Raw genomic sequence first — 115,863 nt, 5'->3', positions numbered from 1 at the left:
ACGTTTTTGACGTCTTCTCGTGGGGAAACCATCACTTTTGGTCAGGAGACACAAGTTTCTCAAAACAGAGGTGAATGCAACATGATCATCTGAAAACTCATGCTGCGGTCACATTATGACGTTTTTGACGTCTTCTCGTGGGGAAACCATCACTTTTGGTCAGGAGACACAAGTTTCTCAAAACAGAGGTGAATGCAACATGATCATCTGAAAACTCATGCTGCGGTCACATTATGACGTTTTTGACGTCTTCTCGTGGGGAAACCATCACTTTTGGTCAGGAGACACAAGTTTCTCAAAACAGAGGTGAATGCAACATGATCATCTGAAAACTCATGCTGCGGTCACATTATGACGTTTTTGACGTCTTCTCGTGGGGAAACCATCACTTTTGGTCAGGAGACACAAGTTTCTCAAAACAGAGGTGAATGCAACATGATCATCTGAAAACTCATGCTGCGGTCACATTATGACGTTTTTGACGTCTTCTCGTGGGGAAACCATCACTTTTGGTCAGGAGACACAAGTTTCTCAAAACAGAGGTGAATGCAACATGATCATCTGAAAACTCATGCTGCGGTCACATTATGACGTTTTTGACGTCTTCTCGTGGGGAAACCATCACTTTTGGTCAGGAGACACAAGTTTCTCAAAACAGAGGTGAATGCAACATGATCATCTGAAAACTCATGCTGCGGTCACATTATGACGTTTTTGACGTCTTCTCGTGGGGAAACCATCACTTTTGGTCAGGAGACACAAGTTTCTCAAAACAGAGGTGAATGCAACATGATCATCTGAAAACTCATGCTGCGGTCACATTATGACGTTTTTGACGTCTTCTCGTGGGGAAACCATCACTTTTGGTCAGGAGACACAAGTTTCTCAAAACAGAGGTGAATGCAACATGATCATCTGAAAACTCATGCTGCGGTCACATTATGACGTTTTTGACGTTTTCTCGTGGGGAAACCATCACTTTTGGTCAGGAGACACAAGTTTTCTCAAAACAGAGGTGAATGCAACATGATCATCTGAAAACTCATGCTGCGGTCACATTATGACGTTTTTGACGTCTTCTCGTGGGGAAACCATCACTTTTGGTCAGGAGACACAAGTTTCTCAAAACAGAGGTGAATGCAACATGATCATCTGAAAACTCATGCTGCGGTCACATTATGACGTTTTTGACGTCTTCTCGTGGGGAAACCATCACTTTTGGTCAGGAGACACAAGTTTCTCAAAACAGAGGTGAATGCAACATGATCATCTGAAAACTCATGCTGCGGTCACATTATGACGTTTTTGACGTCTTCTCGTGGGGAAACCATCACTTTTGGTCAGGAGACACAAGTTTTCTCAAAACAGAGGTGAATGCAACATGATCATCTGAAAACTCATGCTGCGGTCACATTATGACGTTTTTGACGTCTTCTCGTGGGGAAACCATCACTTTTGGTCAGGAGACACAAGTTTCTCAAAACAGAGGTGAATGCAACATGATCATCTGCAAACTCATGCTGCGGTCACATTATGACGTTTTTGACGTTTTCTCGTGGGGAAACCATCACTTTTGGTCAGGAGACACAAGTTTCTCAAAACAGAGGTGAATGCAACATGATCATCTGAAAACTCATGCTGCGGTCACATTATGACGTTTTTGACGTCTTCTCGTGGGGAAACCATCACTTTTGGTCAGGAGACACAAGTTTCTCAAAACAGAGGTGAATGCAACATGATCATCTGAAAACTCATGCTGCGGTCACATTATGACGTTTTTGACGTCTTCTCGTGGGGAAACCATCACTTTTGGTCAGGAGACACAAGTTTCTCAAAACAGAGGTGAATGCAACATGATCATCTGAAAACTCATGCTGCGGTCACATTATGACGTTTTTGACGTCTTCTCGTGGGGAAACCATCACTTTTGGTCAGGAGACACAAGTTTCTCAAAACAGAGGTGAATGCAACATGATCATCTGAAAACTCATGCTGCGGTCACATTATGACGTTTTTGACGTCTTCTCGTGGGGAAACCATCACTTTTGGTCAGGAGACACAAGTTTCTCAAAACAGAGGTGAATGCAACATGATCATCTGAAAACTCATGCTGCGGTCACATTATGACGTTTTTGACGTCTTCTCGTGGGGAAACCATCACTTTTGGTCAGGAGACACATTTTTTCTCAAAACAGAGCTGAATGCAACATGATCATCTGAAAACTCATGCTGCGGTCACATTATGACGTTTTTGACGTCTTCTCGTGGGGAAACCATCACTTTTGGTCAGGAGACACAAGTTTCTCAAAACAGAGGTGAATGCAACATGATCATCTGAAAACTCATGCTGCGGTCACATTATGACGTTTTTGACGTCTTCTCGTGGGGAAACCATCACTTTTGGTCAGGAGACACAAGTTTTGTCAAAACAGAGCTGAATGCAACATGATCATCTGAAAACTCATGCTGCGGTCACATTATGACGTTTTTGACGTTTTCTCGTGGGGAAACCATCACTTTGGGTCAGGAGACACAAGTTTCTCAAAACAGAGGTGAATGCAACATGAACATCTGAAAACTCATGCTGCGGTCACATTATGACGTTTTTTGACGTCTTCTCGTGGGAAACCATCACTTTTGGTCAGGAGACACAAGTTTCTCAAAACAGAAGGTGAATGCAACATGATCATCTGAAAACTCATGCTGCGGTCACATTATGACGTTTTTGACGTCTTCTCGTGGGGAAACCATCACTTTTGGTCAGGAGACACAGTTTTCTCAAAACAGAGGTGAATGCAACATGATCATCTGAAAACTCATGCTGCGGTCACATTATGACGTTTTTGACGTTTTCTCGTGGGGAAACCATCACTTTGTCAGGAGACACAAGTTTCTCAAAACAGAGATCATCTGAAACGTCATGCTGCGGTCACATTATGACGTTTTTGACGTCTTCTCGTGGGGAAACCATCACTTTTGGTCAGGAGACACAAGTTTCTCAAAACAGAGTGAATGCAACATGATCATCTGAAAACTCATGCTGCGGTCACATTATGACGTTTTTGACGTCTTCTCGTGGGGAAACCATCACTTTTGGTCAGGAGACACAAGTTTTGCTCAAAACAGAGGTGAATGCAACATGATCATCTGAAAACTCATGCTGCGGTCACATTATGACGTTTTTGACGTCTTCTCGTGGGGAAACCATCACTTTTGGTCAGGAGACACAAGTTTCTCAAAACAGAGGTGAAATGCAACATGATCATCTGAAAACTCATGCTGCGGTCACATTATGACGTTTTTGACGTCTTCTCGTGGGGAAACCATCACTTTTGGTCAGGAGACACAAGTTTCTCAAAACAGAGGTGAATGCAACATGATCATCTGAAAACTCATGCTGCGGTCACATTATGACGTTTTTGACGTCTTCTCGTGGGGAAACCATCACTTTTGGTCAGGAGACACAAGTTTCTCAAAACAGAGGTGAATGCAACATGATCATCTGAAAACTCATGCTGCGGTCACATTATGACGTTTTTGACGTCTTCTCGTGGGGAAACCATCACTTTTGGTCAGGAGACACAAGTTTCTCAAAACAGAGGTGAATGCAACATGATCATCTGAAAACTCATGCTGCGGTCACATTATGACGTTTTTGACGTCTTCTCGTGGGGAAACCATCACTTTTGGTCAGGAGACACAAGTTTCTCAAAACAGAGGTGAATGCAACATGATCATCTGAAAACTCATGCTGCGGTCACATTATGACGTTTTTGACGTCTTCTCGTGGGGAAACCATCACTTTTGGTCAGGAGACACAAGTTTCTCAAAACAGAGGTGAATGCAACATGATCATCTGAAAACTCATGCTGCGGTCACATTATGACGTTTTTGACGTCTTCTCGTGGGGAAACCATCACTTTTGGTCAGGAGACACAAGTTTCTCAAAACAGAGGTGAATGCAACATGATCATCTGAAAACTCATGCTGCGGTCACATTATGACGTTTTTGACGTCTTCTCGTGGGGAAACCATCACTTTTGGTCAGGAGACACAAGTTTCTCAAAACAGAGGTGAATGCAACATGATCATCTGAAAACTCATGCTGCGGTCACATTATGACGTTTTTGACGTCTTCTCGTGGGGAAACCATCACTTTTGGTCAGGAGACACAAGTTTCTCAAAACAGAGGTGAATGCAACATGATCATCTGAAAACTCATGCTGCGGTCACATTATGACGTTTTTGACGTCTTCTCGTGGGGAAACCATCACTTTTGGTCAGGAGACACATTTTTCTCAAAACAGAGGTGAATGCAACATGATCATCTGAAAACTCATGCTGCGGTCACATTATGACGTTTTTGACGTCTTCTCGTGGGGAAACCATCACTTTTGGTCAGGAGACACAAGTTTCTCAAAACAGAGGTGAATGCAACATGATCATCTGAAAACTCATGCTGCGGTCACATTATGACGTTTTTGACGTCTTCTCGTGGGGAAACCATCACTTTTGGTCAGGAGACACAAGTTTCTCAAAACAGAGGTGAATGCAACATGATCATCTGAAAACTCATGCTGCGGTCACATTATGACGTTTTTGACGTCTTCTCGTGGGGAAACCATCACTTTTGGTCAGGAGACACAAGTTTCTCAAAACAGAGGTGAATGCAACATGATCATCTGAAAACTCATGCTGCGGTCACATTATGACGTTTTTGACGTCTTCTCGTGGGGAAACCATCACTTTTGGTCAGGAGACACAAGTTTTCTCAAAACAGAGGTGAATGCAACATGATCATCTGAAAACTCATGCTGCGGTCACATTATGACGTTTTTGACGTCTTCTCGTGGGGAAACCATCACTTTTGGTCAGGAGACACAAGTTTCTCAAAACAGAGGTGAATGCAACATGATCATCTGAAAACTCATGCTGCGGTCACATTATGACGTTTTTGACGTCTTCTCGTGGGGAAACCATCACTTTTGGTCAGGAGACACAAGTTTTCTCAAAACAGAGGTGAATGCAACATGATCATCTGAAAACTCATGCTGCGGTCACATTATGACGTTTTTGACGTCTTCTCGTGGGGAAACCATCACTTTTGGTCAGGAGACACAAGTTTCTCAAAACAGAGGTGAATGCAACATGATCATCTGAAAACTCATGCTGCGGTCACATTATGACGTTTTTGACGTCTTCTCGTGGGGAAACCATCACTTTTGGTCAGGAGACACAAGTTTCTCAAAACAGAGGTGAATGCAACATGATCATCTGAAAACTCATGCTGCGGTCACATTATGACGTTTTTGACGTCTTCTCGTGGGGAAACCATCACTTTTGGTCAGGAGACACAAGTTTCTCAAAACAGAGGTGAATGCAACATGATCATCTGAAAACTCATGCTGCGGTCACATTATGACGTTTTTGACGTCTTCTCGTGGGGAAACCATCACTTTTGGTCAGGAGACACAAGTTTCTCAAAACAGAGGTGAATGCAACATGAGCATCTGAAAACTCATGCTGCGGTCACATTATGACGTTTTTGACGTCTTCTCGTGGGGAAACCATCACTTTTGGTCAGGAGACACAAGTTTCTCAAAACAGAGGTGAATGCAACATGATCATCTGAAAACTCATGCTGCGGTCACATTATGACGTTTTTGACGTCTTCTCGTGGGGAAACCATCACTTTTGGTCAGGAGACACAAGTTTCTCAAAACAGAGGTGAATGCAACATGATCATCTGAAAACTCATGCTGCGGTCACATTATGACGTTTTTGACGTTTCTCGTGGGGAAACCATCACTTTTGGTCAGGAGACACAAGTTTCTCAAAACAGAGGTGAATGCAACATGATCATCTGAAAACTCATGCTGCGGTCACATTATGACGTTTTTGACGTCTTCTCGTGGGGAAACCATCACTTTTGGTCAGGAGACACAAGTTTCTCAAAACAGAGGTGAATGCAACATGATCATCTGAAAACTCATGCTGCGGTCACATTATGACGTTTTTGACGTCTTCTCGTGGGGAAACCATCACTTTTGGTCAGGAGACACAAGTTTCTCAAAACAGAGGTGAATGCAACATGATCATCTGAAAACTCATGCTGCGGTCACATTATGACGTTTTTGACGTCTTCTCGTGGGGAAACCATCACTTTTGGTCAGGAGACACAAGTTTCTCAAAACAGAGGTGAATGCAACATGATCATCTGAAAACTCATGCTGCGGTCACATTATGACGTTTTTGACGTCTTCTCGTGGGGAAACCATCACTTTTGGTCAGGAGACACAAGTTTCTCAAAACAGAGGTGAATGCAACATGATCATCTGAAAACTCATGCTGCGGTCACATTATGACGTTTTTGACGTCTTCTCGTGGGGAAACCATCACTTTTGGTCAGGAGACACAAGTTTCTCAAAACAGAGGTGAATGCAACATGATCATCTGAAAACTCATGCTGCGGTCACATTATGACGTTTTTGACGTCTTCTCGTGGGGAAACCATCACTTTTGGTCAGGAGACACAAGTTTCTCAAAACAGAGGTGAATGCAACATGATCATCTGAAAACTCATGCTGCGGTCACATTATGACGTTTTTGACGTCTTCTCGTGGGGAAACCATCACTTTTGGTCAGGAGACACAAGTTTCTCAAAACAGAGGTGAATGCAACATGATCATCTGAAAACTCATGCTGCGGTCACATTATGACGTTTTTGACGTCTTCTCGTGGGGAAACCATCACTTTTGGTCAGGAGACACAAGTTTCTCAAAACAGAGGTGAATGCAACATGATCATCTGAAAACTCATGCTGCGGTCACATTATGACGTTTTTGACGTCTTCTCGTGGGGAAACCATCACTTTTGGTCAGGAGACACAAGTTTCTCAAAACAGAGGTGAATGCAACATGATCATCTGAAAACTCATGCTGCGGTCACATTATGACGTTTTTGACGTCTTCTCGTGGGGAAACCATCACTTTTGGTCAGGAGACACAAGTTTCTCAAAACAGAGGTGAATGCAACATGATCATCTGAAAACTCATGCTGCGGTCACATTATGACGTTTTTGACGTCTTCTCGTGGGGAAACCATCACTTTTGGTCAGGAGACACAAGTTTCTCAAAACAGAGGTGAATGCAACATGATCATCTGAAAACTCATGCTGCGGTCACATTATGACGTTTTTGACGTCTTCTCGTGGGGAAACCATCACTTTTGGTCAGGAGACACAAGTTTCTCAAAACAGAGGTGAATGCAACATGATCATCTGAAAACTCATGCTGCGGTCACATTATGACGTTTTTGACGTCTTCTCGTGGGGAAACCATCACTTTTGGTCAGGAGACACAGTTTCTCAAAACAGAGGTGAATGCAACATGATCATCTGAAAACTCATGCTGCGGTCACATTATGACGTTTTTGACGTCTTCTCGTGGGGAAACCATCACTTTTGGTCAGGAGACACAAGTTTTCTCAAAACAGAGGTGAATGCAACATGATCATCTGAAAACTCATGCTGCGGTCACATTATGACGTTTTTGACGTCTTCTCGTGGGGAAACCATCACTTTTGGTCAGGAGACACAAGTTTCTCAAAACAGAGGTGAATGCAACATGATCATCTGAAAACTCATGCTGCGGTCACATTATGACGTTTTTGACGTCTTCTCGTGGGGAAACCATCACTTTTGGTCAGGAGACACAAGTTTCTCAAAACAGAGGTGAATGCAACATGATCATCTGAAAACTCATGCTGCGGTCACATTATGACGTTTTTGACGTCTTCTCGTGGGGAAACCATCACTTTTGGTCAGGAGACACAAGTTTCTCAAAACAGAGGTGAATGCAACATGATCATCTGAAAACTCATGCTGCGGTCACATTATGACGTTTTTGACGTCTTCTCGTGGGGAAACCATCACTTTTGGTCAGGAGACACAAGTTTTCTCAAAACAGAGGTGAATGCAACATGATCATCTGAAAACTCATGCTGCGGTCACATTATGACGTTTTTGACGTCTTCTCGTGGGGAAACCATCACTTTTGGTCAGGAGACACAAGTTTCTCAAAACAGAGGTGAATGCAACATGATCATCTGAAAACTCATGCTGCGGTCACATTATGACGTTTTTGACGTCTTCTCGTGGGGAAACCATCACTTTTGGTCAGGAGACACAAGTTTCTCAAAACAGAGGTGAATGCAACATGATCATCTGAAAACTCATGCTGCGGTCACATTATGACGTTTTTGACGTCTTCTCGTGGGGAAACCATCACTTTTGGTCAGGAGACACAAGTTTCTCAAAACAGAGGTGAATGCAACATGATCATCTGAAAACTCATGCTGCGGTCACATTATGACGTTTTTGACGTCTTCTCGTGGGGAAACCATCACTTTTGGTCAGGAGACACAAGTTTCTCAAAACAGAGGTGAATGCAACATGATCATCTGAAAACTCATGCTGCGGTCACATTATGACGTTTTTGACGTCTTCTCGTGGGGAAACCATCACTTTTGGTCAGGAGACACAAGTTTCTCAAAACAGAGGTGAATGCAACATGATCATCTGAAAACTCATGCTGCGGTCACATTATGACGTTTTTGACGTCTTCTCGTGGGGAAACCATCACTTTTGGTCAGGAGACACAAGTTTCTCAAAACAGAGGTGAATGCAACATGATCATCTGAAAACTCATGCTGCGGTCACATTATGACGTTTTTGACGTCTTCTCGTGGGGAAACCATCACTTTTGGTCAGGAGACACAAGTTTCTCAAAACAGAGGTGAATGCAACATGATCATCTGAAAACTCATGCTGCGGTCACATTATGACGTTTTTGACGTCTGCTCGTGGGGAAACCATCACTTTTGGTCAGGAGACACAAGTTTCTCAAAACAGAGGTGAATGCAACATGATCATCTGAAAACTCATGCTGCGGTCACATTATGACGTTTTTGACGTCTTCTCGTGGGGAAACCATCACTTTTGGTCAGGAGACACAAGTTTCTCAAAACAGAGGTGAATGCAACATGATCATCTGAAAACTCATGCTGCGGTCACATTATGACGTTTTTGACGTCTTCTCGTGGGGAAACCATCACTTTTGGTCAGGAGACACAAGTTTCTCAAAACAGAGGTGAATGCAACATGATCATCTGAAAACTCATGCTGCGGTCACATTATGACGTTTTTGACGTCTTCTCGTGGGGAAACCATCACTTTTGGTCAGGAGACACAAGTTTTCTCAAAACAGAGGTGAATGCAACATGATCATCTGAAAACTCATGCTGCGGTCACATTATGACGTTTTTGACGTCTTCTCGTGGGGAAACCATCACTTTTGGTCAGGAGACACAAGTTTCTCAAAACAGAGGTGAATGCAACATGATCATCTGAAAACTCATGCTGCGGTCACATTATGACGTTTTTGACGTCTTCTCGTGGGGAAACCATCACTTTTGGTCAGGAGACACAAGTTTCTCAAAACAGAGGTGAATGCAACATGATCATCTGAAAACTCATGCTGCGGTCACATTATGACGTTTTTGACGTCTTCTCGTGGGGAAACCATCACTTTTGGTCAGGAGACACAAGTTTCTCAAAACAGAGGTGAATGCAACATGATCATCTGAAAACTCATGCTGCGGTCACATTATGACGTTTTTGACGTCTGCTCGTGGGGAAACCATCACTTTTGGTCAGGAGACACAAGTTTCTCAAAACAGAGGTGAATGCAACATGATCATCTGAAAACTCATGCTGCGGTCACATTATGACGTTTTTGACGTTTTCTCGTGGGGAAACCATCACTTTTGGTCAGGAGACATGTGAGGGTGATGTTTGGTCACCCGCGCTGTTCGTTTACTAGACTCAGATCAACCACACAGACAACAGGTGGCCTTGCAAGGGAGAGCTGACGAGCAGTTCAAGCTTCCTCTCTCAACTCCGTCAGTCTGCTGCTCGCTCTCCTCTTTTATTTGGTTCACACAACATTGGTATCAAAACAACTTCATGATTCCTTCTCCTCCTATCTCTACGACTTCCTCGTGTCCTTGAACATGGTACCTCCCAGTGCTGGGTACCTAACAGCTACAATACTTGAGTCAAACACTCATACATTCCTTTTGATTAAACATTCTAAATCTACTTACTATACTTACTATACTTACTATAGCATTGAAACGATAACAACAACAATAATTCTTCTCACATTTCCCTCCTGTTTATCGTTAAATGCGTCTAGATTCTCATTGTCAGTATTACATCATTTCATTTCATGAAATTTAAATGCATTATGTCATTTTCCTAGAAACACATTTCTTACACTCAGAGTTCAACATGGGTACAGCTTAAGACATCTTAAACATTTCATTTACATCGTGCATCACATTTGTCCATTCTTCTTCTGATTCCTCTTCATCGTTGTCCAGTAGAGATTGTTCTTCCACCTGCAGCAAAGTACTAGTAACAGCTGATCCCACGAGCCGGCCAATGCAACCCTGAACAAGAGGTACTACACAGCAAGCTAGTATGGCTAATACTAGCAGCACTATCCCTATCATCATTCCTATCTTGAACAACAGTTCCCTCCACCTTGACAACATTCCTGTAAGCCAGTCTGGTGGGGGACTACCATCATCAATCATAGCTCTCTGTAGTTTAGTTAAATTTTTCAATGCGCTATCTATCAGGTGACCGTCCGCATCATTCTCTGGGATGAACGTACAACAGTAATCTCCTACCATTGCACACACTCCTCCCTGGGGGGCCGTTATGAGATCTAAGGCCATCCTATTCTGCATGGTCATCAGTCTTAGCGCTGTCATTTCTTCCTTGACTCCTGTGAGAGCAACTTTTGTCAAATTAGTAAATACTTTCAACCTGTAATCAACTGTTTCCAATCTCAATATGTTCTTTCCTATTCCTAGCCACGGAAAGAGAGTCATGATCACTTTATTTCCGGTTGGCCAATGCTTAAACTCTCGTGGTACATCTGTGCCCCACACTGAGTCATGTGGTTTGAACTCGTCATTCAAATCTCTCCTGGAACGCAACTGTGGTGCAGATCTAGCATTAGCAGCATAAATTATGACTGTGTGATCCTTGAGATGTACTGGAGCACACACTCCTGACCAGTTCGCTGGTAGGTCTGCATAGGCATTGTGTCCACATAACCACCATCCCTTATTCACTAATTGCGTGCCTTTGTCTCCTGGCGCGAAAGCGGGATAGTTACATGTACAGTTATAACCTTCTGGACACCTCTGTGTTGAATGATTCTGTGTCCAAGCTGTGAAAGTAGCATAGCGCCACCATGTATTCAAACTGTAAGTGTGTGAGGACTCTGGATTTTGTTCTAACCATGAATGTTCTAAATGGCTAACTGCGGTGCGTTTAGCGCGCGCGTAGCTCTCATCCTGTCTCAGAGCATCTTTCTGTCCCTGATTACCTCCCTCCTGTCGGAAGTTCCAAAGACCAAAACTCACAAGTCCTGCCGTCACAGCACTCACCACAATTAGGAAGAACAACTTCATTTCCTTTTAGATCCTCTTCACAGGTTCCGACGGGGTTCAGCCGTTGCTGGACCTATACAGGCCGTCAGCCGTTTACGGAGAGTCCGCCACTGCTCCCTCGCCTTCACCTGGAAGAATTTTCTGTTTCTTACAATGTGAAAGGTGTATCCACGACAGTTTTCCGTCCACTCGAACTGCAGTCTTTGTGGTCAGCTGTACTTGATAAGGACCTTCCCATCTAGGCGTGTTCCACCTCTTCCGCACAAACTTCTTCACCCACACGTAGTCGCCCGGTTGAATGGGTTCCTGGGGGGTGGAATCTGTGGAAGACACAGGACTAGGCAGAACATTTACTGTATTCACACATCGGTTAAGTAACACTTTTTTCAGATAATCTGCTATTGTTTCTTCAACATGTTTTAGCTCATTTGTTGTTGCAAAGTATGGTAGGCAATAAGGCCGCCCATATAATGCTTCAAAGGGTGTGATGCCTGTTTTCTTGTGTGGTGTTATGTGCATCCATAATTTCACCAGGTCGAGACAAAACATCCAGTTCTTTCCTGTCTCGTCCATACATTTCTTCAGTCTGTTCTTAATAGTACCGTTGACTCTTTCAACCAACCCTGCACTCTGAGGGTGGTATGCGCAGTGATTCTTCAAATCAATGTCCAAAGTTACTCCTACAGTTTTCACTATCTCATTTACAAAATGGCTTCCATTGTCGCTCCAGATGACCTTCGGGATGCCAAACCTGGGAATGATTTCTCTACATAAAACTTTTGCTACTGTCAGTGCATCTGCTTTTGCTGTGGGGAAATTTCTACCCACCTAGTAAATCCATCTAACACTACTAGACAATATTGTTTACCTTCACATGGTGTTAGCTGAATAAAATCTAGAAAAACTGTGTGAAATGGATGATTTGGTAATGGTGTAGTGCCTGCAGGGGCCTTAAGGGCTCCCTGTGGGCTGTGTTTTACACAAATAGCACATTGTGAACAAAAATTTTTTGAGTATGTATGAAATCCTATAGTATAATAATGTTCATTAACCATCTGTACCATCCCTCCTGTTGAGACATGGCATGGCCCATGGCTCACTAATGCTGCCCATTTATGCATATTCCGGGGAAGGATTGGCTTGTTTCCTATGGTTAATAGTCCTTTATCATCCAGTTTGGCTCCTCGCTTCTTCCACGTGGCCTTTTCTTTTTCTGGAGCACTTTGTTGCATTTCTTTTAGAATATCATTATCTGCAGGTTCTAAGGTAAATGATTCTATATTATCAAGAAGTGTGTTGTTATTTGCTGCAGCCTTTGCGGCTCTGTCAGCAAAGGCATTGCCTTGTGAGACTGCGTCTGTGTTGTTAGTATGTGCAGCGCATTTACATAGAGCTATTTTGCGTGGCTGCTGTACTGCTGCCAATAACTTTTTTAACAGTTCTGCATGCATGACCGGTTTGCCGTCGACGTTTTCATCCCTCTTAAATTCCATTGTTGAGCAAACACAAACAGCGTGGAAAAAGCATATTGACTATCTGTATAAATGGTAACATCTTGTCCTTTGCTTAGTTCACAGGCACGTGTGAGTGCGACGAGTTCTGCAGCTTGAGCAGAATAGGAGGAGGGAAGTGATTTCGCCTCCACCACCTCAGTTGCTGTGACTACTGCATAGGCAGTTCTAGTGCGTCCACAGTCATCCTTTCTCGATGATCCATCCACAAATAGTGTCTGTCCTGTAGTCAACGCGACATCACTGAGATCTGGTCGCGGCAGGACCTTGGTGGAGACCTCATCCAAGCAGTTGTGCTGGTGTCCCTCTTCTGCGGTGGGTAGCAGCGTCGCTGGGTTTAAGGTCGTGCAGCGACGAATCGTCAGATTCGGCTGAGACAGCAACACTGCCATGCAGGAAAGATGACGTGCGGGCGACAGGAATGCTATCTTACTTTGTAGCAGCAGTATTGACACTGCATGTGGAACTAGCAAAGTTAGCTCATGATATAGCACCACTCCTGCGGAGGCTTTTACTGCCTCAGATGCTGCCACCACTGCTTTAACGCATGGTGGGAGTGCACAAACTACGGGATCTAGCTTGTGGGAGTAATAGGCCACTGGCTGCCTCTTATCTCCGTGCTTTTGCAACAAAACTGAAGTCATAAAATTACCTTTGCAATCTACGACCTGCTCAAAAGGCTTCTGATAGTCTGGCAGCTTTAACACTCCAGCACCTACAAGGGCCTGCTTTGTGTGTGTAAATGCTTCTTCAGCTTCAGGGGTCCAAGTTAACACATCAGTCATTGCTAAGGGATTATCATACATCAATGCTTGTAAAGGGGCAGTTATTTTCGCATAATCTAAGATCCATGATCTGCAAAAATTCACTAGTCCTAAGAATTACATCATCTGCTTCTCTTACCCACAGATTAACCATTCTATCTACAGACCACACTCCTTTGGCTGTGGTACGAATCATCAACTAAAGCTGAGAGATAAGATCTCTTCCTAACAGATTTACGGGACATGTGGTGGAGATCACGAAAGGGGCTTTAAGTGTGATTCCACTCACAGGGTCACAAACATCTACAGGAACTGACATTCTTTCTTTAGTTATGAGACCATTTGCTGATCTCACAAAAATCTGTGTAGAAGTTGGTGCCAGGGCTATTGGATCTCTAATTACTGATTTACCTGCACCCGTGTCTACTAAGAATGTTAAAGAATTACCTAACACGGTCAGTTGTACTTCTGGTTTGCCTTCAGCAAACAGGAAGATGGTTTCTAAGTCTAAAACATCTTCTAAGTCATCTTTTTCAAATTGGTCAAATTTTGTGCCCTGATTTGTTTTAATTTTTGTGACATCTTTTTCCGGTTCTAGTCATAGCTGAGGTGGATTAGAACCTTGCTGCTGTCCTCTATTGTATCTCTGGTCACGTTGTTTCTTTCTGCAATCACGTTCCCAGTGTCCATAATTTTACAATAATGACACTGATCTTTTTCACTGAAATTGCCTCCTCCTCCCCTTCCGCCTCGGCCTCGCCCACGTCCACGTCCGCGGCCTCGGCTTGGGAGAGGATTGGCATTGAAAAACATGCCTGTTGATTGGTTCTTACTTTTTTGGCATTGTCTTTCAGCATGCATAGCATGTTGTTCATAGCGGTTTAGGTTACTAGTTCCGAAATCAACTAATTGTCTCTCTACCCAGGTTTTATCTCTGATTTTGATCCCCCATGTATAGCTTGCTTTAACTGCTGTTGGTAGGGACCTTCTGGTTCTTCCGCATACGGAATTCCACTATTTTTCCGGAACACATCTTTCATTCTCATGCTATAGTCTTCAAAACTTTCGTCAGTCTTTTGTCTCGTGGCCGTAATGGCGCTGTAGTCAGCTCGTCTGGTAAAAACAGTTCGCATGCGCTCGTACAGTCTGTCAAGTCTGTCATTTAGTTCTTGGCTGTTAGGCTGCCATGGTTGTTGAGTGGCTGGATCCACTGGGACCCAATCTCCTCTAACAGTGCCCCATTTCTTGCCATTAACGCACATGAGGACTTGCTGGGTTTCAGTATGGTAACTTCTTTTAATTTTATAATATTGCCTGGCCTGTCTAAGTTACCATCCCAATCGAACTTAGTCATCCACAGCTGAACATATGAGCATGAACCTGGATATTTGTCTTCCATGTGTTTACATGATGCTGGGTTTTTGAATTCAGCACCTTTTGTGGAATGTTGGTTGCCCATGTTTGCACTTTATTTCATCAGTTTTTATGTATTTGAATGGAGACGCCTGATCTCCCGACTGAACAACCCTCAATCCATACAGGATATCTAGTTCAGCCCCCCTGCCGTGGCCTCATAGTCAATCGTTCTCGATCAGGAGAGTATACACCAGGCTTCTACCTCCGAGGAGGCGGGTGTATCTTGCCTCTGCTTCTCTCCCGATGACCAGGCAGGCAATACCGCGGTATTTTCTGTGTAGCGCTTTTTGTGTCTTATACTCACTCCGTTGTCGCTATGGTTTCTCTCTGAGTTGTTTTAGTGCCTTCTTCCCGTCACTGGAGATGGTCGCCCTGGGAGGGACGAAGACCGGCCTTCCGTCAACTCGTGATGAAAGGTCTTTCACTTCGGACGTCCTTTTGACTCCGGCTGTGCACAGACTTCGGCGTTCGGTCGTCCCACGGCGCTCCTCTCCAGGTCTTGGGATCCGGCTCGAAGGACCAATTTTTGTGAGGGTGATGTTTGGTCACCCGCGCTGTTCGTTTACTAGACTCAGATCAACCACACAGACAACAGGTGGCCTTGCAAGGGAGAGCTGACGAGCAGTTCAAGCTTCCTCTCTCAACTCCGTCAGTCTGCTGCTCGCTCTCCTCTTTTATTTGGTTCACACAACATTGGTATCAAAACAACTTCATGATTCCTTCTCCTCCTATCTCTACGACTTCCTCGTGTCCTTGAACATGGTACCTCCCAGTGCTGGGTACCTAACAGCTACAATACTTGAGTCAAACACTCATACATTCCTTTTGATTAAACATTCTAAATCTACTTACTATACTTACTATACTTACTATAGCATTGAAACGATAACAACAACAATAATTCTTCTCACAGACACAAGTTTCTCAAAACAGAGGTGAATGCAACATGATCATCTGAAAACTCATGCTGCGGTCACATTATGACGTTTTTGACGTTTTCTCCTGGGGAAACCATCACTTTTGGTCAGGAGACACAAGTTTCTCAAAACAGAGGTGAATGCAACATGATCATCTGAAAACTCATGCTGCGGTCACATTATGACGTTTTTGACGTCTGCTCGTGGGGAAACCATCACTTTTGGTCAGGAGACACAAGTTTCTCAAAACAGAGGTGAATGCAACATGATCATCTGAAAACTCATGCTGCGGTCACATTTTGACATTTTTGACGTCTTCTCGTGGGGAAACCATCACTTTTGGTCAGGAGACACAAGTTTCTCAAAACAGAAGTAAATGCAACATGATCATCTGAAAACTCATGCTGCGGTCACATTATGACGTTTTTGACGTCTGCTCGTGGGGAAACCATCACTTTTGGTCAGGAGACACAAGTTTCTCAAAACAGAAGTAAATGCAACATGATCATCTGAAAAGTCATGCTGCGGTCACATTATGACGTTTTTGACGTCTTCTCGTGGGGAAACCATCACTTTTGGTCAGGAGACACATTTTTCTCAAAACAGAGGTGAATGCAACATGATCATCTGAAAAGTCATGCTGCGGTCACATTTTGACGTTTTTGACGTCTTCTCGTGGGGAAACCATCACTTTTGGTCAGGAGACACAAGTTTCTCAAAACAGAAGTAAATGCAACATGATCATCTGAAAACTCATTCTGCGGTCACATTATGCCGTTTCTGACGTCTTCTCGTGGGGAAACCATCACTTTTGGTCAGGAGACACAAGTTTCTCAAAACAGAGGTGAATGCAACATGATCATCTGAAAACTCATGCTGCGGTCACATTTTGACGTTTTTGACGTCTTCTCGTGGGGAAACCATCACTTTTGGTCAGGAGACACATTTTTCTCAAAACAGAGGTGAATGCAACATGATCATCTGAAAACTCATGCTGCGGTCACATTATGACGTTTTTGACGTTTTCTCGTGGGGAAACCATCACTTTTGGTCAGGAGACACAAGTTTCTCAAAACAGAGGTGAATGCAACATGATCATCTGAAAACTCATGCTGCGGTCACATTATGACGTTTTTGACGTTTTCTCGTGGGGAAACCATCACTTTTGGTCAGGAGACACAAGTTTCTCAAAACAGAGGTGAATGCAACATGATCATCTGAAAAGTCATGCTGCGGTCACATTATGACGTTTTTGACGTCTTCTCGTGGGGAAACCATCACTTTTGGTCAGGAGACACATTTTTCTCAAAACAGAAGTGAATGCAACATGATCATCTGAAAAGTCATGCTGCGGTCACATTATGACGTTTTTGACGTCTTCTCGTGGGGAAACCATCACTTTTGGTCAGGAGACACATTTTTCTCAAAACAGAGGTGAATGCAACATGATCATCTGAAAAGTCATGCTGCGGTCACATTTTGACGTTTTTGACGTCTTCTCGTGGGGAAACCATCACTTTTGGTCAGGAGACACAAGTTTCTCAAAACAGAAGTAAATGCAACATGATCATCTGAAAACTCATTCTGCGGTCACATTATGCCGTTTCTGACGTCTTCTCGTGGGGAAACCATCACTTTTGGTCAGGAGACACAAGTTTCTCAAAACAGAGGTGAATGCAACATGATCATCTGAAAACTCATGCTGCGGTCACATTTTGACGTTTTTGACGTCTTCTCGTGGGGAAACCATCACTTTTGGTCAGGAGACACATTTTTCTCAAAACAGAGGTGAATGCAACATGATCATCTGAAAACTCATGCTGCGGTCACATTATGACATTTTTGACGTTTTCTCGTGGGGAAACCATCACTTTTGGTCAGGAGACACAAGTTTCTCAAAACAGAGGTGAATGCAACATGATCATCTGAAAACTCATGCTGCGGTCACATTATGACGTTTTTGACGTTTTCTCGTGGGGAAACCATCACTTTTGGTCAGGAGACACAAGTTTCTCAAAACAGAGGTGAATGCAACATGATCATCTGAAAACTCATGCTGCGGTCACATTATGACGTTTTTGACGTTTTCTCCTGGGGAAACCATCACTTTTGGTCAGGAGACACAAGTTTCTCAAAACAGAGGTGAATGCAACATGATCATCTGAAAACTCATGCTGCGGTCACATTATGACGTTTTTGACGTCTGCTCGTGGGGAAACCATCACTTTTGGTCAGGAGACACAAGTTTCTCAAAACAGAGGTGAATGCAACATGATCATCTGAAAACTCATGCTGCGGTCACATTATGACGTTTTTGACTTCTGCTTTTGGGGAAACCATCACTTTTGGTCAGGAGACACAAGTTTCTCAAAACAGAGGTGAATGCAACATGATCATCTGAAAACTCATGCTGCGGTCACATTATGACGTTTTTGACTTCTGCTTTTGGGGAAACCATCACTTTTGGTCAGGAGACACAAGTTTCTCAAAACAGAGGTAAATGCAACATGATCATCTGAAAACTCATGCTGCGGTCACATTATGACGTTTTTTGACGTCTGCTCGTGGGGAAACCATCACTTTTGGTCAGGAGACACAAGTTTCTCAAAACAGAGGTGAATGCAACATGATCATCTGAAAACTCATGCTGCGTTCACATGATGCCGTTTTTGACGTCTTCTCGTGGGGAAACCATCACTTTTGGTCAGGAGACACAAGTTTCTCAAAAAAGAAGTAAATGCAACATGATCATCTGAAAACTCATTCTGCGGTCACATTATGCCGTTTCTGACGTCTTCTCGTGGGGAAACCATCACTTTTGGTCAGGAGACACAAGTTTCTCAAAACAGAGGTGAATGCAACATGATCATCTGAAAACTCATGCTGCGGTCACATTTTGATATTTTTGACGTCTTCTCGTGGGGAAACCATCACTTTTGGTCAGGAGACACAAGTTTCTCAAAACAGAAGTAAATGCAACATGATCATCTGAAAACTCATTCTGCGGTCACATTATGCCGTTTCTGACGTCTTCTCGTGGGGAAACCATCACTTTTGGTCAGGAGACACATTTTTCTCAAAACAGAGGTGAATGCAACATGATCATCTAAAAACTCATGCTGCCTTCACATTATGCCGTTTTTGACGTCTTCTCGTGGGGAAACCATCACTTTTGGTCAGGAGACACAAGTTTCTCAAAACAGAAGTAAATGCAACATGATCATCTGAAAACTCATTCTGCGGTCACATTATGCCGTTTCTGACGTCTTCTCGTGGGGAAACCATCACTTTTGGTCAGGAGACACATTTTTCTCAAAACAGAGGTGAATGCAACATGATCATCTAAAAACTCATGCTGCCTTCACATTATGCCGTTTTTGACGTCTTCTCGTGGGGAAACCATCACTTTTGGTCAGGAGACACATTTTTCTCAAAACAGAGGTGAATGCAACATGATCATCTGAAAACTCATGCTGCGTTCACATGATGCCGTTTTTGACGTCTTCTCGTGGGGAAACCATCACTTTTGGTCAGGAGACACATGTTTCTCAAAACAGAGGTGAATGCAACATGATCATCTGAAAAGTCATGCTGCGGTCACATTATGACGTTTTTGACGTCTTCTCGTGGGGAAACCATCACTTTTGGTCAGGAGACACATTTTTCTCAAAACAGAAGTGAATGCAACATGATCATCTGAAAACTCATACTGCGGTCACATTATGACGTTTTTGACGTCTTCTCGTGGGGAAACCATCACTTTTGGTCAGGAGACACATTTTTCTCAAAACAGAGGTGAATGCAACATGATCATCTGAAAAGTCATGCTGCGGTCACATTATGACGTTTTTGACTTCTGCTTTTGGGGAAACCATCACTTTTGGTCAGGAGACAAGTTTCTCAAAACAGAGGTGAACGCAACATGATCATCTGAAAACTCATGCTGCGGTCACATTATGATGTTTTTGACTTCTGCTTTTGGGGAAACCATCACTTTTGGTCAGGAGACACAAGTTTCTCAAAACAGAGGTGAATGCAACATGATCATCTGAAAAGTCATGCTGCGGTCACATTATGACGTTTTTGACGTCTTCTAGTGGGGAAACCATCACTTTTGGTCAGGAGACACAAGTTTCTCAAAACAGAGGTGAATGCAACATGATCATCTGAAAACTCATGCTGCGGTCACATTTTGATGTTTTTGACTTCTGCTTTTGGGGAAACCATCACTTTTGGTCAGGAGACACAAGTTTCTCAAAACAGAGGTGAATGCAACATGATCATCTGAAAAGTCATGCTGCGGTCACATTATGACGTTTTTGACGTCTTCTAGTGGGGAAACCATCACTTTTGGTCAGGAGACACAAGTTTCTCAAAACAGAGGTGAATGCAACATGATCATCTGAAAAGTCATGCTGCGGTCACATTATGACGTTTTTGACGTCTTCTCGTGGGGAAACCATCACTTTTGGTCAGGAGACACATTTTTCTCAAAACAGAGGTGAATGCAACATGATCATCTGAAAACTCATGCTGCGGTCACATTATGACGTTTTTGACGTTTTCTCGTGGGGAAACCATCACTTTTGCTCAGGAGACACAAGTTTCTCAAAACAGAGGTGAATGCAACATGATCATCTGAAAAGTCATGCTGCGGTCACATTATGACGTTTTTGACGTTTTCTCGTGGGGAAACCATCACTTTTGGTCAGGAGACACAAGTTTCTCAAAACAGAGGTGAATGCAACATGATCATCTGAAAACTCATGCTGTGGTCACATTATGACGTTTTTGACGTTTTCTCATGGGGAAACCATCACTTTTGGTCAGGAGACACAAGTTTCTCAAAACAGAGGTGAATGCAACATGATCATCTGAAAACTCATGCTGCGGTCACATTATGACGTTTTTGACGTCTGCTCGTGGGGAAACCATCACTTTTGGTCAGGAGACACAAGTTTCTCAAAACAGAGGTGAATGCAACATGATCATCTGAAAACTCATGCTGCGGTCACATTATGACGTTTTTGACTTCTGCTTTTGGGGAAACCATCACTTTTGGTCAGGAGACACAAGTTTCTCAAAACAGAGGTGAATGCAACATGATCATCTGAAAACTCATGCTGCGGTCACATTATGACGTTTTTGACTTCTGCTTTTGGGGAAACCATCACTTTTGGTCAGGAGACACAAGTTTCTCAAAACAGAGGTAAATGCAACATGATCATCTGAAAACTCATGCTGCGGTCACATTATGACGTTTTTGACGTCTGCTCGTGGGGAAACCATCACTTTTGGTCAGGAGACACAAGTTTCTCAAAACAGAGGTGAATGCAACATGATCATCTAAAAACTCATGCTGCCTTCACATTATGCCGTTTTTGACGTCTTCTCGTGGGGAAACCATCACTTTTGGTCAGGAGACACATTTTTCTCAAAACAGAGGTGAATGCAACATGATCATCTGAAAACTCATGCTGCGTTCACATGATGCCGTTTTTGACGTCTTCTCGTGGGGAAACCATCACTTTTGGTCAGGAGACACATGTTTCTCAAAACAGAGGTGAATGCAACATGATCATCTGAAAAGTCATGCTGCGGTCACATTATGACGTTTTTGACGTCTTCTCGTGGGGAAACCATCACTTTTGGTCAGGAGACACATTTTTCTCAAAACAGAAGTGAATGCAACATGATTATCTGAAAACTCATGCTGCGGTCACATTATGACGTTTTTGACGTCTTCTCGTGGGGAAACCATCACTTTTGGTCAGGAGACACATTTTTCTCAAAACAGAGGTGAATGCAACATGATCATCTGAAAAGTCATGCTGCCTTCACATTATGCCGTTTTTGACGTCTTCTCGTGGGGAAACCATCACTTTTGGTCAGGAGACACAAGTTTCTCAAAACAGAAGTAAATGCAACATGAGCATCTGAAAACTCATGCTGCGGTCACATTATGACGTTTTTGACGTTTTCTCGTGGGGAAACCATCACTTTTGGTCAGGAGACACATTTTTGTCAAAACAGAGCTGAATGCAACATGATCATCTGAAAACTCATGCTGCGGTCACATTATGACGTTTTTGACGTCTTCTCGTGGAGAAACCATCACTTTTGGTCAGGAGACACAAGTTTCTCAAAACAGAAGTAAATGCAACATGATCATCTGAAAACTCATTCTGCGGTCACATTATGCCGTTTCTGACGTCTTCTCGTGGGGAAACCATCACTTTTGGTCAGGAGATACATTTTTCTCAAAACAGAGGTGAATGCAACATGATCATCTAAAAACTCATGCTGCCTTCACATTATGCCGTTTTTGACGTCTTCTCGTGGGGAAACCATCACTTTTGGTCAGGAGACACATTTTTCTCAAAACAGAGGTAAATGCAACATGATCATCTGAAAACTCATGCTGCATTCACATGATGCCGTTTTTGACGTCTTCTCGTGGGGAAACCATCACTTTTGGTCAGGAGACACAAGTTTCTCAAAACAGAGGTGAATACAACATGATCATCTGAAAACTCATGCTGCTGTGGCGGGGCCCCGACGGGGCTCGGTATATCTCTTTCCCAAGTCGACAACGCCACCCCAGGAATTCCACCTGGAGAATTATCAAGGCCGCACAAGTGTTTCTAATGAGGATAAGAGACTGGTCCAATGTGCAAAATTAATACCTTTATTTCCGGATATCCGCTAACAACAATTGCTAAAATACTCTCACACACCCATTCACACACACTCAACGTGCAGATATTAAATTCATATTCAAGATTTTACAATTATCTTTAAAACACCTGCACCCCACAGGGTAGGATCGGCACCACTTAGAAAATAACAGAAAACGTACACAATAATAGAACCCAAATAAACATACAAAAATAACCCACACAGCACACAAATAACACAATTAATCAAATCCAAATAACATGCAAAAATAATCCACACGAGCAAAAAGCACACTTAGTCAAACCCAAATAAACATGCAAAATAACCCACACAAACAAAAATCACAAATCAACCCCAAATAAACATGCAAAATAACCCCCGCAACAAAACATTAAACCCAAAATAAAGGCAATCCTAGTCCTCCTAGAGAGGCGCAGTTCACTCACACACTCGCACTTTAGATTGGACCCCACACGATGATACCTCGCAGAGGTAGACAGGAGTGACAGTCGGGAGCATACGCGATAAACACGATGCGGAGGGCAAAACAGCAGCCGGCCAATGGCAACGGGAGGAAAGCGCACTAGAGCCGGCACCTGTAACAATTTCTGTTGAGAGAAAGCAATTTTAGGTTGCTGACAATTCTCCATATGGTGAGGCTAAAAGCGGCCGCTACGTACCGTCAGGTAAGGGAAAGAAATCTCTAAAATGGAGACGCACACCGAGCCACCGCAGCGTTCCCACTAGCAGGGCCAAACAGCCGACGAACCAAAGACACCCACGGTTCCCCAGCTCTGATGACAGCAGACCCAGGCGCGCATGGGATAGCACGGCAATCAAATGAGGAGGACCAAGTAAACTGTGGCGTGGCACCCAACAGCTCGACAACAAGAGCAGCCAGTGTAGCACAGTCTCCTTTTAAGGGGAACGCCACAGCTGCAACTGCCCAAACAATTAAGGTGATCGGCAGCGCATGAACTCCATGCTGCCACAATCTACCCCCAGGAATTGCATCGTCGGCCCGACGATGGAACAACTGAATCATTATGATATCACAACCATGGCTGAAGAAGTGCAACCACTGTTCTCACAATGGAGGCTGGGGGCCCTTCTGCCCCGACCGCAGGATCTGCGACTGGCCTTGGGAGATGATGAATGTTAGGGTGCCGACCAGCTGTTGACCTATTTGATCTTCGCAGCCCGTGTTCCGTGGGGCCACTGGTAGATGAAACTGCCAGGGGTACAAGTAGCGAATTGTCTGCTTGGGTCAAAGGGACACTTCGTGGATCTGAACCGGCAGAAGCCGTGTCTGGCAATGGTATCCCGGGAGTTACTGCAGTTGTACCAGTGAGGTCTACACCCAATGATGGCACCAGGATCCTGGTGAGAGGAAGCACTAGGCACTACAACAGGTGCTACACTGGGGGCCTCGGTGAGGCCCACCCCAGGCTCCATAACAAACAAGTCTTCCTCATCTGCCTGCTCGTCCAATAGGGACTGATCACTAAAAGGGGAACTAGGGACCAATTGCCCACCCAAGGGGGCCTCTCCAACCACGGCTTTCAACAAGGTGCGATGGACCCTCTGCACTGGTATGATCATCTGTGGGTGCGATAGTATAAACTGACCCCCCGTCTTGTGGTGCCCTCAAGATCCTATACACAGTAGGACCCCATAAGTCCTGGATCTTCCGACGCCCCCTTAACCCATGGTTGCGTAACCACACGAGCTGCCCCACCACTAGGGGTAGGTCCCGAACATGCTGGTCATGATTCCTCTTCCGGCGCTCTGCTACCACCCTCAACCTTTCCCTGGCTCCTTCAAATGCCAGCTGGAGGCGGGTTTGATGTTCCTCCACCCACTCATGGATCTCACCCTCAACTGGGTTTTCGACCCTACCCAGCAGGAAATCGACCGGCAATCTGGGTTCTCGTCCAAACATAAGATAGAACGGAGATTCGCCAGTCGACTGATGGGGGGTTGTGTTATAAGAGTAAAGTACCTGCGGCAGGCATGAGTGCCAATCTCGCTTCCGGGAGGCAGGAAAAGCTCGCAACAAGTTGTGAAGAGTGCGATTGAACCTTTCGCACTGCCCATTCCCAGCGGGATGATACGGGGTGGTGCGAGATTTTTCAACCCCATAAAGGGTGCAGAGTTGCTGAAGGAGGAGGCTTTCAAAATTACGGCCCTGATCGGAGTGTATGCGAGCAGGGACACCGAATTTAAAGAACCACTCGGAGACCAATGCCTGGGCCACCGTGGTGGCTCGTTGGTCCCGGGTAGGGACAGCCAATGTATATTTGCTGAAAACGTCAGTCATAACAAGTACATTTTCAAGACCGTTACGACTAGGCTCCAGCAATGTAAAATCAATGGCCACAATCTCGTTGGGCTGAGAGGCCAACAAATGCCCCATAAAACTACGGGTGGTCAGGTGTGTGTCCTTGGCAGCCTGGCACCTTTGACACTCCCTGCACCACTGGGTCACATCGGGAGACATATCAGGCCAATAACACCTCTCCCGTAAGATCTCTAATGTTCTCTCCACTCCTTGGTGTCCATGCCCTTGGTGAACCTGGGCCATCACCTCATGTTTTAACACAGAGGGCACCAGCAGCTGCAATACAGCCTCCTTACCATCAGGACGGAATATCTTCCGGAAAAGAATACCATCCCGCTCCACTAGCCGGCCCCATTGGCGTAGGATAGCCCAGGCAGAGGAGGATATGAGCCTCCTCTCCTGGGTGTTGGGACGCTGCTTCCGCCCCCAGAAGGTCAAAACCTCCTGAAGGATGGGGTCGGCCTGTTGAAGGGCCTGAAGGTCAGCAGGTGCATGATGGGGCAAGGCAGCGATGGCAGCTTGGCTGGCAGATTGACTTTGACCCTGCAATGCCTGCCGTAAGGGTTCAGGGATCGAGGTGCCCGACACCATCACCTCTAGGTCTTGGGGCCCAACTGGATGCTTCCGGGACAATGCATCAGCATTTTTGTTGCTCCTCCCGGAGCGATATTTGATATCGAAATCAAAAGCGGCCAGTTGGGCCGCCCATCGTTGCTCAGTAGCACCAAGCTTGGCAGTGAACAAGTGACTGAGCGGATTGTTATCAGTGAAAACGATACATTTATGACCCAGCAGGTATTCCCTGAACTTTTCAGTCATAGCCCACTTGAGTGCAACAAACTCCAATTTCATGGAGCTATAGTTTGCCATATTGCGCTCTGTGGGCCGTAGTCCTCTGCTGGCATACGCTATGGGTCTGACCTTCCCGTTTTGCTCCTGCGAGAGGACAGCTCCAAGACCACTATGACTGGCATCAACCCCCAGAATAAAAGGTAAGGTGAAGTCAGCATAGGCGAGCACTGGTGTGGTCGTGAGTTTAGTTTTAAGAGCCTCAAAATTTTGATTACACTCTTCAGACCAGTTCCCTGCCACTGCTTCTTCGGAGCCCTTAGGCTTCCTACCATTCAGGTTGGCTACCAGCTGATGCAGGGGGGCTGCCAGCTTAGCAAAACCCTCCACAAAACGGCGATAATAGCTTGCCAAACCCAAAAATGAGCGCAACTCCGTGACAGTGGCGGGGGTCGGCCAATTGGCGACCACCTCTATTTTACTAGGGTCGGTGGAGACCCGTTGATCGGAAACTAAGTGACCCAAGTACCGCACCTCTCGCCGGAAAAATGCACATTTCTCAAGCCTGGCCTTCAGACCTTGCTCCTGCAGCCTCCCCAACACCACCTTTAGCCTCTCCAGGTGTTGTTCTACCGTGGATGAAAACACCACGATGTCATCCAAATAGAGAAGCAGTGACTGACATTGTTGGTCACCAAACAGTCGCTGCATAAGCCTCTGGAAGGTGCTGGGGGCATTACAAAGGCCAAATGGCATCCGGTTCCATTCAAAAAGGCCAAATGGTGTACAAAGAGCGGTCTTGGGCCTATCGGCCTCTGTAACGGGAACCTGATTGTAACCACTGGCCAAATCAAGGGTCGAAAACCACCGAGCCCCGGTCAAGGCGTCCAAGGATTCCTCGATACGAGGAAGAGGAAACGCATCCTTCCTTGTCTTAGTATTAAGCTGCCGATAGTCCACACACATGCGGAGGCTCCCATCTTTTTTCTTAACTAGTACAATCGGAGAACCATAAGGACTGCTGCTCTCCCTGATAATCTGAGCTTCAAGCAGCTGATTGATATGCTCCTTGACAACCTCATACTCAGATGGTGGGATCCTCCTATGACGCTGCCTAACAGGCACATCGTCCAAGAGGGGAATGTCATGGCTGATCAGGCTCGTACATCCCAGATCCCCCTCATGAGAAGAAAAGACAGAGGCGTATTGTCGAAGGAGAGATTGCACACTCTCCTGATCTTCGACTGGCAGGGCTGATAAATCAATGGCCTCAACCAGATCAGGAGTGACATCCGAAACAGCCTGAGAAGCACTGGTAGCGACACTAGTTGGCACCTCAATGACGCCCGCAGGCATGCTGACAATACACCCTTCATCTAAAGTGCCTGCAATGGTGCGAGGATACAACAAAACACTAGTGGTGCCAACATTTACAATCGGGATGTAAGCAGTGCCTCGTACGACCCGAACCAAAGCAGGCGATGCTAGCAGCCCGGCCGGCAGGCCATTCTCGGAAGGCTCAAACAGCACACTCCTACCCGAGAACTGCTCAGAACACGTTGCAACCACAATCTTCATTGTGCCACCAGGAATACGACATGCCTTCCTACCTCTAACTTTCACCTTCCCGGTGAGGCGTGAGGATGGTTGCTGGCTGCACATCTGGAGTGCCAGTGTAACTGACCTTGGTGCCTCAGTTACTGAAGGTAAATTAAACAAAGCCTGCCCATGTTGTCCAAAAAGATCATGATAACATCGGCGGATGATATTCATCCCCAGAATACCAGGGACCTCGGAAGACACCTCTCCAAGGTGGTCTCGAACAACCAAGACCCCACACTGTGGCACAAAAGTACCACAAATTTTCACATCCAATTCAAGGTAGCCAACATAAGGGATGGCTAGCCCATTAGCTGCCTTAAGCTTCAGCCAATTACAAGATCTCAACCGATCATGGCCCCAGGGCTGTAAATTCTGAAGGAACCAACTCTCCGTCACAGTCGACACCATTGAACCCGTGTCCACTAGACAAGGGACCTGAACTCCCCCCATACTCACTTTAACATGGGGGCAAGCGGACATTAGTTCCAAAATCCCCACCGAGCCAGGATTTACCCCCCCCCCGGACTGTGGCTCTGCAGTCCGGTGGGCACTAGTTTTCCGACTCCTGGGCAGGGCGAGACTGCCTATTGGAGGATTGACCAACAGACGATGACCGAGCACGAGAGGGGACACGTACCTCATCGCATTCACTTGCATAATGCCCTGGCTGTTGACAACGCCGGCATATGACAGGGCCATGACGGGATGGAGGTTGGCGCGGTTGAACACTGTGCAAGGAGGAAAGGCATTGGGTAAGTTGATCTAGCTGCTCCTGTTGTAGTCTCAACATTTCCCTTATGTCTACTAATTCGGACCCCATAAGGGGGGTGGTTGACCCCCGAGAGCCTTGGACCCCATACTGGAGACCGAATGCCGATGGTACAGACTGACTTCGACCCCTACTACCCCCAGGGAGACCCTCCCGTTCCCACCGGATTGCCTCGCTCCGGACATCGAGTAGGGTAGCCGTGGGCTGCCTCCGAACATACTGCATCAGCTCGCACCGCAATGCACCATCCTGGACGTGTTCGACAAATTGATCACGTAACAAGTCTTCCGCATTAGCCATCCCATAGGGAGCACGCTCCCTCACCGGAGCCATGAGGCTCATAAGCGCGAGGGAGAACTCATGCAATGTCTCCCCGTCTTGTTGTCGCCTGGAAAAAAACGCTTCCTGTAGGGCCACATAAGTTTTTGAACACCCGTAGAGTTCTTTTAACACCGAAACAATTTTATCAGGGTCCTCTCTCTCCGAACTAGGTCGATACTTGATTTCTTCACGGGCCTCACCTTCGAGGTGATCAAACAAAAAAAATGCTCAGTCGGATGTAGACAAATGACGTGCTCTCATACAAGCTTGAGCCTCCTCTAGCCACTCAAGCAACCCGATCCCTGATTTTCCCTTAAACATAGGACATTTCCTATCCCTGGGTACTAAAACCAACCTTTCAACGACAGGATTACTGCCAGTAGCACGGGGGGCTGTTGATGGTACCGAGGAGTCAGAGGGCTGGTCACTAGGACCTAGCACAGCTGCGGCCTGTCCCTGACGCAACCTCTCATTGTCTACTCTCAGCTGTGCCACCAACTCCCTTAACTCCTGAAGCTCCACCTCCATATCTGAAACTCATGCACAAAAATGATACAGATTAAAGAACAGATAGGAAACTGAAACCGGATTATGGGTTCTACTACAACTACAGAAGGCCCAGCTGCTGTTTTGCCTCCGCACAAAATAGTCACCAAACGATATTAATTCTGAGGTCAAATCAACCAATTAAAACATTTATCAAAAGGTGAAACAAAAAGAAAAAAAAAGACACTGGACCACAAGTCTCCACCCTCCAAAAGAGAGATCCTGCCGACAACGCCAGAATGTGGCGGGGCCCCGACGGGGCTCGGTATATCTCTTATCCTGCCGACAACGCCAGAATGTGGCGGGGCCCCGACGGGGCTCGGTATATCTCTTTTCTAAGTCGACAACGCCACCCCAGGAATTCCACCTGGAGAATTATCAAGGCCGCACAAGTGTTTTCTGATGAGGATAAGAGACTGGTCCAATGTGCAAAATGAATACCTTTATTTCCGGATATCCGCTAACAACAATTGCTAAAATACTCTCACACACCCATTCACACACACTCAACGTGCAGATATTAAATTCATGTTCAAGATTTTACAATTATCTTTAAAACACCTGCACCCCACAGGGTAGGATCGGCACCACTTAGAAAATAACAGAAAACGTACACAATAATAGAACCCAAATAAACATACAAAAATAACCCACACAGCACACAAATAACACAATTAATCAAATCCAAATAACATGCAAAAATAATCCACACGAGCAAAAAGCACACTTAGTCAACCCCAAATAAACATGCAAAATAACCCCCGCAACAAAACATTAAACCCAAAATAAAGGCAATCCTAGTCCTCCTAGAGGCGCAGTTCACTCACACACTCGCACTTTAGATTGGACCCCACACGATGATACCTCGCAGAGGTAGACAGGAGTGACAGTCGGGAGCATACGCGATAAACACGATGCGGAGGGCAAAACAGCAGCCGGCCAATGGCAACAGGAGGAAAGCGCACTAGAGCCGGCACCTGTAACAATTTCTGTTGAGAGAAAGCAATTTTAGGTTGCTGACAATTCCCCATATGGTGAGGCTAAAAGCAGCCGCTACGTACCGTCAGGTAAGGGAAAGAAATCTCTAAAATGGAGACACACACCGAGCCACCACAGCGTTCCCACTAGCAGGGCCAAACAGCCGACGAACCAAAGACACCCAAGGCTCCCCAGCTCTGATGACAGCAGACCCAGGCGCGCATGGGATAGCACGGCAATCAAATGAGGAGGACCAAGTAAACTGTGGCGTGGCACCCAACAGCTCGACAACAAGAGCAGCCAGTGCAGCACAGTCTCCTTTTAAGGGGAACACCACAGCTGCAACTGCCCGAACAATTAAGGTGATCGGCAGCGCATGAACTCCATGCTGCCACACTGCGTTCACATGATGCCGTTTTTGACGTCTTCTCGTGGGGAAACCATCACTTTTGGTCAGGAGACACAAGTTTCTCAAAACAGAGGTGAATGCAACATGATCATCTGAAAACTCATGCTGCGGTCACATTATGACGTTTTTGACATCTGCTCGTGGGGAAACCATCACTTTTGGTCAGGAGACACAAGTTTCTCAAAATAGAGGTGAATGCAACATGATCATCTGAAAACTCATGCTGCGGTCACATGATGCCGTTTTTGACGTCTTCTCGTGGGGAAACCATCACTTTTAGTCAGGAGACACAAGTTTCTCAAAACAGAGGTGAATGCAACATGATCATCTGAAAACTCATGCTGCGGTCACATTATGACGTTTTTGACATCTGCTCGTGGGGAAACCATCACTTTTGGTCAGGAGACACATTTTTCTCAAAACAGAGGTGAATGCAACATGATCATCTGAAAACTCATGCTGCGTTCACATGATGCCGTTTTTGACGTCTTCTCGTGGGGAAACCATCACTTTTGGTCAGGAGACACATTTTTCTCAAAACAGAGGTGAATGCAACATGATCGTCTGAAAACTCATACTGCGGTCACATTATGACGTTTTTGACGCTTTCTCGTGGGGAAACCATCACTTTTGGTCAGGAGACACAAGTTTCTCAAAATAGAGGTGAATGCAACATGATCATCTGAAAACTCATGCTGCGGTCACATTATGACGTTTTTGACGTCTGCTCGTGGGGAAACCATCACTTTTGGTCAGGAGACACATGTTTCTCAAAACAGAGGTGAATGCAACATGATCATCTGAAAACTCATGCTGCGGTCACATTATGACGTTTTTGACATCTGCTCGTGGGGAAACCATCACTTTTGGTCAGGAGACACAAGTTTCTCAAAACAGAGGTGAATGCAACATGATCATCTGAAAACTCATGCTGCGGTCACATTATGACGTTTTTGACGTCTGCTCGTGGGGAAACCATCACTTTTGGTCAGGAGACACAAGTTTCTCAAAAAAGAGGTGAATGCAACATGATCATCTGAAAACTCATGCTGCGTTCACATGATGCCGTTTTTGACGTCTTCTCGTGGGGAAACCATCACTTTTGGTCAGGAGACACATTTTTCTCAAAACAGAGGTGAATGCAACATGATCGTCTGAAAACTCATACTGCGGTCACATTATGACGTTTTTGACGCTTTCTCGTGGGGAAACCATCACTTTTGGTCAGGAGACACAAGTTTCTCAAAATAGAGGTGAATGCAACATGATCATCTGAAAACTCATGCTGCGGTCACATTATGACGTTTTTGACGTCTGCTCGTGGGGAAACCATCACTTTTGGTCAGGAGACACATGTTTCTCAAAACAGAGGTGAATGCAACATGATCATCTGAAAACTCATGCTGCGGTCACATTATGTCGTTTTTGACGTCTTCTTGTGGGGAAACCATCACTTTTGGTCAGGAGACACATTTTTCTCAAAACAGAGGTGAATGCAACATGATCATCTGAAAACTCATGCTGCGGTCACATTATGACGTTTTTGACGTCTTCTCGTGGGGAAACCATCACTTTTGGTCAGGAGACACATGTTTCTCAAAACAGAAGTGAATGCAACATGATCATCTGAAAACTCATGCTGCGGTCACATTATGTCGTTTTTGACGTCTTCTCGTGGGGAAACCATCACTTTTGGCCAGGAGACACATTTTTCTCAAAACAGGTGTTTGCAACATGATCATATGAAAACTTATGCTGGTATCACATTATAAATTTTTTGATGTTTGCTCGTGGATAAAACGTCACTTTGGCTTAGGAGACACATTTTTCTCCAAACAAAAGTGAATGCAACGTGATCATATGAAAACTAATGCTGCAATCAATTTCGACTTTTTTCACGATTTCTCATCGAGAAAACGTCACTTTGGGTCCGGATACACTTTTTTCTCAAAACAAAGGTGAATGCAACATGAACATTTGTAAAAAAAAAAAAAAAAAAATGCTGCAATCACATTTAGACTTTTTTGACGTTTGCTTATCGAGAAAACGTCACTTTGGGTCAGTATACACTTTTTTCTTTAAACAAAAGTGAATTCAACGTGATCATATGAAAACTAATGCTGCAATCACATTTTGACTTTCTTGAACGTATTGCGTCACTTCCTGTCTTTTGAATCGTTCGCTGGTTGCACTGTGCACGGTGTGTTGGATTCACTTGTGTGTGTTGGATTAATTTACTTACTTTACTTAAAATTGAATACTTGGGACATTCTAGTCACCTGATAACAATAGTGAGAAATAACCCATCTTAAACAAATACAGGGCTCCGCCGATTATTTGCATGGCCTCACCGTCTGTTTCACCCGGTGTCTTTTTCTGTTCAGCGTGCAAAATGTTTAGTTACTCCTCTGCCTCCTTTAGTGAAGGGAATAGGTGCAGAAAGAAAAAATTAAGACGCAGTCCCGCAGCTTGGAGTTAGCTGGAGTTGCGTCAGGTAGCCAGGAAAAGCTAGCTGCTGTGGAGCCGCATAGCATAGCTACAGCTAGCGGTCCCCCGGCAGCAGCTGAGCAGCCGGCTAGCCATGGCGGCTGGGTGATGGTTTGCAGGAAGCGTAGCCCAAACCAAAGGCCCACGGTGTACCACCACCCGCTTCCAGTGGCTAATTGTTTTTCCCCACTCGGCGACACACCCGCTGAGAAACCGACCCTGGTAATTGGCAACACTGTTTTGCGCTACGTGAAGCTGACTCCAGCGACCATAGTTAAGTGCATTCCGGGGGCCAGAGCGAAGCCAACATAAAGCTGCTGGCGAGAAATAAACGTAAATTTGGTAAAGTTATGATTCACGTCGGAGCAAACGACACCCGGCTTCGGAGGTCACCAAAATTAACATAGAGTCGGTGTGCAACTACTAAAAAATGATGTTTTCTGGACTCCGTAGCATTCTCTGGTTCCCTCTCCAATCTGGCCAGCGATTAATTGTTTAGTCGCATCTCGTCGCTTCGTCGCTGGCTGTCACGGCGGTGCCCCGAAAACCAGGTGGCCTTTGTAGACAATTGGAGCACTTTTTGGGGAAAACCTGGTCTGATTAGGAGAGACGGTGTCCACCCCACATGGGATGGTGCCTCTCTCATTTCTAGTAACTTGGCCAATTTTATTAGACCCAAAGTGACCTGACAAACCAGGGTCCAGACTAGGATGCAGAGTTGTAGTCTTACACACCTCTCTGCTGCTTCCATAGAACCCTCATCCACCAACAATACTATATTTATCGCTTTAGATCCACGTATCCCTTCTTTCGTTAGTGGTGAAGACTTCATGAGCTTATTCACTGTTAAAGTTCTAGCTATCAGAGAAAAAGCTAACCAGGCCATCCCAACAACTGGACCATCACCAGATGTGCTGACTGTGGGAGCATACATGGTCTCCAACGAGCCCTTAAACTCCTTCACCCCTATATATTTTTCTGAGGCGTCTTCGCTAGTTCAGAAATCCAAGTCCACCACGTGTCTTTTAGAGCCATCCCAACACACCTGTTGAAGGATGTTTTACCATTGAAAGGCAGATCTATCCTGGACCAGATCAATTGTTCTTTAGTGACAGGTTATGTACCCCGGTCCTACAAGGTGGCAGTGATTAAGCCATTGGTTAAAAAAACATCACTGGATCCTAATGTGTTAGCAAACTATAGGCCGATATCCAACCTTCCTTTTATCTCTAAAATTCTTAAGAAGGTTGTGGTGACAGTTACTGGAGCACCTGCAGAGAAACAGCCTGATTGCAATGTTTCAGTCAGGCTTTAGAGCTCATCACAGTACAGAAACAGCAAAAAGTTACTAGTGATCTTCTTACAGTTTCTGATCATGGACTGGTCTCTATGCTGGTTCTGCTGGATCTCAGTGCTGCTTTTGATACAGTTGATCACAGCATCCTGTTACATAGACTGGAACATGTGATTGGGATTAAAGGGACAGCACTAGACTGGTTTAGATCGTATTTATCTGAGATACCAGTTTGCTCATGTCCATGGCGTTCCCTCTTCATACAGTAGGGTTAGCCATGTAGTTCCACAAGGTTCTGTACTTGGACCAATCCTTTTCACCTTGTACATGTGTGGCGGGGTGTGAGGTGTAACGGTTGACGACAACGCCACCTGGGGAATTTCACCCCAGGAATTAACCAGTGAACAAGCACACGCAGTTAAGTTTCTATTCCAGAGGCAGAGATGGGATTGGTTATGTGCTACAATTTTATTAAATCCAATACTCAACAAAAGATAACTCGGCTATACAAAAGTTAAATGAACGAAAGGGGTGGACAGGGCTGGGGCCGCACCGGCAGGTAAAACTCAATTAGGGGAGATAAACTAAAAACACCCGTGCTACTGCAAGCAAAACCACACACGAGGGGTGTGATGAAAACGCCCTCCACCAGGGGTTGGGTCCCCGCCGTGGCCCGCAGCACCTGTCCACAAAGAAAAGGAACAATTAAATTTTCAGTGGTAAACAATTAGACGCGACGAGCACACACACACACACCTCACACAGACAGGCAAGTAAATTGTGACCAGATCGTCTAAAAGAACACGTCAACTAAGAAATGAAATTAAACAAAACCTAAAAAGAGTAATTATAAGTTGATGATACAATTTACACACTGTTAAGAGTCTAAAATGAAGGCAATAGCTCCGTGGTCGCCTCGGTGAAGGGGAGCGAGGGGAGAGAGCGAGAGAGAGAGAGCAAACAGGAGAGAGTCCCGAACTAAAGGACTGAGCCAAAGCAGCGGCGAGGTAATCTGTGCCGACTGTATTTGGTGGCGCCACCACTCCGTGAGGGGTTCCCGCTGGGGCAACGCGACCCACTGACACCAGCCGGCAGCCAACTGCAGCAAGAACAGCCCTATTACCATTTAGCAACTGAGTGGGGAAGTCAGTGACGCGCATTGCTGCACCTTACCTGGCCAGTGCAAACTAACGCGCGCGCCCTTACGGGAAAGCGCTCTAGACGGAAGGATGGAAGGAGGAAGCACCAACCTTCTGCAACAAGTAGCAAGCACACGTTCAAGCACTGTTGCACTTTACGTCGTGACCACCAGAGGAAATATGCATTAGCATGCCGTGCTTTTACCTTGGCGCTGCCAAACAGCATGCTCGTTCTGTGAAACAGGTTCAGTTGGTCGAACCGCCCAGATAAGCTGCAACCCCGCCATACCTTCAAAGGGGGAAAACAACTAAAGCCAGCTGGAGGCAGTGCCTTATATAAGCCTTTCCTCCCCGCCCACCAATTAAGGCATTACCTCCATATGGCACCGTGCGGAGGGCAGGCCACGCCCTGCCACACATGCTTCCCTTAGGGAACATTATTCGGCAGCATGGGATAAATTTTCATTATTATGCTGATGACACTCAGTTATATTTATCCATGAAACCAGAGGAGACAGAGCAGTTAGCAAAGCTTCAGACCTGTCTTAAAGACATCCAAGTCCTGGATGTCTTCAAATTTCCTCCTCCTTAAAACTGAGGTCATGATGTTTGGTCCTGAACTTCTCAGGGATAGATTAGATCACGTGATCACTCTAGATGGTATCTCATTAACATCTAGTCTCTCTGTGAGGAATCTTGGAGTAACTTTTGACCAAAATCTGTCCAACTCACACATTAAAACAGTCTCGAGAAATGCCTTTTTTCACCTGAGGAACATCACAAGGATTAGGAAACTACTGACGCAGCATGATGCTGAAAAGTTAGTCCATGCAATTTGTTACTTCCAGGCTGGACTATTGTAATTCTTTATTATCAGGGTGTCCAAACAACTCTTTAAGAAGCCTCCAGGTGATCCAAAATGCTGCAGCCAGAGTTCTGACAGGTATCAACAAAAGAGATCACATAACTCCTGTACTGGAGTCTTTTTATTGGCTGCCCGTTAAATTTAGAATAATTTTTAAAACCCTTCTTTTGGCCTACAATGTCCTCAGAGGCCTAGCTCCATCCTACCTGGAGAAGCTAGTGACACCTTACCAGCCCAATAGACCGCTCCACTCTCAGAATGCTGGTCTACTTGTGGTTCCCAGAGTCTCGAGGAGTAGAATGGGGGGCCGAGCATTTAGCTATCAGGCGCCCCTGCTATGGAACCAGCTCCCTGTCTGGGCACGGGAGGCTGACTCCATCTCTACTTTTACAGTGGTATGAGAAAGTTTGGGCACCCTTGACAATTGGCATTATTTGTATTCACCAATCATTGGGTGTTTTAATTCACAACTTAATTTTGATATATCAAATAACTGATGAACACAATCATATTTCAGCAGTGAAATGAGGGTTATTGGGTTAGCAGAAAATGTGCAATATACCCCAAAACAAAAAAAAAGGCCTGTATACTATGAATACTTAAAATCTGTGTTTGGAAATCAAGCTAACACTTGGCTCTTATGGGCAAATGAAGGATATGCCACCAAGATAATTTTGTGTGAAGTTAGAGTCCATTATTACACAACCCCAGAGGGGGTGCCCAAACTTTCTCATACCACTGTAAGATTAGGCTTAAAACCTACCTCTTTGAAAAAGCTTATTGTTACTAATTCTGTAGTTCCAGTTATTATCATAGACAGACAAATTATCATACTTAAGGGGTCGTCTAATCATTAGGTTAACATCTTAGTTATGCTGCTTTAGGCCAAGGCCAGAAACATGATCACCGGACAGGCCTCTGTCATCCCGCTGGGTCATGGTTTCCTCTCCTCTCCTCTCCTCTTTATCAAGTAGACTAGTGATGCTATTTCTTGTGTAGTTTTTCTGTTTCTCCTCCACCCCTTCTGTATTCATCTACAGGTATCGCCACCTTCAGAGCTGCATACTGACCTTGGACCCCACTGACCCACTCAACTTGACTCTACCGGCAACTTACTTTACTTAATATAATGTATTTCTGTGTGTATTCTCTGTGATCTATGCCTATTCTCTCCTCTACCATGGACATTAAAGCTTGTCTCCTCTACCTGATTGATTGATTGATTGATTGATTGATTGATTGATTGATTGATTGATTGATTGATTGATTGATGTGTTACCTGCCAATTTGCTTTACGGGCAGCCTAAAGGTGTTTCTTTCATGTCTGATGTCATTCTTCATCCTGCCACAATAATAACTTGTTTTTATTTATAAAACAAAAAACCCTTTCAATAAATCTAGTCAGTAATATCATTGGCAATTTAATTAACCCGATTTAACTTTCATTAATTATTTGGAGTGGGCGATGGTAGCTCAGTCTGTTGGGAATTGAGCTGAGAAGCATTTCGAGCCTCAGTGCAGAAAAAAACATAGGTGTTCTGGTTGTAGGGGAAAGTGCCAGAACACCTTCAGAGCAGTGTTGAGGTACACTTGAGCAAGGAACTGAACCCACAAATGCTCATATAGGTCCCAGCGATGAACAGGTGACTCATTCAAGGGTGGACTCTGTCTTCCCTCATTGTGTACCGTGACCTCGAAAGAGATCACTTAACTTTATCAGGTGACATGCTAAAAGTAAATTAATAAAAGCACATATTGTGTAATACATTATGCACATATACCGTATTGGCCCGAATATAAGACGACCCTGATTATAAGACGACCCCCTCTTTTTCAAGACTCAAGTTTGAAAAAAGACTTTTTGAACACCAAATTTAATTTTTATACAGAAAATAATTACAGTACATTTGAAACAAATGATTATATCTTCGACCCACTTTTCTCCAGATTGTCGCTACATTTCTCTATTTTCTGTTATCTCTTCTCTTATTTTCTTCTCTTTTCTTTCTTACCGCTATTTTTTACTTTTCTTCTTCGTGCTACCGCTATTTTTATTTTTCTTCTTCGTGACAGGGGTTCGCTTTGGCCTGGGACGTTTAGTTCAGCATTCGCTTTAAATATATCTGGCGCCATCTAGCGTTGTGAATGGGTATAATGTCTAGACCGCGAATGTAAGACGACCCCCACTTTTTCAGTCTTCTTTCAACGCAAAAAACACCGTCTTATATTCGGGCCAATACGGTAATATGCATATATTGTGTGCATATTGTATTATACACATCTCTAAATAACCCCAGTTACATTGGTGAAAATTCATAGGCGTAGTCTCCATTTTGATAAGAGATAATGCTATAAATATTTACTTATGCTGGTAGTTATCAAATGTCTCTGGATAGTTTTCCCCCATCATTGGACTATTTGGTGTGCTCTTAAGTTGCCCCTCAGGGATAGTTGAAGTTATTTGAAATTGACTTTTACCTGCGTTTATATGTGGAAACCAATAGTGGTCTAGACATCCTTTTCGAAAGGTGGCCCCCCCCGTATTCATCTACAGGTATCGCCACCTTCATAGCTGTATGCTGACCTACTGACCTCCACCCCGCTGACCCACACAACTCGACTCTACTGGCAGCTTATTTTAATTAATATAATGTATTTCTATGTTCTACCTATTCTCTCTTCTCTCTCTACCCAGCCGCCATCAGCAGGAGACCCCCTATATGAGCCTGGTCCTGCTCAAGGTTTCTTCCTGTTAAAGGGGAGTTTTTCCTTGCCACTGTTGCTTTTTGTGGGTCAGGCCCTGGGATTCTGTAAAGCCCTAAAAACAATTTTGATTGTAACAGACGCTATATAAATAAAGATTGATTGATTGCTTTTGTTCTTTTCTACAAACGCTAAAACAGTGTTAATATCAGCAAATGTATCCCAGCCCAGTCGTGCACGACGGCTACAAATGTACTTCTTGAAGCTGCGTAAAGAAAATTGAGATTTTAATACAGGCGCAAAATGCGGACGCATGTATTCTGGTAGGCCCTCATAAAACGTGACGTAATACATCAGCGACGCGAACGGGTTTCAAAGCATTTGGTTTCATATTTCGGCTTTATTTTGTTCTGAAGTTTAACGTTATGGCTTTGGATACGGTACCAAAAGACCTTCGCCACTTGCGAGCTTGTCTTCTGTGCTCTTTAGTGAAGGTAAACCATGATTTCTTAGCATATGGTTTATCGGGTAGCCAGTTGTCTTTTACGCTTTTACGCCTCTTTACTATTTCCAGTTAATTAGCTAATTCAACACCACAAATTATTATTTGTAAGCTAGTTATTACTTTACGTTAACACGACAACATGTTAAGCTATGGATTGTTAAATTGATTTAAAAATAGATAAGGTTATTAGATAAATATATACCCATTATGTTATTAAACCAAGTAGACTGGGAAAATCCAACTAATATAGTTGGAAAATTGAATGTTGTTGTTTATTTCACTTATTTACATATTCAAATTGTTCCATTGTTTCATAATATCTTACACACTAACCACATACCAGTTATTCAAGTGGTCTCAAATTCTTTAGATAGATGGGCTGCTTTACCAATGTCGATAATGGGGGAAAAATATACTGAAAATGAATGTATTTCCTAATCCGTTGGAATTATTTTAAAAGTCACGTCTGATACTACCAAAAAGCTGAAGACACTTTTCATCAAGTGTTTATGTAACTTTAGATGTCCCAGGCTGCGGCTGTAATTGTTGCGATAGAAAGGCTTCATCGATCAAAGCGACTATGGTACTAGTGGGAGACGCAGCTGAGAACTAGCTTCCTTGACACCCCTCTCAAACCGCTGTCCTTTAGGTGTAAGTGGACTGCTGAGTCCTGACCTGAAGAAGTGGCAAGTCTGTGTTGTGCCAATCTTCTGTGGAGAGGTTGTTTGGTTTCACCAATGGAAACCAAAATGGAAACGTTCCTTGCACAAATTACATTGTTTATGTCCTGGTGTCTTGTCTTTCGGGTGTACCAGCTTCTGTCTGAGTGTGTTGCTTGGTTTAAACTGCACCGGTACGTCATGTTGACTGGTGCAGTATTGACATACCCTGCCAACGACTCTCAGGTGACCACCTAGATCATTAGCATGATAATGGTCCACAAGAGCTATATTTTCAAGCTCAGTCCCCAGTGAGTTCAGAACTGAAGAAGCCTTCTGGATAGAAGGTGAAACGTCTTCAAAAGAGAAGAAAAAAGTCCAGTTGACACAGACAGCTACCTTGGATAACTATGATCTGGATGATTTAGAATAGTTTCCAGATTATTAATAAGAGTAGTGTATCATGTCTATAAACCTATGAGTGTTGAATAACTCTAATCTCTTTCCTAGGGTTTTACATATTACAAACAATTATACATATAATTAGATCAACATTTATAAGAGAGATGGGACAATAGCTAGATGGCAGAGGTGGGTCTTTACCTGGTTTGAGTGTTGTAGTGTTTAAGTGAGGCTTATTACAAATTATTTTCTGACGCAGTATTTTGTCTACACGATTGTAAGACTTACAATCTGGTATTTGTTATGTTGTGCTCCGTTTAACAAAAAAGAATCGAAATACTGGTTTGTATTCATGTGTTCTGTTGGATTTCTGTTTTCATTTTTAGACTATTGATCAGTTTGAATACGACGGCTGTGACAATTGTGAGTCTTACCTTCAGATGAAAGGGAACAGGGAGATGGTATATGAATGCACAAGTTCCTCGTTCGATGGGTAAGCATTTATTTTAACAGCTTAAAGTTTCCTCAGAGATAACATTGTTGTCTCACTCTTTACCTGTGTTGCCTATATGCCCAAAGTGTGATTGCCATGATGAGTCCTGAGGAAAGTTGGGTAGCAAAATGGCAGAGGATAGGTAAGCTGTTTTACTCTTAGTCATATTGTACTATTTAGATTAATGTACGTCCACCGTGCTGTATTTAGTTAACATACAGTATATGAAGGCTACTGATTTAAAAAAAGGCACTTGTTACTGACACAACTACGAATTTTCATTATCTCAGTAGATATTTTCATTATCTACTGTACATTTATAACCTGTTTGCTCTCTTCTGTAGGCAACTTTAAACCAGGTGTATATGCAGTGTCGGTAACAGGCCGACTACCTCCAGGTGCTATGTATTGTTGATCTAACTGAACCACAGCATGTTGATTGAAGTTCTCTCCTTGTGAAATTATAAACATTTGTCTCCTCTCTGAAGGTGTGGTGAGAGAGCTGAAGAGTAGAGGAGTAATCTACAAATCCAGAGATACAGCAGTGAAGACATAAGCCTAATTTTTATACAAGTTTATCAGATTTTCCACACTGGTCCACTACTGAACGGCTATATTTCAGCTTACCTGTGTTGTCATGTGATGCCTTTCATTAAAAACATTTTTTAAAGAAGTAATTGTGGTTTTTTTTTCTAAGTACAGTATTATTTTGTTGAATGCTCCAAAAGTAAAGGTCCTTTACAAAGAGAAGCCTGTTGGAGGTCTGTCCTCTGAGTGCTCGTTTTCTAGTTTACTTGCTGCAAATTTCCAAAATTGACAAAGTGAAAATCATACTAAATATGGATCATAGAGCAGTCAGCTGAAGAGTAGAGGCCTTAAAATACTCAGAAATTCATTTTTAATTGAATTACCCAAAATACAATATTTCTATTGTATGTAGAATTACAGCAGGATATATATATGCTTTTAAAATACATTTTAAATAAATGTTATTGACACATCTCTTATTCTGGCTGTACTTTTCAGGAAACAGGTCAAACTCACAAAGCTTAGTTAGTTACTTACATCTAAAATACAGTCATTGACTTTATCTGAAACAAATCATCAAAAACATTTTCAATGCTGGATTCCCATCGCTTAAGACGTAAGATGCGTTTTGACTTCAGAGTAGCAGAATGAGATGCAGTACCAAACTATAACCGGTAGGCAGAGCCATAAACCGTGTGTAGAATACGTTGCAGAGGTACATTTGGTTAAACCTGCATATTCTCAATGCATCGTGAAGCCAGAAAGTCACCCCACACACGTTATTTTATGTTGTGACCTTAAACTAACTGATAATCTACACTGAATAACCCAGAACTGAAAACTAGTTTATAAATCTTTCAAAAGTATATCAAAGTGAAAAATAAATTAGCTCAAAGGGCTTCAATTTATCTTTATGTTCTTTGAGATGTTTCTACACCTTGACTTGAATTCATTGACTGGACATGATTATGATTACCTTTTCCATCTGAGGGGAAATTCAATGTTAAAGTAGCTCCCACGATAAAGTGCAAACGTGTTCAGATAACAGAATTTGTAGATTTAGAAAAATTAAAGACAGACTATAAAGAGAATTCAAGACAGCCTATGTACAAATGATATACCATACCATATCATCCTCTACCGCTTATCCGGGGTCGAGTTGCAGGGACAGCAGTCTAAGCAGAGAGACCCAGACTTCTCTCTGCTCGTCCGGGGGTTCCCCAGGCGTTCCCAGACCAGTCGAGAGACATAGTCTCTCCAACGTGTCCTGGGTCTTCCCGGGGGCCTTCTACCGGAGGGACATGCATCCTAAAATGTATTATACTTTTATAATATATTAAATATATTTAATGATTTAATATAGACTAGAGCTTTATTTCACATGAATGTTCCTTTTTACACTGGTGAAGGAAAGCACAGTTTAACAACTAAACACACACACTTAAATAAGGTCTGATTTATCAGAGTCAACCAAGTCATGAGGTTAGAGGACGTACCTCCAGAGCTTTGAGACTGGATTGTAATGGAGCAAAGTTCTGGAGATGGCCTCAAAAAAAATTATGCTATACTGTAAGTTCCAAAGAACACAGTCACCTCCATCATTATGAAATAAATAATGACCAACCAGGACTCTTTCTAAGCTTACTCGTGGAGCAAACTGAGGAAGGATCTAATAAGAGTTTAATGGTCATTCTGCATGGAGAAAGCAGTTTAGGAACGTCACCCATCACTGCAGCACTACTAATCTGGAGTTAATAGCAGAGTGTTCCACTACAGAAGACATCTGTTAATGACTCTCAGACTGTAAAAAATAAGATTATCTGAAAGTCTGATGGAACTGAAATGTAATTGTTGGACCTTACTCTAATGAATTACCGGTACTCTAAGCGCAACTCAGGATTGCATTAGACAACTCTGTGAATGTCCTACTGTGATCCAAACAGAACTCTGAACCCAATTAAAACATCTCTGGCGACACCCGAAACTGGCTGCTTCCTGCTGGCCTGCAATGAGCCGAAAACCCCATGTCTGCATCATGGTGCAGAGTTCAATAGTTCAAGGAATATAGTTACAAAGAGAAATTAAGGTTTTGGGTTTCCACAGCTGAGAGACAAAGGGCTTAACTTGTCAATCTCTTTTACTGACATATTTCCACTGTTTATTTAAAACACCTTTGTGTTTTTTCAATCATGCAGCCTCATTTATCAGCAATGTATGAGAAGGTTTGAGAAATGTAGCAGCAGAATGGTTTCAATTTCAGACTTGAATCAGGTTTTCATTAATGTGTGACAATCTCACAATACGTAATGTAAATATTCACTTTCAGAAAAACTTACCGTGGAATCTGCTCATGTACTTTTGTCCCACTTCACCTCTTGGTAGTGGTAACAGGCAACACTGAGTGGCCATGTGAGCAGAATTATTATTCTTCAAAATAAAGACAAAAACAATCAAATGCTTTAGAGTCACTGCTTATTATCTGATCCATTTGACCACACATCCTGCTGCTCCTACCCTAAAAATATGTAGAATATTATTACATTTCACAATTTATGAATTTAAACTGAGCATTTAAATACGAGTGCTTAAAAAAAGGCTTCATTGGTCTGTTAAAAATTCATAATTTAAAAACACTGCCTGAAAAGGTGCACCTGGCAATTTTCAAAAAACAAAATAGAGAGCATTGATGTTGTTATTCAGATGTGAATATTTCTCATGCTCATTCTTTCCATCACAACAGGAACAGTTTTGACCTTAGAACAGTGGTCGGACAAAGTTTATCACAAATGAGAACTGACCCACAGAGTTCTCTGAACCACCTCCCGCTGACCATGACACTTCACAGCTCCACAGACCAACAGGCTAACATGTTAGTTCTAATCATTTTCTCCTGCATGAAACGAAACAATGGCATATGCAAAATGTGTGATTTGAATGTTTTAACCGTTCAGAGATTTCAAACTTTCAGACAAACTCAGAACGAAACCAAGAGCCAGGCCTGGAGCTACAAGACGGCTGCACCCACAGATTCTACCAGAAAGCCCCGTTGCTCCTCCTGAGTACCTCCTACACATCTACACATCTGAGCGAAGTCGCACCTTCATGTTCACATGCAGAAACAAGGACCTCATTGGTGCTCACAACAGTGACATTTGCCTTTATTTGGGTATGTTGACGCTTTAAGCTTAAGAGAGAAAGCTTGAAAAAAGAAGGCGTTGACTTGTAGTTTCTGGTACTTTGTTGCTCGCTGAGAACCTGAAATGAAAGGAAAACCAAAAAAATGGAGGTTTCTTTACCTTATGGGATAGTTCTGTGTGATGAGAGCGAAAATGGAAGTTGAAGGCAAGGTTTTTAACATGGGGTGGACATTAGCGACACACACACACACACACACACACACACACACACACACACACACACACACACACACACACACACAGATTGTATGTGTCGTTCAAATGGGTGACTAAACTTCCTGTCTATTGTCATCTATAAGGCAGCAACAGAAGTGAGATATTTAAAGATTTCAGTTCCTTTAACAAAAGATGGCAGCTGCTTCCACAGTGATGCCTTCACTGCCTCGTCTAACCGACAGTCACGCTTCATTACCAAAGAAAATCTGAGTGGTCACCAGATGATAGCTGAGATGATTCCTGCCAGGTTTTCACAAATCATTTGCAGAAGCAAACATTTAATAAAGAGAGAAAATTAGGGCATATATAGATTATATAGATGCATATATATACTGTGTGTGTATGTGTATACATAAACTATACATAAATTAAAAAAATCAGGAAAAGTTAGACTTCAGTTTCATTCAGTCTAGACCTTAAATCTGAATTTAAATTTAAACACACCCTTTTACTTCAGTTACAATTGTCAACGGATTGAGTTTCCCTTTCACAATTGATTTTTTTATTTTTTTAGTTGCGGGTAAATCTCCTGCAGAAATGGACATATAGAAAATTGACAAAACTTCTCAGGTTCTAATTAAACAGTTGTATTATCCTGTTTCACATGGTCAAAAATTGTATTATTTTTAGTTTTTTCTGCTAACTGTTCTCTAAAACAAACTAAAACTGCAGGATGGTGTTAGGGTGATGGCAACACCCCCAAGAGGGGGTTGGAAGGGTTGTAAGGCTGGGAGGGGAAATGGCTGCTGGTTCAGATAAGGTCTATCATGACAGGCAGCATGGCAGAGCTCAAACAGGGAACTGGGATCGGCTGTTGGGATCGTTTCCCAACTGAAACCCGCACAGGGTGGTGGGTTGGGGTGGGGGCTCAAGCAGAGGGCAGGTATTCATGTGTATTCATGTAACAGTCAGGAGAGTAAACAGCTGTTGTTCATAAGAAGAGCCACTAGAACCCAAAACCTTCATACCAGTGGGAGGTCTGCAGAGGTGGCACCAGTTTGATTTTCTGCATTTTCCCAGTTTGAAAGGTCAGCTCCAAAATTTTGAGTCAAACCTGCTGCAATTCTCCCACCTGACATCAGCAAATTTCAGAGAATGCTGAGAAGAATCTCTGAGGGAGAAAAAATACTCAGAATTCTCACCAATTGGCTTGTGCAGCCGCCAAGTCAGTCACCTTGAAATGTGCTGGACTCATTTTAAAATTCCACAGTTTGCAGAGTAACATTGGCAATATAAAGGACCAATAATATAATATAATCATATATTAATATTATATATAATAATAATAATAATATTAATATTAAATATATAATATAAAGAGCAACAACAAGAGGAAAACTGAAGGTGCCACGTTTGAGGGATCCCTCTCCCTAGGATGAACAGAAACATTTCTAACGTCAATGGTTGATGATCTGTGACTCTACTATACGTCTATGTTCATTATAATAAGAGAAATAGGAGTTGGTATTTAATCTGTTAAGGTATCAAGGTATCAAATAGAAGACCATGGGCCCAGGTGCATCTTCAGATGGCCTCATAGGCTCTGGGCCATTTGACCTTCAGGTCTTGGTGGCCCATATCCAGGAACAGCAACTAGAGAACACAAGACAGGCTCCTACAGTACTATGTTTATTTATGTGACATACATTTATAGATACATTTTAAGGGTAGAGTAAGAGGAGAAAGAGGAAGGAGTGTATTACTGGAGCACCTAGTAGTCTGAGCCTATAGCAGCATAACAGAGCATTTCTGTCTTCTCCTTAATTCGAAACCTTATCAGAACAAATGTTTTAAGTCTAGTTTTAAACACTGACACTGTTTCTACCTCCTGGATCCAGACTGGGAGCTGGTTCCAGAGAACTTGAATTGATAGCTAAAGGTTCTGCACCTATATACATTTTGTCTGCACTTTGAGAGTGCAGCACTCTGGTTGAATGATAAGAGTTTTAAGTCACAGTTCAGACTGCTTAAAAAAGAACTTCCCTTTTAATCTCACGTGGTTTCATTTTAACAACTGTTACATGCACGAATGACAAAGCACGAATGACAAAGTCGATGGAAGAAAAGTAATCCCCCCCAAAAAGTGTGTCTGTCTGTCTGTCTGTCTGCCCGCCCACCCGCCCGTCCGTCCGCCTGCCCGGCCGCCTGCCCGCCCGTCCGCCCGCCCGTCCGTGAGTGTAACCAGAGGCAACAGAGCAGTTAGTGTAGCTTCCGACCTGTCTTAAAGACATAAAGTCCTGGATGTCTTCAAATTTCCATCTCCTTAATTCAGGAAAAACTAAGGTAATGCTGTTTGGTCCTGAACCTCTCAGGGATAGATTAGATTACACTATCACTCTAGATGGTATCTCCTTAGCATCTTGTCTCTCTGTGAGAAATCTTGGAGTAACTTTTGACCAAAATCTGTCCTTTAACTCATTAAATTAGTTTCTAGAAGCACCTTTTTTTCACCTGAGGAACATCACAAGGATTAGAAAACTACTGACATGGCATGATGCTGAAAAGTTAGTCCATGCATTTGTTACTTCCAGGCTGGACTATTGTAATTCTTTATTATCAGGGTGTCCAAACAACTCTTTAAAAAGCCTCCAGGTGATCCAAAATGCTGCAGCTAGAGTTCTGACAGGTATTAACAAAAAAATAAATTACATAACTCCTGTACTGGCTTCACTTCATTGGCTGCCCATTAAATCTAGAATAATTTTTAAAGTTCTTCTTCTGACCTACAAGGTCCTCAGAGGCCTCGCTCCATCCTACCTGGAGGAGCTAGCCCCCAGGGCTGAGACTGAACAATACTGGAAGAGTATCTGGGAGAAATCAAAATCAAAATCAAATCAAATCAAATCAAATCAAATCAAATCAAATCAAATCAAATCAATCTTTATTTATATAGCGTCTTATACAATCAAAATTGTTTCAAGGCACTTTCCAGAATCCCAGGGCCTGACCCCAGACAAGCAACAGTGGAAAGGAAAAACTCCCCTTTAACAGGAAGAAACCTTGAGCAGGACCAGGCTCATGTAGGGGGACCCTCCTGCCGCACAACACTACTGCCCAATGGCTGCAAGACCTACCGACTGAGCACAGCCAACTCCCAGAATAAGACCCAGTAGTCATCACCTTAGCAGACAGGACAGCACCAGGGCCCGATAAGCTCCACACCTACTGCCTGAAGAAGCTGACCGCACTCGGTATGCCGGTATGACTCTGGCAGCACAGATAAACCAGCTGCTAACATCAGGGGACCACCCAGAGTGGCTAACCCAGGGCCGGACAGTCCTCATAATGAAGGACCCCTAGAAGGGCACAATACCGTCCAACTACCGGCCCATAACCTGCCTCAGCACCACATGGAAGCTCCTATCAGGCATCATAGTGGCTAAGATCAGCAGGCACATGGATCAATACATGAGCAGAGCACAGAAAGGCATTGGCAACAACACCAGAGGTGCCGAACACCAGCTACTGGTCGACAGGGCAATCGCCCAGGACTGTAGGACGCGGCACACCAACCTGTGCACTGCCTGGATTGATTACAAGAAAGCCTATGACTCAATGCCGCACACATGGATACTGGAGTGCCTAAAGCTATATAACATCAACAGGACACTAAGAGTGTTCATCCAGAACTCCATGAAGCTGTGGAACACGACTCTGGGGGCCAACTCAAAGCCAATTGCGCGGGTGAGCATCAGATGTGGCATATATCAAGGAGATGCTCTGTCCCCCTCTGTCTGCATAGGCCTAAACCCCCTCAGCCAGATTATCACCAAGAGTGGCTATGGGTACCAGTTCTGAAGTGGAACAACCGTCAGCCACCTCCTCTACATGGATGACATCAAGCTGTATGCCAAGAGGCGGATGATATCTAGAAGAGGAAAGGTGATCGCAACTGATGAGGTTGACCTACCTGAAGGGAACATCACAGACGTGCAGGACAGCTACAAATACCTGGGGATCCGGCAGGCAAATGGTAACCATGAGGAGGCAGCTAAGAGGTCAGCCACTGCAAAATACCTACAGAGGTTAAGACAGATCCTGAAAAGTCAGCTGAATGGTAAGCATAAGATCTAGGCCATAAACACCTACGTCCTGCCAGTAATCAGATACCCTGCTGGCATAATACCTTGGCCACTGGAAAGAGATACAAGCGACTGATATCAAGACAAGGAAGCTCCTCACCATGCACGGAGGGTTTCACCCTAAGTCCAGTGTCCTCAGGCTGTACACAAAGCGAAAGGAAGGGGGCCGAGGACTAGTAAGTGTCCGAACTACTGTCCATGAGGAAACAACAAGCCTCCGAGAGTACATCAACAAGATGGCCCCCACTGACCCACTGCTGAGTGAATGTCTCAGGCAACAAAAGCCCACCAAGGAGGAGGAACCTGAGGGGCTATCATGGAAGGACAAGCCCATGCATGGAATGTACCACCGACAAATTGAGGAAGTGGCTGATCGAGAAAACATACCAGTGGCTGACAAAGGCCGGACTGAAAGACAGCACAGAGGCACTAATTTTTATACTCAGCAAAAAGGTGCCAACTCTGAAAACATGTCTTTCTTTTTGCAGTGCACTGATGAAACTGGTGTGACCACAGTGTCAGTTCCTTTTAACCTCCCACAAAATGAGTGTTCACTAAGCAACACTGAAAGAGTGCTGCTACTTACCCAAGCACTCCACCTACATATGCCTTTGACAAATGCTCGTTACTTGAGCAGTTTCGCTACCTTGAACATCCACTCTGCTACATCTCATGTTTGTTGTGATTTAAACTGAAGAGCTGGTTTTGAGGCCAGAGTCAATTTAGAATCCAGTACTTTGATTTAATACACTAGTTACTCATTTGATGTCATGTGCAGTGAGGTGCTGCACTAACGTCCTGACTGGTCTCCACAGGTAAAATCCACAGAGCTCCTCTGGACACCTGTGACTGTTAGGAGGAACTGCATGGTCAGTTAGATGACTATGAGGAATTGAGAGCTGCAGCCTTTCACTTTCCAAACTCGCAAACATCATGGCAACAAGAGCCCCGACCAGAACTAATAACAAGCTTTTAAATCGCACTCTAGTGAACAGGCTTGTCAGGGCTGCAAATCATCTCACAGGAAGTGCGTGAGAACCCAGAAGGTCATCAAACATTAAACGCTCAAACACACACACTGTAGCCGGTTAATGAATATTACTATCTGTGTAAGCAGTTATGATGTGACAGAGATTTAAAAAAAATACTTTCAACTTAAAATGTAAAATCTGGGAGATGTCAATGAGGCTGATAAGCTTGTTAAAGCACTGCACTACAATGAACGTCTTGCAGGAGGCGTACGGTGAAGGCGGAAGACAAGATCGAGAGCGGCTGCGACTGTTAGACCTCTTCCTGTGGTTACATCACGTGGCTCTGCAGGCTTCAAAAGGAGACGGCTGGTTCTTCTCCATCCAGTCTGGGGACAGATGAGGACACCTGAGAGACTGCTGGGCCAGTGTCACCCAAAGTAGAGGTAAATTATGTTGTGCAATGGTGGTTTGATGCTTCGGGTCTATCTTGCGGGATAAAATGTTGTTTTTATCTGATCTTGTTAAATCATTTGATGGAATAAATCTGCTTTCTGACCATTTTAATTTTTGTCCTTTTAGATTGCTGATTAAAAAATTAATTTTGTATTGTTTTGACTGAAACATTGTGTAATTAACTGATCTACTGATGTTTTTTCCCCTTTGGATTGTTTTAGCTAATGTCTGCACAAAGTTTTGGACTTCTTTTACATGACCTGTCAGCAAAAAAGCTTACTCATGTCTGTCAAAATGGCTGCCTGGTAACAGTGGACGAACTACAATAAATGGATGGGTACAACTTTACAAAAGAGGCTAAACTGTGACAAAGTATCTGGAAAACGCATGCAAAACTTAAAAAAAACAACAGAAAATCAGGAAGTGTGGGGGCTGTTGTGTTTCTTTTGGGGATAAAATTGTGCCTGTGGGTGGGGGCCAGCAGATTTATCTGTGTGTGCGCAGAAGAGGACAGAGGTGAACGTGTGCTTGTACAGTGCAGTCATCCATAAAGTAGAAAGCACTACTAAACTCTTTGCCACAGTGTAGTGTTTCCTACTTTATGGATGAGTGTACTGTTGTCTTCAGGGAGACAACGGAACAGGCCTCGGCGTGGAGCTTGCACAGGAAGTCAGCAAAGAGGAAGTTGCATTTGCCTCTCGCAAGGCCTCACGCTCCCCAGTGTCAGCTCACATGGGTGGTGTGCAGTGCAGTGCGGAGCAAAGCTTGTCGCTCTTTTCTCCTACATTTACCGATGCAGCCGTGATCTGGTGTGTTTGTAATAAAGGTGACTGAAACAGCTTTTGTGTTCACATTCATGATGCACTGCAGGATTTCTGTGAAAATAGATATACTTTATTCCTGTAAAAAGAGCTGTAATTAAAGAAACAATCACAATTTCAAGTCCTCTGTATCACACCTTCACAGTTTCTCCACTCCTGCACATGCAAAAAGAATAAAATTATTTTCAGATGAGGTTCCAAACAGGTAATAAAAACATGTACGTATATATTTATAAAAGGTACATCATCTTACATAGACATAAAACTGCAGGTCAGGAAACACCTGAAATTATATCATCATTCATTAAATACACGCTGCTCCTACGGCTTCCTTTACACTGTAGATCTATAACTGAAACCAGTCTGGACATTCAGAGATATGACACAGATAAGGCAGAGTGTAACATTGGTACGCATGCAGTCAATAAACATTGTGTAAACATGTTAAGACTAAAAAAGGTATTTTTCTTCTCATAAGGCTAATAAATATAATGAGCAGACCTAAAACACAACTATTTTGGTGCTACAGAGAAGCCGCCTACTCACTAGAGCGCAGCGTAGAGGGTTAATGTGTGCATTAAAGGCAGTCAAATATGACATGAGTATAAATAACTGCTGCATGCAACGTTTACAAGTCCACCTACTACTGTCCACATCCTCACTCTCCTTTCTTGACACTGACAACAAAAACACCAGAACATAAAGTTTGGTTTAACGTGAGGCATTAGCAGCAAATCAGATCCAACGCTTCATTGCCGACCCAGACTCGCCTGCTAACCCTCTCGGTGATGCTTTCTGTATGGTCTTTCGTAGCTATGGTAACAAAGAGCACCTAAAATTTTGGCATATTTTGGGGGAAGTGTAGGGAGAAAGTGGAAGGGGGGGCAGCCAAAACTCAACATGAAAAATAAAGTGAAAAACCTGAGAAGTCTCCAGTCAAATGAGGAGTTCTGGTTGAACAAGCACGGTCACAAACCAGGACAGCATCTGAGTAACATTCTCTACAAACGGTTCTGCTCTCAGAAAAAGGGGCAAATGATAACGAAGTAACTGCAGGGTTAGTCATATGACCATCACTTATTTTACACACTCAAAGTGCTCATTTCAAATCACAAATGGTAACTATGTATCCAGCTCAACTGGCTCTGATCAACATCTAAATGATACCTACTATCTGGATCAACCCCCAGTGACAGCTTAATTTTGTATCCTTTAATCAATCATGCACACAATATTGTCTCAGTTTAATCTCAAACAAGATGATTATCAATGACTCCACTTTACCCCATTCATATGTTTAATATGAATAAAAATATTTTTGTACAATACATTATCCTCACCTGAAGTGCTGCCCAGTATGCACATCATATTTTGTGCGTACTTATATACATATTATGACGGCAGTGAGACTGCCGATCAGTCTTAGTTTTGACCAGGTTATCTGGATTACAGCAAACCACCTGTTCACACCTCTAAATGTCACACTGAGCCATTTCCTACCTAAAGGTTTTTCTTAGCGCTGGTCCTTGGGCTAGTAATGCTTCTCTCGTAAGCTATCAAATTATGCTATCATACACTGGTTTTACTTGATTCTTTCGGGGTTCTGACGACATGTGATGGGCATGCTCCCCAAATTTTATGAGGAAGAAAGAATCAATGGCTTAAGATGCATCTCTGACATCAAGACTTCTAGTGTCTGAGAAAGGCGCGCACACACACACACACACACACACACACACACACACACACACACACACACACACACACACACACACACACAGGCCAACCCTTTACATTCCTAAATTCATTCACACTTTTCATTATGTTCAGTTCAAAGTTTTTCCTTACATGGCCATGACCCAACACAGACTTGATGGTGTCTCGAACAGCGCAGCATTGCTAACCTCCACCCCGACGAGGGGACAATAAATAACATATTCTGTACAAAGTCCCGGATTATATTGTCAAAAACACATCGGGATGAATAGTGCATTTTTTTTCCAGAGAAAGGGAGAGACTACTATTTTTTTTTCAGATTAATAAAGTGGCAACAGTACATGGACATTAAAGCTAGTCTCTTATTAGCTTGATTCTTTGCTGGAGTCTCCTCCGCTGTTTAGTAGCCTTGTCTATTAGAATGTAATGTAATAAACCAACAGGAGATAACCCAGTTAAGATAATTAGGAGGTGTCTGTGTAAATTCTCAGTCATCCAGGTCATTGTATCCAAGGTAGTTTTCTCTGTCAACTGGACTGGGTTTCTTCTCTTGAAGACGTTTCGCCTTCTATCCAGAAGACTTCTTCAACGTCTTCAAGAGAAGAAACCCAGTCCAGTTGACAGAGAAAACTACCTTGGATAATTAGGAGGTGTTAAGAGATTTGCAAGCTTCAACATGCATGGCTACTACATGATCCTATGATGCTGCAGGTGGTGTAAAGGTTTCTGGAAATTTTTCTGGCCATTTTATTGGCACACCAAGACAAATGCAGAACTACTAAAGGATCAGTTATTAGATTTGATGGCCACTAACAATGCAGACTACACACAGCAAGGAGAGAGAAAGTGCTTTAATGCCAGTCAGAGGTCCTGACTGTCAGTCCTTCTTGCTGGATCCCAGCTTTCTCAACAGTTTCTTGCCTTTAGAGAAGAAGCTTCTCTTTTTCTTGCCTTGTGAAGAGCAGTCTGTCTGTGTGAGGCGAGGGGAGGGAGACAAAGAGCAGACTGCAAGACTTGCACCAGGACCAGGATCTATTAGTGCATCTAATGTGGGGATTTCCACTTCGGCCTCAGGATCTGTCTGCTTGTTTGACTCTACTTGTGAGGGCAAAGTCTCTTCAAGGGCTGGAAATCCAAGATCCTGGAGCTCTGAAGAAGTTGTCTGGGTAACCATAGGGAAGAAAGAAACTTTTTAGATGTAAATATACAGTAGTGCACTTTAAGTAACCAGCTAAACATTAAAGGATAGAAACACAGGGATGTGGTGAAGCTGAGGAAACAGATTTGGGTGTAGGATGGGGCAGCAGCTAAGGAGTAGGGAGGAGAACTTGAACAGGTACACTAGAGATAATTACAAGCTGCAACACCCTTCAGTAAAACACTTACAATCATGTCTTAAAGTGCACAGTTCGTTTGTGCTTCTGCAAAAGTCCATGCAGGAAACAATATAAGGCAAAACAAACATATCATGTGTAAGCTGTTCATGTTAAAGGAAAAACAAAAAACAAACTTCTGCAAATGCATGCCAGAGATTTTTCATGTTATATGGTTTTAGAGGTAGAGACAGGTAAACAAGTCCATCTGCTGTCCTGTAGATGCCCATTCGTGCCAGACAGACGCTGCCATACCTGTGATTCTCTCTTGGGTTCTGGTGCAGGCTGAGCAGAGACCTGTTCTGCAGGAAGGTCCTCCGGGAGGGCTTGCAAGAAATTAGAAGGTACTAAACCTTTGTGTCCATTTAAGTCTCCCTGCAGAGAAAAGACAATGATCATTCTGTTATGATCAAACATCCATATGAGGCCTTAATTCTACGACCAATGTGTATGTGTATAAGAATGGTACTCTGTACATATGTATATACTATACTCCTATCTTCTTAGTCATTACTGTCAGTACTTAAAGTGTGGTGAAATCCTTCACTGACTTTAAAGTCACATCTACAAAAAGAAAACAGACTCTTGTGATTTTGATCCAAACTTCTAAATCTTGAACTGATTAATTAACAGTAAATCTCTAAATCATTTGCCTTAGATGAATATATTACATACATTTCACCCTTAGATCCACTTACGTAAAAGAAGCCATCTTCATCCATGTCCCCAAACACTTGAATCACATCTCCAGCACTGAAGGTCAGCTCCGCCTGCCAAATAAAACACAGAATGGGTACAGACTACTGATACACCTTATTTTTATCATATTTCATTCAACAGTAATACACAGGTGGTATACACAGTAATACACTCTGACCTCTATGTCAGTGTTGGGAGAACTCTCGCGGGGATCGTAGTCAAAGATGGCGACCATCCTGCTGGCTCCTGAAGCTGGGTTGCGACTAGTAGTGGGGTTGGTGGCAAATTGACTTGGGTCTGCCGGGGAAAGAGAGGAGAATAAAGTGACATCCCAAAGACTGAAGAGACATATTTCTGTCACATTCCAGCCTCCTCCGCACACAGCTCACCTGCTCTCTCAGCATAGTATGATCTGAGAGAAGTCGTGTAACTTCAGACACGCATTGAAGTAAAAAACATGTGTAGCCCCATTGTGTACCCTCCCCATGACCCCGAAAGGGATAAAGCGGTTAAGAAGACAAGATGAGACATGGACATGGCCAAGAATGTATTGTGGTTCAGCAAAGACCAGAAACCACAATGCTCCAGTTAGCCCTAAGCAAAGAGTCCCTCTCAGGGTGAGAAAAAATGAATACTAATATAATCAGCAGAAAAGAGTCAGATCAATAGATGCTGTCAACAAAAAAAAAAAAAACACTTCCATCATGCAGGTGCAGAGGTGAGTGATATAATGGAGATGGATGGGTCACTGATTTGGCTACCAACCTTGGCTGGAGGAGTCTACACTCTCCTCCCAGAGTGCAGCAGACTCCACTGAAAAAATGAAGTGATGGGAAAATATAAACACATCATTAACAAGTGGAAATCATTACAGTCTGACATGGGACCGGACATGAGGGGCCAGTGGTGCAATTAATCAAACCGAGGTGAAATACCTTCTTTTCTCAGAACAGAATAATACAAACTACTGAGATCAATGAAAATCCAATGGAAGTAAGTCACTAACTATGAAATATTTAAAAAAAATCTAAATTATGTGTAAAAAGATGAGGTTATTGAAATATAAACACTAGTAAAAACAACTGGTCTTAACAGTGAACAGGAAATTAGTTAAAAGCAATAATATTTATGATTCTATTAGTATGTGAATGCTGAGTGACAAGCAGCAACTGAAAGTGCAGGAAAGAGAAAGGAGAAGAGCAGAGGTTATAGGACAGAGGTGGAAGGCCGCATTCTGCAGCGAGACACACCTTTCTTGGAACGTCTCGGTTTCGGTGGTGGAACAGGGCGACGTGGGGTCTGTGCATGTGTGCGAGTGCCTTGATGGAGTTTTAGAAAGGAAAACCAACAAATGAAACCAAAAAGAAACATAGAGGTGCAACTTCAGACCAGACACAGTAGACCATGGGAAGCATGTGAGGAGCATTTCAAATAAAGGACAATTTGTGAGAGACAGCAATGACAATGGGTGAACCATCTGTGAACATCTATGGGAGGACAGGAAACAGAGCCCTATGTTCTCCAAAAAGGCATTTTGGCTGGTCTTTTAAGACAACTGCTTCTAGTCGCCTTAATTACAGCAGTGTAAGCAAGAGACACCCAAGGGAACTGAATCTAGTAAATTTACATATTTGGCTAAGGAATTTTGCCATTGTGAGAGGCACGTGTAGACAAAACATGTCTCTAGGACACTTGAAGGTGAATAGTGGAAATATCTGGATTCTGCTGCATGTGTCACTATTTTCATTTACCACTTTAACATGAGCAGTGGTGATAACATCTCTAAAACATTACTCTTTTCGCACTAGTGAGAAATAAATACCCAATTGTACCAATGTTCAACAAAATTACAGCCAAAGTATTTCAAAATTTAACGGAATGACAGAAAAATATCAATGTTCAGTGTTATTTTCTTCTTCTGTCTTGAAGCAAACCACTAATTTATCAATCAAAATGAGAATCAACAAATAGAACTGATACATGATGGCGTTATGAACATCTTTACGTACCAATTTTGTCCATGGATGCTGACATGGACAAAAAGCCCTGTTGCAGCAGCTGCTGCCGCATCTCCTCATCCTCCACCTGGATCTCAGACACCATGTTGCATGGCACAAAGCCAAGGTGACCACAACACTCTCCTCTGTAAAAGCCATCTGGATCTTTCTCTCCGTGAACCTGGTGAAGGACATAATCATGAAAAATCAGATGTACAGAGATGAGATTTTTAAAGATTAACATTATGCACACTCTAGTCATCTTATCAGGGATATTTCAATGAATGCAAGAAAAATTTTAATTGGATTTGTATTTTTCAGGGACATACTTTAATGATCTGTCCTTCAGAGAATGGCAACTCTTCCTCAGCAGCATCAGGATTGGGTGACATGGTGGCAGGCTCATAAGAGAAAAGGGCCACAAAGATGCGGATCTTTGGGGACTTAACACCACCTGTAGATAACAACAAACAAACTTGATTTAACATATGAACAGTCTCAGATGCATTTCTTTGTTTTGCGATAGCAGCTGGTTCAGTACAAACTGCTTGTGTGATAAAATTCAAAACAAATGTCTGCAGTTCAATAAAATATCTTAACAGAAGTAAACTAGATGTTCTTGAATGGATATACACCAACATGTCAAGAGTAACACAAATAATCTCCAGTAATGTGCATCCAATGACGACTGAATGTGTAGCCCCCCAACAAAGGCAGCGCTGCTATGGACAGCAAAGCAGAGGCATGTCCTTAAAAGAGGTACTCAAGCTAAACCACTGATCCTAATCTGTTTGAGCCATTTACAAAAAGAGCTCACTTGTTCATGATCTGCAGCAAACAAGCAGACGTTTGCCCCACTTTCACACCTAAATCTGCATACAAGCAGTATGTCCAGGGCACAAGTAGCAATACGTTAAATGTCAGAACTTCAACCATGCCTCTGGCTTTGTTGTGGCTACGAGGGAAGAGATGAGAGATGCGACACCAGTGAGGCTAAGAGCATTAGTCTTATATTATAAGTGTATCTAATTTGACAGCAAGTGAGAAATTTGAAGAGCTGTAGTGAGACTTTAAGCTGTATCAGACATGTTCTTTATCTCATTAGGGAGAATCAGCCCATCTGTGGCAAGAGTCACAGGCAGACAGGCTGCACACTTTCACATCCTAACTGACATCCAGGTAAAAAGGGCTGATCTTCCCTCTGTTCCCTTCCTCTATCGTTGTGCATGTGTGCACACTGCCTGGGGTGTATTCAACTGTACAGTAAACAACACATTGCTCACAGCATTGGTAAATAAATAACTCATCAATAAAATTCACACATAATTTTCTTACATTCACCAAGAGGGTTTTTAATTGAACTAAAATGAAAAATACAGTGAACTTAAAAAAAACAATTTGGTAACCGATGTTAAAAGAGCACGAAATTCAAATGCAAGGAACATTAAATTGACATAAATATTTGTCTAAGTTTCATAACCACAGATACAATAAATGAAGAAGGGAAGAGTAAGAAGAAAGGGGCCTCATGTGTCTACAGTTTCTCTGACGGCTCGAGGTTACTATTTTCATCTCTGTCACTTCCTCCGGTCATGAAAAGCCACTTTGAGGTAATCCGGGACTAATCTTAACAGCCTGCCTCCTCTTCTTCACTGCAGCCACAGTACATCCTCCTGTATATGACACTAATCTAACTACCGTATTTTCACGACCATAAGGCGCACTGTATTAAAAGGCGCAGTCTCAGTTATGGGTGCTATTTCTGTATTTAAAACATACATAAGGCGCACCATATTATTAGGCGCATGCTGAAACATACAGTAAAAAATGACAACAGAAGTAAAACAGTGAGTTTCGACACATTTATTGAACAAAATATTCATTCTTCCGCCACAAAACCATCAAAGTTTTCATCTTCTGTATCTGAATTAGACAGCTGCACTATTTCAATGTCCAGCATCCCGAATTCCTCTTCTTAATCATCTGAATCGGACTCACCTACCGGGTCCAGTTTAGCGTTGATTTTGTGAAAGCTCTTACAATACATGAAGACGGTATCGTAGCCCATGCATCTACAATCCACCCGCATATGGTGGCATAACTTGCCCGCCGCTGCCTCATAGTCTTTGTGAAGGAGTGTTCGCCTTCCGTCATCCAGCGCTCTGTCCGTTTCCGTGGCAGCCGTAAACCACGGTGAACGACGACTTCTCGTGCCCCGTTGTGCGTATCGCCACCGTGCCGGTCCTTTTTTCTCCACTTTATGGGTCAAAGGGATGTTAAAAGTCAGAGGGATCTCATCCATGTTGGTGCTGTGGCTGGGCGCGGTTATGTTGTTGCGGCAGTAGGTGCGGAAGATGGCCACCCTCTCCTGGTAATCCGCGGGCAGCCGCTGCGCAACAGTTGTCCTTGCGCGTATGGAGAGATGCTGTCGCCTCATAAAGCGAAAACACTAAGATTGCTCGATTGCCATTTTCAGCCGCATATTCGATGGCCTGCAGTTTAAAATAAGCCTCATTAATACGCGTCTCGCTTGACCGGCGCCATTTTAGGGGATCCTTACGCGTAGGTGTACCGCTAATCGATTGGCGGAGCGTTTACCGTAGTGCACCCACCAAAGGCGCACAGCAGATTTTGGAACTCATCCCACGCACAAGGCACTCCATATTATAAGGCGCACCGTCGATTTTTGAGAAAATCTCAGTGTTTTAGGTGCGCCTTATAGTCGTGAAAATACGGTACCTTGGTGTGTCAATTCATATTACACAAACTGCTGTACAAGTCTTTCCACTGTGCTCCGAAGGTAAATATGTAAATAATTGACAGGTTATTTCATGGTTAGATTATTGAAAAGGATTTCTTAATTTCAAGACAAAGCCTCTAACCTCCGAGTTGCCTGGCCTGCGAGCACAGTGGTTTAGATGTAAAAGCAGCCTCGGTTCCCCATGATGGACCTGCCTCAGCTGGATGAATCTGGCTGAGATCCTGTCCGAAATACAGATGTACAGAAAGTCAGTCTCAACTGAGAGAGGAAATATACCCAAGTGTACAAACCTAAAACAATAAATATTGTGTATTTGTCTAAATGCTCTGGAGGTAACAACAATTCAAGAATAAAGCAAAGGCTTGTTTTAAACTACTGTTTTTTTGTCCATTTGTACATGCTGATGTCATTTGTTGGAAGAACTGAGGGATTAAACGTTAACATATGTTGCCTCTGATTGAAGCACTGAAGCCACTATGGCATGAAAAAATAAGAACAGTGACCAGTATAACAGACTACAACAGAACCTCAATTATGCTACAGCACAAACAAGTAATAAGAAGTAAAGGTCTTGTTGTTAATGGCTTACTGCAATGACAGATGGAGAACAGACTCATTTGTGCTGACTATTTTATCAGTGTACATCAAAACGGTGTAGACAAGTTTTGTAGATTTGCCCACAAGAAAAAGATGGCATTTTGTCTGGTTGGTTTTTTTTTAATGGTGACATCAATAATACTGATATTTCTTAATGTATGAAAATATGAAATCTTGTATTTTAGTAATAATACATTTTACAATTAATTGATCCTGCTCTCTCTGTCTACTACAGACATGGGAAGGTGGGAAGGTTTATGGACTGAGCACTGGAAATATGTGGCATCGGTTTAAGGATTAAGAGGAGATCCACACATCTACAGGAGCAGGGACAGAAAGGGCGCAGGGATGGGACAGCCACTGCCGCTGCTCTGAAACATTTACCAGAGGATCGGCCTTCTGCACTCGGCGCTGAGGGGAGGTGCAGTGTTCCTTTTCAGCCCCCTCTCCCCACCACTCAGAGCTCATGTGGTCCACCACAACCTCCCTAGGACCACACTCCACCGGTTCCTCGTTGTCGTCAGTGCCATACTCCACATCAATCTCCACCCCGCGAATGATGGATGATTTTACTGTTTTACTGACCGGGCAGGGTCTTGGCAGGGTAAGACCATAACCGGGGTTGGTTGCTGCAGTGACGGCCATCTGGCTCCTTAGCATGGCCTCCCTCCTAAGGCGATCCCCTAACCCTCTGATTAGTACTCTCTCTTTGCTGTTACGGTTTGGCTGTGGAGGACAGCAAGGTGAAACCCGTCTACTGGTGGGACCCTCATATAAACTCATGTCTTCTTCTTCAGTAAAGTTAAGGGTGTCCACCATGTCTGTATAGTGTACCCTGTGCTGTATCTTAGGCCTGACTAGTATCCGTTTGTGTGTGAGTGAAGGCTCTTTGGTTAGAGATCTGGGATCTCTGTTGAACTGGGGATTTTGTGGTGGACAGTTTGTGTGATGGTTGGGGTAATGCTGGGGGGTGTAGAGAAGGTGTTCTAAATCTCTGGGTCTAGAATGAGACTGGCTTTGGTGTGATAAATATTCTTCCAGACTGCTATCCTCCTCCTCGGTCACCTCAGGAATACTAAACAGCTGCTTGTTGGAGCACACTTGAGGAGGTAAAGTAAGGATCTTCTCCATTACCTCCTCATCCCTGTCTGCAAGACCTGACCTTGGTGTCTACCATTCACGATATTCAGTGACATAAGGGAGGTGGAGACAAGGCAACCAAAAAAGAGATGTTAAAGAAGAGAATAGAAGACAACAAAACACTCAATCACACATACTCACAAATATCTTAGAAAGAACAAAACCATTAAATGAAAACTTGCAGCAGAAACATCACAAATATCACATATGACTGCAAAACAGTTTCTTTACCCTGTTAGCTCCAACTGTGTAACCCCTGCCCTGTTTTTCGCTAAGGTGGTCGGAATAAAGGTCTCCCTCCTCCTCCTCCTCCAGGATGTCCGATAGATCTGAACGGCTGTTGTCAGCATGATAGTCACTAAGTGGCTCCATATGTGCTCTGCTGTACGTCTGCAAGCAAACAGGCCAAAATTCTGTTAATGGTTTATCCTGCAGTAACAAAGATTGGAATAATCAACTTTGACCACTCTATTTTGGAAGGTGAATCATAGCAGCAGTTCAGTTCAGAACTAAAGAAGCCTCGTGAATTAGAAGTGAAACGCCTTCAAGAGACTCAAACAGTTAAGTTGCTATGATTCAACCACCAGTTACCATCACCTGGATGACTGAGAACCTTCAGATATTTTGACCAATTTTGTTGTATACAATAAAAAATAATTACAATGCATTTATATTCTAAGTGAAGATTTAGTTTAATAAAATAACACACAGCACATACCTTTAACATACCTTTCATAATCTTATTGTGAAATGATTAAAAATCTTAAATTTTTCTAAATGTCACCAACAATGACAGAGACAGAGTTCATGGTTTTATTTTTTTAGTTTGATTTATTTCCATCAAGTCATGTTTCCACCTGGGCTGGTTGATTTGTTAATTTTACAGACTGGTAGACAAATCTAGAAATTTCATCTCTGTTCAGTCCAAAAGTAACACAACAAAATAAAAAACAAATATTTTTCTATATCAATAAAGAATCTGATCAAATCATCTGATAAAGAACCAATGGTAACTCACCTGCTGTGTTCTAGCGTAAGGTTCTTGGTCCTGTCTTAAGAATTCCTCAATGGATACCAAGCGGGTGCTCTGTATCTCCTCATCCACTTCTGACTCCAGTGATAAAGTGGGGGGTGGTCCGAGGAGGTTTGTGTCCTGCAGGTTAAGGAGGTCGAAGGTTGGGGCCTTAGGTGGGGTAAGGATGGGCTCAGGTGTCCCAAGTTTGGCACAGGGGTCCTCTATGAACTCTGTAATAGATGGGAAAGGGCATATGGTTCCAGGGCTGTCTGTGTCTCTGCTTTGCTCCAACACTGCTGCTGATGGTGTAACTGATGACTGTGTAAGAGATGCTGAAGGTTCTGGTGCTGCTGCGGGAACAATGGCTGGAAGAGGTGCTGAGGTGATAGGCAAGGTCACACTAACCTGAAGATGAGACAATATGAGAATAATTTTCTCGAGTATAATAACTTTTCTGAAATTTTCTCATCATGTTGCAACATTTTTACTGAGTCAGGTAGGGTTACAAAATAGTGTATTATGGGATTTTTAAAGTAGCAATAACCAAAGCTTTGTAAAGAGCGTGGATCAGTTCTGTTTGTGTTTCTTGCACTCTGGCTGTGCTTGGTTGTTAAGTGTTGTTACTTTCATCTTTGTTGCATAAACCACATTTTCCATCACGCACTGATGAACTTCCCGTTTGCAGGAAACTTAGTTACTAAATAAATAAAACAATTGATTGCACTTACAGAAACATTTTCAATGAAGGGAAACAATTTCAGAAGGGGTGGAATGATGTTATAGTTGAGCAATGGTGTCATTTCCTAGAGAAACTAGAATCTTGCCAAATTCTTCAGTTATGGCTAAATAAGGAGATTTGGAATTACCACTGGAGTATTGATACGCACCGGTAATGTGGCTTCGCATACAGCCAAGATAGCAGAGGATGAGGGGTTGGCCCAGGCCTTCACATATGAGGCAGATGAGTGAAGATTTTCTGAGTGGAGAGCATGAGGATGGTTGACAGCAGGCTCAACTGTGAGGCCACAGGTCTGTATGTCTGATGGCAAGGAGCAGGGCAGCATGGACAATTTGGCAGTGGCGTTTCCATTGGATGATGGCATGGGCAGTTTATTGGAACCTATGGAGGAGCTGGCTACGGGTGGCACAACAGGTGGACCTGCCGTGATGGTAGCTAGCTTGGACCTAACACTAACTGGAAAAGAGTCACAAGACTCCCCATGGGCAGACATTGTTCGGACAGTCAGTTCTTGAGCTGCATGCAGGGACTGGATCTGAGAGGGCCCCAGGAGGGCACTGCCAGCGGTTGGGGAAGACACTTCCAGCACCTTTGACACAAGTATGACACACATGTCATGCTGATGTGAAAATGTAATTTTCAAAACCAATCAAACAGAGAAATTATAAATTAACTCAGGAAAAGACAAATTCTTGCCTTTCTCTTGTCCGCATAGATGGTGTATCCAGTGACACGGACTCCATTGGAGGTCCCACCAGCATCTATCGTGACTGGCAACCAACTGATGACAGCAATCCCAGGAGAGGGACCATGCTCCAGCTGTACATCCAGAGGAGCATCGGGAGGACCTGCAGGAAGAGCATGTCTCATATCTCACAGACGACAGCCCATGCTGTGTAGTGATCAATCCTGACACTTTTGAGTTCCTCATTTAAATTGGATAAGAAGGAAATTTAAAAAGCCATTTTGTGTGTGATAGTCATAATCAAAAGTGACATTTTTGTCAATTTCAACTAAGACTAAAAAATCACAGGATTCCTCTGTACCTATTGTCAGTTCTCTGCAAACTCCTACATGTTAGAAAGCATTCTTAATTATGCTCTGGTCCGTATCCCTATATTTACTTAGTAATAGTATGAAATTAGCTGACAAAAAAAAATCACATAGTAATATTTTATCATCTTTAAAAAGATCTGTACAAATCTAAGAAGTCTGGGCAAAAGAAATTAAAAGGATTTACAATTTAATAACCAAAAAAAACTATTGTTGATTTGACATTTTGTCAGTAATACATTGAATTTAATACATTGAATATGTTGAATTTTTTTAAGCTTTGAAATTAGATATTAAAATTCAAATGTCATGACGATTTCACAATGAATTCTATGGAGGTGCAGTTTGTACCTTACTGATATAAAATAATAATTTAATCCTAACCTGCCATTAGTGTAGTGAAGGTAACTGTAGCACTTCTGTGTTCACGCTTCTCCACGGGTAACTCCCATGGTGTGCGGTGTGGACGTGCCTCTACTTTGACTGTGTATTGCAGGCTGGGCAAAAGGTTATTGAGGCACAGTGAATAGCAGCCAGCTTTTACCAGTTCACACTCCTCATCATTCAAGGACACAATGTGCACATAGTTGCTGTTGCTGGGCAGCCAAGTCACATTTGCAGATGTGGCAGTGATCTTCTCCACTCGTAGTTGTGTGGGTGCCACACAAACATCCCGACCAACCAGGAAACTGCAGCGCAACTGTTCTGAGAGGCCCTTTTCTGTCAAGCTCTGTACTGAGACACGGTAGGTCTTGAGGTTTATGTCTAACCGCTCCAGCACAGCTTTGGTCTGGGAACCGAAGGGCACATTGAGCCGCAGTTCCTGGTCTATATAAACGTTATAGCTCCACACATTGCCCCACCCAGCAGGCACCAACGGAGGGTCCCAGCCAATGATGATGCTCTTGGCAAGCTGCTTGATGAGGGTGAGCTTACGTGGGTAAGGCACGGTGTCCACTCCCACCTCCTCTAAATCCAAGTCCAGGCCGTTGGTGAGGGGGGCCAGGACAGCCAAGGCTGATGCTGAATCTAAGGGGGCTGAGGTGGGGCCAGAGGCAGCTGAGGCCTCTGTCCTTTCTGAGGCACTGGCGCCCATTTGGAGGTGATGCTGGTGGCTGGCACTATGCAGGCTGCTGTCAAGCAAGGAGTTATGGGACATGTCTCCTGTTCCTGGGTGAGCATTCATCACATCATCATCTGATACACGTTCCACAAAGTTAGATGGTACCAGCCCTCTGCGTCCATCCATCAGCTCTCCTGGAAGAAACATAGGTTAGACATTTAATACAGACTAGTTGCAGTTTAAAATGGAAAATTAACACGCTATAACAGTTCTGTGAAATGTTACTACTCAATGACACAATGGGTAAAAGCGTTGATGCTTGAAAATTACCTTCATAGAAGCCATCATCATCCATATCTCCATACACATAGATATACTCTCCAGCAGTGAGAGGTAGCTCCAATTCAGGGTTGTCATTGGGACCATCATATGGGTTGTAGCTGTTAATAAGCATTTTTTTTAACTAGTGACAATCCACTAACATTATGAGCCAAATGTTGTCCCATATTTAAACTTTACCTGTATCGTGCAATGAAGACCTGGAGTTTGGCTGCCCCTCTGCTGGGTGTATAAGGTGCTGGAGCTATGTCAACATCCAGCTCCTCGACTTCACTGGCAGTGTCCCCCTGAGGACGTTACAAATACAGCAATAAAATGTTAACTAAAGTAATATAATACGCAAAGGCATATGAACTAAATTTAATGAGTACTATCACTGATTAATAGACAGACTTAATAAGAAAATAGGTTATACCATATATTATACATTCGTGTTTCCATGAAACGACTTGTTTAGTGATTAGCGTCCTTGTTGTTTGGTGAGTAAAACACCATTGACACAATAATAAAAACTGAAAGTAACAATATAATGTGATTTGGAAATTGTTTCCATTTACAGGTGTAAATTCAAAACATATTTATAGCTACACAAAGTAACATTTTTATATATAACAATAATAAAAAATGATGGCTCGATGGACCATTATTACAAAATACAAAATCAAAGCAGGCTTTCTATTAAGAACAAGCAGATGGAGCTCTAGCATATTCAGCTACAGTCTACACTTGCGTGAGATGACAGTGAGGTTAACGAGGGCTCTTTAATCCAGTAAATCCAAACAATCAATGTGATGGTGAGAGCTTCCTGCATGTCTATGAAGCAAAGAAAGCTGTAGGCAAGCCCCCAAGATGCTATTACATTGGCATAGAAGATAGAAGCATTCAAAGTAATCAATGCTGCACACTGAAGCTTGTACCTCATGTGTGGAACTTGATTTGTGCAGACTGACATTTTTAGTCTCTGACTTGCTGGAGGTGGAGCCTGGCTTGCTGATGCTGATGGTGGGCAGATCACGGTGCTTGGTAACTGGTGAGCGCTCCAACCTAGACAGGCCTGCAGCATGGGGTGTTGCTCCCATCCGCAGAGCAGCAGCCACATCTGACAAACGGGGGGAAAGAATAATACATAATCCATCACTTTACAAGACAATCTTCTCCCTTGCCCCTATTGATGGGTGACTAAACTCAATCCATGTGCAACAAGGTGGGTGAGGCAGGCGCTGGTCATGCAGGAGGCTCAAGGTTGTACCTGGCTGATTAAAACAGTGAAGGGGGAAAATCCATCCTCCATCTGTTTGAGGTCAGAGATCACACTACCTGGAGGTACTGTGTGTCACAAAAGCTCTGCTAAGGGGTTTAACTGCTTCCTTTTTCCACAAGAATGTGCATGTGATAATACAAACTGTATGAGTGGGAAGACTTGGTGAAACATGCCACGCTGTTTTGACTTTGTCACGCATGTATCATGAGTGCCGAACACATCATTACCCTCAGGACAGGAGAGAGTGTCACCTCCCTCAAGGCTCCAGAAGGCTATTTCACCCAGAGACACCATATCAAATAAGTCAGCAGTGCAGTCTAAAAAACATTAAGAGCATTTATTTCATACATACAGAATCTGATATTTCTTAACTAAACAAGCGTGTCATGTCATCAGTAACCATCAGTGTGAAGGACCATGAAAAATATGTTTACAAAGTAAAAGTCATCATATCTCAGAGGTCACTAAAAGGTTGCCAGATGTCAAGGGATTGACACTGGAAAAAATTCCCTAAACAATTTGAATCTTTACACTTTCTTTTTTAAATAGTTTAATATTGAAAAACAATTTTAAAGCTTTAAGTGTTAGTATATTGTGTCAGTGATTTGAACTACAACGCAACTTATCTCCAGGGGATTTTGTAAAGACCTGGAATGAAATCTGTATTACAGGTAAACAAGGGTATTTCTAAACAAGATGGAATAAGGTAGATAGAATAACTGTACTTTGTGGCTGTAAGGCTTTGTACCACTGTTAGATTAAGATGTTACTTCAAAGAAACACCAAAGGCACGGTTGTGTACTTACACAGTCCATTCGGTTACCAATAAAGAAAATAATGTAGCATAAGCAAAACCACTGAGATACCACATCTAGTACACAAATTAAGAGCTCACCCCTTTCAGTAGTCAGCCCAACTCCATTGGTTAAAACAGAGAAGCTGGGGTTGTTGAGGAGGATAGAACCAGTGAGATCCACCTTGGAGGCCTGCAGGCGGAAGTTCTCCAGCTCTTGAGACAGCAGGCCAAACTGTTCGCTCTGGATGCGACACTTCTCCTCAAGATCTCGTACTTTTGACTGCGTATTAAAGCAGGGAGGGATATATAGTGACTGCTAGGTGAATATTTGACAGTATAAACCTTGACAGCGCAAAACCTTTTATTGAGGTGTGGTTTTTGCAAGACATTTAGTCAGATGCATTGGATGCAAACAGACATGGTTATTGGCCTAAAAGTTCAGTAGTAGAGAAAAAGGAGGAAAGGGTGGATTTATTTTAAGTTAAGCTTAGAAAAGAGGACTGTTAAAAAATAACTGGAAAAGTAATGTTTGCTTTATACTGCCTTCTTTGCAGATCTACTGATTATCTGTATGTGACTAAGTTGACTTCAGATTGTGGTAGTTTCCTAACAGGCAAGACTAACAAAAACGAAACGAAACTGCCTGAACATTTTCTGTAAGCTCTCACCATCAAAAAGCCAATTCTGCATTCATCTCTCATGCAATATCCAGACTGTGCAGAAATGAAAATCTATTTTCATGAAAGTTGTGAAATTCGATGTACACTTGAGGAGATACAAGAAAGTGCAACATCAATATCAGTTAGGAGAATGTCTAGCTATAACACAGGTTGTGAGGAAAGCTTATGTTTGGACTGTTGACATTAAGACTTTTAATTGGGTCTTATTCTCACTGCTTACTGTTGACATTGTTTTTGTATTTTGTCTTTTGTGTGCTCTGCTCCTGCTGCAACACTAATTTTCCTTCACAGGGCAATAAAGACATTCTATAATTAAACAATAAGCCATACAATGTTGCTCACACACACTGATTTCTAGCCTGATTTACCTTGTTCTTATTAATCACGTCTAATAACATAAAAATCAAATGAATTTTTTTATGACAATGGAAATTTTCCTAAATTTCCTAAAGTTACAGGCAACTTCATGGGAGATGTTGCATTTAAGTCCAGTAGTATGTCATAGTTACCTTGCATCTACCAGCTCCTTTTTTCAAAGGTAATAAAATTATTAGAATGTTTTCTTACATCAAGAGGTTACATGTTTTTATTTACCTAGTAAGCAGGGTGTGGCTTAGTTTTAACTACATTAACATAGGAACATTTGTGGCCCAACAGATCAAGTAATACCTGCATGCAGTCCAGTGTACTCTGGTTAGAACAAAGATAACACAAAGGAGAGACAGAAAAAAGTGAAATAAATACTCTCACACAAAGCATACACTGTTAATATAACAGAAATGGAACAGTCTAAAAAAGCCAAGTCATGTGAGATTTCAGAACCATCAGCTATTCCCTGCTTTTTTCAGAGTAAACAAATAACCTTGGAAAATTAGAACAAGAGGCAGTTTGTTGGCATAGCAGCAATGTTCAAATGCACTTGAGAGTTTTGTGTTTATGTAGGAAAAAGACAGTAAGGAAAGCAAATCAAAAAAAGCACAATTAAAAGTTCACCAGCAGGTATACTCTACCAGCTCTTGTTGCAACACAAGCTGAGTCAACCTCTAAAACACTTGCACTTATACACTTAATATACACAATTTAAGAATTCACAAGAAATTGCACATGTAATGACAAGCAGATCATATTGTCACCCATCAAATGTGATAATGAAGCTTCTGAGTGCATTTTAGGCTCTGAAATCCCTCTGGTTGTTTCTCACATATATTAAAATTAAGCTACCAATTAGCCCCATGGGAGGCATAATTTCACAGAATATGTAAGTGTCTCTGTGTGTGTGCCCGCTCTGGGGCTGATGTGCCATTTTTTCAAACAGCTCTTCAAGCATTCAAGATTATGGGTCAAATAGTTTTCTGGAGGAAATCTTATGCCAGGTGTAAAATAACAAAAAGGAGCCTTTTGTGCTCCATATTAACTTTTATTTTAATTTTGTAGCCATGTGTTGTGCAACTTTACTCAAGAAAACTGCCATTTATCCTGTTTTACTCTCATTATTGTTGAAAAAACTCCAGCAGTGAATCTGACGTTATCTCACAAGAGAGGAAACTATCTAGTGTGAGAGAGAAATAGAAGAAGTCTGAACAACCCTCCTCCTCTCTTTCATGCAGCGGCTGAATAAATCAAGCTCCTCTTCTGTGTAATAATCAGACATACTGTATCTAAGTTCTGTTTTGATAAGTTATCCTACACTCACTGCACACTTACCTCCAACATCTGCACCACTCCCTCATGCTCCCTCTTAGCAAATAACTGGGCCTGTTGAACACAAAAACATTGGAAAACAAGGAGAGTGAATTTAGTTGATTTCTTTGTGACTAAAGGTTGCCTCCTGCTGAATGAAACCCTCATTTCTCAGAATCAGGCTAAAATTAGAGTTGACTTTCATTTAAATATTTTTTAACTAAAAAATAGTTCTCAGCGAGAGAAAAATTGTGTTCCTCACCCGCTGTAACCGTTTGATTTCATCCTGTTTGAATTTAAGGATAGCCAATGCCTGCTCATGTTCCAGTTCAAGCTGCTGCCTTCGCTCGGCGACCTCTCGCATATGCTAAAACACATGCGCCCACACAGACACACATACCAAAAAAAATTATTTTGCAAATGTAAAATAACAGCATTTAAAACTACAAAGTACATAGTAGCAGAGTCCAACAATACCTTAAGGACCTGCTCTAGGTTCTCCAGTTTGGCACGGAGTCTCTCGTTCTCCTCGAGAACTGAATTGTGTTGAGCGGTCACTTTAGAGAGATCTTCCCTCAGCTCCTCATTCTCAGTCTGAGTCTAAAAAACAAAACATAAGTCTAATAGATCTTGGAAGATTTCTGTTTGAGTATTGTCATAGTTTTTCATTGTTTTTGGGACCTTGAGTGAGTCGGTAAGTAAACTATAATTGCTGATAAATCAAACTGTCAAAATCCATTTCTATTCTGTAGAATAATCTTCAGCTCATCACTGGCCTGGTCGAGCAGCTCTGCCTTCGTCCTGAGGAGATCTGTCTGCTCCTCTAGTTGCTCATTTTTGCTGCACTCATCCTTGAGCTGGCTCTCCTGTCCCCAACAACACAAAACAGTGTCCTTGAATCAAACTTGGTTCAAGACCAAAGAGCAAAACAGAAGGAGCCAATGGGGGCAAAAAAATAGCTTACTAAATCCAGACATCGCTTTTGTCGCTTCTTTACTTCATGCTCAAGGTTTTCACATTCTTTTCTCTTGCTGCTTAGCTCACTTTCCTAAAACAAAAATGATAATGAAACACAGTCAGTCGATACTGTGGCCACGAACAGGGCTAATTCAAGCAAATACAGCAGTTTCTACTATACCCATGCAAAGAAATGTTTCCATTTTGACCTCTGAGTTTTAGTGATGTATTATAAAACTTTATTCTATAGGCAGTTGGATGCATGTCCAGCAAGGGAAAAATCAGCTTATTCAACATGGTCACTGGACCACAGTCAGGTATTACCAGTGCAGCTGTGTGGAGGGAGCCTGCAGTATAGATGGACTAATTGCAGACACCGTTTTCTGACCATTGTCAAAAGTAACATAATAATGGGATTAAACTGCATTTACCTTTAAATTTAAAGGCAAGAAACTTTGGTTTGTGACATCAACAGACATATCTGTTATGGCACAATAAACCATGAACTCAGCCATTGTACTCAGTTGGGTTTTTTTCCATGACATCTGATGTGTTGGCAATATTGCTTTTGCATAATAGATCTCTTTTATTGTCTCAATTGCTTCATATCATCCTTACAATTAAAGTCACGAAGTGATGAAAGCAAATATGATCTATTTAAGATATAAGATGCTTGGACCAGCATGGGCATTGTGCTACTGTTCCACAGGACTTGATTGAAATAATCCCAACATTGCATAACAAATCTGAGCATAGTATTTCCTTCCATGGCATTAAGCTGAAGCACAGCACTCGAATTCACAATGTACCACACTTGCTATATATTACTTAAGGAAGCCCTGCTGTAATGACATACGATACAAGTACAATGTATTACTGTTCTCACCACAGACTTCAGATGGTGCTCCTCTCTTTGCTGCTCCTGTGGGAATGGTACTGGGCTAAGGCCAGGGTGGGGCGTCACTTGCTCCCTCGACTCCTCCTCCTCTCCAGGAGTCTTCTCACACTTGGATGGAGCTTCATCTAATACCACTACCGGGGGTTTTCCCGTAACCTGGTAGGTGCACAGATAAGCACACAGGCAGTAAGTATTTCATATTAAGTTATTATTAGTTGTAGTATCATCTTTATCAATACTCTCCTTTGGTTTAACACAAAGTTAAGTGGTAAGGATGTTTATATACTTGTAGCTGCAAGTTTTCTCTTCAGTGGTCTACAATTGATCAATAATCCAGAGGACTCCCTGGAACCTGCGACATGTCTACATCTCATTAGTGGAAAGTCAGTACTTTCTAATAAGCCAAAGTGGAGTGACTAGAATATCTCAATTTTCTCAGCAACTTTTTTTTTTTCTAAATTACCTTTTGGATTCATGAGTGGCACACTGTCATTGTTCAAAGGTTAAGATTTGGGAATCAAGATCTATTTTGGGAGCAAACCTACTTAAACTCTGGGTAGAACAGAGAAGTTGCAGCCAAGGTTGTGACCCAGTAACAAGATCAAAGGTGCTTCGTCACATGCTGCGATGGGGATCTCTTCTTTTACATTGTTCAGAAACTGCATTGACCTCAGGTATTCTTAGAACATGAGATGGATCTAATTTTCATGTCATGAAGTTTCGCCAAAATTATAAGACTACTATTAAAAGAGATAAATACAATTGTTCTATTAATACCATGTAGATGGGTGCAGATATTCTCAAATAGAACAGATAATTCTTAGTAGCACAAGCATGAAATTGGGTGAGTGTCTGTTTTGTCTTTTGGTCAGAGGACCAGATGGTGCTACTAGAGGCGATAAAGGGCCAGCAGGGTAACTAATTAGTGTTTAAAGTGCAGAGGAATGATGAGAATCTAGCTGGAGACTCATCCACTGGTCCTATGACCAAAATATAAAAGATAAGCCAGACACTAACCTACGCTGGAGGCTGTTTGTGATCTCCTCACCTGCAGAGGGATCAGGTGAGCCCAGTACTCCACCTTTGATTAGTCAAGCTTAAGAACACTTGTGGTTCTCGATAAGCTTGTCGTCATTCATACTCACTTACATTAGTAAGTGGACTTCTGATACAATCTGGATAATAGTCAGCATGAGATCCTGATGTTTAGCTGAGTAAACCCTCATTCTAATTCTACTGTAAATAATTTCATATTAGTGTAAAATGCCCTCTGAATTTCATACTTTAATTGCCATAAAAGGGCAGTCCAATAAACGTAAGAATTAACAATGATGCATTCAAGGAAAACACAAGCAGCATCCAGACACGGAGTAATATAATTCTGACAGTTTTGATGAATAAGCAGAGGGAATATTATGCAATTTCTCATTTTTACAATGCTATAGGGAATAAAGGGGGAGACACAGAGACCAAGTCTTAGTCTTTTATGAATCATTAAAAAGGGTTTATGTGCCAACACACTAACCTCAGACTACTACTGTGACCCAACAAGTGTACAACTTTCATCATGATGTTTTGACACTCATGAGGGTATTTTTTATTAGATCTACAGAAAAGTAATTTAAACATTTGTTCAATAGTTGTGTCAACAAAAGAGGAATGGTTCAATATTAATGATTAAGATGTAAACATCTGTAAATAGTTAATCAAAGGCCACTGATTTGCAGAACAGTATATACTGTATATGCAAAGGTTGCAAACCAAAACTAAGATATTTCTATATGTATATGAAGGATATGTTACTGGATAACATGGATACTGGATAACATGATCAATTCACCTTAGTGTCCATCATTTTATGACAAAACATTTAACATCTTTAATTACAGCTAACGAGCCCACCACAGATTAAGTTAAATGGTCATTTGGATCTTGAAGAAAAAAATTTATCAAATATCTTAAAGACAGTGAAGAGAGTTCACATTTGCAGAGATAAAATAAGATTTAGCATACTGTGTATGTATTTAATAAAGATCACCCTGAAGCTCATTGGCTTTATAACACATCTGTTTACATTCTGCAGAAGAGCTTCATTATATCTGAGCATCATTTAAGTCTACCTCTCAAAGTCAGCATTCATCTTGCTTTGCTACGTCTTTTGGTCTGATGCGTCAGTAACCAGTTTCTGTTATTTTACCAATGCAAAGTGCATTTTAAGTTTACTTGTCTATTAAATGCACATGCACCTTATCATTAAATTGGACAAAATTCAAAAACATATTATTGCAAAATCTATTGGCTAAAACCTGCTGGATGCATGAAAAAATCCCCTGTTTAAAATTATTCCTGATAACTTCCCTAATGAGAAAAAATTACATTTATGTTTCCACTAATGTGAAGGCCAGAGAACATGTTTTATTCAGATGAGGTCCCAGCAGATGGGCTAACCAGTGATGTGTACACTTCACAGTAATCTGGTCAGCAAACACAAATGGATCGAGTACACCTTGGGCCCATGCATATTAAAGCAGGGCCAGATTCCATTCAGCAGGCTCGGAATGCCATAAGCACATTGGTGTAATCCCTGCAGACTACCGAAACGGGTAACTGGATCACTTCTTTTAAAAGCACCTTAATGGATTGGCCAGGCCGTTCATTTTGTTTAAAATACGCGGCATATTGATATCAACCAATAAACACTTTAACACTGTCAACCAAGTCTGCTTGCTCAGATTCTGCAATAAAGCATTACTGTTCAGATACTAATTTTTCACAGGAAGATTCTGACATAATGTATGTCCTTTTCTACTAATTCATAAGAAACTACAGGTGAGTCCAACAGAAAAACCACCCGTGCTGAGTGATGATGTTACACTTACTGATGTAACCTGGTTTAACATCCTAATAATCTTTAGGAATGAGTCGGGGGTTAAAAGAACTAACACTAACACAACATTCAGTCCTGATCACACAAGAGTCATGACATGGATTTGCTTCTGCTGTCAGGTCTCAAGTTTGACTCCTGCACAATCTCATATCTAAGTACAATGATAATGACACTTGAAAAACAAATCCATGGTGTAACGCTGATACCTATGCACAGGGACAACAAAACAGTTTAAAAGACCTACCCCCTTTGTATGATCTGCGGCAATGTCAAGCCGTCCCTTGGTCTGCTAGGTGTCCAGAGCAGGGCGAGATAGAAAAGTCTATAAAACGAGTATAGTCTTACCTACCAGCCAAAACCCTCTCACCACTACCACAGCAACAGAGAGCGGATTACTGGACTGTACCATTCTGTTGTTAGAGGGGATTAGAGTTCACACAACATGGCCCCTTTCTCAGTGTGCACATACCACTGGGAGTGCATGTGTGTCCCACAAATGAGAGATTACCACAATCGGCATTCTCATTTGAGCCTCAGGCAGAGATTTTATTCGATTTCTCTGGGGAATTGTACAAAACAAACACCTTTATGTTATGTTATTAAACTGATTTTAGCTTTAAAATGTAGCTACTAAATATTATCTTTAAATGTTCAGTAGTTTATCAGGCTTAAACATAATAAAAATGTTTATTCTACATTATGTAGCCTATTCATCATGTTAATGATGTATTTATACATATTTCATTTTTAGGGCTTCTAATAAACGAACAGAGAAGATGAGTATTAAATGCAGAGAGGAGCAGGGTGTGGGAGTTTGGGATCTTTGATCAGGCCCAAGTTCAAGACAGGGAATCATCTCATTATGGTTTGTGGCAGATTAGTATTGAATCCAGCAAAAAGCTATTATATAACAGTGACAAGCAAAATAAACGCCAATATAAATATATGGAAGGTTTTTAGTGAAACTCAAAATGCTACATTTGACAGTATCATATATACAGTACATTTACAGTTAAGGAGTATTTAGTATTTTTGTATTACCCCAAAATTTCCAGCTCCTCATCAGATTTTGGATTTTTTGAATTTGTTTCAAAATGTATTTTAGAAAAAAGAGTTCCTTGTTAAATAAATTTGACAAATTTTAAATTTGATCAATAATTTGATCAATAAAGTTCCGTGTTCTGGTAAAGGGCATCATGTCCTGATATGAAAAGATTAATATACCTTCTCATCTCCCTCCACCTCAGCTACCCCACATGTGTGTAGTTGATCAGGGTTGGGACTATGGCTTTCCTGCTGCCTGGATGATGTGACCGACAGTTGTCTCTGGAGTCGTAGCACCTCCCTCTGAGACTCTCTGAGAAGCCTCTCAAATTCCACTCTGCCAGATGAAACAGAAGAGCCCTACAAAGGCACTTTAGTCATAATATCATCCATTCAACATTATAAAACATTCACACTAATATACAATGTACAAGAAATCTCAAACTGCAAATATAGCAAACAATTAAAACACCAAAATTCTGCATGAATAATTAAAACCAGCAGACATTACAGGACCATAAGCGTCTGTGTCCACTGTGTAATAATTAAAACAGCTATATTGGAAAAAGCCTATTCCTGCACTGTCATTGCATCATTAGCAGTGACACAGCCTTAAGTCATAGTCAGGATGAGCACTACAAATGTCACCCAACAGAGGGCAGGCAGTGGTATTATGAGGCTATGACAGGCATGAGCAGCGTTAAATGGCTGAACATATGGTAGTGTGGGCTGTGTCAACTGGGCGGTGAAGAACTGTTTTATTTGTACCATTCTGGTGCCCACTTGTGCCTCCAGCTCCCTGCACTGCTGTTGCAGGGCACCAATCTCTTTGTCCTTCGACAGCAGTGTATCAGCGTGTTGCGCGAGGTCACGAGCTCGTTGACGGGCAAACGCCCTCTTGTATTGTTCAACTGACCCAGGTTTCATTAGAGAGGGGGAATTTACCTTCAAGAGAGCAAAAAGAAATTTGCAAATAAAAATTATTTCAACACTTAAAACCAAAAGAATGAACAAACATTAAGAAAGTGCTCAAATGAAATTACTTTAGATGGTTCAAGAGATTATGAAATATTGTAAATCCCAAAATAGTTTGAAAAAGAAAATCGGCATATAATGCTTTGAAATTAGAGCCATGAATGCTGTACTAAAAAAGGTTAGGTCATTGATTACTATACAACATCATGAAAATATTTCACAGGAAAGAAGATGCAACTGATTCTGTTAACCATTGTATTGGCTCTGACTTCTGATAAAACCTAAATCAGTAGATGTCAAGTAAAAATAAGTAAAAATGTCTACAAAATTAATCAGATAAAACCTCTAAACCACGCAGATGTGTGAATACACAACAGCCAGAGTAAGGTATTGGCTAGGTGATTGGATAACCAATGATACCCCGCATCCTCCCACTTTTAATCACCTCTGCGGTCCCAAAAAAGTGCTGCTAAAAAATTTTTCAGTAATGTGCCTATGTCTGTAATGTACAACACTCAAAATAGTGAGGGGAACTACATGTTACCTTAACCTTTACTACATGAAGTACAAATTAACAGTAGATATTCATGTAGAGTTCAAGACCTGTGGGGTAATGTGGGTCATTATTGCTGAAAAAATATATTTTTGCATTTTTGCATGGAAGGAAACACTGAGCCTACCCATAAACAACTTAGGTGTCTTTCCCCACATATTTGAAGAAAACAACAGAGTGAAGGGATGTGTAATGCAGTCACTTGATCATAAAACATACCGAAGCAGGTAGAATAAGAACAAATGACAGATTTTCCTCAGATTATAGCAAATTCATTTCAAACAAAAGAAGGCTCATTACTGAACATTCAGCTGATATTTTGATAATCACCTGACAGGCCTCTGTCACCCCACTGGGTCCTGGCTGCCTCTCCTCTCTTCTCCTCATCAATTAGATCAGTGATGATCTTATTTCTTGTAGTTTCTCTGCTTCTCCCCCCTCTGTCTCTCTGTATCCATCTACAGGTATCACCACCTTTATAGCTGTATGCTGACCTGCTGACCCACTCAACTCTTACACCAGCAGTTTGTTATAATTAATGTATTTCCCTGATCTCTAGTTATTCTGGTTATAATTAATGTATTTCCCTGATCTCTGGTTATTCTCTCCTCTACCTGTCCTCCCCCCTTCTCTTCCCTCTCTACCCAGCCAGCCATCAGCAGGATGGTCCCCTACATGAGCCTGCTCCTACTCAAGATTTCTTCCTGTTAAAGGGGAGTTTTTCCTTGCCACTGTTGCTTGTTGGGGGTCAGGCCCTGGGAATCTGTAAAGTGCCTAGAAACATTTTTGATTGTAACAGATGCCACCGTGATTAATTCTGTGTATTCGTAGAGTTACAGTAAAGTGTTATGTATGCACCTCCCCCCCCCCCCCCCCCCCGCCAGCACAGGGGTCCTGGTGCCGTTTCCTCGCTGCAGTGTTGCCAATTGCCTTATTATAAAACTAGACAGACAGACAGACAGACAGACAGACAGACAGACAGACAGACTGACTGACTGACTGACTGACTGACTGACTGACTGACTGACTGACTGACTGACTGACTGACTGACTGACTGACTGACTGACGAGTGCTGCTCAAAAGTGCATCATTGCTTAAATAAGAGAAGTGGCATTTTGAGGTTAAAATGCGGGACAGCATACCACTTTGAGGTTGGCCTCCTGCAGTTTACGTGCCCTCTCTTCCAGTCTTTTAGCAAGAACAGCCAGCTCGGTGTTCTTCCTTCTGAGCCGCTTGACCTTCTCCTCCATCTCTGGTGCACAGCTCTTCCGCTGAAATATCCACACAGCACAAATATCATTATCAGACAAGGCCTCAGGCTATGCCTATTACCAAGTGTAAAACATGGTGACTACATATCGTATCTAATCATTAAATTGCAAGATGTCTTGACTGGTTTTCAGGCTATGCGGCTGAGGCTAGAACCTCTTTTATATTTGACTCTTACCAGCAGGCCATTCTCCTCTCTTAGTGTGGTACACGTTCTCTCCAGCTCATCAAGGGCTCGAAGGAGTTCATCGTTCTGACACACAAGGAACCCATATTCAGTGCCATTCTAGAAAGTAAGAACATTACAGCTGATCTGCACATGTAACTCAAAAGCCAATAAAATTTTGTTAATAAACATCTTGAAAGTTAACTTAGTGCGCATCTCATTCGGCGCATCATGCGATATACTGGACCTAACATCTAACTCTCAAGCAGATTTGGAAAGGATGGAAAGCTGTAATAGCCAATAGTCTGATTAAAGAAATTAAAAAAAGAATAGCCACAAATACTCCACTCAAAATACTGATCAAGCTGCCAAAATTTGTCACGGTCATTAGTTACCAACTGTTTGGTAACTGCAGGTTAGAGATACTCCAGGAGCCCTGGAGAGTTTTTAATGCTGTCTTAAGACAGAAGTAATGACCTGCTGTTAACTAAAGGGTTTTTTTACAGGCAGGATGTAGCTGAAACTTGTATCAATGTATCAGTTTTGATTTGTTCTGTTGGGGGTATTTGCCTCGCACCTGTATGTGTGAAAACAGTGCATGATCAAAATCTTGGATGAACTGCTGCACCAAGTGCAAAACACCAGAGGCTCTTCTTTATATGTGAGATAAGCAGACTGGCCTTGGTTGTCATGCTGACAAAGCAGAGCAGAGCAGCATGATGAGGACTTTTCAGAATTCAACTAGGCCTCCTGCCACAGCAGCGCTGTTTATCAGAGGTCCCAGTACACTGAGCAGAAGGACATGTGCAAATATATGTCAGACAGCCTGAGCCTTAGGGCTTGATTGAGCTGTCCCCCATGTACTGTCTAAATCTGTTGGTATAATTATAATAAAAAAGACAGTTTGGGGGAAAGGCTACCAATTACAAAACACACTTACCCCACAACACAAAATACTGAATACTGGGCAATTGTAAGGTTTCAAGAGGATTTTTAATCATTGTAAGATGTTTTAAATGATGGTTGATTTTTTTTCTAATGAAAATCAATCAAAAATATGACATATGATATGAAAAGGACTTTTGTACTTGACTGCCTTATCACCCCTCAACCAGTATGATCATATGGCTTTTACACAAATTATCATATGGTTGTCACACTCCATCAGTGGGTCTTTGGAATTCTTAACCCATAATTAGGAGTGTGTGTCTGCTGCAGCAGTTCATCTAACCATGGTATACTATTAAAGAAACCCCACTATTTCTATTTAAATGTATGATTACTTCTGTATAAACCAATGTTTCTATGCTCAGTGTTTTAATGTTTCAAAGGCTTTTTCTTTTGATGACTATGTCTTGGGTCCTTGAAAGCTCAATATCTACTCAAAGGCAGCAGAGTTCTACAGATTTGACACACAGATCAATGAAATTCATGTATCACTTTAACAAAGGATCCCATGAAAAGAATAACCACAAATGTGCTGAAAGCCTGAGATATTTTAAAACAGTTCTTCACCTACACTCACATATTAGCCATGAAGTGTCCCTCTCCAGTCCTCCCCTGTATTTATCATTACGGTAATTAGCTCCTATGGGGTCCCTTACTATCTGAGATTGGGGGCTCTATTTTATCCTCCTGCAGGACAACAGGGTGACACTACACCCCCAGTTGAACTTTTCACACAAATGTCCTGTGAAAATGGAACTACATGTTTTGGGATGATAAGTATTATTTTCATGCCAATACAGATTTCATGCTTGATCATTAATAAACCACAACTAACGTTACACTATGATTTGGCATTTGACCTGAATGATATTGGTCTAATGTTAATTATGTTCACTCATCCAATCAAGCCTCAGATTATAGCTTGGAAAGTCTAATAAATCCATTACAGCATTGCTCCGGAGGGTGTAAAAATCCATACTAGCATGCCTGCCTCTGCCCAGGCCACCATTTATTCAGTCTTCGGGGCTAAATTAGAGCTTCAGACATGTTGAGAGCACCTGGGTTAGAGGAAAAGCCCAAATGTGAAGGGAAGGAAAGGGCTGTAAAATATAGTGCAATGTCAACAAAAAAGGCAACACAATATACTTAAGATGATTTGCTTCAATAAAACTTCTCATCTTGACAAAGTCACTGACAGGCATGAGCTCTTTCAACCCCCTGCAATCACTGTTACAATTTTAACAGAGATGCACTGACCTTGTCTTCTGTTATTGTAGACAGTGCCTCATCAACAAGAGCTCTGTTATAAAGCGGAAAGCCCCCCTGAAGAAACATTGTCAGCGAGTGCTGAAAAACCCCCTTCCCCTGTCAATAACTCCACACATACTGCAGTAAATATCAATGGGGGTGTTGGACACAAATTTCTTAATAGTTTAACATTGAATGTGATTAGTGAACCTGACATCAGACCTTTGTTTCACCAAGAGGATGAATGTTGCTCCAGACAGACAGACAGACAGACAGACAGGCAGGCAGGCAGGCAGGCAGGCAGGCAGGCAGGCAGGCAGACAGACAGGCAGGCAGAGATGTGAGACCAAGACTCCAGAGATTCCCCTTCTGTTTATCAATTATTCACCACCATATGGCTGCTCAATTGCACATTCCCACATGCACGCAGACACAGATACATGTGCAAAACCTAACATGTCAATATAGCTGTATTAAATGAAATGAAAAAATATGTCAGCAGTTTCACCAAAATCAAAGTAAATAATGTAAAAGTAAACATGAATGAAAACAATCATTGCTAGCAGCCACCAGTACAAACTGGATCAGTGATGACCTGTAGGGGTGGTGTCAAGTGCTCAACAGCCAACTCTGCATTCAACAAAATATCAGCTACAAAAACGAAAAACAATCATGCCTTTTGTGAAGAGCTGCATGGTGAAATGTGCTGTGGAACTGTGATGACTGCAACCAAAGTTTTCTGCAGTGCATCATGTGTACTAAAAAAATCACACTGTCAACAATTTAAACGGCAGATTAAGAAAACTAGGATTAATTAATTGATGCCAACATTAGAGTGACATATTTATGGAAACAGTCAATGCTCATGCATTTGATCAGAAAAATTAAACCGTTTCCAGGCCTTGGGAATAACTTTTATTGACAGCTTTTTTCCAGTGCTGGGGATCTGTGTTTATACTGGTACAACAGACCATTTAATCAGATATATTAGATCTATTAGCATGATCACATTGCAGACACAAACCAAACATGAATACAAACCCAGTCCTCTACAAAATGTCCCCAATTACCAAGAAACAGGATTTTTCGCTATGTGTCAGCTTTTGAAAGCTACATTTGGCACTCCAAGTCAGTAAACTCAAGTAATTAAAAAGTCAACAGGACAGAGATGAGGGATCAAAATTAAGTTAAAAAAAATCTAAACAAATAACAATTATTTCATGTCATTTATATCCAAGAACAACAAAGTGTGAAAGAAATACGTCAGTGAATCAAAGTTTCATTTAAACAATCAAACCAGCAACCAGCCATCAAATTACTCAAAGATCAATATATTTATAACACAGAAAAGTCATGTGAGGTTTTCTAAATTTGATCATTTCATTGACCCATGTTTGATTCTTTCTGTGTTCTGGTAAGGGATCCTTTTACTACTGATACAGAGAAATTATCAAATCCTATTATTAATGTCACACGCAAACAAACCTCACACAGGCATCAGTGATGAGTAAAACTGGTAATATGACGACAAAACAAGTGTAATTATTAAGGCCATTAAAGTCTCTTGCTCACAGACTCATACACAAATAAGTGATGAGTCCTGTTTGGCTGAAATGAATGAAATAATAATTTCTAAGACATAAATTAATCCTGAATTGTTAGAGCTTCATAATAAAATTATTTCTGTATTTATGAAAGTGGTTTACAGTGAGAAATCACCATGGCTTTCCAATAAATTTTCAATTGGCTACTATTAAGTGGATCAAGGGTGGTAACGGAATATTCAAAGGTGTAGATTTGTGGACATGGTTACACTAGGTCAGAGTGATGCATCTGTATCTCAGTGTTGGACCACATGGAACTGGTATCCAAAGTGATTGAGGATTTGACTGAGGAAGAAGGAATGGAATGGTCTGTTGTCTTCATCCTTGTAGGTCAGCCAAAGTCATCCACATTTAATCAAAATAAAACACCAAATAGGGCGGTGGTAGCTCAGTCTGTAAGGGACTGGACTTGCCTTCGCCCATATGCCTTGCTGGGATAGGCTCCCCATGGCCCCAAAAGAGAGATAACAGTCAAGAAAAACAGCGAATATTCCAGATGTACCTGATATAACAGGCAAAAAAGACCCAATCCCTTTGTACTTTTATGCCTAGTTTGGTATGTCTGCAGCTCGGGGCTTAAGTGAGCAAGAAAAGGATACTGTTTGTTGTTCTATACCTCTTTTTTATAGTTAACTTGCAATAAATACAGGCTCATTTTGATGTCACCCACTAACAAAAACTGATTCACACTTACTTTCTGTTTGTCCTCCATTTCAAATCCATTCAGGTTCGCATAAAGACAGTGGTGTTGTTTTCCTAATAGTAATGCTGACGTGTTTGTGGCTGCACCATCCACATCAGAGATCCCCCGCTGCTTGTCATCTTCAGACTTCTTTAGTTCCTGCTGCAGATGCTGGACAGCTTCGTCCTCTTGATAGCTCCCCATGCCAGTGGGTGCAGATGGAGGCTCAGGCTGCTCAAGCCGACTGCACAGGTCATGCATCACTCCCTGTCAAACAGTCCAACAGCACATAAAATTACACCAATGACACTGGATCATGTGCAATTTCAAGACAATGGAGATCTCTTAATCTGCTGTATTACATGGATCACCTGATGGACCGTAAAATGATGAAGATGTTACTCCTCAATATAATTTTATTGATTTTTTCTTTATTCCTTGATTATGTCTTATTTTGCCGTATAAATGAATGCATCATCTCCGAACAGGTATTACATCAATCCAGCCACTTGTGAGGGTATGCTAGTAAACATTAACATCACTAACAACATTCTTCAGAATGTTGTAGCTAATGTTTACTACGTATAATATACAATTCAGATGCACAGTCCTGCTGTCCACACTGACAGTCATTATCATGACAAACTGCTCTGCATGTCATCTATTTAGTCCAGATAAAGAAAGAGAGCATGCAGACATTTTCTTACCTTTCGTTAAGATAAAAGGGCACATAGACCCAGCTGGAATAGCTAACAAGAAGAGGGGTGCAACAGACATAAAGGGAGCTAACTAACAGGTCTGTTCCGCAGGCCCCAATCTCTCAGCAGGGCCAAAACATGGGTGGCATGTTGACTCCATCCTAATTGATGTGGCCTTGTCAAAAAGCATTTTATCCCAGTGCAGCGGGACACGACAGGATTAATTCTATCTTCGTTACATCAACATAAAGGTGAAGAAAGAGGACGAAGAGAAAATGTGTCCGTAAGACAGCGATTGTTGCCGAGAGAAGGGGGTGGGGAGGGCTGCTAGCTTTGGCCTATCACAAAAAGGCAGGCTTGGAAACGGCCCAATCATTGCAACAACTAAAGCTCGTTTCCATGGAGATGACGCTGGAATGATCTTGCTTGCCTATTGATTCTTCAAGAGGCAGTGCAACCTGCGACAGAGGGTCAGCTGTATGAGGCAGGCAGATAAAAACTCGTTCGCATTACAAGCTAATTCGAATGCTTAAGTGCAGTTGCGCACTAAATAATTCAAATTGGCCATTTAGCCTTGAACATGGACATTAAAAATGTCTAAATCAGGTGCCCCAAATGCGTGGGCAGAGAACATGTGACACTTGATTGACATACAGAGCAGCCAGCCAGTAATCTTTGCAAACATAAATGCATATGAATTACTGCAGAGCTCCTGCAACTAGTTAACTTTCCCGTTTATGACAAGTGAGATGTGACAAAGATCACTTGTTCTATTCGAGCTAGATCTTCTCAAATATGGCTGTCACATGCGAATCTAAAACAGGCTAACTGCAGCCACTCTGAGTTGTTGCCATATGATGGCGTGGGGCAAATTCCTTCAGATTTTCACAACTCTGTCCTGAGATGATGGAGCAACTAAATCATCAGTGGCTGCATCACCTGGCATTTAAAAGTGATCTGACAATCATGTTGGCTGATCTTAAATTTAGAGTTGCAGGGCAAAGCTGCAGAGGCAATAGAAGACACGCGTGCTACTCAGAGCAGATTGATGATTGTCTTTCACAGTTTGATAAACAGTTTCAAGACTTTGCTTTTACTCAAGGCACTCGCTAATTTATGTGCTGCCTAGTTTGGAAAGAGATTGAAGCTGATTCACTTGTAAAAAATGGCAATGCTGTTTCAGCTAACCTCATCTAGAGTAGACGTGATATTGGCAGTCCAAGTTAATATTCAGCTGAAACATTGTCATACAAGTAACAGACTTTAGGTCAAGAATGTCACATGAAACTGTTATGGTGGGTCAACGCTGAAGTTGAGATTTGCTGAGATGTGATCAATTATTAATCTCCTCTGGATAAATACTTGATCCAAAATCTAAGAGACTGAAGAACATCGACCTACTTCTGCCCACTGCAACAAACAAAAGAAACACACATATGGTAATTATTATTATATATATATATTATAATAAAACCTACCATTCTTTAAACTGGAAATATCCAGATATTAACTAATGACATGTTAATAAAATACACCACAAAATAAAGTGACTGTTACATTGGAAATAAAGTAGATTTTCCCAACATTCCAATCAATATTGAAAAAGAGCTTATATAAAAAGTAGAAGATCATACAATATCATTTAAGAGGGCACAACATTTCCAGGAGCCTGAATACACCATGGCACACTGGATAGATGGGAATAAAAACAAAACAAAACTGGACAGTATTTAAAATCATGTGGTTGAGCAGTGAGGAGGGCTTAAAAAAACAGGAGATACTCCGATAGAAATAAAAGCATTTTTTTAATTTCATAAAAGGGGTATGTACGTAATATCCATTGGAGGTCTAATAAGAGTATTTCTCATATACAATGTTCATACTGCCCAACTAAACTCTAAAAATACATTTGAAAAAATATATTTGGACACATTTTTTGGGGAATCGTGTGGAATTTGGAAATATCAAATAGCCTACCTCCATGTTTCTGTCTGTGCATCTGGGGGAAGGGAATTCTTCTGACCTGTGGAGCTCGGTGCAGTTGGGAGGCTGGTTGCTCCAGCCAGCATGGGGGACGTTTGGTGGGTGACAAATTTTTAGAGAGCTAATCCAACAGGTGTCCAAGGCTGTGGCAGGAAGGCAGGGGTCCTCGCCTACAGGCCACTCCTGCTGATTGTGATTGCTTTGCTTCTTTGGCAAGTGTGAACCACTGTGAAGTCTCTGCAGATGGCCCCTGGAGCAGGTTTGTAGCAGCCCTGTCAGACAGGAGTTGAGGCTCTCTTTGTGTTGCAGCTTTCTTGAGAAACTTGTCACATTGTGGATGGAGCGCCCCACTCTCCGTCTTTCCTGTAATAATATTCTATTGGCTTTGAGCAGGTGGCAGAGAAATATTGCTTTTTCCAGTTCAAATCCCTGCATGTTATAAAGTTTATAGACTGGCTGCTCACCAGCTATCTTCTTATTGAGTATCTCCAGCAACTGTTCCAGCTTTGCATATGTCTTGCTACCACACAAGCACAATGACCAGTAACCTGCAGAGTCTGCAGCCACCTCATGTGAGCAACTCTGAAAAACCCTGTCCTTCTGGCACTTTTGCCTGGCTGCCAGCTCCTTTACAGCTCTCTGGTGTTCATACTCTGCCTTTTCTCGCAGTCGTCTGAGCTCCGCAGAGAGGTGGACAAAGCCCTGCTGTGTCCAATTGTTCTCTGCATTCAAATCAGCGTGCAGCCTCTCCAGCTCTCGTTCACTGGCTGCCTGGCCCTGGCATAGGTTTTTGGAGAATAGTGCCAGAGGGTTATCCATGTCTTTCCTCGTGATGACATCAGATCACAACATGCATGGAAAGATGACATGTATAATCAATAAAGAAGGCCCATGCCTGGAGGTGCAGGTGGGTGACAGGTGACTGTCAGACATGCAGCATGCAATTATCACACAGGGTTGCTGGAAAGATGACAAAGTTGAAAGGGGTGTGAGAGGATAAGAAAAATGGTCAAATAAAAGAGTAAAGGTTTTAAAAACAGAGCAATATTTAAGAATAAGAAAACTAGTAGAATAAACCAATCATCTAATTTTGAGAAAGCATTGGAAAATTGTTCTAAACGTGGAAAAAGAAGCTGTTTACACGTTTCAGTAATGAGTAAATATCAGGTTCAGTTTGGTCTGAATTGTGTATGGGGAGCAACGGCACAGCAGCTTACGTTTTCAATTAATGGATTTTTATGGTTGTTAAAAAAGACAAGGGAGCTTTAAGTTATGAAGTGGAAAGTGGATGCAGCAGGAGAATTTGGACTGAAATCGCAGAGTGTGGTGCACCGTTAGCTGTCAATAACGTTGCCAAATTTACCCTCACAAGCGGTACCATATTGGGTGCTAGGACACGGTTCATATTACACAGGAGGAACGGAAGGCTTTTATCCATGGATAATTAGCTCGTTTGAGTTCGCTTGATTTCTAGAACAAAAAAGATCAAAGCGAATGTGGGCACTGCAAATAAATAACGCAAGTAACTCTTCAAGAACTGGAGCGTATCATTTTAGCAATTTTAGCTAATAGCTAACCTGTAAGTTTATAGCGACAATTTACATTATACTCACCTTACAATTGCTGAACATTGTAGGTAAAGTATCTTTACGTTAACGGGGATTTGTTCTTCCAAACAAGGTTCTGTTGTCATGAAAGTTATCTTCTCATAACTCAAATGGGTTACAGGGACTAGTTAAAGGGTCCCGGAGCCGTGCAGCAAGCTATTTGTTTATGTGTCAGACGGCAGCGTCTCTAATGCTGCCTAGTCAGAACACTGACGCCTTCAGGATCGCCTCGAAAATTACACCATTAAACACGACACATTAAATCAGATCTTTAGTTTTTGACCAATGTCTATTTAGTTTGTAAAATAATATTTAATATACGGAGTACAATTGCCAATTCGTTCCGAATTATTTGGCTTTTTCACTGAACTAACTGAAATATTGCTTCTGAGAGCATCATGGAGCTAGGCTACTAACTGGTGGGGGATAACGACTACTAGTGGTGAAAGGATACTGTTGCAGTATAAATACACCGTTTTAATTGTGAGAATAAACAAAAACATGGACCAATAAAAGGAATTCAAGCAGTATTATCCCTGTTTCATTTAAAATGTTTTAACATCTCACATGTACGTACATAGAGGGTCCTTCAGCTGTGAGCATGACCACTGGGTGGAGTCAAACAAAGATTACGCTATCATTTAATAGTTGCGGTATATTTCACTAATGTGAGTGAAAATATTCCATGTCCAGTGTTAGGATCAACATGAAGATTGATAGATTTAACACATTTTCATGAAGTCTGTGAGATGGTAATAAAAGAAAAAGAAAAAAGAGGGCTTTTCACTCTTTAAATATTGAACACATCATAAATATAAAAATGTTTTTCCATATCTGTTTAGAATTGCAAACCTCTCGTATCAACACTGTTTATGATTATGTATTGTTTTGTGTAGGTTATCAAGAACTGTAGTGTAGTAAAGTAGCACAGATACTGTTGCTTTGCAGGTTGGTAATCAACACTGGTAAATTCCTGTTGTGTGCATATTCATCAACTGGGTCATATCTGTCGACACCTATGTCACAGAATATCACCTGTGTCCATGACCTACCTGTCCAAAACAAAGCTACTTGCATGTAGAACTACAATATGTCTCAAGTTAAAGATCCCCCTAACTAAGGAAATTAATATTAGCAGGACACTGTGACATATAGCCCACGGTGATCAGTGAACTTGCTGCTCCTCCCTAAATGTTTTAAAGGGTTTGTTTGTTTGTTTGTTTGTTTTTAAAGTCCAAATAATGGACAAACTTACCTCCTCTCAACAATTGGGTATAAAAAAAAATCTCACTGGAATTGACCAATGAGCATTGTTCATGCTTTGTAATACATCTGTTGCATAGACTGATTGTGCTATGATATAATTAAGTGAGATTCAGATGTTCACTAACCCAGTTTTTGTTTTTTCTTCATTATTATATAGTTTCTTGGGAACAAAACGGTTTTGTTCTGTATTTTTTTGTTGGTTGATCCCTGCTTTAGTAGAAAGTTTGAATAACTCTTCCAAATGATTTGTCAATACTAATTTAATTAGTGTTGAAGAAAGTATGAAGAAATGTGTAGGATCAGTAGTCTGATCAGTGGCAGATTATCTTAAAACCAGTGAAAGCAATAATTAAGATAAGATAGATAAGATAAGATACTTTTATTGTCGATTCACTCTATGTTTTGAACATACAGATGAACCGAAATATTATTTATCTTCTCTCCAGCTTATCGTTCCTTAAAACTGAAATGAAAATTTAAAAACATGAATGGAATAAAATAAAATAAAAATATAAATAAGGCAAAAATAGGGGTAAATAAGGTGCCAAACACATAAATGTACATACAGTGCAATATAATGAATTAAGGTAGGGAGTTATCCTCAACAATGCTGATGGTGGGTGTGGAAAATGTTTGTGAGGGAGAGCAGATCTTACTGGCTGCATTCACTATGCGTTGCAGAGTCTTACAGCAGAAGGCAGTGCAGCCTCCATACCACAAAGTAATGCAGCCAGTGATGACACTCTCAATGGTGCCTCTGTAGAAGTAGCACATGATGGAGAGTGGGACATGTGCTCACTTTAGTTTGTGGAGGAAGTACAGCCACGTCTGTGATTTCCTGTCCAGCTGTGTTGTGTTAGTTGTCCAGGTGAGGTCTTCAGATATATGTACCCCAAGGAACGTGGTGCTGCTCACCCTCTCCACAGCAGCACTGTTGATGGTCAGTGGGGGATACAGTGGTGGCCCTCTCCTGAAGTCAATAACCATCTCTTTGGTCTTCTCTATGTTAAGGAAGAAATTGTTATCTTTGCACCACTGGACCAGTTGGCTCACCTCACACCTGCAGGCTACCTTATTGTTGTTGGTAATGAGGCCCACCACAGTCGTATTATCACGTATAATCACGCAAACAACTGGAGTCCTTGCAAGGGAGAGCTGAGCAACAGTTCAAGCTTCCTCTGTCAACTCTGCTCATCTGCTGCTTGCTCGCCTCTTTTATTGGTGCATACAAGATTTATGTCAATCAGGACCTCACGATTCCTTGTTTCCTATCTACTTTTCCCATCTTTACGACCTCCTTGTCTTATCAAACAGGATACCTCTAAGTGCTGGTTATATAAACAGCTCCAGCACTTAGTTTAAACATTCACACATTCCTTTTCTTAACAACATTCCTTAAACACTCTAAATCTACTCATCATAGCATTTAAACGATAATAGCAATAACAACAATAATTCTTCTCACAATGGCATCCTCGGTGGACCTGTTGGTCCTGTATGCGAACTGGAACAGATTATTACCAAGGAAACTATTAACTCTCCACATTGAATGAACCCCCACATGAATGTCTTTCCAGCTCGTAAGCTAATGGCACCACTGCTGTTTGTGTTATCAATGATAGTGCAGTTGGTAGAGGCGAAAAAGAGCCCCCGACATGATAGTGTCAAAGGTAGGACCGATAGAAAAATTCTGAAGTTGAAGGACAACTGGCCTGCAGTCTCTCCGCTGTTATAAATATAATCTAATGTGGAAAAAAGCAACCATGGTTTTAACAGCTTTGAGCATCTCTGTTCTGTGATCTGCATGAACAAACACTTCATCATACGAGGAAGAATAACGAAATATTAATCAAAAATCAGGATTAAACTGTATAGAACAATCATTCTGCCTTTGTTTTATGAAATTCTGCATATTACAAACTTCAAGATGACAACCTCTGGCTCCTGAATAATCTCCATATACTGTATCTCATTCAGTCATCTGCTGCCAGTACTGCAGCATGCCAATACGAGCGGTACATAAAAAGGAATTTTTGTCCTTGTAAATTTTCACTTGCTCTGTTTTTGGGCCCTAGGGGGTCTTAAGTGCTACTGCTCTTAGCATGAATGCCTCGGCTTCATATCAATGCCACCCTTCTGTCTGTACACCATGAATGAACTAAAGGTTGGCAGTAAAAATGGATGTGGTTGACTTTTGAAAATGACTGGAAATTCTGCTTAAAGTGTGTGTCACAGCTGCGGGCAATCATGCCCGTGAGCCGCTTCGCCCTGCACACCTGTTGTGCATCAGGACTCTAATGATCGCTCATCTTAAACCCCGGAGGCACACCTGCTCTCTGCCAGATCGTTTTTCGTTCCTGATGACTTTCCAGCGTATCCCGTTTGCCTGCCTGCCCGGTTCCGACCTTGCCTGTTCCTGACCATTCTGTTTAGCCTGCTCCCCAGTAAACTCTGTCTGCCTTCTGCTCGATCTCGACCTTGCCTGTCCCCGACTATTCTGTTCTGCTTGCTCCCCGGTGAATCCTGTCTGTTGTCTGTTTCCGACAATAAAGCGGTGTTCAGCCAATCTCGTGTGTCGCATTTGGGTTCTCATCTGGTGCCTGACAGTACGATCTGGGCAGTAATGAACCCATCGCACAACCCGTCCCCGCTGGACCGACTGGAACGGATTGAGGGAATCCTTCAGCAGCACGAGGACGCGGTGGTGACTGTCGCCGCGGAGACGAGACGCGCCACGGAGGCGAACGAGCGGGCGTTCGCGGAGCTTTCTGGTCTGCTGGTCTGCTCAGCCGACGGCGCCTCCCGCTTCTTTCGTACCTGCGTCAGCTCCTGTAATTCTGCAGCAGGGCCCCGAACCTTGGGTTGGCGAACCTGAGCGCTACAAGGGTAATCCGGAGTCCTGCGACGCCTTCGTAGTGAAGTTCTCCCTGCTGTTTCCCCTGCAGCCCCACACGTTCGCTACTGAGGCAGCCAAGGTAGCGTACACCATTATACATCTCACAGGACGGGCATGGCTCTGGGGACCGTTGTGTTTGGGCAGGGGAACTCCTGGTCCTCTGCAGGACGTTGACTGCTGGCGCTCCGCCAGGGAGAGAGATCCATGTCGGATTACTCAATTGACTTCTGCACCCTGGCCAGCTGGAGCCAGTGGAGCCCTGCCGCGCTAGTGGACACTTTTCTACACGGATTAGCCGCCCACATTAAGGATGCAATGGTGGCCTACGACGTCCCCAGCTCGCTGGATGGGGCCATTGACTTAGCCACCCGCGTGGACCTGAGGGTTAGGCTCGTCGGCGGGAGAGAGCTCCGCGGCGACACTTCGCGGAGGCAGGCGAGCTCTCGACGGGAGTTCCTCCTCAGCCTGCAGCATCTTCCAGAGAGGAGGAACCCATGCAGCTTGGCTGCACGTCTCACAGGGGAGGAGCGCAGGCGGCGGCGTCAGTTCAACCTGTGCCTCTACTGCAGTGGGCAAGGTAATTTCATGGCGACCTGTCCAGCAAAAGCCCTGTCCTATTTCTGCTTCCCCTCAACGACCCCACCTTTCACTCCAAGTTCGCTTCCTACTTCCTGGGGGACCACAGGACCTAGCGGCCCTCGTTGATTCTGGTGCTGACGCCTGCCTGATCAGCGGAGAGGTGGCTCGGCAGATCCTGGGGTGGGGAGCAGACTGTCACCGGTCCTGTCTAGCGCCAGCCCTGAGGGGGACCTCGGCTCCTGACGTCATGCCCCCAGATCTGGTCGGGGTTCCAGAGGAGTACCATGACCTCGCCGAGGTGTTCAGCAAGGCCCGGGCGACCTCCCTTCCACCACACCAACCGTACGACTGCGCGATTGACCTCCTCCCAGGCACCACAGCACCCAAGGGAAGACTCTACTCCCTCTCTGAACCGGAGCGAAAGGCCATGGAGGAGTACATTTCCAGCTCTCTGTCTACTGGGCTGATCCGGCTGTCCTCCTCTCCTGCAGGTGCGGGGTTCTTCTTTGTGGAGAAGAAAGATAAGTCTCTGCGACCCTGCATCGACTACCGGGGGCTCAACGAAATTACTGTGAAGAACCAGTACCCGCTGCCTCTTGTCGCCTCCACTTTTGAACTGCTCCAGGGGGCCATTGTCTTCACGAAATTGGATCTACGGAACGCCTACCACTTGGTTCGCATATGGGAGGGTGACGAGTGGAAGACGGCGTTCAACACCCCGGCCGGCCATTACAAGTACCTGGTAATGCCCTTCGGATTGACCAATGCACCGGCCGTTTTTCAGGCTCTAGTTAATGACGTTCTTCGGGACATGTAAGACCGGTTTGTCTTTGTGTACCTGGACGACATCTTAATCTTTTCTAAGGGGCTCAAGGATCATGTGCAACATGTGTGGGCAGTACTGCAGCGGCTACTGGACAACCAGCTGTTTGTAAAAGCCGAGAAGTGACAGTTTCACGCCCCATCAGTGTCCTTCCTCGGATTCATCATTGCGCCGGGGAGCATCCAGATGGACCCAGGGAAGGTCTCGGCGGTCACGGACTGGCCACGCCCCGAGTCCCGCAAGCAGCTGCAGCGATTCCTGGGGTTCGCTAATTTCTACCGGCGCTTCATTTGGAATTATAGCTCCACTGCAGGACCACTCACGGCACTTACCAGCACCAAGACGGGGTTTGCTTGGACCCCAGAGGCGAACGCAGCATTCCAGGAACTCGAGGCGGTTTGCGACTGTCCCCATCCTGCAACTGCCAGACCCTAGCCGCCAGTTCGTGGTCGAGGTGGACGCCTCCAACACGGGGGTGGGAGTGGTGCTGTCACAGAGGGCTCAGGAGGACCAGAAGCTGCACCCGTGTGCATTCTTCTCCCGCCGCTTGACGCCAGCAGAAAGGAATTACGACGTGGGAAATCGTGAGCTGCTCGTCGTCAAGTTGGCCCTGGAGGAATGGCAGCACTGGCTGGAGGGTGCTATGCTGCCTTTCATTGTGTGGACAGACTACCGCAACCTGGAATACATTCGAACAGCCAAGAGGCTGAACTCCCGGCAGGCTCGGTGGTCACTGTTTTTCACCCGGTTTAACTTTACCCTTTCCTACCGCCCAGGGTCCCGCAACGGCAAGGCAGACGCCCTCTCTCGACAGTTCGCGGGGATGGAGGACAAAGGCCCGGGGAGGACCACGGAGAACATTCTTCCCTCCTTGTGTATCATGGCAGCAGTAACCTGGGCGATCGAGGAGAGAGTCCAGAGGGCAGCTGCCAATCAACCTGGGCCTAGCACCTGCCCCAACAACCGGCTCTTCATGCCTGACTCTCTCAGGGCTGAGGTCCTGGAGTGGGCCCACGCGTCTTGACTGGCCTGCTATCCTGGAGCACGTCGGACGGCGGGTCTGCTGAAGCAGAGGTTTTGGTGGCCTTCCCTGGGGGAGGATGTCCAGTTGTCAATGCCTGCCCCATCTGCAACCAGCAGAAACAACCACGCCGAGCACCTGCCGGGCTACTGCAACCTCTGCCGGTTCCTCGTCGACCCCGGACACACATCGCCCTGGACTTCATCACCGGGCTGCCCCAGTCTGTGGGGAACACTGTCATTCTGACCATCACCGACAGATTCAGTAAGATGGCTCACTTTGTGCCCCTGCCTAAGCTGCCGTTGGCAAAGGAGACGGCCCAACTTGTGATCCAGCACGTCTTTCGGCTTCACAGATTACCGGAAAGTGTGGTGTCAGACAGGGGCCCTCAGTTTGCCTCTGTCTTTTGGAAAGAGTTCTGTGGGCATCTGGGAGCCACCACCTGTCTGTCCTCAGGATTCCACCCACAGACCAATGGCCCTCCAGTGTATGGCGACACGGAACCCAGCCACATGGTTGACCTTTCTGGGCTAGGTCGAGTATGCCCACAACTACCTGACCAGACATTCCCGTCGCCGTTCCATTGTGTTTTTGGATATCAACCCCCTCTGTTCCCGGCTCAAGCAGGCGAAGCGTCTTGTACCTCTGCAGCAGCTTATGCCCGCCGCTGCAGGCGGATGTGGGGCCAGGCTCGGGCCAATCTTCTGAGGGAGGACGGGCGCCCGGTACGAGGCGGCGGCCAACCGGCACCGGACTCCGGCCCCCAGATACGTGAGTGGGACAACACGTGTGGCTATCTACGCGGGACCTGCCTCTTTGGGGTGAATCCAGGAAAATGGCCCCGCGGTTCGTGGGACCCCTTGGTCCCGGATTGCCCGGCCCCACCTCCCCCGTTGCTAGTGGATGGGGGCCCAGCATACACCGTCAGTCGCTGTATGCGCTCCAGACCCCATGGCAGGGGTCTCCAATACCTGGTTGACTGGGAGGGTTATGGACCTTAGGAGAGGTCCTGGGTACCAGCACGTCACATCCTGGACAAGGAGCCAATTCGTGACTTCCACGCCAGACACCTGGATCAGCCTTCACGACCCAGGAGAGTAGGTCGTGCCAGACTTCGGAGGGTTGGAGTTGTCAGGGTCGCAGGAATTCTAACCCCCCCCCCACCCTTCCCAGGAGGGCAACCCTGGACTTTCTTTGGACGTCGGGGGACGCCCCCTGAGGGGAAGGCTCTGTCACAGCTGCGGGCAATCATGCCCGTGAGCCGCTTCGCCCCACACACGTGTTGTGCATCAGGACTCTAATGAACGCTCATCTTAAACCCCGGAGGCACACCTGCTCTCTGCCAGATCATTATTCGTTCCTGATGACTTTCCAACGTATTCCTGTTTGCCTGCCTGCCCGATCTCGACCTTGCCTGTCCCCGACTATTCTGTTCTGCTTGCTCCCCGGTGAATCCTGTCTGTTTCTGACAAAGCGGTGTTCAGTCAATCTCGTGTGTCGCATTTGGGTTCTCATCTGGTGCCTGACAGTGTGTTATTTTGCTTTGCTTAAATCTATGACATGAATATTTACCACGGACAATAATTAACTTCATCAATAAAAGATTTGCTATTGAAATCAAACATTTTTGGGTGGAATGTACAATTTAATCTTCATTTGGTCCAACAAAGTAAGAAAAAAATAATCATCCACACAGACCGGGTTGTTGCACTGATACTTTTACTCATCTTCTTTTCATAAGGGGTATGTTGTTTCCAAGTGAGGCCTGGGAAGATGGCTCATGTTTAGGAAATTACACACACAAATATATATACACACACACACAAGCACACACACTCTTCCTCCCTCCCATGTGTGTGTAGAGATGAGCAGGACTGCACCTTTCCTAACTGAAAATGGAAGGCTTGGCTTACACTGTCTTTGTCTTTTCCAGCTGCCACTCCTTTTTGTTTAGAGCAGAGAGGGGTACAGGGCATTGGAAGATTAACATACAATGCTGAGGCATCCTCTTTTTACATAACGCCGTACCCAAACAGGCACTTATAGTAAAGCAGGGTTACAGAAATGAAAGACCTTAAAGTGCCGGACGCTCCTACTTCCCTCCATTTCTTCATAAACTTTCGGTGTCACCAGTGGAATTAAGCTCCGTGCTGTCTGAGCACTGAAGATATTTTCCCACTATTCTTTGAACGTTAAAGTATTTTTCGAAATTGTAATTTTTTTGTTATTAGGTGTGAAGATCCCTTTCTATTCGGTACGTATATATTTCCCTGTTCATTGAGTCATCAGTTTATATAGTCATTCATAGGCATTCTGGTGCTATTTGGATGAGGCTCTTCAATATTTTCTTTGAATAAATTTGCACTGGCATACTGTAATTGTGAATTAATATATGTTAGTTATTCTGTATAATGTTGATGTAGAAATATTTAAGTTAAAATACCAAAATCTCAAACATGTTAAAATCTGTTAATCCCATTAAATATGTTGTTAAATGGTTCTATTGTTAATGCTTTAGCTACACATTTTAAGATTTTTAAGATGATTTTGTCGGTTTACAGCTGCTTCTTTGAAAAGTTCAAATCTTTCAACTATTTCTCAGCACCGGGAAGTGAGATGGGAGGGGAAGTAGAGCCGATACAAAAGGCAACATTATTCCCCGGCGGATCCCATCATGAATGGAGTATTGAAAAACATAACATTGGGGACTAGATTGTTTTTCATCCCTCATAACGGAGCCATTTGTCCCACAGTTTCCTGTGGTGTGTCAGTCCAGTCTGCAAATGAAACATCGCAACGCTATGCTTGTGTTAGAATAACCACCTCCCCACTTGGGTGCAGACTGGCATTCAAGGGGGGGGTCTGGCCTTCAGTTTGGGCATCGGATCAGTGATAGTGTCGTTTAGTCTGTATGAAGCACGTTTCCCTGACTGCTGAGTCTTTGTGAGTTAAATCAATCTGTATGCAAAGAGGCTCTAAATCTGGAAACTCCAACATCACCACCACCTTCTCCCCTTGCCTCCTGGAGACAAGAGGCGCCCCTGCAGTGTCATCAGGTGCCTAAGCGTTTTGGACGGTTCTAGTGACAGATTGCAGGAAGCAGCATTTATGCCTGACGATGGGGTCCACAGAAAGCAGAAATGTCTTTTTGTTGCCCCCTGGTCCTGGAATGTTCACTATCTCTAAGGGGCACTATCAAGTTCTCCCCTCATCAGTCCCAAATGCACATTCCAGGGTAAGGTCAGGGGGAATTCTGTATCGGAGAACAGACAAACAGCCAAAGACCAAGCCAGCAACCTAATGGAAAAAGCATATTCATGATATATTTCTTTTCTGAAAATGAAAATGAAAATTATACATGTATCTTCATAATGATATCTTTAATAAGTTTATCTTCACACTGAGTGTAGTGGCCACTTTACTAACACTGAACAGTGTAATAATAAGAATAAGTGACTGTCTGAAGGAAATTCCCTCAGTTATCATGTCAAAACCACACACGATCTTGTCAGTGACACCATGCTTTCAACACCTGGGAAAAAAAGGAAAACTCATTCACAAAGTTTTCCTTCCAAAAAAGGAATTCCAACAATAAAGGTCTATGTCTAAATAAGCCTGTGCTGATCAGCTTTATAGCTTGATTTAATTAATTTGTTTTTACACATTCTTGTAAATGTCACATCCCCCAAATGACATTTTTACAGTTTTGTTATGGTTTTATTATGATTTTATAAAAATTGTTTTTGCTGTAGTATTTTTTTAATTTAAGCAGTAGTTTTGCATTCAACAATACACTGGAGGCCTGCGTAATCATTTAGACACTGTTCACATGTTATCTCAAATAAAAATGCAGTCATTAACATTTATTTTGATTTCAATCATTTACAGATGCCATTACTCAAGTCATATTTGAGTGACTAATTTTATTGTAGCAAAAACATGTATGTCTGGTGACTGCATGCAAAATAAAGCTGTCGTGAAAGGCTAAAATTAGATCTGCCATTCTGATGTGCACACAGAGGTGCTGTGCAAAGGATTTAGTTGGAACTCAGACTCCCATCAATAACTACTGCACCACATTAACAACAGCTGAAGGCTCAGACAGACAAACCAATCCAGTAGTATAATCAGGTTGCTCTGGATCAGGACAAATAACTAGTGTTTTTTTGGTTTTTCCTTTTTATCACCTAGAATCTAGTTTTAGACTCTTGTATGTATTGCAGACAGAGGCTGATCCAGGCAGACATGCGTTTTCAACGTTTGCTGGAGAGCGAGTGCAAGTGGTGGAACCCAGCCCTGTGCATACTGGTGTCCTTGCTGGGATCACTGGTGTTGGTGGTTGTCAGTGTGCTGCTGCGACAAGGTGAGTCCAAAGCGAGAGCTGCTGCTGCCACAGTTATGTGGGAGGTGGAAACAAAGCACTATTGTAATGTATTTGATAGTAGTTTTTATGTGTTTGCTTTATTTGTCATTATTAAAAGCATTGTACTGTACATAAAATGTCAGGATAAATGTTCGCCACCAATATTATTTATGCTTCTCTTCCAGGAGACATGAAACTAAGCAGGCGATCTGTTATGGGTAGGTAATAACAAATTGAATCCTTCTTCTGACAATAGGAACTATTTACTCCAAGCATAAAACAGGTAACAGGTGACATCCTTACAAGATGTATTACCAGGCCTGAAGCAAAGTTTAAGGTATATTCGTGAGGACTGTGACCCACATCAGAGGTGAAAAAATCCCTTGTGTCTTTGTTAGCTGTTGAAACCAGAGACTCTGGTGTAAGATTAAGAAACGTAGGAAAATATGTGCTGGACATGTGCGGAGAAAGTATACATTGGAAAAAATGTCGACAAGCCATCATTCTTAATACAGGAAATATTCAACATTTTCATAGTGAAACTGTCTGGTAAAATAGTTTTACAGGGTCACATTTATCTCTAATTAAATAAAACATGACGACCCCCTTGTGGTCCAAACCTAGATCAATAGATCAGTGTAATGTACAGATGTACTATTTCAACTGTATCTCATATACAGATTCGGAACAGGCCTCCTATTGTGATGTCAATCTGTCTCGTGTTACAGGAAAATAGATGTAGTCAATATAGACCCATGTATGGGAGTATGGGAAGCGAAAAGACTCCTTTCAGCAAATAATTTTTTCCCCCTTTCTTTACTATCTCTTTACATCTTCCTCCTTTCTGCTCCAGACAGTGGCTTTCCAACCTCTGCAATGGCACAGTACCCAGGTAAACACAAACACAACAATGTGACTGACATGAAAACCAGTCTGAATGACAGGTAGATCAGGGCCTGGGGGCTTTTAAAATAAGATTGCATTTAAAGCTCTACGTCGATCTATGTTTACTGGCTGTGTGATCTCTCATCTCTCATCTGCCTGATTTTGAAACATCAGTGTGCACAATAACCTCCTTACATCTGCACCACAAATATTTCTGACTCAAAGTGTCTGGTTGTCTCTCCTAAGTGCAACTGGTGAATGGGCGTAATCGGTGTGAGGGAAGGGTAGAGTTGCTCTACAATGGCTCGTGGGGAACAGTATGCGACGACGACTGGGACATGGTGGATGCTAACGTGGTGTGTCAGCAGCTGGACTGCGGTGTAGCTGTGGCGATAGGCAGCAGCTCTCACTTTGGGCAAGGCTTTGGGTTTATCCTTCTGGATAATGTCAACTGCAAAGGAAATGAGACTGAGCTGAGTCAGTGCCACAGCCTTGGCTGGAATGTTCACAACTGCTACCACTATGAAGATGTGGGGGTCACCTGTAAAGGTCAGGTTTTTCCTCTTACCTTCACATTGGTTCTATAATTCAAACCAAACCACACACGGTTCTTTTTCTTCGCTCTTACTAGAACCAACATTGGCTGGTGGGAGAGGGTTAGAGGTCCAAACCAAACCATCTCAAGATAAGTCTGGTTTACGTAAGTTTTGCCCTCTTTATTTTACTTTTCATGAAAGGCTCTGAAAATTTGACACCAGACCCAGAATCTAGTAGCAAACCACTAGTGTAATATTGATTTATACACCATTGTCATGTTGGCCTTTCCAGTGTATAGATAATACATCAAGTTTGTTTCTTTGAAAACAAAATTGTGTAATTGTGTTAATATCGAATGAAATTCAAAATGGTTGCTATACTGTGTCACATATTATGACATGGCTAATATATCAGCCTTAAGTACATTACATATATTGAAACATTTTGCATAGTCAAAACATGTTCTGCCTTTGTAAATTCTCTAAATGCCATGACTGTGTTGACGTCCGCCTGTTTATACATCTCTGGATTGTCCATGTGAACAAAGAGTAATTCAAAATGAATATTATAGAATAGATCAAAAGTACACATATATAGAGTGCATTAAAGGACCATCAGCTGAATAATACCACTGTTAAAACCCTTAAGTGCTAAAGGAGAAATACAAAATGACTTCGAGAATTTTTAGTTTTGGAAAATCAGATGTTTTTCCTCTTGTTGGGACAATAGTTATTGGGTTTATAGCTGTCTTGGGTCTTTTCAGATTATTTCCCAGATCTGCCTTTGTTGAGGCCCCTTTTTCTCAGGTCTGATCTTTATCTCCCAGTAGACCTGGAAAAGAGTGAAAAAGAGCACAACTCAGTTTAAAAGACTGCTAACTATTTCTCCAGCGAGTAGAGCAGCCGAGCCGACCAGATGCACTGCTTCCTTTGATGAGAAGAGCGCTTCTAAAAGATGCACACATGAGAATGCCCGCTGTCTTTGTTGGAGCTGGGCTTTTCTAAAACACTTGGTGACAAAAAATGCTATTCCTTTTGGTCCTGAACTAACCCACACACTTTCCCTTTCTCTCCATGTTTCTGTCTATTGTCTGGTAAATTCCCGAAGGTATGGATTCCTTTTGTAAACCTCAAGAAACATAAACATAGAACTTCATCAGACTGTGAATATTTCTGTTTCAAAGTATAGGTTCTAGAAATATCTCACTTTCCCTCTTGGTTCAGATGACGGCTCTGTTCGCCTGATGAATGGACAGAATGCCTGTCAAGGCCGGGTGGAGATCTACTACCAGGGAAACTGGGGAACGGTGTGTGATGATGATTGGGTCTTCAACAATGCCCAGGTGGTGTGTCAACAGATAGGCTGTGGTAATGCTGTCTACGCACATAGCAACTCCTACTTTGGCTACGGAACTGGTCTGGTTCTGCTGGATAATGTCAACTGCCATGGAACTGAACAGGACCTGACGAAATGCAAAAGCCTGGGCTGGGGAAAGCACAATTGTGGGCACCACGAGGATGCTGGAGTCACCTGCACTGGTACACAAGAATATAAGTTTCATTAAGCCATGACTATAACAAATAGTCAAACACATATCACAAGCATAAATACATATTCTAGACCCACAGAAATCCAGCTAACATCAGTATACAGTATAACTATCAATATTAATATCTCTGTGAGAGAATGTTTTAACAGAATTAAAAGAGTTTCCCTGTGATGAGCATTTTTCTCTAATAGGGCATCTGTATGGCTGCCAATTTGAAAAAGATCAGCAACTGAAACATAAAGAACATCAGTTTGGGGCTTATGTAATGTTATGTATGTAGTTAATAGCAATTCACTTCTCTTAGGCTCTTAAATATTCTTTTAAAGTTGACATAAAGGGTTAGAAGGGGCATTCTCAACTATAATATTGCATAGATTGTATACATTCTATGCAATAAGAATGCAATAAGAAATCCTCAGTTGTGGAAATGTAATAGTAATTAAGTCAATTGTGACATCACATAATGGACATTGGTGCTAAGAAAATGTATGAAATGGCTGCAGATATTCATAGATACAATATATATTGCTGTAATAACTGATTCATGCAGATGCAAATTAAATGTCTATTAAATTGTTAAATTTGAATTCTTTAAACATGTTGATAGGGTGTTTAAAATATTTTAATACATAAAGGAATGTATTTGTTATAGGGCTCATGTCAGAGGCAAAGTAACAAATAAAAAAAAAAGTCAAATGTTAATATTATAGTCATATTTTTGTCAATATGCGTTAGAAGTTAAATGAAGGGTTAAGGCTGTATTTGCTGCAATGGCTTAAAAACTGATTAATTTCCTCTTCTGCATTCTTCAGGATCTTCCACTTCTCCTCCACCGATGACAGAAATGCAGAGAGGACTCTGGGGGACATATAATACTCAAGGTAGTTCGATAGAGCAGCCAGACTGTGTTTACGTGTCAGGAAGTGAGGACAAACTGGCTAATATTCCTTAGCTTACATGTTGGCTCTGCTGGGTTTCTCCATATGAGGAAAAAGAAATATGCACTTCTGCCAATAAGCAACAGGGAGGGCCATTTCTACCCCTTTGATCCCACTCTGCCCTAAGAGGTGGCGGTGCAGAAACCTAACCTGTATTTTATGTAACATGATACCTTATACCTTCATCAGAACGTGAGATGGTCTTGATCGTAATATTTTCTTACATATTAAATCTTCTCTTCAGCGACAGATGAAGTTCCTTTCACTAAGTCACCAATTACATCCAATGTTGTCACCATGGCTCTGACAAAAGGTGATAAAATACTTTCTAAACACACAAAATGTATCTATCTGTGCCATTTTGTAATTGTGACCCATTTGCTCATATTCTATTGCTCCCTAACTGTGTTGTTATGTTTATCTTTGTCCAGCCAAACCAGCCGTTCGTTTGATGAACGGCAACAGTAGCTGCTCAGGTCGAGTAGAGGTCCTCTACAAAACTGTTTGGGGAACAGTGTGTGATGATGACTGGGACATGTACAATGCCGATGTAGTGTGCAGGCAGGTTGGTTGTGGTCCGGCTAGTGCAGCCAAGACTCAGGCCTACTTTGGCTACGGTTCCGGTCCGATCTTGTTGGACAATGTGGAATGCGGTGGCAATGAACCCGGGCTGTCAGAATGTTTCCACCTGGGCTGGGGTCAACACAACTGCGGCCATCATGAAGATGCCGGAGTTATCTGTGAATGTAAGACCTGCCTAGATGTGAGATGGGGTTAAACAGGATTTCATTAGGCTTAAATGCATGACATATACGATGATGAGCATAGGCAAATGTTGAAATCATTGGTTCCACTAAAAGCGCGAGAGCATGAAAAATACAATGCATTCATCAAGACACATCAGGATCACAGCATGCCTACAAGCCAAATACCATTTTTGTACAAAAGCCCTACCAGTTGAAGTCCAGTGATGCTGCGATTCTCCAGGCCCATGTCCCTTGACCTTCAAGGGAAGTAGCCCTGCGGTTCTGTACCCGATCTCAAATCGGAATTAAATATAGAACCCATCCGCACCTTCCTTCAGAACCACAGTTGATTCTCTTACCGGAATCATAGTCCATAACCTGACACCTCATTAAGCAGTGCCACTCTCGAATAACTGTTGAAGTTGGATCCTTGGCAGTTCTTGGGATTGAGTTTGACGCTAAAATAAATTATATAATAAAAATAAAATAATTCTAATAGACATTGCCTGACACACATTTTAAACATTTGTCTCCAGGACTTCTTCCTTAAGTAAGTTTATCAAACAAGACATTATCATTAATAGCCTTTAGAGATAGGCACACAACAGAATGTTCCAGTGACTGCAAAATGAGCCACCAAGAGGCTTCCTAGGGTATATTGATCACAAGTGCTGCCAAGGAAAGCATGCTATTTCTCTGGTCACCTGATACTTCCTGAGTATTCCTAGAACACAAAGGCATCACCAGGTTTTCTTGCTTTTTTTTTATGTTGCTCTTAGCTTTTGCAAACCACTTTATGGTTGGACGTGACTTCAAAGTAACCGAGAAGACACTCACAAGCAGCACCACCACAGAGTCCTCTGCAGGTGAAAAAAAAAAAAGAATACATAAGATAGTATCAAAGCACCACAGTTTTCCACTAAACTGAATTTTCTCCTATATTTTTCAAAGGAATGGTCAAACTGGTGGGTGGTCAGCACCAGTGTGAGGGCCGTGTTGAGCTGTATTCAGATTCTGGGTGGGGCACGGTATGCGACGATGCATGGGATCTCCCTGACGCCCAGGTCGTGTGTCACCAGTTGGGCTGTGGAGATGCAATAGTGGCTCGTGGAGAAGCTTTTTTTGGGCCTGGCACAGGAACCATCCTGCTGGACAATCTCAAGTGTACCGGTGCGGAGGCCTCTCTGCAGGAGTGCTCCCATATATCCTGGAATGTGCACAACTGTGATCACTCTGAAGATGCGGGTGTCTCCTGCTCGCTGTCTTGATTCCAGCAGTATACTCAGAGCTCTGCCATGAGTCAGACGTGTGTGGACCAATCTCAAACTTGTCTATATGATGTACATAACAGCTTTCATGTTATTAAAGGGACACTTCAACCCCAACTGCATACAGGTAACTCAAATGACAGTATATGATTAAATATTTAATATGCATATTAAGCACTTTATAAATAAGTATATAGCATTAAAAATATTGTATGAATTTGTCTTTTCTTTTTGCCCCAACATTTATTAGTTTCTGCACAAGTGATTCACTAATAATGTAATATCTTAGCGACATTTTTTTTGTAAATTAAAGAAAATGTTAGCAATAACTACATGTCAAGGTTGTTGATATTACTCATAATGGAATGATCTGTTGCCTCTGTAGATCCCTCAAATAATTAAATTTAATTAATCATTTAAATGTGTAAAAATACATGTTCTTGTTTTTCAATAAATACAGCCCTTTGTCACAGCTGCCAGAGTGAACTGAAATTATATATAAAGACTTTTGCATTTAAGTTTTGAAGGTTCTGATCCATTAATCGGGCAGAACATGAAGCTCTTCATCAAATGCTACAAGCTACACAATCTTAATGAGTTTCACTGTCAGTTTACACTTTTAATTTATTTACAATAAAACCTGTCATGGGGTTACCCAATCAAAGATCTTTTGAAATAAAGTTCAATATGTATAATAGCTTGCAAGAAATCAGATTAAAATTTCCTGGTGTTTGCAGCCAAATAATCACAAAGCACTTAGTTTTCAATTTCTGGGTAGCACTTTTGAGAAACAATTTTTTGGAGTTATATTTAAATTTAAACTGTATGTTTAAGAATCAACCATTGTGGAATGCATAAAGGATTAAGTTATCTCAATTACACATAAAAATGTTTGACTCCTTTTATTTAACAGATTTTGATATTTTGGTCTTTACCTGATGTAAAGGGCCATCAATTTTATTTAGTTTTTTATTGGAGGTCTTGTAAATCTTTAAGGTCAGATCATGTGACATATTTAGGGTCGGTGGGATTTATCAGTAGTACTTTAAAATATTTTTCGTTACTTCACCAAAGGCTACGGAACAATTAGTGGGATTGGATAATTACAGTGAAGGAGCTCACTAAAGAAAAAAAAGCTTGGAAGTTATTTATGAAACATGGTATGCAATAATTTCTCTAAAATTAAGAACAAGGAATTCATAATCACCCCTCCTGGGCTACCACCTTATCGTGGTGGAGGGGTTTGCTTGTCCCAATGATCCTAAGAGCTATGTTATCTGGGGCTTTATGCCCCTGATATGGTCACCCATGGCAAACAGGTCCCTAGAGGGATCAGACAAAGTATAGCCCAGGACCCCCTTATGACGAACAATAGTATTGGTTCCAAGTTTCCCTTGCCCGGATGCGGGTCAAGGGCCCCCTCCTGGAGCCAGACCCCTTCCCGTGGGTTCACTACCTGCAGGAGAGGCCAAGGGGGTCAGGTGCATTGTGTGTTGGGTGGCGGCCACGGGGGACATTGAGTCCGAGTGGACCATGTTCCGTGCCTCCATTGTTGAGGCGGCTGACCAGTGCTGTGGCCACAAGGTGGTTGGTACCTGTTGTGGCGTCAATGCCCGAACCCTCTGGTGGACACCACCGGTGAGGGATGCCGTCAGGCTGCAGAAGGAGTCGTATCGGGCTTTACTGGCCTGTGGGACTCCTGAGGCAGCAGATAGGTACCGGCAGGCCAAACAGAGTGCAGCTAAGGCGGTTGGTGAGGCAAAGACCCGGGCATGGGAAGAGTTTGGTGAGGCCATGGAGAATGACTTCCGGACAGCTTCGAAAAGGTTCTGGACCACCATCCGGCATCTGAGGAAGGGGAAGCAGTGCACTGTCAACACTGTGTATAGTGGCGATGGTGTGCTGCTGACCTCAACTCGGGATGTTGTGGATTGATGGAAGGAATACTTCGAAGACCTCCTTAATCCCACCAATGCACCTTCCAGTGAGGAAGCAGGGCCTGGGAACCTGGGGACAGGCTCTCGTATCTCTGGGGCTGAAGATGCCAAGGTAGTCAAAAAACTCCTCGGTGGCAGGGCTTGGGGGTGGATGAGATCCGCCCGGAGTTCCTTAAGGCTCTGGATGTTGTAGGGCTGTCGTGGTTGACACGACTCTTTAACTCAAGTGGACATTGGGGGTGGTACCGCTGGATTGGCAGACTGGGGTGGTAGTCCCCCTTTTTAAGAAGGGGGAGTGGAGGGTGTGTTCCAACTATAGGGGGATCACACTCCTCAGCCTCCCTGGTAAGGTCTATTGAGGGGTACTGGAGAGGAGGGTCTGCTGGATAGTCGAACCTCGAATTCAGGAGGAGCAATGTGGTTTTCGTCCTGGGCATGGAACGGTGGACCAGCTCTACACCCTCAGCAGGGTTTTGAGGGTGCATGGAAGTTTGCCCAACCAGTCGACATGTGTTTTGTGGACTTGGAGAAGTCCCTCGGGGGGTCCTGTGGGGGGTTCTCCAAGAATATGGGGTGTCGGGCCCCCTGATACGGGTCGTCCACTCCCTGTACGATCGGTGTCAGAGTTTGGTCCACATTTCTGGCAGTAAGTCGAACTCGTTTCCAGTGAGGGTTGGTCTCCGCCAGGGCTGCCTTTTGTCACCAATTCTGTTCAAAACTTTTATGGACAGAATTTCTAGGCCCAGTCACGGTGTTGAGGGGGTCTGGTTTGGTGACCTCAGGATCGGGTCTCTGCTCTTTGTAGATGATGTGGTCCTGTTGGCGTCATCGGCCTGTGACCTCCAACTATTGCTGGATCGGTTTGCCGCTGAATGTGAAGCGGCTGGGATGAGAATCAGCACCTCCAAATCTGAGGCCATGGTTCTCAGTCGGAAAAAGGTGGAGTGCTTTCTCCGGGTCAAGGAGGAGATCCTGCTCCAAGTGGAGCAGTTCAAGTACCTAGGGGAAGAATGGAGCCGGAGATCAACAGGCAGATCAGTGCGGCATCAGTAGTAATGCCGTCTCTGCACTGGTCCGTTGTGGTGAAGAGAGAGCTAAACCAAAAGGCGAAGCTCTCGATTTACCTGTCGATCTTCGTTCCTACTCTCAATCAATCAATCAATCAATCAATCAATCAATCAATCAATCAATCAATCAATCAATCTTTATTTATATAGCGTCTGTTACAATCAAAATTGTTTCTAGGTGCTTTACAGAATCCCAGGGCCTGACCCCAAACAAGCAATAGTGGCAAGGAAAAAGTCCCCTTTAACTGGAAGAAATTGGATAAAAGTGTAGTTCTGCACTTGTATTCTTAGATTATGTAAATAGGCACCGTTTTTATTTGTGTTTATTTTATAATGTAGAGAATAAAGATAATTGTTGTGTTGGGGGACTATATAGCCTGGACTGGATGAAGTATATGGTCAAGCGTTCCAGTGGCTTTACGGCACTTCGAGTAGAATTGGCTTCTTCAGAGCGATATGCTGCCCACCATACTAATTGTACCATCACCATTACAGAAATACAGTTAGCAAAATAAATATTACATGTTGATGCATTACAGAACTGGTAGTCCAATTGTTCTGTCCCTCAGTTTTGTGTTGTTTGTTCCTTTTCCGGAGGTTTGTTTGTTAGATGTAAGTTGTCAATTTACAGTCGATCCTGTCGCGCTGCTATTTAGTGGAGTAGGGTGGAGACAGGAAGTACGTCGAGCGCCAGATAAAAGTGCTGCGGAACACGGAAAACGGGTTGCTCTTGGATCCAATCCGGTTACTTCTTTTACTTTTGCACTTCTCAAAGGCATAATCTGTAAGTAATATCTTTTACGATTGTAGCCGCTACTCAAAATGTACGTTTTTACATTGAAACCGAAAGTTAAGTATTGTGATCTTTTTCTTGCAGTTTTACAAAAATAAAGTGGATCGGTAAAAACCACAGAACGCTTCACGAGTGGTTACTGAAGCCATATGTTTAGCTCGCTGCCAATGCTAAAGCGCTTAGCCGAGGGCAGAAGAGTAAAAAGATTGTCTACACGTCGAGTGCATCGTCGAAGTGCGGAGACTCTTCACGCGAGTGAAAGCGGACATGTCTAAACACGGAGACACTCCACCGCTCTCCCAGCTAGAAGTCAGATCAAAGTGCAGCTCGGCTTCATCACGCCGATCATCAGTCAGCATGGCGGCAGCAAAAGCCCGAGCCGACGCCGAAGCCGCCAGCACCAGAGCGGAGTACGCCAAGCGGCAAATAGACATGGAAGTCGAAAGGGCTCGCATCGAGATGGAAAAAACTCGGCTAGCAGCCACGATCAACGCCCTGATGCAAGAGGGAGAGGCTAAAGCAGCGCTCGCAGCAGCAAGGGTCCTCGAGGCTGCAGTTTTGGACCAAACAGAGTCGGACGAGTCACCTGAGGTTCCTGCTACAATCGCCACGGCTGCCAGCCGCACTCAGGAATATGTAAAGACTCACTTTCATAACGAGACCAACATGGAAGATGAGACAAAGCCTGATAAAGAGCAAAAGTGGGACATAAACGATACCATCAAGGTCGACCCAAGCGGGCCAACAGCTATGTCAAATGCATGTGAGTACACCCCCAGCTACCAACCTATCAGACACCCCAAGCCATCGCCATTTCATTTTCCCAGCTACAACGGAGCATGTAATGTCTCATCTCCGTCTTTGCGACAACAAACTGATGTATCAGACCTCGCTGTGCTCCTCTCACGTCGTGACCTCCTGACAGCAGGACTCTCAGTGTTTGACAACAGGCCAGAGACTTAGCGTAGCGTGGAAATCCATGTTTCACAACGCCACTGCAGATTTTAACCTAAAATGCTGCGAGGAGCTCGATCTACTTACCAAATGGCTGAGCGGTGAGTCCCTCCAACACGCTCTAGAGAAGAAATGGGGTACTTCTTGTCAAAGTGACAGGTTGACCTTTCCCTGAACCCGCCCACATCTGTTCCCCCCCCCCCCCCCCACACCTCCCTTTCCTGCCTCCCGCCATTCTCCCTCCCGCCTTTTTTTAAAAAGGAAGGGCAACAGTTACAAAACAGTTACAAAACAGTTTTGCCATAGTCCTGGCATAGCCATCTGTGGACAACATGAGTAGTTCTACATCCGTGATTGGTGAGACGGCTGTGACCGTTATAAGAGAATTGTGTGGAAAAGTAGTTGAAAAATCCACGGTGTTTGTACAGCGTTCTCAGGCGTCACCTTCTGAGCCTTTGCAGCAAGAATGGTCTTTGGAGCCTTATAGTCAAACAGGGAGTTTTGGGTATGTGTTCCGTTACAAGACGGGGGAGCTGATTCTCTATCAGCGGGAAGAATCTTCCAGTGAGGGGCCTATGTTGTCGGCTACGATGTCTTCCAATGACTGGGGTGTGTTGAAACTGATCAAACCGAGAATGGTGTGTGTGACTGAAGAAGGCTGTGAAGAAAGAAACAACACAGAACAGAAACCTTCCACAGAACAAACATTTTGTGAAACATTTGTGAAAACTAGAGAAGAGAAAACTATTGGAGAAAGTTAGACTGTTAGAACCCTAACACTGTGGTTCAGAAGAAAAGAGAAAAGAGTTGGTGGCCTCAAGTAAGAAATTTAGGGGCCTACGTTGTCTTCCGGTGTCCGAGGTGTGTAACTGAAGAAGCTTAAATCCCCTGGAGACCTGGAGGCCCTCCTGGAGAAAAACATTCTTAACATGAGTTATATCGCCTGAACCTGTTGTTTGGTAGAGTTCCCGTGTAGGGAGGTATCCCCATGGGAGCTACATCACCACCAGTTGGTCCACCGGGGCAATCGTCAATATCAGACTTTTCGGCGCCAATCAACTTTTTTTTTTTTTTTTTTCCTTCTCGCCAAGCATTGTAAAGCGAATATATACATGATCATCTCACAGTCATTAGCTCAGTCCTCCAGAACTTCATCGGAAGCTTCACCGTCTGCGAGCGCGTGTAAGAAACAAAGATGGCTGCAAAGATGACTACCGGTAAGCCTCAAATTCTTCCCAAACTTTTTCTCTGTAGTTTTCTAAATAGTTTTAGAAAACTATTAATGAATGAACTATTAATGATTAACTACTATTTACGAATAACTGTGTTTTAGAAGTTACAGTAGAGGTTCACCATATGCCAATTTATCCTGGTAAGCAATCCGTGATCTTTTTAACCTGAAAGTTGTTCTATTTTTATTCTAGATTTTTAAGTGTAATTTTCTGTATCTTTAAAGTCAGCGCCGATGAGTTTGAAGGAATAACCCTCACGCAAACAGACATTGGTATTTTACATACAGTTTTTTTTTTTTTTTTTTTTGTTTTGTTTTTTATGAACAGCTCAGTTGTTCATAGATTGCTGAAATATAACTTTTTATGATACATTTTTCAGATCTGTTAGCCAGGGCTGAAAGATTGGTATCCGAAGACAACCAAGAAACTGAAAAAGCAGTAAAAGCATTGCTGTGTTCTGAAACCCCACTCCCCGTGCAGGGGACAAATTGCTGTGTAACTGAAATTGGTGAAATTGAGATTGAGAGGGAAACCTCGGCACTTCAACATGGGACTGACTCAAGTAAGCAGACGAACAAACTCTCCAGAAGACGTGTGAGACAGCCAGGAGGACCGAAGTCGACTGTACAAGGTAATATATTTATCTGTGATTAGAAGTATATACAAAATATGTGCCGTTTTGATGATTTGTATTTTAACGATTTTCCCCTCTGTCTAAACAGAACCATCAAAACAGAACCTTCAAACGTGCGCCTCTCTGAGCACTGTGACTCCCACGGCCTTTCCACCCTCCCGTGAACCTTCTGCCCCTGCGAGGAGACGTAGAATACGGCAAGCGTGTACCACTCTGACCCCTGTACTTACAGCGGGACCCACGGCAGCTCCACTCTCCCTTTCACCAGATCCTTTCGAACCTGCGAGGCCGATAAGGAGACGTAGGAACCAGAGACACAAGTCTAACATTGTCAGGAGATTGTTTGATGGTATATTTTATACTATATCTTCTTGACTAATAATAATAATAATATATAAAAAAAATAATAACTCATCTCTCATCTAATTACAGATTCAGGGTTGAGATTAAACGAGAGCGTCCCTGAACCGTCCTTCAACAGGGTGGAGGGGGATACAGTCGGATACATTCATTCCCAACAACAGCACGAGCACCACGAGAGCGTTCCTGAACCGCTCTTTGACAGGGTGGAGGAGGATACAGGCTGCTACATTCATTCCCAACACCCCCAAGACAAGGTAGTGCTGGAGATTTTCAATAATGTCATACGGTATATTGTTTCCTCCAATTGTAACCAAAGGTGTACTAAAACAGTGTTGAAAAAGCTGTAATTTTTTTTTTCCTTTTTCTGTCTTTTGTTTAAGATATGGATGAGGATTTCAATGTTGAATATTTTAATCAAGTACCGAATGCTTTACAAATAGCTGTTGATCAATTAAGTGATGAGGATTTCAATGTTGAATATTTTAATCAAGTACCGAATGCTTTACAAATAGCTGTTGATCAATTAAGTGATGAGGATTTCAATGTTGAATATTTTAATCAAGTACCGAATGCTTTACAAATAGCTGTTGATCAATTAAGTGAAATTCCAATCTCCATTCCAATAAATTTACAATTTACAGAGCAAAATGAAAACGTCCTAGAACTTGACACCTTACAACTCATAAATGATGCCCTCGAAAACCTTAATGCAGTTAATGCAGTAGAGTTTGAAAATCATTCTCCTTCATCAGCTCTCCACACGCAAAGTGATCATGTCTTACACGCGGTAACAATCAGATCAGAGACGGATTCAGCAGAGACACAATCGGCTCTTCCTAACCCCCCTCCTGAACAGGATGAGAGGCCAGGAGAAGGGGGGTCAGAGAGCAGCCCCTCACCCCATCTTTCTCCTCAGCAAGGGGGAGGAGGGCTAGGAGAAAATCCATCCGATCTCTCTCCTGAGCGGGGTGAGAGGTTTTTTAATGATTTTAACACATGGAGAACAAGACGCTCCTTTAACATTCCCACTCGGGGAAATGTGCCTGACATTGCAACATTCTATCGAGATGTAACAGGGGTTATCAGCGAATTGGTGGATGTTGCCAGACGACATAGTAGTCGCAATGATTTAATACAGTTGGAGGTGGTGGGTGAAAACGTACACAATCATGTTACAGTTGCTGTGGATGAACAAGGTGAAAATATTCTACCGGCTTTTAATGGAATGCTAGATCGGATTGTGCAGTCAAACGGTATCATTTCATCGGATGAGAATATAGAATTCTTCCTTCACGTGGTGCAGAACCCAGGAGGAGGTGTGAGGATGAAGTTTTGATCACCCGCGCTGTTCGTTCACTAGACTCAGAGTAACCACGCAAACAACTGGAGTCCTTTGCAAAGGGGGAGCCGAGCAGCAGTTCAAGCTTCCTCTGTCAACTCCCTTCGTCTGCTGCTCGCTCACCTCTTTTATTGGTGCAAACAGAATGGGTGTCTCAACAGGATATCATAATTCATTGTCTTCTGACATCTTTACAAACTTCTCTAATCCTGACCAACAGGATACGTCTGAGTGCTGAGCTTGATAGTAAGCAGCTTCAGCACTTTTACGACACTCTCATGTTCTTCCTTTCCTATCAACATTCCTCAAACAATCAAAGTCTACATACAATAGCATTTAAAGATAATACTAATAACAACAATAACAATAATCCTTCTCACATTTCCCTCCTGTTTATCATTAAATGCGTCTAGATTTTCATCATCAGTATTACATCTTTACATTTCCATGAAATTTCAATGCATTACGTCATTTTCCTAGAAACACATTTCTTACACTCAGAATTCAACATGTGTACAGCTTAAGACATCTTGAACATTTCATTTACATCTTGCATCACATTTGTCCATTCTTCTTCTGATTCCTCTTCATCGTCGTCCAGTAGAGATTGTTCTTCCACCACAATCGGGAAGAACAACTTCATTTCCTTTTAGATCCTCTTCCCAGGTTCCGACGGGGTTCAGCCGTTGCTGGACCTATACAGGCCGTCAGCCGTTTACGGAGAGTCCGCCACTGCTCCCTCGCCTTCACCTGGAAGAATTTTCTGTTTCTTACAATGGGAAAGGTGTATCCACGACAGTTTCCCATCCACTCGAACTGCAGTCTTTGTGGTCAGCTGTACTTGATAAGGACCTTCCCATCTAGGCGTGTTCCACCTCTTCCGCACAAACTTCTTCACCCACACGTAGTCGCCCGGTTGAATGGGTTCCTGGGGGGTGGAATCTGTGGAAGACACAGGACTAGGCAGAACATTTACAGTATTCACACATCGGTTGAGTAACACTTTTTTCAGATAATCTGCTATTGTTTCCTCAACATGTTCTAACTCATTTGTTGTTGCAAAGTATGGTAGGCAATAAGGCCGCCCATATAATGCTTCAAAGGGTGTGATGCCTGTTTTCTTGTGTGGTGTTATGTGCATCCATAATTTCACCAGGTCGAGACAAAACATCCAGTTCTTTCCTGTCTCGTCCATACATTTCTTCAGTCTGTTCTTAATAGTACCGTTGACTCTTTCAACCAACCCTGCACTCTGAGGGTGGTATGCGCAGTGATTCTTCAAATCAATGCCCAAAGTTACTCCGACAGTTTTCACTATCTCATTTACAAAATGGCTTCCATTGTCGCTCCAGATGACCTTCGGGATGCCAAACCTGGGAATGATTTCTCTACATAAAACTTTTGCCACTGTCAGTGCATCTGCTTTTGCTGTGGGGAAAATTTCTACCCACCTAGTAAATCCATCTAACACTACTAGACAATATTGTTTACCTTCACATGGTGTTAGCTGAATAAAATCTAGAAAAACTGTGTGAAATGGATGATTTGGCAATGGTGTGGTGCCTGCAGGGGCCTTAAGGGCTCCCTGTGGGCTGTGTTTTACACAAATAACACATTGTGAACAAAAATTTTTTAAGTATGTATGAAGTCCTATAGTATAATAATGTTCATTAACCATCTGTACCATCCCTCCTGTTGAGACATGGCATGGCCCATGGCTCACTAATGCTGCCCATTTATGCATATTTCGGGGAAGGATTGGCTTGTTTCCTATGGTTAATAGTCCTTTATCATCCAGTTTGGCTCCTCGCTTCTTCCACGTGGCCTTTTCTTTTTCTGGAGCACTTTGTTGCATTTCTTTTAGAATATCATTATCTGCAGGTTCTAGGCTAAATGATTCCTCATTATCAAGAAGTGTGTTGTTATTTGCTGCAGCCTTTGCGGCTCTGTCAGCAAAGGCATTGCCTTGTGAGACTGCGTCTGTGTTGTTAGTGTGTGCAGTGCATTTACATACAGCTATTTTACGTGGCTGCTGTACTGCAGCTAATAACTTTTTTAACAGTTCTGCATGCATGACCGGTTTGCCCGTCGAAGTTTTCATCCCTCTTAAATTCCATTGTTGAGCAAACACAAACAGCGTGGAAAATGCATATTGACTATCTGTGTAAATGGTAACATCTTGTCCTTTGCTTAATTCACAAGCACGTGTGAGTGCAACAAGTTCTGCAGCTTGAGCAGAATAGGAGGAGGGAAGTGATTTCGCCTCCACCACCTCAGTTGCTGTAACTACTGCATATGCGGTTCTAGTGCGTCCACAGTCATCCTTTCTCGATGATCCATCTACAAAGAGTCTCCGTCCTGTAGTCAACGCGACATCACTAAGATCTGGTCGCGGCAGGACCTTGGTGGAGACCTCATCCAGGCAGTTGTGCTGGTGTCCCTCTTCTGCGGTGGGTAGCAGCGTTGCTGGGTTTAGGGTCGTGCAGCGACGAATCGTCAGATTCGGCTGAGACAGCAACACTGCCATGCAGGAAAGATGACGTGCGGGCGACAGGAACGCTATCTTACTTTGTAGCAGCAGTATTGACACTGCATGTGGAACTAGCAAAGTTAGCTCATGATATAGCACCACTCCTGCGGAGGCTTTTACTGCCTCAGATGCTGCCACCACTGCTTTAACGCATGGCGGGAGTGCACAAGCTACGGGATCTAGCTTGTGGGAGTAGTAGGCCACTGGCTGCCTCTTATCTCCGTGCTTCTGCAATAAAACTGAAGTCATAAAGTCACCCTTGCAGTCCACGACCTGCTCAAAAGGCTTCTGATAGTCTGGCAGCTTTAACACTCCAGCACTTACAAGGGCCT

The 115,863-nt window shown here is 43.0% G+C and overlaps 4 protein-coding genes and 2 long non-coding RNA genes across 25 annotated transcripts; 4 read left to right on the top strand and 2 right to left on the bottom strand.

The window, feature by feature from the left end:
* Positions 1–39,371: 39,371 nt before the first annotated feature.
* On the top strand, positions 39,372–41,779 carry supt4h1 (SPT4 homolog, DSIF elongation factor subunit). The gene is made up of 5 exons (XM_003976964.3): positions 39,372–39,549; positions 41,008–41,114; positions 41,201–41,256; positions 41,459–41,512; positions 41,603–41,779. Exons 1-5 carry the CDS (start codon positions 39,481–39,483, stop codon positions 41,668–41,670), a joined length of 354 nt encoding a protein of 117 aa, XP_003977013.1. The 5' UTR covers positions 39,372–39,480; the 3' UTR covers positions 41,671–41,779.
* Positions 41,652–47,157, bottom strand: LOC115252761 (uncharacterized). 2 transcript variants are annotated; one of them, XR_003891072.1, is made up of 3 exons: positions 44,441–47,157; positions 43,979–44,069; positions 41,652–42,950 (listed from the first exon to the last, which is right to left on the bottom strand). It is a non-coding gene; the product is annotated as an uncharacterized lncRNA (long non-coding RNA). The 2 variants fall into 2 exon arrangements; XR_003891071.1 differs by having other exon boundaries at positions 43,979–47,157.
* A 3,312-nt stretch (positions 47,158–50,469) lies between these two features.
* On the top strand, positions 50,470–51,497 carry LOC105418494 (uncharacterized). Its single transcript, XR_965686.2, has 2 exons — positions 50,470–50,551; positions 51,189–51,497. It is a non-coding gene; the product is annotated as an uncharacterized lncRNA (long non-coding RNA).
* Positions 51,434–88,003, bottom strand: LOC101079333 (peripheral-type benzodiazepine receptor-associated protein 1-like). 18 transcript variants are annotated; one of them, XM_029848764.1, is made up of 35 exons: positions 87,818–88,003; positions 86,199–87,164; positions 85,623–85,631; positions 83,536–83,790; positions 79,054–79,161; positions 78,749–78,877; positions 76,846–77,022; positions 76,258–76,437; positions 72,135–72,302; positions 71,256–71,339; positions 71,068–71,157; positions 70,769–70,891; positions 70,554–70,658; positions 70,316–70,366; positions 69,281–69,301; positions 68,031–68,211; positions 67,363–67,452; positions 66,792–66,973; positions 66,055–66,161; positions 65,866–65,975; positions 64,857–65,729; positions 64,116–64,267; positions 63,568–64,008; positions 62,684–63,085; positions 61,897–62,055; positions 60,910–61,695; positions 60,050–60,149; positions 57,497–57,621; positions 57,180–57,348; positions 56,421–56,489; positions 55,936–55,983; positions 55,349–55,467; positions 55,170–55,241; positions 54,727–54,846; positions 51,434–54,260 (listed from the first exon to the last, which is right to left on the bottom strand). In XM_029848764.1, exons 2-35 carry the CDS (start codon positions 87,021–87,023, stop codon positions 53,976–53,978), a joined length of 6,915 nt encoding a protein of 2,304 aa, XP_029704624.1. In that variant the 5' UTR covers positions 87,024–87,164; positions 87,818–88,003; the 3' UTR covers positions 51,434–53,975. The 18 variants fall into 18 exon arrangements, with proteins under 18 accessions (XP_029704624.1, XP_029704637.1, XP_029704629.1 ...); XM_029848777.1 differs by having other exon boundaries at positions 65,409–65,729; XM_029848769.1 differs by having other exon boundaries at positions 66,825–66,973.
* Positions 88,004–96,305: 8,302 nt separating this feature from the next.
* LOC101078880 (scavenger receptor cysteine-rich domain-containing group B protein) lies at positions 96,306–105,152 on the top strand. 2 transcript variants are annotated; one of them, XM_029848784.1, is made up of 12 exons: positions 96,306–96,650; positions 98,620–98,759; positions 98,945–98,977; positions 99,613–99,651; positions 99,891–100,193; positions 100,276–100,344; positions 101,405–101,719; positions 102,543–102,611; positions 102,913–102,981; positions 103,100–103,414; positions 104,194–104,280; positions 104,366–105,152. In XM_029848784.1, exons 2-12 carry the CDS (start codon positions 98,642–98,644, stop codon positions 104,680–104,682), a joined length of 1,734 nt encoding a protein of 577 aa, XP_029704644.1. In that variant the 5' UTR covers positions 96,306–96,650; positions 98,620–98,641; the 3' UTR covers positions 104,683–105,152. The 2 variants fall into 2 exon arrangements, with proteins under 2 accessions (XP_029704644.1, XP_029704643.1); XM_029848783.1 differs by lacking the exon at positions 96,306–96,650 and having other exon boundaries at positions 98,294–98,759.
* Positions 105,153–108,340: 3,188 nt separating this feature from the next.
* LOC115252760 (uncharacterized) lies at positions 108,341–109,608 on the top strand. Its single transcript, XM_029848794.1, has 2 exons — positions 108,341–108,470; positions 108,564–109,608. The coding sequence occupies exon 2, from the start codon at positions 108,747–108,749 to the stop codon at positions 109,440–109,442; it is 696 nt and encodes a 231-aa protein (XP_029704654.1). The 5' UTR covers positions 108,341–108,470; positions 108,564–108,746; the 3' UTR covers positions 109,443–109,608.
* The last annotated feature ends 6,255 nt before the right edge of the window (positions 109,609–115,863 follow it).

The sequence above is a fragment of the Takifugu rubripes genome, chromosome 15, assembly GCF_901000725.2.
Source record: "Takifugu rubripes chromosome 15, fTakRub1.2, whole genome shotgun sequence".
Classification (NCBI taxonomy): Eukaryota; Metazoa; Chordata; class Actinopteri; order Tetraodontiformes; family Tetraodontidae; genus Takifugu; species Takifugu rubripes.
Note: the sequence above shows the minus strand (reverse complement) of the source record. Positions and strands in the feature narration are given on the sequence as shown.

Bases quoted from the DNA above. Each gene is read 5' to 3' on its own strand.
- supt4h1 (XM_003976964.3), top strand. From the start codon at position 39,481: ATGGCTTTGGATACGGTACCAAAAGACCTTCGCCACTTGCGAGCTTGT. The intron at 39,550-41,007 runs GTAAACCATGAT...TTTCATTTTTAG, and splicing joins TTCTGTGCTCTTTAGTGAAG to ACTATTGATCAGTTTGAATA. The intron at 41,513-41,602 runs GTGCTATGTATT...TCCTCTCTGAAG, and splicing joins AACAGGCCGACTACCTCCAG to GTGTGGTGAGAGAGCTGAAG.
- LOC101079333 (XM_029848764.1), bottom strand. From the start codon at position 87,023: ATGGATAACCCTCTGGCACTATTCTCCAAAAACCTATGCCAGGGCCAG. The intron at 61,696-61,896 runs GTAAAGAAACTG...CGTGAATGGTAG, and splicing joins ACACAGTTGGAGCTAACAGG to ACACCAAGGTCAGGTCTTGC. The intron at 60,150-60,909 runs GTAAATGTTTCA...TATTTCGGACAG, and splicing joins TGCAGAAGGCCGATCCTCTG to GATCTCAGCCAGATTCATCC.
- LOC101078880 (XM_029848783.1), top strand. From the start codon at position 98,609: ATGTATTGCAGACAGAGGCTGATCCAGGCAGACATGCGTTTTCAACGT. The intron at 99,652-99,890 runs GTAAACACAAAC...GTCTCTCCTAAG, and splicing joins TGCAATGGCACAGTACCCAG to TGCAACTGGTGAATGGGCGT. The intron at 102,612-102,912 runs GTAGTTCGATAG...TCTTCTCTTCAG, and splicing joins GGGGACATATAATACTCAAG to CGACAGATGAAGTTCCTTTC.
- LOC115252760 (XM_029848794.1), top strand. From the start codon at position 108,747: ATGTCTAAACACGGAGACACTCCACCGCTCTCCCAGCTAGAAGTCAGA.